The sequence below is a fragment of the Emys orbicularis genome, chromosome 8 (assembly GCF_028017835.1).
Source record: "Emys orbicularis isolate rEmyOrb1 chromosome 8, rEmyOrb1.hap1, whole genome shotgun sequence".
NCBI classification, from domain to species: Eukaryota; Metazoa; Chordata; order Testudines; family Emydidae; genus Emys; species Emys orbicularis.
In genome coordinates, this window is record NC_088690.1 from 88994853 (window position 1) to 89139031 (window position 144179).

The window sequence follows — 144179 nt, forward strand, 5'->3', positions numbered from 1 at the left end:
AGGTTTCCCAGCAATAACTGGCCATTTTATCCATTGAGTTAAATAATTTGGGAAGTATCATGAAAAGCCTCAAGTTAGTATTATTTTGAGATGTACATATTTACATATTTGTGTACTTCATCTTTTTGCAGAAATATTAGAAATTATTCATAGAAGTTATTTATCACTGGTATGGCATTGAAGAAGAATCTTTTATTCCCCCCCCCCCGCCCTTTTCATTGTGCCCCCAATTCCCAGCTGTGGCCAAGGAACACACAGCACAGCTGAGGTGGAGGTGAGAGAAAGGTGACTTTAACTCTCCTTTACACTTGTCTGATCCTATGCTAGCTATGCACCAGGCTTCTCCCTTAGCACAAAACCAATGGGACTACTCACAGGCTTAAAACTAAGCACATACTTAAATGCTTTTGCAGATCAGGGCCCTAATAGTCCACATTACGTTGGCTGTTATAGGCCAAGCGAGGCTGTTTTAGCAGCCAGGGATTTCTGGGACACAAGGAATCTCTACCTACATTCCCTTTCCCCTGGCCTCATCTCACCATGCCAGCTGAAGGGAAGGAGGTAGCATAGGAGCCATTATGTATCTACCAGTGGAAAGTAGGATTCCTGTGTCTAGCTACCCTGGCTTTTGGGTAGGGAAGCTTTGCATTGACAGCATGTAGAAAAGAGGCGTGTATGCAGGATAAAATCTGGGGTTATTCCTTTATCAAGCACTGCTGTTAGGAAATGGAAAAATAGCATTGTACTGAAACTGTAATACAATGATAATTGTATATAACTTAACCTATTTTCCATACTCCTTTTTTTTTTCATATACTGCACTCTGGTCTTAATAGGCTAATCGTCCTTTCTCAGGCTAGTCGAGTTAATTCCTGGGCATCCGACATGCCTTTTTAAATCATTTTGACAGTATAAAAAGGGCATTCTTCCTGAACTGTATTCAGCTGTTTGATTTATTAAGAGTGTGAGAGTGACTGTCCTCTGTCTCTGGGATAATAGACACTGCACTGATACAGAAGTACATTACTGGTAGCAGTAAAAAAATGAGGCTGTATGGTAGACGTCATTTTCAGCAAATAGAATCTCTGTGTCTCTGTAGTAGAGCGGGATACATAGCGAGAAAAATTATTTGTGAACGTTTTGATGACTTCTAAATAAAATTTTGCTTCCCCCATCTCTTCTTTGTTCTTCATGAACATTTGAGTGAGTGCTATTTTGTTTACATGCATGCTGATCAAGAGCAAATTTCAGCCCTGTAGCCAAGATTTGCTTAATGAAAAACTTAAAATAATTTCAGTAGGAAGTGGAAGTAGCTTACAAAGTTTAGGTCACCCAGTTAGGGAAAGAAATAATACTGTGTGAGTTAGGTGGTCATAATACAAGTACTGAATACTTGAATAGTCAAAATGTGTAGAGTGACGAAAGCAGCAGCATGTCAGGCCGCTACTCACAGGAGCCAGTGTCGAGCCCGGGCAGCTCCTCCGGTGTGGCTGTACCACCCCCAGCCCTGCCCACTGGGGTGGGTAATAGGCTAACTGGCAGCCACTTGCACACACTACCGTTACGAGGGATAGCTGCTGGTGAACCCGATGCCCGCCCCAGTGGGTAGGACAGGGAAGGTTATAGCCATGCTGGAGAAGATGATCAAGTTGGGTGTTGGCTCCTGCGAGCGGTGGCCCAACATGCTGTTGCTTTCACCACTGCGGTTCCTGGTAAAGCCCTTCAACTCCACAGGTATCCACTTTATGGATATCTGCATCTGTAGAAATACATTTTGTATCTGTGCGGGCTCTAAAATGTGTGATTTTTGTGCTCTCTAGAGGATGAAATGTGCTTGTCCAAATGAATTAATGGGTGAATGAATTAACAAAAAATAACAGTCTATCTGATGGCAGGTTGTGAACAGAAAAAGGGCTAAATTAACCAAATAAAGTATTCATTGCAAATTGTTTGCACAGTTCTATTCCTTAATATCACTGTAGTCTATTTGAACGTAACAGTTAAATTAGCAAAGCCTTCCTCCCCCTCCTCTCTTTAACATGTCTACCTAATGTTGCCTACATCAAGTATGGAAGTTAAAGTAAAGCGAACTAACACATGTTCACTACATTAATAGCATACTTAAAGTTATCAAGTGAACAATTGTAAAGAATATCCAGTGAGTGCACAAAATATACAGTATGTCAAGTTAATCAAGAGAGTTTAGTAAAATAATATAGTGAACAGGACATTCCTTGATGCATGAATAGGCAATATGGATATTGTAGCATTACTCTGTTTATACTTACAGTACACCAAACAACTTAGTGTTGGTACTGGATATTCAGACTGAAAGCAAACAGTTTGTTAAAATAGTTGTGTTACTATTTATGTACAGTGACAACTGATACAATTTAGTTTCAACATCAGTCTGGTATAATATAAGTAAGGAACTAATCCAGCATGCTATACTAGACATTATCTTTATAGCAATATATAATATAAAGAAGAGTATGATCTAGTATAATTGAAGAAAGGATAGGAAGAATAGTGAGTTATCCTCTTTTACTAACCAAAGCCCAGATCCAGCATTGAAATCAATTAGATTGCTCATGTGTTTTAAAATTAAGCACATGCTTAAGTGCCTTGTTCAATAAGGGCTTGGGTTTATTTTGAAAACTTCCAGGCTCTTAGCTTTTATCTATAAGTAATGCAATTGCATTTGAGTTCTTTATCCTGTCAACTACAAATGCTTGGTTAGAAAACGTAGCAATTGCAATAGGATGGGCATATCTATTTAGAAAACCAGCCATGTATAAGCAGCAGAAGTTTCAGAAGGCCAAAGTGAATGAGAGGTTATTGTGGCTCAAACTACTTAAGGAAAATCCCTTATTCTTTGTAATCTGTTTTTTAAGATGCAACATTTTAAAGCATTCAACTTCCATATTTGGTGGAACAGAGCGATGGCACAAGATTAGACCATGTGTTGTCATTATTATTTTTATTATGGCTAGGGGCCTCAAAAACTGGAAGTGGCCCTGGCCTCTCTGGACCGCTGAGAGGTCCTCTAGCACAATGGAGTCTGGATTTCTGTTGAGGCCTCTTGGCCTGATTCTACTGCTAATAATATTGTGGTAGATGGTTGTAATCAACTCAGACTCTAGAACACTAGATTAACCTAAATCTATACAAGGTTTGCTACTGTAACACACACACCTCCTGGGTGTGGTGTTCTGTCCCATCTAATGGCACCAAGACCACTTAAAGCAAGAGATTAAAAAAATGAGTCTGCTCTACTGCCTTAGCTAACAGGCAGTTGGCTTTTAGCTCATGCGGTAGAAGCTCATGCACTAAGCTTCTAAGGTCCGAGGTTCAATCCTGCCCACTGATGACCGGGGTCTGTCAGCATTACACTACCAGCTCCTCCTAAGTAAAAGCTAATCTCCTGGTAGATTGAAGCTCTCGTGGATTCTCTAGATCACATGAAACATATGTTTCTTCTTTGTTTTATTTTAACAACATTGTTTCACTCTTTAGTGTTCTGCAATTATTTAAAAAGGAAATGATAGGAATGGACAGCTTTTAATAATACATGTTTTTCTTCAATTATATAGCCAATGATTCAGATCTGTTCCCTCTGTAAGTGCATGTCTGTAAATGTCTTCTTTGTTTCACTGCAGACATGATTGCACAATGTACTATTACTACAATGCCACTAGTGATTCTCTAATTAAAGGGGAATTTGTCTCACAATGAGTTAAAAGTGGAACATGCATGTAATTTTTTAAGTCTACATTCCAAAATTGTTAGCTTCTGAATTTTATTATATCTACCAATTTTTTATTAAGAAATAGAAAAATATTCTGAGTAGACAATCCTCCAGCCATCTCTTCCACTTACAGTATGAACTTTTCTCATGGCACTCAGGCTCTGTGCACACCATTATATTTCAGTTTTGCCTACCTACTTCTAGATGTCACCAGCCTCCATTGCCCAAGACCTCCTTTAGTGCTATTTTGGGCCTGTTTCTGTATCTTTTTCCAGATTTATACATCATCTCAACTTGCCAAGTCCCAAATGTAGGATACAATGTGTGACAAAGACTCAAAAAGAGAGATATGAAAAAGTTATTCATGCATGTGGGATTACTTCCTTTAGTGCAAATAATTCCTTCTATATCTTCAGTTTCATGATTCTTTACTTATGATGCAAATAATTTTCAACAATACACGTGAGAGACACCAAATTTGGTACCGAAATAAGTAATGTCCCTGGAGATGAGCTGAAGCCTATAAACCTAAAAATCCAAGACCTAATATAGGCAGTACCAGGTTTATCATGGTACCAGTGGCTCCATGGGGCTGGGCCTGCACTCAGAAGGGGCCCCGGTGTCAGGACCGTGGCTCCAACTCCCCTCCCGGCTCTGCCTGCGCTCTGCCCTGAGGCCCCACCCAAAGCTCACTCCTCTGTCTTCACCCGCCTCCCCCCGTCTGACCCCTGGGTGTGGGGCCAGTAGCGTGGCTGGGTTGGGCAGGTTCTCAGGAGTCACACCCCAGGGGTCTGCCCTACTCCCCAGTATAGCTCTGACTTGGGCAGGCTCTGCTGCCCACCACCTGTGGGGCCCCGCCCACCTCCCCGGGCCGAGCTGCCTGGGACCAGGGCATGGGCAGGGCCATCTCAGCCAGTGTGGAGGCAGTGCGCGGGGCTTGGCTGGGCCCCTTCAGGCAGGTGGGTCCTGAGGGAGCCCGGCCCAGGCAGGCCCCACTCCCACTTTGTCCTGGCTGATTGTGCCACTCCCAAGGGGCCGGAGCAATCCCTGACCAGCCCCAGCTGTGCTGCCGGCTCAGCCCACACACTGACATAGTCACTTCCCAGCGGGCCAGTGAGTGAGGCTGGGGGGCAGGCAGGGTGTGGGGGAGTGGGTTTCTGGGAGATCTGTGGGGGGTTTCTGTATGTGTTGGAGCTTTGGGCACTGGGGGTCTGTGTGGGGTACTCCTGGGGGAATGCAGGGGTCCCCCTGCAGATTTCTTTGCTTCCCTTTAAAAAGTGAGGGAGAAGGAAAGGGAAGCAGCCAGGTGTTTGTGTGTGGGGCTAGGAACGCCCATGGGCTTAGTTTGGGGGGTATTGCCCCCAAACAGATGTAGCATGGGGGGCACACAGGGTCACATGCCACTGCTCCTCCTTTCTGTGAGTGCAGAGCTGCCCCGCTGAAAAAAGAGGGTGCTGCTCAGCTCTTCTGACTTTGCAGCTGAACGCAACCTTCTGGGTCCTATTGCTGGTTGAGCTCCCCTTCTGTGTGCTGGGTGCCATCCTGTTTCTTGTACAACATAAGTGACCATGGTGGGGCAGAGCAGGGGGCAGGCTGGGGATGGGGTAAAGAGGCAGTGGGGAAGGAAGCGGGTGGGATGGGGAGGGGATGGAGCAGTGGGGAAGGGGTAGGGAATGGGAGCCCAGCATACGGCATCCCCTTGGCAGCAGTTGGGGCTCCCCTGTTAAGCAGGCCCATCACACCCCCACCCTGACAAACCCCACCTCCCCTGCACCTGAACCACCCTGATGAGGCCCCACAGACACCCTCCCCACTGAGCCCCAAGCAGCTGCACCTGGACCAAATGAACATCCCCCCCGCACCCAGACACCCCCACACTGAGCTCCCCACACCTAGACACCCCCTGCTTAGCCCCAACCACCTTCACTTGGAAGTCCCTGCAGAGTCCCGTTGCTCCTGCACCTTGAACCCCCCAATGATCCCCAGTGCATCCAGATCCCCCACTGAGCTGCCCGCACCCAGATTGCCCCACACAGAAACCTCTTATCCCCACCTGGATCCTCCCACTAAGTCCCTGTGCACTTGGATCCTGCTGCCGGACTGAGCGTGCCTGCCCACATCTCCTGAGCTGGCGCAGAGGGGTAGGGCTCCAGGGTGTTTCTGGGGCAGGCCTGGCCCTTTCACTGTGTCAGGGTTGGATGCAGTCTCACTGCCTAGTCCCTGTCCCAGGGTGGGATGGGGTGGGGGAGGCTGTAGGGTGATTTCCCACCTCCATACAACCAGTGGCCTGTGCTCCCCATTGTCATGCTGGAGCTTCCACATTTATTGGCAAATAAAATGTGTGGAATTTTAAAATATTGTGCGCAGAATTTTTTTTTAACGCAGAATTCCCTCATGGGGTGCTGTGCAGCTATGAGGCGGGTGCTGGGCAGTGAGGGGTCTGTGGGAGGAGGGCACTGGGTGGGAAGTGTGGTGTAGAGGGTGCTGTGCAGTTGTGGTTGGAGGCCAGTGTGGGAGGTCTCTGGGTGGAGGGGCGCTGGGCATAGAGGACGGGGGGAGGTGTCAGTGAGGGGGTGGTGGGCATAGGGATCTGTGGTGGAGGTCTCTGGATGAGGGAGTGCTGGGAATAAGGGCGGGGCACTGGGTACGGGGACAGTGTGGTGCGGGCCTGCCCCTGAGGGGAAGGGGCATGCTGGCACCGCAGGGCGGGGTGGGCCAGTGTGCGTCTGGCAGCTGTGGGTTTGTAAATGCTGCCCTCATGCTGGGCTGCGTGCATGATCCTCCCCCGCACCATTCCCCATTGCCCCCATGGGGGCCCACAAATATGTTTGGCGCCGGGCCCACAAAAAGTTATTCTGGTCCTGATACATGAAAATTATGTTAACCTCACTTCCAAAATGTATTCTGGTATGAAAACAGGATTAAAAGCAAGGTAGTAAAAGTAGATTAAAGTATATCCAGCAAATTAAAGATATATTTTAGTTTTCTTCCTCAAACTTTTCCTTCGGCAACTAGAACCATCACCGAGGGATACACTCCACGACAGCGAATGGCTATTGCAACCAGAGGATTGAGTTCCTTAACCAGTAATGCTGATTTAAAGAATCACTTTAAAGTCACTTTAAGTACTCAGATGTGATTGAGGGTGGAGTGAAAGTAAACCTGTAACACTTTGCTCGATGGTTAAGAGACATCAGCACATTCTTGTTATTCAGGGGTATATTCAAGTCCTGATCAATACAAGCTGATGGAATTTGGGAAATGGCACGCTGAGCAACTGTGACAACAGATGTCAATGCAAAAGGGCAGCAACTCAATTCATGGCTGCCTGGGTGAGTAGTAGCTGCAATTACAAAGGATAGAAAATTAGAAGGGAGGGTATCAGTGGCAGTACATGAGGAGAAAACCCTGAAATCTCACCAGTTCCAAAGCTCATCCTAAATAATTACATGCATCAGGGAGGGAAAGTCAACTTTTGAGGACAGTGGAACATGCAAAGCAAAATCCAGGAAAGAAGAGGGAAGGGACAGAAGACAAATATATAAAACAAGAAATATGCTCCCTTTGACCCTGTATTGCAGGGATTGGCAACCCTTGGCTCGCCAGGGTAAGCACCCTGGCGGGCCGGGCCAGTTTGTTTACCTGCCGCGTCCGCAGGTTCAGCCAATTGCGGCTCCCACTGGCGGCGGTTTGTCGCTCCAGGCCAATGGGGGTGGCAGGAAGCGGCGGCCAGCACATCCCTCGGCCCACGCTCCTTCCCGCAAACAAACCGGCCCAGCCCACCAGGGTGCTTAACCGTGAGCAGCGTGCCAAAGGTTGCCGATCCCTGCTGTATTGTCTGTGCTCTTTGACTCTTATTGGAACATTATTTGGAAGTTGGAGTCTGAGGCCTTTCCAGGGAATCTTTTTTTCTTCAATTAAATCCTTAAAGAGGAAATATTTCTAAAAGGTGATTTCTAGTTATTCTCTTTTGCCCCCTATTGGCTCTGTTATTATTTATTTATAAACCAATGCCCAAATGGAGTGTGTTCTTCATCTGTAAAATAGGGCAATAATCCGATTTATCAGTGGGATGAATGCTGTATTATGTCAAATCTTGACAATGAGTTGTTCTTGGGGACATAAAAATCATCTCAGATTCCACCCACACTTCATTCAAATCATTCCCAAAATACATTTACGCTCTGAAGCCCATTGGCTTCAATGAGCTTTGGATCAGGCCTTTTATCCATGTGTGCCCCTTTTCTCCTTCAACCGCCCCCCCCCCGCCCCGCCCCGCCCCTTTCCTCTTGTATGTTCTACCCTTTACTTGTCTCTCAAGTTAATTATTTATGTCCTGATCATGTAACTTGCTTCATGCAGGTGGACCCCTGCACACAACTTTGCACCATTGACTTCCCTGGAGTTCTGTATAGGAGCAGGGGTCTCCCCATGCCAAGCTTATTGCAGGATTGACACCTTAGGGCATGGTTATATAGAGATGGGTGTTATTTCACACTGAGATTGAGCATACTGGCTGGTATGTAGTAGGTAGCCTGCAGTAAGAGCATGCACATGCACTACTTCCTGTTTCACTTCTGTTTCAATCCATATAATTGTGTACACATGACAGGGACTTTGTGTGGAATAAGCATGCAACATTCTGGGTGTATATCCCATGGTCCTTTGCCTTGTTTTTGGGCAGAGTGCATTCTGGGACTTTTCTCCCAGAGCATTGCAAGATACATACTAGAAGTCATAAAATCATAGAAGATTAGGAGGTCTTCTAGTCCAACCCCCTGCTCAAAGCAGGACCAACCCTGTCTTTTAAGTGTTTCCTGTGAAACACTGAGCACATTTATGGATGCAATATAATAATTACAGTGCAAGTTAAAAGGAGAGGTAGCTCTAGGGAGGTTGTTCTAAATGGCAGAGAAAAGAAGCAGCAGGTCACAGAAATGAGAACAGGAGAAATGTAGCTGCAGTACTCAGAACACCTGCCTTTAAGCTGCAAGGCTGTGCAGTAACTAATATTTGTTTATTCCACAGGCTATTCATAGACTTTGTGGCTTCCTCTAATTGCCTGAACCCTTGTACTGGCTGTAGGTAGAGGGCATGATAAAAACCTGTTCTAGAAATTAAGGATGAGTCACAAACCCATGATTTCAGCATTTGCCAGGATTCATCTGTGAGTGTTTGCAGAAATTTCTGTGACAACACAGCCCTATTGGTAACCCATTAAGATCTTCACTCCAGAGAAACAACAAGCAATTGATTCAGTATGTACTCTGCTTTTAGCTGATGCTTCTGGGTATTGACAGGGTCCCACAGAAGCATACTGTAAAATGGAGTAGGAATAAAACATACATTTTATTTGGAAAATGAACATTGTAGCAGGGTGCTGGTGCAAAAGCACCTAATTACCCCTGCTCAGCCAGCTCCAATCAAGAGAAATAGATTGGGGCTGGTGAAACAGACTGATGCCTGGCCTGGGGATTGGCTCCACCTGCGGGCCTGACAAGCCAGCAGTTATAAGGGCTGGGAGCCAGAAGAAAAGCCAGCCAGGGAAAGGTCAGTCTCCTAGCTGTGGGCTGACTGCAGGAAAAGAAGGAACTAATCCTGTAAACCTTGAATATAGCTCAACACTGGTGGTGGGAGAACTCTGTGTGTGTAAGCAAATAAATAAAGCCATGGGTGCTACATAACTGGAAGCCTCTCTGCACTTTATTGGGACAGCCAGTGGGCTCTCGAAGAGGGGTGTGACAGAGAACCTGTCACAAATATTTAAAAGGAGAAAGCTAATCTTCCCAACACCGTTCTCCTATTAGTGTGGCTGCACTAATATGTTGACTCACAACAGATAATATTCCACTGTGTCTTGCAAATTTGAAGGTCACTTTAAGATTGAGCATCTGGGGAGCAAACAATTCTGGCTAGGGTACATCTGGGATGTCCGTGACCTCTCCTAGTTTTTCACTAAAGGACCATGTGGCAAAATGCAAGGGGAAAAAAAACAGTTTAACTCAGCCAATCTTTCATAGTTGGGAGCTATTGGATTTTGGCATGGGGTATGACAGAGGAGCCATGAAAATGAAGGCCAGCAAGAACCTGGAATGGGTAACTTGGCTGTTGCAACCAATTAAGTAATTCACTAAGCTCATATTGAAATGCTTTGTAAAATGTAAAAGTCAAGGAGTGCCAGCAGAGTCAGTACATTTATAACATCCCATCTCCATTGAAAAGAAACATCATCTTGAGTGCTGCTGGGCAATCCTAAAGGAATTCTGAATAATTTCTAACTCATAGCTTTATCTTTCTTCATCAGTGCCAGCAAAGAGTAACCCTGAGATGAAACTGAGCCAAATACTAATGTGGCCTCTTTCAGCTTTGAGTTGCTCAAGTACCAGCAGTCTCAAGAAATCAAAGTGACATCACCTGTTCACCTCCAAATTACTTAAGCAAAATACAACTTGCTGGATTTCCCTCAGTCTTCCTGATCTCACTCCTGCCCTCCCAATGCAGTCCCTTGCCACATCACCAATGGGATTTGTTCAAGAAAACGCTTTCTTAAAAAACAACTCCAGCATATGGTGTTATAAAAGGATATACAATGTGAGTTCAGACAGAAGTCTAGAATAGAATCTATATATTTTTAAACAAACACAAATAGTTTTTTTTTTAAATGTTAGCCTCTAAAAACTAAACTGAGGTGCCTTCAATTGGCATTTCAAAGATCCTATTGAGCTGAACTTTAACCTTCACTTAGTGCCTTTAGTATCCCATTCAGCATGACCAACATTTTAGCAGCTCTGCTTGAGATTTATACACAAAAGGAAGCACTTTTTAGAAACCAATATTCTCCACACTTGCTAATTAATGTATCAAGTTAATATCCATCCAGAAACTGAAAGCTACTTCCTTGGACTGGTGGTTATCATTTCCACAACTTCATGGCACTGCCTCTGTGATGAACAGAACGACTTTGCATTAGCCAGGATTATTATTCCAGTTGTTGGATACTAACCCTCCCACTTAGGCCAGTTATCTGCATAGATTTCTTATTGTATTAGAAGAGGAAAAACTTGGATGCTCTCTCCCCAGTGCATTGAGTGTTTGTTGAAATGTTCTAGGTTTATTTTATTTGCTTTTATTTGTACACAGAACAGAGAAATCATGAGGCAGCTGGCAGTTTCTCCACATAACCAGCAGTGCCACTAACGTGTTTCCACCTGCCCTAAGAGAATACCAGGGTAGCTCAGTCTCTGTGCCCATTCAATCCTCAGCTTCCCTGAAACTTCCATCAAGGGTGTCAATTAGTGTAACTGTGAGAGCAGACTTGGGGATGTGCCCTGAGAATAGGACTGATAACACCCACACATTTTCACATGCTGTGGGCCACCAAACATATCCAACAGCTTTGAGAGCTACTGTTAGTTTCAATTTGCATCTGTGACCCAGAGGTAGAAAGTGCTGTAACCTATTATCCTTAGTTCAACCATTCTCCTATAATTGTCATGATGTTTGCAAGCCTAATACATTTCTATCCTCAGTTCATTCATAGAATATCAGGGTTGGAAGGGATCTCAGGAGATCATCTAGTCCAACCCCCTGCTCAAAGCAGGGCTCATCCCTAGAGAGATTTTTGCCCTAGATCCCTAAATGGCCTACTTAAGAATTGAACTCACAAACCTGGGTTTAGGAGGCCAATGCTCAAACCACTGAACTATCCCTCTACCTATTGTTGCCTTTTCTCTCTCCCCTACCCTCTTTCCCCTGCTAGAGTAGCGTTAACACCAAGAGAATAGAAATTAACTGATGTTGCTTGATTTAATATCACTCTAATAAGCCTTAGGGCCTTGCTCACTTTGAGTGCTACTTTATTTGGTGTGTAGTCCCAATGAACTGAAAGGAATATTTGTAGTATTCAGCATGGGTAGCAGATTCTCTCCCTTAATTACCAACTGATCATTTGTTCAATAGCATTTGTATGAAACATTAACTTCCTTTGCATAAGGGTGAAATTCTTCATATATTTTTAATTAAACTGAAAGCCTTCCAGGTTTGCATAACATGTTTTTTTTCCCCTTTCTATGTTGTATATCTTTGCCTATTCTTTTTAACATTTTTAATGAGTTCTTCTTCTTAGCCAGGAAACCTGCATGGCTTCTCTTTACTGTCTCTGAGCAATTTGTTGTTCTCCACAGTCTGATCCTCACTGACAGTTTTCTTGACTCTATTTTCTGTGCACAAAGAGAAAAACATGCACTTCAGTCTAGATGACTTTCATTTTAGATTAGGGAAAACAGCAATACAAAGTGAGAACAAATATAAAATCTTCATGAGAGAAAAAGCAAAGTATCTGTACAATCGGTAATGTAAAACACTCTGTAAATTCTTTAATCTCTAATCCTCTTGAAGCCCTGTCACTAGTGGAAAGGCAGTTGGAGAGACTTTTCATTTCATGGTCAGGTCCGGCTCCAGGCACCAGCTTGGCAAGCAGGTGCTTGGGGCGGCCAGTCCGGAGAGGGGCGGCATGTCCAGCTATTCGGTGGCAATCCTGCTCGGAACGAAGGACCTCCCGCCAAATTGCCGCCACAGATCGTGATCGTGGCTTTGGGGGGGGGGGGCTGCTTGGGGCAACAAAAACCCTGGAGCCGGCCCTGTTCATGGTGTAGGAAGGATTTTTGTGTAGATAAGGTCCAGGCTTGGGACTGAGTGGAGGGATAGCTCAGTGGTTTGACCATTGGCCTACTAAACCTAGAGGTTGTGAGTTCAATCCTTAAGGGAGGCCACTTAGGGATCAGAGGCAAAATCAGTACTTGGTCCTGCTAGTGAAGGCAGGGGGCTGGACTCGATGACCTTTTGGGGTCCCTTCCAGTTCTATAAGATAGGTGTATATCTCCATATATATTAGGTTCCTTTCTCTGGCATGGGCTTCATGTGTGTCCTGAAGCACATTGTATGCATTCTCTGTTTCTCATCTGTAAAATGGGAAGATTAATACTTTCTTTGTCTGTTTTGATTTTTGCTCTTTAACAATACCTCCACAGCAATAGAAGAAATATCTGCCTGATATCATTCAAATATTACAACATGTGCCTTAAGTTGTTATAACAGCCCAATTCAGCAAAGCACTTAAGCATATGCTTACGTTTAATCAAGTACTTAAACCTCATTGACATCAATGAGATTAAAGCACCATTACTAAACAAGGATGCTTTCCTGAATCGGTGCCCGAGATTGCAGGGCATTAAAGGGGAGAGTAACTCATACAAAATAAAACATATAACATAATATAATATAACATAATAAGAATATGAAATGTCCATAGCAAAATGTAAACACTAGATTTGTCTCCAAAATAAGGTAGAGCTGAGGATGAAGTGAGAACCCTATATTTATTTTTTAATTTATTTATATTTATTTTGCGTTGCCATCCCCAAACTTTAAACACAAATGAACTTTACCTTTTTGATGTTGCATGGATATAAGCTGCTGTTTTGGAGATAGTTTCAATAGTTTGCAATTCCTTTCATCAACATTGTTCAAAAATTCCCACCAGAACCTGTTGTTTTGACTCAAGGGCTACCTGACATACAGATAATAATGTTCACATTTTTGTTTGATGACTTGATGTTATCTCCTGTGTTCTTTGTACATTTCAAGGTAAATAATTTATTGTGAAACTGATTTTATTCTCAGCAAAGAGGTATAATGTCTCACTTCATTTTAGCCCACTTTCACACTGGCAAAAAATGTGCTTTTTGCATGAAAATTCACTGTTCTCTTTGAACTGGGTCAGTTTTTCACTTTGTGGATCTGACCACTGATGCAGGGGATCAGGCATTTGCACTCTGGGTAGAGTTTATTCACTTAGCTGTGGAAGACTGCACAAGCCCCTCTGCCTTATTTAATCCTTCATTGCTCCCGCTGAGTGAGGCGGCTATGAGCAGAACACCTGCACAGGGGGCTCTCTTCAGTCGGTAAGTAGTACTGCCACTTCAGCAGGATTCCTAAAAGTAGCAAGATGTCTAACTAATGTCTATAGCAGGGGTCGGGAATGTTTGGCACACGGCTCGCCAGGGTAAGCACCCTAGCGGGCCGGGCCAGTTTATTTACCTGCTGATGCGGCAGGTTCGGACGATTGCGGCCCCCACTGGCCACGGTTCACCGTCCCGGGCCAATGGGGGCGGCGGGAAGCGGCGCGGGCGAGGGATGTGCTGGCCGCGGCTTCCCGCCGCCCCCATTGGCCCGGGATCGGCCAAACCTGCCGCGTCAGCAGGTAAATAAACTGGCCCGGCCCGCCAGGGTGCTTACCCTGGCGAGCCGCATGCTGAACGTTGCCGACCCCTGGTCTATAGAGATACTGTAGAGAAGGAGATATCCAAGAGAAGATACTCAGTGTCCTGAGCATCAGCACTGTGCTCTCCACTGCATCTCACCTTCATGCATTCCAAAATCATGAGTCAGGCCCCTAAAAATCATGAGATTGTCTTAAAAACCAGGGGGAAAAATAGTTATTTTAACAAAATGTGTCTTCTGGTTTTCAAAGTTTTAGGATTCATGTTTCTAGTTTTTCTCCATAGCCTTGTTGTCTAGAGTAACAGGTCTATAAACCCTGCACTAGCCTGGAAGGGGTTAAAGAGCTACGTTGGGCTGGTGTGGTCCTGCCCCTCTGCACCTGTATATCATGCCAGGACTGGAGGGGGAGTTAAAAGGAGGGAGCCCTGGTAAAGGAACAGGCTATTGAGCTTTTCCAGCCTTAAGACAGGGTTGACAGCCTGCAGAGCCCCTGCCGTCTCAGAAGAAGGGTGCAGATCCCCTAAAAAGGAAAAAGAGACTGAGACTTGCACTGAGACCCAATGGAAGCTGAAGTGGACAGTGATACTGAAGCTAGAGCCGCATATGCTGACCGGAGCTGCCTGTAAATCCCCCCCCCCTTCCCTTCCCTTCCCTTTCCTTTCCTTTCCTTTATACACTTATTTCATTTTATTTGCTGTGTGCTCTGTTGTTGTTACCCCTGGAGCCACAAGAGGGCAAGAAATAGCCAAGAGGTCTTGGCCAAAGGGCTAAGCGCTGGGCTGCTAGAAAGACACCCCCCTCCTGCAGCACCTGCTAGGGTGTGGGTAATTAGAATCACACATGAGTGCTCCCCAAGTAGCCCCTAAAGGAGACACCCTATCACAGACTGATTGAGACAGCTAGAAACTTGCTTTTTTAGAATATGAATGTTGAGATTCTGATGCGATAACATGACTGCAAGACAAGAGCTGAAACTTGGGGGGGGGGAAAGACCAAATATTATGAAGTTCACAATAACATTTTGAGGGTTGGTTCACATTCTGCCTTGGAGAGATTGTGTATGTGTGATAAAACTGAACAAATAAAGGTTAGAGATAAAAGCTACCCACTTGTACTAAACTAGCTTCTAAAGCCGAGGCATGGGAATACTTCAGTATATATCATGGGATTCTGTTAATTTAGACTAAAAAAATAAAATTATTTTCTAATCATAGCAAAAAGAGGTTCAGGAACTGGAACTAGTTTGCTAACCCTAAAAAAGTAGTTTAGGGATTTTGTAAAATCTTGTACTCCATTACTTTACTTATCCCTTAGGACTGCATCTTTTATAAATATGTTTCTTTCACCTGCTCTTCTAATTACTCTTCCTTATCTAATACACAATTACTATTTCCCCCAGGGATACAGGATTGGAATAACAAGAAAGAAGGTTTCCATTTGTTTTTAAGTATATTTTGAAAAATTACTGAATATCTCTAGAAAACTGGTCCCTATTGTACCTATAACAAAATATATTATGTATGAATTCTCTTTTTATGTTATAAATTGGATGGCTTTTGAGTGGTTAGTGGTATTGTCTCATTTACATATGGATTAAATAGCCCTATAAATGTTAACGAGTTTTTTATTGATATAACTAGAGAATCAATTCAGTCCATTTTTATTTTTTGAAGTGTTCAGGGAACACAAATATTTGCTGGGCAACAGGACTGTGTCAGCCTATTCAGTGGAACTGTAATAAATAATTCACACATGGTAGAATTACTTAATTGTACTACCACTAGAAAAGATGTAGGAAACTTCTGTTTTTCAAGGACAGGTGACACTCTGAGTTGGTGAAGGGTATTTAAGAACAAGGCTTTTAGATATTCTGTGTCTGAAATAGCAATTTTGATTACCAATTTAATTTAAATTCTTCTTTTTAAATAATTTCTAACATACTGCTTCCTAGTTTTATGTGTCATCATTCTTTCTTATATTTTAACACTGGATAAAATGTAGGCATCTGTGAAAAATTAAGTATGTCACATTATATTGCTCTATTGTACCTGATGAAGTGACAAGAGGAATCTACCATGAATTTCAGACTGCTAAAGCCTGAATACATTCTTTCTATAGGAAAGACAATCCCTTAACTAAATAATATTACTCAGAACATATAGGGCCAAATCCTTGTAGAGAGTTTTGCCATTGACTCTAATAGTCATAGAATTGGGACCTCAATGTGCTTTATGTAGACCAGTGGTTCCCAAACTTGTTCCACCGCTTGTGCAGGGAAAGCCCCTGGCAGGCCGGGCCGGTTTGTTTAGCTGCTGGAGGTGGCGGCCAGTACGTCCCTCGGCCCGTGCCACTTCCAGCAGCTCCCATTGGCCTGGAGCAGTGAATCGCGGCCACTGGGAGCCGCGATTGGCTGAACCTGCGGACGCGGCAGGTAAACAAATCGGCCCGGTCCTCCAGGAGCTTTCCCTGCACAAGCGGCGGAACAAGTTTCGGAACCACTGATGTAGAAAACACCCTGATATATACAACAGCCCTGTGAGGTAAACATGTATTATTGTTATTCCCACTTTTAAAGATAGGAAAACTGATAGATAGGAAAGGTTAAGCCCAAGGTCCCATAGTGAGTGAGAATTTAATTACTTCTAGCTCATTCCTCCTATGTGTTCCTTCCTCAGAGAGCTCCATCACAGGAGCTCCCAAATATGCATGCCGTAGGGTTGGGGTGAATTTTGAGAACTTTCAGAGGGGCAACTGCACCTGTATCCTCCCTTGTGGTCCTGCAAGGACACCCATTTGTAGGGTCCTGGCTCCCCAACCAGCATCTCTTTTGGGCAGAGACCTGCATCGCTCCCCTTCTAACTGGGATTTCTCCAGGCTGCACATTTCTCTGCCTCCACTGCGTAATCCCAGCAAGCCAGACTGCCTAGACAGGCCAGCGTCTTTGAGCTTTGCTTTCTCCTCAGAGGCTATAAACAGAGTAATTGCCCACAGTTATAAGTTACCACACTGACATTTCTAAGCAAGCACATGTACTCTTAAAGTCGAAGCATTACAGAGAAAATGTACTAAAAACAATAAAAGAACCTACATGCATGCTAATAATCTTATCAGAGATCACCCCTGCTCCCGCCAACTTCAGAAGAACCCCACCAAGGAGTTCTTCTGTGGTTACAAGTTCATAAAAGCTTTTTCTCAGAACAATCACGGCCATGAATATATCAACCTCTCCTTTATATGGCTTGGTGTTTGAGCTTCAGAGTCTGGGACTAAGTAGTTAGCAGACAATGGTTCTCTCTTCAGGGCATAGCTTCAAAAGGTTAGATATTTGAATTACTGAGGTGGAATTTTGTATTCACCTTTCCCCAGGTATTTCCTGGAAAACCCACTTAACTTTGTTTGCAAAAGGTCATTCTTGTCTGGCACGTTGTTTCAAATAGCCTTTTCAAGTTCACAACACTTCCCAGGATTTACACTGGTCACATCTCCCCTTTAGAGAAGTTCCATACAATCCTACAGTGATATATAAATTTTGTATTTTTAATACTATGGACTCCAAAGCTACTTAAACTTAATTTAATAAGGATTTTCAAGGACACTGCAGGAAATTGCTCTATCTGTCACATACCCCATAAACTCCCTGCTGGATGAGATAATGCAAGAATATAAACCATCAGACTCTCAACTCCTGAAATGTTTGTGCAGAGCTTTTCAAATGTTGTTTCTTGGGACTCCTCTCTCACATAAGAGAATGGCTGTGCCTCTGTTGGTTTTTTTTATTGCACCTGCTCCTAAATCCTCCCCCTTACACTGCCCTTCCTACACATATTACTATGAGAGATAGATTGGTAGAAGCAGGATCAATTTCTGTTGTGCCGCCACTATATATTTTCATGCTGTAAGCACTACCCACCATAAAATCTGTGAGGGGTAGTGTGAACCTGGGCCCCGGCTGCACTCGGGCAGGAGTTCCTGGCCAAGGCAGCTACTCCCAGTGCAAAGGATAGACCATCTCCAAGAGCAAATACTTGAAGTCAACAGTCTGCAAGCAAGCCACAGCCTGAACATTGATCCAGAGTATTCAGCAAATATTTATGAATATTGGAAATATTCTTCGAAACCAGAATCATTTTGCAAATGATCCACAAACAATAATAAAAAAAAATACAGATAAATTTTTGGAGAATTTGTTTGCAATAAATAATTCAATTAATTTTCTCCAGCTCTAGAATGTTTGGACATTATTTCTTTATTTGCTTGGGTATATTGTTCTATTCTGTTCAGCGTCTTATACTGCACTTACTACCATTGGATCTGAGTGTCTTAGATAGCTCGGGTGCCAGCAGGTCAGTATGTGTAGCACCTAAGAAATGATTCAGTAAGTCAGCGAACAGGTCCTTCTGGTGATGAGCATGGCTTCTAAAAAGAATTGCATCGCAGTTAGCAATAAGCATTTCTCCAGGATCTAAATGCCTGCATAGTCAGTTACAAAGAACTTGTAAAACTACCTGTGATGGTGCCATTTAGTGATTTTCAATAATATTAGAAATTTCTTTTGGGTCTTCATCCAATTATATTGTTGAATCAATGTTTTGGCTTTGTGTTTGTTTCTTTATACAGGATTCAGGGTATATTTGATATTTTCCTTTGTTTAAGAGGAATTCAGGGACCAAATTTATGCAAGCATGTGCATTCACAATTATCTATAGAGAATGGGGGTGGGGAGCAACTTTTTATTGCCCATAACCGTTTCCTAAGCAGATACCTGGGTTATATGGTTCTGCATACTTATTCAGAAACAACTGCAGAGCTGATATTTCTTTAATACCCTTAGGGGACTGTCAGATCCCATCCTCCCAACTTCTTCCATTAATATAATTGGAGTGTGGGAATAATGTTGTTTTACTGTCCCATACATTTTTTAAAAAATTATTAGTATACTCCTCACTGCCAGTTGTCAAGATCCTCTATTTCTATCATTTGTAAGGTAAGCTTGTGCCTAGCTAGTCTGCATCCAAGATTCCCTGACATTCTGAAGCCCCTTAAGAACCCTCCAGGGTACATTCTGCTTATGTGTTTATATTCCCTAAAGAATAGTTGAAGCTTCATGAGAAACTCTGAAAAATTATTGAAACTAGAGAATCCGGAGGGGAAAAAATATCCACAGATTGTCTCATAAAGTTTAAAATACATTCACTGTGGCCACACTCAAACTCCTTTGTTTTTTGCTTTCTGTAAACATTCAGATGCTATGAGCATTCATGGAAAGGCTTCAAACCCAGTGAGGATCACTACAGTAGCAGGGAAAAGGAGGTGTGACCATAAATAAAGATGGAACATCACTACATCAGGCCAATCTAGGATGTTTGCAGCTGATGTAAGTTAGGACAGCCTCATACCTGCCCTAACACAGTGCAGAAATAACCTGCCTTGCTCAGAGCTGGCACCAGGATCAAAAGAGTACAAAGCCACTCTTGCACAGATGTGCCCCTGACCTATGCTATAGCTCCATCAATGATACCCTAGGACAGTGGTGGGCAACCTGCAGCCCACGGGCTGCAAACGGCCCCTTATGGCAAGCCACTGGCGGGTCCCCAGACCGTTTGTTTACTTGTTCATGGCCGCCCACAGCTCCCAGTGGCTGTGGCTCGCCGTTCCTGGCCAATGGGAGCTGCAGGCAGCCGTGCAAATGTAAACAAACGGTCTGGGGGCCAGCCAGTGGCTAGCCCTAACAGGCCACGTGCAGCCAGTGGACGGCAGGTTCCTCATCACTGCCCTAGGATCTAGTCCACTAGCTCCTAAAAGTTCACCTATTATTTCTCAAAACTTATTTCATAGTATTGTTTCAAGGGATAAAATTAAATTATTATTATTATTGTTAAGTGCAGAAGATTCATTATAGCTGTAAGGAACAACAAGAGTTGCCACTGGAGATGTATTGGTTGCATGTGACTGTTGGGGGAGGGAAAGAGGAGTGGACCCAATAAATGGCAAGACTTCTTTCACACTGTAAAGGAGCCCTTATTGAACAAACCTCTCTGCATTCCAAGAAGCCAGTTTATAGCCCATCTAAGTTAATATTGTTATGGGCAAACCTGCAATTAGTAACCAGTAACCAGATAGATGGATTATTTTATGTATGTTCATCATATGAATGTTAGGAATGAAATGACAAAGGATCAGCATTTTTCCCTGTGAATCAATTAAGGTGATTTGTTTTCTGAAGCTCTACCTCATTCTCCAAAGAAAAAGATGGCATTGATCATTCATCTTACAGATCTCATCTCATCTCTAAACTGTAAAGAAAAACAGAGTGTTCATAGGATAAAACTAGGTCTTAGCAGATATAGATTTCATTATGCTAGCAGCACAAAGCATGTGCCTGGTGTGAAGATCAATACTTTTAATGTGCTTTGCTACTGAGTGAATTAAATCTTTGTTAATTCTTTCTTCCTTTCTTTCTTGTTTTGATAACAGATATTAATTTTAAATAAGGCAAAATGAGAGATGCTTTTGCACTCTTGCTGTCCTAAGATTTTTTTTCTATAAAAGAAGCAATCTTACTTACTTTTCTGAAGAAATTCACACTTGGGAGTGAAAACAACGAGGAGTCCTTGTGGCACCGTAGAGACTAACACATTTATTTGGGCATAAGCTTTTGTGGGCTAAAACCTACTTCATTGGTTATTATTCAAAAGGGTGTTAACTTGTAAGCAGAACTGTAGCACAGTGTTCACACCCTAGTACTCAAGATGCCTGAAAGCTCATGAACTGTCTCTTCTACATTTTTCATTGTATACCAAAAAACACTGCAATTAAAAAACAAACAAACAAACAAACAAAACCCTCAATGATGTGTCAGCTGGGAACTCAGAGCTTTTCATTCATGGAATTCTCTGTATATGCTGAATGTGAGCATCCAAAGTGGGTATCATTGGGAACGTTGCTTTTGACTTTTATGGGAGGAGGATTAGGCCAATAACTGACATAATGATAATTATTAACCTATGAAGGCTTCCCTGAGATTTAATTAATCATTGTTTGAAAAGCAGTTTGAAATCTTGTATTAAGGATAATACAGACATTTTAAAATATTATTATTTCTCCTAGGCTTTGGTTAGGACTGGTCTGGTTTGTGCTTCTTGCATATGCTTTATTCTCATTACAAATGCATCTATATAGTTGAATTCTGCCCTCTGTGTGTGAGGATTCTTCATCAAATGGTATGTAAAATCTGTTATTTATTTACCATGGATGACCGCCAACCACCCAGTTACACAGGCCTGTAACTTGGTTTCATTTTTCACTTGGTCCTATCACTGGACTCGCATATTCAGGCCAATTATAAACTTTGCTGATTTTTTTTACATATTGCTTCTAAAATCTGGCCTTTCTTCCATGGCCACATAGCCTAAATCCTTGCCCATGCTTTCATCAATTCATATCTTAATTACTGCCACCTCCACATTTGTGTCCTCAACTATTGCTACCTTGTTCCTCTCCAGGCTATTCAGGATGCTGCTGAGGGAGAATTAATGTGAGCGGGTGGTAAAGATGGTGGGTAATGAGATCGGAGAGGCAGGTGGGATGAGTGAGCCCAAAGCAAGGACAATTTTGAACTGAATTTTCATTTATCATTAATAATGGTAAAAACATAAATTCATTCACTCTGTCTGTGTCAGCTTCCCATCTGTAAAATGGGGATAAGAATAATGCTCCTTTTGTCTGCCTTTTCTACCAAAGTTTCAAGTTTTTTCGGACAAGTTCTCTTGCTATTCAGCTGTAAGCAACTGGCACAATAGGGCCTTATCTTGGCTGGGGGCACTAGGCACTGTCAGAATACAAATAACAAAGAAATAATAATTCTTGGCCGTGCTCTTACCTACCATATGGACATTCCTCAAGGGTGTCCCAATGCAACTGTGGCAGCCTGTGCCATATTGGGCTTGAATGTATTTTAGCAAGTGTATTCAGTCAACAGGCAAAGCGCTTCCCTGGAATACAGCTGGCTATTTTCTGTTGCAGCAGATCTCTGTGGAGAGCAGAAAAACCTTCATTGAGTCCATTGAAATGTCACTTTGCTTGTTGCTTCATGTTTGCTTTGGTAGCCTAACATTGCAGTACAAAGGTTACCTTTGAGCTTGTATTGAATAAGCCGTGGAGCACATGTTCAGAGGAACGTGTCTATTCCTGCTCACTCTGAGCCAGATTCTGTTTCCCTTACTACTGCTGACTAGTGCCTTAGTCTATGAATAGTCCTAGTGAAACTAATCAGGTTCCTTGAGGAGTAAGTTAGTACTCAGCCCAATTAAGGCTAGTAGGATCCTGGCTGTTAGGCAGTGTTTGAGATGGTTGTTTTCTTTCCTTCCTGTAGCAATACATGCTGAGATAAGGATATTCAAATCTCATGCTTCAGATTTAATATGGTTACCACAACATCCTGAAAGGGATATTTTCTTCACTTGTATCACTGTACACACTTGAAGGCTTGATGCATTATTGAAATGGGAATGTATTAGCCTTTATTTAAAATATTTATTGTCTACTACTGGAAAAAGGATGCCAGACTTGATGATGGTGAGTGATCTGTTCTGGTATAGTAAATCCTAAATCATAATAGTTTTATTTTGGTCAATATTTGGCCTGATTTGCTCCTGCCACGCACCTTGTGTAGTCATACTTTCAGATGGAGAATCAAACTAGTATCCTTTTTTAGACCAATACATCCGTTCCATTGGTTTTCAAGAGTGGGGTGAACCTAAAGTGGTGATCTACTTTAAGGCCTTGATCCTGCAAACACTTCTTCAAAAGCTCATTTTCTAATTTTGAAGTCAAAGAGCCTATTCACATGCTTACAGTTAAGCACATGTATAAATGCTTTCCGGATTGGGGGCTAAATCATTATTATTTCACAATCTAGCCAGTTTAAAAATAAAGCCTTCTCAAGAGCAAACTGTAATACTGTTCTAATATGCTTTAAGCTACTTTTAACAAAGTAACCACAAGGATACTGTAGAGTGGAGTGCAGCAATTTTATTGAAAAAGTCCACTAGTGTGTGCAGTTCCTTTATTAAAAGGTTGTCAAATACATTGGGCAAGGAACAATTGATGATCAAGAATTAGTTATACCTTTCTATACATGTTTATTTCCAAAACTATACAAACAGTGGAAAACTGTCCTTATGTCTCCATATAATCTATTAGTAATTGTGTAATAACATACATATACATCTCTCATTGCAAACTCCAAACCCATTTTTCTAGAGTTGACATTTTACATCTTTGACAATAAAAAAAAAATGTCAGTAATATTTACATGTGCTTAACGTTGCATAATTGAGCATCATACAGGTTCTGAAAACCACTGGCTAAATGAGTTTCAAGATTCACCCAGGTGGGTTAAATAGTTTTTAATACACATAAGCTATGCACATATGATTTATTAGCAAAGACACTCTTCATTTCCTTTTATTGTTTCAAGGCTACCTGTAAATTGTGTGCTAGACGGGGTTAGAGTCTGTATTTTTGGAAAGGTACGCACAGAGCAAAAAGCAGCACTGACTAATATTGCTGTTCAGAAACATGAATGGGTGATGAATGATAGGTGTATACATAGTGCAAAGTATAATGAACCAAAATGAACCTGAAGTTTGCCTAGAAAGTAAATATTTGTTGGGATTGGTAAGAATCAAAGCTGTTTCTAATCCTTCTGATTAATTCAAATTGATTGTGTATTATTACTATTATTATTTATTTATTAGTATCTTTGTATTACTGTAGCACTTAGGTGCTCTACTCATGGGCCAGGACTCCAGTGTGTTAGGTGTTGTGCAAACACACAACAAAAAGATGGTGTCTGCTCCAAGAAGTTTACAATCTATTTCCCCGAAACACCCTGTGTGAGAAGAATAATCAAAGTTCAGGCTCAATATGGGAAAAGATTCACTAAAACCGTATGTATTAAAAGACCACAGATGATCTTGCAATGTATACTAATTGTAAATTCAGCTGAGACATAACAATGTTATCATTGGAAAATGAGGGCTAAAACAGCAGCAAACATATACAGTTACTTAATAAACTAAGTATTATATTGGTCATACAGATTGTTCTGTCTACGTGTTATTTGTTTCAATCCTTAAGGCTTCTCTAAAGTCTTACATGAAAGTGTTGTTGTCTGCTTGAATCTTCCATGCATGAGGGAAAGGGGCAATTCTTCCAGGGGAAAAAAAAATATCCACATTTCAGTTACAATAGCACAGCCAGAGACACAAAATAAAAGACAATACTTTATGGTACCTTTGCTTCATTTATTTTGGCCAAAAGAGATGCATGCACTAGAGACTTTAAGTACTACAAGGTATTGAAATATTTACAGCATTGTACATGTGTTCTTAAAAGGATGGCATAGTGAAATGTCTATTTTTATTTGAGAGGGAAAGTTACTTTGCTAGCCTAGTAACATTTATTTGAAGTGAAAGGTGAAAGATGACTCTTCCAAAAAGAAAAGCCCACAGAGGACAAAGATATAGCATATTTATAGTAGATGCTAACAAACTGTACAATACTTTACCTTGAAATTCTAGCCTCAATCACTCATGATTGAAATGACAATATCCAATCATTACTGAAAGTTGGCATGTTTCCCTCCCTTTTCCCCAATACTGCTCTATTTGTTTCTATTCCAGCTGGGAGAGCTGCATGTTACCTGTTTTATTTTTTGTTTCAAATCACTTAAACATATTGAATGGAATCATTTAAATCACAATAATTATATGATAGTTTTAGATGAACAATATGATATGGTTGATATTTACTGGGTTATGGCACTAGAGAATTCAGACCACTATAAAGCGTGTCATAAATACTTTAAGTGGACTTCAAAAGGAAACCATCTCTCTAAGAAATTCAGTGAGTAAGGCTCATATCACCTATTTCCTTTCTGATTTTAAAGGTAAAGGTAGGATACCCAGTACACCAGGTTAAACAAACAGAAGGCAGTTGGAAAGAAGATGCGGGCATAGGAGTCCATTTTGGCAACGCGGATGTGTATTCTTCCATGCCGCCACGCCCCTGTTCGGCAATCCTCAAAGCAGCAGAAAAAGCTGGCACAGTCCTTGCCATCGAGACACTCATACCCATACTCTTCATCCCTTTCTTGGAGGTGTGTGGCATTGTTCATTTGAATAGTAGCTGATCTTGGTCGGATATCAATTGTAGGTGCCTGTGATGAATGAGGGACAAAATATGGGAGCAGGAACAAAGAGATTGTTACAATCTTCGTAACAAAACTTGATTTAGACTAATGGTCAGTCTATGCAAATAGGGGTAAATAGGGATAAATAGGGACTTGCTAAAGTATAAGGAGCTCTAATAGTAAATCCTTAATTTTAAATTATTAAAAGAATATTTGCATATATATAGCTTAAATTCTGAGATAAGCAATGCAGATTAATATTACATATTAATAAATATGAGTAGGTAGGTTTAGTGCCAAATAAATTAAACTTTAGAGGTTAAAGGAAACATTCAGGAATGCAAGTTAATGGCAATTTGGATTGCTTTTGCCTTTTATATTTTAAGTAGTTGCATGACATATGAAGACAATTATTGGTGTTGCACATGAAAGGAATTGCAGTAATCAACTGGAAATGCAGGATTTTCTTTAATAAAAGTGTGTCCATGGTTAGGCATTGGCAAATATCTGTAATTTGCTGAAAAGAGCGAAGAGAATGTTAAATGAATCTTCTGAATCAAGAGGTTTGAACAGTCTCCAATAGTTTGCTTTTATTAATCCATACAGCTCAGCATCTACCATTGTTCACCATCTAGAAGCCTCTACATGTCCAACACTGTATACAGTAGCTGTACATGTATGTACATTTGCTATAAGTTGAATTAATTAGGCATTTTCAACTATTTTGAGCAATTGGTGAACATAGCATTGCATAACGCATGCCATCCAAACTTTTGGCTGACACCTGGCCATTTTTTTTTTTATGATTCTAGAAAATTACGACAGGTCAATTTCCACAGAATATGTCAATTCTATTCGCTTCAGCTTAGACCTTCTTAATTTCCCCCCCCTGGAACTCAATCTCTGCATTTCTGAATGAAGATCAGAGTCAGATGTAGTATACAGCTATCTATATTTGCTATTTTGGATAACAACAGCATGTGGATCCAGTGACAGTATTAGAAAATGTATGCATTTAAAACCCTTTCAAAACTCTGACATTAGGCATAAGAACACCATAGGGGTAATTAATGATGGCAGTGAATTTTGAACAGCTCATCATTAGAAGAGATTTTGGTTTTGTTTATTTAAATTAGATCACAAAAGTTAAAGGGGGTCAGAGTTGAGTTCTAAAAGGGTGCATTACTGGTGCTTAGTGTGGCTGGTGGTATTGGATCCCATGGGTAATTGATAAAGAGAGCAATACAGATGCTTTAAACACATTAGGCTCTCTTAACTCATGCGATCCAAAAATGTTGGGCTCTCTTGAACTTCAAGTTCAAAACCGTAAGTGAGTCAGGGTTCGGGCTGCTGAATCAACTCTACAAATTTGTTTAGAAATCTGTAGCCATTCTACTTATTTAGGATGTTGCCCTGAGTAGAATGCTTAAATGTCTAATTAAAAAGGAATAATCTCATTTAAGCTCTAATAGTTAAATTCAGCAGTCGCATGCAGTAAATTTCCATTCCAAAAACTTTATACCTTGAAGGAAAACATCCGAAGAAGCTTTTGTTTTGTAGACAGAAAAGAGAATCAGAATTTTTAAAAATAAAGAAAGAAAGAAGAGGAAGAAAGAGACAAAAATAATATAAATTAAAGATACTTTTTAAAAATGTAGTAAGTAAAAAAATAAATAAATTATAAACAGGAAAGGGGGACAGCCTTTTAAATAAGAAACTCTGTTATAATACGGATGAGAAAATATTTCTCTCGTCTCGGTAACATGTAATTAAAGTGGACAAAGCCACAAAATAGAGAACCTGGTTTCAATCTTTTCATTGTTCAGGGGAATTAAGAGCTGTCATTTGGGTCATCCCATTTTACAATTAGGGGCTATCTGCAAAGTTTGGATTTACATTTGGGGCCAAAGTCTCTGCTACTGGAAATTGGCCCTTCAATTCTCCACCCTAATGTTCAGGGTTTCTTTGAGCCTTGATTTAATATCAGGCCCATCCCTACTTCTGATTTAAGGAAAGAAAACCTAATCTTCTATTGGACTGTAGAAAACAGTTGTAAATGTCTCCAGGTGCCCACAAACCTTTACTGTTTACATGACTTCTTCATTTGGTTATTTATCCAGCACAAACAAATTCATGTTTTGTTTTGTTCTTTTTGGTATATCAGCAGATCATTGACAAGCTTTTAAGGAATGAAGTTATAACAAAATTATTTACAATAAGATAAAACTGTGCATTTCAGTGAGAAAATATGTTATTCTTTATTTGCTGTCCTGTGTATTTGCTCTCCTATGCACTATAAGTGCCTAAAGGATTTAAGTGATCAAGTCCAATTGACTTAGGTACATTTGAAAATGTCCCTTAGGTACATTTGAAAATCTCCATTGGTGTACTCCACGTACTATGAGTGTGTGTAGAGGAAATGCAGAGGAGAAACTTCAAATGCATTTTCTTTCTTTTTATATTTTGTCTCTTTTGGTTCCCTCTCTCCCACACACACTTAGATTCTGTTGTTCTAGAACAGGGGTAGGCAACCTATGGCACGCATGCCAAAGGTGGCATGCGAGCTGATTTTCAGTGGCACTCAAACTGCCTGGGTCCTGGCCACTGGTCCGGGGGGGCTTGGCATTTTAATTTAATTTTAAATGAAGCTTCTTAAACATTTTAAAAACCTTGTTTACTTTACATACAACAATAGTTTAATTATATATTATAGACTTCTAGAAAGAGACCTTCTAAAAATGTTAAAATGTATTACTGGCATGCAAAACCTTAAATTAGAGTGAATAAATAAAGACTCGGCACACCACTTCTGAAAGGTTGCTGACCCCTGCTCTAGAAGAACAGAGTTTTGCTTCAGCATAGAAGGGTAAGGTACCAACCTCACTGAAACCAAATAGTCTGCAAATACTGCACTGACAACAGGGGATTTCCAATGGCCTTCACTGCAGCTGTTCTAAAGGCTGTTATCATATATTTGTTACTGCTATCAGGTAACGCTACAAGTGTTAATAGAATCACATTCTGAGGTAAGAAATAAAAAAAGGGATTCAGGAGAGAGGGTACAGTAAGGAAAATAAAACAAGGAAAGAATGGAAAGGAAAGAGAGACAGGGATTTGCAAGAAATACATTTTGTGCTTTGAAAATAAAAATTAAACACTCAAGTGCTCTGTATTCTTCGCTTTGCCTTTGTCATTCCCCAGGAAATAATGGTACATAAACAGGTATTTTTCCCTACATGAATGAATCTAACGGAAGAAATTCCCATTGTGACCAGAAGTTTTGATAATTATGCAACAAGCTGGGGACAGCAATAAAAAGTAGAATAGCTGAATTTTTAAATCTGTCTTGTGCAGTAAAGAAAAGATAATTATTTCAGTGTAGAAACAGGAAGTCACTGTATATGGGTCACAAGATATGGGCAGAGCTAAGACAGAGAAATTGATTCTCATATCAGTGACTCTATTTACCATAATATGAAAGCACGGTTTTGGTAATAGTTGTATCTTTCAGAACACTTTGGTTAGATGGAGCCTGCCACTAAGAAATCAATCTCTAGGCTCCCAGACAACTGTAATATATTCATTCCCCATGGCTGACTGAGTTTGTATTCCCATTTACGTCTGTGAACGGTTTACAGCTATAGCACAGTATAACGAAAAGACAAACACAAAGTAGGATTTAAATGCTCTCTCAGAAAACATAATTGAGATTTATATAGGGAAGTTTTCAGTCTTGATAGTAAAACAATACATACTGGGTTTTTCTTCTTTTTGTCTTTATCCTTGCTTGGCTTTCTGTTGCTGACAAAGTAGTGCAGGGTCCCATACTCCACCAGTGCAGAAAAAACAAAAATAAAACAAACTGACACGAAAAGATCCATTGCTGTCACATAAGAGACCTTGGGAAGAGATTTACGAGCAATTGTACTGAGGGTGGTCATTGTCAGGACAGTTGTAATACCTGGTAAGGAGACAGAATTGAACAAAAGAAATGTTACTATTTGAGGTGACAAAGTAATTCTATCACTTGCCACATGCTGACTGGTTTTGAAGGATGGCCTGGAGTCCTGACATACAGTGCGAGTGTTAAAAAGGAGCATGCTAAGCACTGAGGGACTTGTGTATTCAGTGAGAGACTCCAGGCAGTCACAGGAAATATGAATTACAATGCATTGTTTCCTACAATGGGACTCGCATGCTGTAGCACCTGAAGAATATTAGGAAAAAAGATAACTTTTCAGCAGAGGTAGCCAAACTCAACTGAGAAAAAAAGATCATCCTCAACAACTTTGTCCTTCCTTAGAACTGAACTTTTTGAAGGTTCTTTACTGTTGAAATAAGTTTCCTTCATTTTCAGTTTCTGGGCAGTGCTGAAATACCCAAAGAAAAGTATTTGCAGCTATGACAAGAGGTGGAAATGCCTAAAATCTCTCAAGGAAGGATTATGAAAAAAAAGGGGGGCTAGAATCTTAAATGTCAACAAAAAGCCAAGACCTATATTTAACGTCTCATATGAATATCTCATATGAATGAGTTTGATGTTCATTAAATGAAGGATTAAGGATGCAATCCAAAGCCCATTGATAGTGGAAAAACTCCTGCTGATTTCATTGGGGTTTGCCTCTGTTCTTCATAGCAGTCAAATATGTGGGGAAACTTGCACCTCACTATCCACACTATAATTCTGACAATTCACCTTAATTGTAACTAATCCATTGTCTGTGGGACTATCCTATAATTTTAAAGTTTTGGATGCAAAATCAGAATTTCTATAGGGCCTCATCCAGAGAATCCCATAGACTATGATGGGCTTTGGATCAGGCCCATAAAGATTTAACAGAAAAAACCCCCCACAATTTAATCCAGATTTGTGCTTTTAAGGATTGAAAATACAAACAAATTGTTAGGAGAGATAAGGGAAATTACCATTTTTCCCTAATTACAAAACCCCTAATAATAATAATAATAATTAATAATAATAAATGTCGGCTTGAGCTTTCACACCTGCCTACATTCTTATATTTTGAGTTTACATTATGAATACCTATATACTTTGAGTACAGAAAACTGCTCATCCACACACAAGAACTGAAAGCCAGCATTGATCACCAAATAGAGACTGAACTTGTATGTATGTGAAGTGACTTCTCCTGTATAATGTTGAAGGTGAACATCACTGATGGTTTCCCACCGTTGAAATAGCCCCAAACCCACATACAAAATGACAGAAACTCTGCTGATCCTTGTATGACACTAAGAACATCGGTATTCACACCCTTCACATGATTGAAATAAACTTTGTACAAAATATGTCTTGTAAGGTATCATAAGAAAACTAATAACTCACAGATCATTAATGTTCTTCTGTGATGTATGTATGTGGTGGGGTATTAAGAGTTCTGGATGTATGTATGCTAGAATTATGACTAAAGTGTGTAATCCTGGAAGGTCAGGGGGAGTTGTTAAACAGGTCTATGTCCTATTGTTGATATATTTGTTTTGTGTTGTAAAAACAAAACAAAACACAACTCTGTGCTGTGTTTAATTGGAAGGGTGTACTTACCATAGGTAAGTTAATAAGTTGTGATGTGCTTTTGGGTCATTAGAGGAAAAAAATGAACCTTATTATTTCTCTGAACTGTCTCCGAGAGGGTTGGACATTGCAGAGAACACAGTTCTGGGAAAATTTGGGACTGGGAGTGTGTTGGGGTCACCTTGCTGGTTGTAACCAAAGCGGGTGGAAGCCTGACTGGGGCTGCAGACAGGCTGCTGTAGTCAGAGCTGCTGAACCAGGCCTGTATAGAATATGGACACTCATGGTGTGATCTGCATGTTGGTAGTTTGGCTAAACACATCCCAAGCTGGGAGCTCCAGCAGCAAAGCATTGTAAAGCACCCAGGGTTGCAGGGCAAGTGGTGACACAATCCCTCACTGGTCTGGATTGTCCCACTCCCACCCTTGAACCCCATCACACCCTTTGGTAGGGAATGACTGGCACAAAACCAAGATCCAGCATATTTGCAACAGGGAGTTTCCTTCTAACAGGGGAATTCTCTGCTGCCCATTTGTGGTCAATTTCTAGTCCCTTTAAGCCTCCTGAGTGGTGCAAATAGGCTAGTTCTCAATAGAGACTCTGGTCCATGTTGTACATCTCAAAAATAATTGAATTCACTTACTGATCTTGTACACATACAACATTATTTTAAAATGCTCTGTCCTGGAAGTCCTTGATAATCCAGTTCCGAGTCTCCATTGGAAAGATCTTTGCAATCGTGTTGGCTAACCCGTATTGTGTTTTTGTGCAGAACTGAAAATTAGGTTGGCAAATCTAAAGACATTTTTACTTATCAGAACTCAAATCCAGGTCTCTGAAAGTGAAAAGTGGGTGGCCTTAATTTTATCATCTAGCCACATAATTTTACTTTGCATTTTTAGTGCCATCAACTGTTTCTCAGAAACAAGTTATATTTATCCTACCCTTAGTTTATCAATCAGCCCATTCATATAGAAATTGCTAATTGTAACTAATTGCATGTGAGACTTTTGGGACAACATATGATAGGAACTCTGATGACATCTCAAAATTCATTTGCTTTATAGTTGAGAGGACTCTGTTCCTATGAAGTTTCCCTCCTAACTTTTGCCAGATCCAGAGGTTTGGAGATTCTTAGAAGGCTGGTTTGAATTTTTGGGGTGTTTACTTGAAAGAAACCCAGACTTGGGCCTTTTGAAGTTTGCCCATCACTAGTATAAAATCATGTGATAAAAACTGCCATGAAATATTCCAGGTACATTTCAGAAATGCACATATTCACATGCCTGAATGTGAATATGCTCCTATACTGGAGCTCTGGTAGATACATAGATCATATCATACATGCTGGAAGACACGGCAACTCACCCAGAGAGGTTCTGGCTGGAACTGCATCCTTGTTAATCCAGAAAGAGACCCAGGACAGCACTACAATGAGTGTGCAGGGGATGTAGGTCTGAATAGTGAAATAACCCATTCTTCTGCTCAGGTCAAAGTAAACTGACATGACTACGTAGTCCCCTGTAAAACAAAGGTATACATAGAATAGCATTTAAAAAACCCTTTAGATTTACCATCTGTTACCTAAGTATATACATACCGAGTTGTGTTCAGCATGTTTGGATAGGTGTTCTAGACACAGGCACACACACATATTCTGTAGAGCTGTGTAAACCTGGCTGAGATTGATTTCCTCCTGTTCTTTATTAAATGAACCCTGTTCACTTCCATGTTATGGATGGAAACATCCCCCATGGTCCCACATGTATGATGTACTCCAACCTTCAAGAGGAACAACTGTCTACACAGCACAAGGTGCTCCCTCCCCTACTGTCTTATTCCCCTCAACCTGCTCTCCTTTCAGCTGGATTTATTGACCAATCTGCAAATCCCTAGCATAATGCTCCATGTATCCTAGCACCTGTCTCACTAGTAGTACAGCATGTCTCCAATCACTGTATTCTGCTGATCAAAGTGTTCATGCTCTCAGTTGTGCTTCAGAGTGCTTCTCACACCTATTCTGGGAAATCCTTGGTGCAAAAGATTTGGTGGGAGAAGCTGGCCCCAGGCCCACCAAAGGCTCCATTCCAATTTGTGGAAGTCTCTGTTAAAGCCCCGGACTAGAATAGCAGGGAGGATTGTAAATCTATATTGAGGTACATTTGCAGAGCTGTAGGAGGGAAGGTCGACCAAAACTTACTCTTGCTCAAGTCAGCGTAGTTAGTTGTTCATTTAGAATACAAAATTTACAGGCATATTAAAATTAAAACCTGTACTTAATCTTCACTAGAATAATCCCTAATAAACTCTAAACATGAAAGAATTTAGATGTAGCCTTTCCAGGACCGGTGCTTTTTCCAATAGAAATGTCTCCATCCTAGCCATTCCTCACTGCCCATACTAACCATATTGACTATAACTGTTATTATAGTCTTTATCAACTAAAGCAAAAGAAACCTCCTTACTACCATTAGAATACTGACAAACTAATATAATATATATCTGGTATATACTGAGGAGTCCGAGCAAAATGCTAAGGATCTTTTTTTATTACTTTACCCTAATTCTCATATCATTTAATGGACAGGTTACAGTTAAATATTTAAAACATACATGGTTAAAGAGAGCTATAAAATCAAAACCCATACAATTGCAATATCAATGATTCTTATCTCCTGTGAGTCTAATTGGCCACTTTGTTTTTTTGTTTTTTTTTGTCAGTTTGAATTTCTGTATTGATTCACTTTAACATATGCTATTAACAGCCCTGGCATTTCTAAAATGGGTTATCTCTCTGCCATGCTATGGTAGAGATTACACTATGTATTAGTTGCTGTATTTCAAAGGAAACATCCTTTAAGAGGAAGCTCTTTTCATGTTTAAAGTTTTTTTTTTTTTTTAATGAGGCTAAAATCAGCAGAGGAACAAGAGGTAAAACAAAGACCAAAAAGTCTGACAAGGAACGGATACAAAACACTGGTTCATGATAGAACTAACAGAAAACCGGTTTTCAATGTGCCTAGATAACTCATCAGAATATTAGAGTTCAAAGTCACATCCAAGGACATACATAGATTGTAGACCCCATGAATGTTGAAAATTGTATTTATATTATATAAAATTACAACAGTCCACTGCAGGGTTTCTTGCTTCTTTCTCTGAAATTGCTGGTCTTGATCCAGTATGTTGGAATGGATGGACTTGTATGTAACTAATTATTAACCCCACATTTTATTCTAGTTTAGGACTGATCTCTTTTGGCCCAGAGCTCCAGGACCTGTAGCACTCTCAACTCCAAGCACTTTTTACTCATAAGAATAGGAAATGGCATGGCTAACTCATGCCAATACCTTTTTTTTTTTTTTTTTTGTAGACCTTCTAGGACAAAATCCAGACCTCAGAATCCATCCTGACAAGATGGGCAGATTAACTTCAACTACCCAGGTAGCATAACTGCTGTGAAGTCCCTGTGCAAAGCATATTCAATAGGACTTTATGCAACATGCCCCCGACTCTCACCCCTTGCCCCAACTTACAGGGTGGGGAAGGGAGGAATGACAGGAGAATATACTGTTACCTATATATCCCCAGCTTGCCCAGGTCCTACCCTGTGTGAGACCCCCTATACAGCCATCCACATCCAGTCTTCTATTGTGGTACTGTCTGGGAGCTATGAGGCAGGGGCTTTGTTTGTTCCTTAAGGCAAATATAAATTATTACTTTGTTATTAATTAATTATTATTATTATTATTATTATTTTATTATATAGTACATTTAATGGACACATTTTCTTATTTCTTTATTTCTTATTTCTCCCCTACCCCCAAAAAAAGTATATAAGGAAACTCTCAAGAAGTTAATAAACTAGTAAAGGTCTTGACCCACTGAGCACCATTTAAACATACCTTGGATTCTCACTCTGATTTCACCATGTTCCTCTCTATGAACAATTTATTTCCATGGAAACATGAGTTCCCTTTCATCTGGCACTTGCTATACACACTGGGGACACTCCAGGGCAGGGGTGGCCAACCTGTGGCTCTGGAGCCATATGCGGCTCTTCAGAAGTTAATATGTGGCTCCTTGTATAGGCACCGATTCCGGGGCTGGAGTTACAGGCGCCAACTTCCCAATGTGCTGGGGGGTGCTCACTGCTCAACCCCTGGCTCTGCCACAGGCCCTGTTGCCTATTTGTAAAATGAGGATAATACTTCCTTACCTCACAGTGGTGTTGTGAAGATGAAAGCCATTAATGATCACACACTACAGTTGGTGGTGATGGTTTATATATGTAGCTAGTTAGGGAGACCCTCTGCTGTATATTTATATAGGACCAAGCTTTGTGACATATAGACAACGAAGTGTTCTTTGCACTGTAAAGATATCCGTAGTATCAAGGATCACTTGTAATAGCAGCCACTGTAACCCCACAATGCTAAAGTGCTCTGTTTGAGACGATAGGCTTGTTGCGCCTCTCACATCATTTTCACACTAATATATCACTCTATTGACTCCTCTGGAGTTATTCTTTATTTCCACATGTGTAAAAGTGTGAGAGGAGGACCGTGCAAGGTATCTTAGCAATCAAAAATAATGTCAACACTTCATCAAAAATCCCACCTGACTCCCAGCCCAGTGTTCTACCCATTATATTCCATATATAATTCCATAAATTAAATATATATTTGCCTATTTTTTCTTGAACAAGGAGTGACATTGTACATACTGATAAAGAGAGCCCAAACTGTGCAAACGTATACATTGCAACTAAAATATTTCTCAGTGAAAACTCTGGGATAATTGGTACCATAGCATGAAAAAGAAAATAACTGTTCACTTGAAGTCTTTGAAAGAAGATAGCCTATCTTATGCTAACGATATTTATAAGCAGTTTCTTGATGAATATTTATTGGCAGTTGTTAAAAGCCAGGATGCAGTCATTTGGGATATTCCTAAGACAACCATATTTGCACCCATCTATGAACACTCGACAACATATCTTATAAACATACCAAATGCTAATTCACTTCAATTATTTTAATAAGTAGCTCTCAGATTTCGGGCAATAAAATTATGCTTGCCTTTTGTTCAACCCTAGATCCAAAGTGCAGGGTAATTACATATCTGTGTTGAAAGTGTAGTCAAAGGTAACAATAAAATATTCTTTTTATGCAGCTTCTTTCAGAGTACCATATTATTGTGACACTATAAGGGCCATTAATTAGCCTTCCTCACTGTTAGCTATACATTGTATCCCCATTTCAGAAGAAATTCTTCAAATGCTACCTGCAAACTCCCCTTTCACAATTGTCTCATTTTCCATCAAGCATATGTTTGGCTTTATTTTTAGGTTTCCAAAGTACACCTGGAAGATTCTCTCTCAGCACAGGTGTATGATATGAAAAATAATTGCACAACTTGCAGATATCCAGCTATCCAGATTTCTAATGTTTCTCTCCCCACACCCCTTTTATTTGAAACTGAAGCCAAAGGAAAAAATAAACATGATTTAAAAGTATGGAAACATGGAGACATAGATAGGAATAACATTTTATTTCAAATTAAAAAGAACAAAAGAATGTATGATTTAGACTGTGTGGAGAATCCCATCTTTTTCAATTAGTATGGACTATAAATGCTAAAAGCTAATCACTAGGAAATATTTCTGTAAGAATACATGTTTTTGACCATAGGAGGGCACTGTCGCCTCAGAAAGGAAACCGGCAAAGACCATAAGTCTGTCAATGGAAAACAGAATCTTAAAGTTATCAATGACTGCTCCTTAAAATGATTTGCATAAACACAGCAATGGCATGATGCATTCTGTAAGTATATTGACATGGATGCTCCTCCAAAAGAATGTACTACAGTTCTAAGACAACCCAAATCCTATGTGATAGAAATGTTACTAAAGTAACGGTGCCATCATAATATCAGTAATTGAATATAAACTCCATGTAAATTGTTAATGGGAAAATTGTTGTCCTGTGATGGCAGACCTTACCTTCATTTTCCCCATAAATAACTAAATTAATGGGCAATAGGTCCATCAATAGTCCTTAGCCAAGATGATCAGGGACATCCCATGCTCCAGTTGTCCCTAAACCTCCAACTGTCAGAAGCAAGAGGACAGGGAACTGATCACTCAAAATTGCTCTGTTCTGTTCATTCCCTCTGAAGCCTCTGGCATTGGCCACTGTCAGACGACAGGATTCTGGGCTAGATGGACAATTGATCTGATCCAGTATGGCCATTCTTATGATCTTAATATATACATTCTTGATCTGTCTCTTTTACTGTTAACACTACCAAAAGAATCTACTTCCAGCATACAAAAATTCCATTTCATACAGGGTTTAAAGAATTAACTGATTAGGCAAAATACTGGGGTTTAATGGAAAAGGTATATTTTGTTATTTTTAAGATATATTATATGAAAATACCTTCACTATATGAAGGGGTTGGCTTTCATGAATATAGCCTTTCAATTAGAAGTGATAGTTATACTACCTTAATCAAAGCAATCCTGGGCATCACTCTGAATAAAACTTTTAGCCAAGGTAAATAAACAAGTGTTAAGTGACTACAAAGGTCCCTTAATACAGGGTGAGCTTGGAGCACAATTTAAAAGGCTATGGATCCCCAGCCGTGGACCAGGACCCCCACTGTGTTAGGTGCTGTACAAACACCAAAGAAAAAGAAAGCTCCTACCCCCAGGAGCTTACAAGGTAAGCAAAAGACGTGTGTAGACTTCAGTAGGTGGAGAAATTGGAGTGTAAACTCTTTGGGACATGGATTCTCCATTTTTCTCAGTGTTGGTGCAGGGCCTTATGTAATCAGACTGGGGTTTTCAAAGGCATTGAAGGGAGTTAGCTGCCCAAATCCCATTGAATTCCAATGCGAGTTGGGTGCAAATCTCCCATAGGTTCTTGAAAATCCTATATTAGTGCCATTGTACTGACTGGAAAAGTTTGGTGCCATTGTGATATAAATATTCAATATTATAACTGACATTTATTGGGAAAGATTGTGGAGGAAATGCAAATTTCCCCCTTCTCTCTGGAGTCAGTATGCCAGATTGCCACTTCCAACTCATTGGGAAGTAGCAGGAACATCACAGCTGCTACAACATCCCTTCTCACAGGAACAGGTAGGGTGGGGTGCAGCCTTGATTCCACCATCCCAACATACCTTGAAGCATAACTACACTGGTGCATGGGGGAGTGTCTGCTGTGCTAGACATAGGCTCAGTGCAGTTTGTACCTTCTCTAGAGCACTGGGAAAACTGGGAGGGAAACTGTGTCTCCTTAAGTCATAATATCCACTCTCTCCCAAGCTGTTCCAGGGTCAATGCAACAATGTGCTGCCCCTTGTTACGGGCTAGATTGCAAAGTGCCAGTCTAACCCATTATTACTAATGACATAAATCCGGTAAGATCTGATCCATCTGCCTGATGTTTCTTCACTTCATTATTAATTATTACATTTAAAAAAAAATTGAAAACCAGAGACTCTCTTACTTATTTCCCAAGACCTATATATGGTTTTCTGCAGGAGTTTGCTATATTTATGAGTTAGCTTGTGGGAACTCCATAGTTAAGGTACTACTGAAAAATGCAGTTAGAGAGACATCTTACTCTATGGTGGTTTTGCAAGAAAAACAAAATAGCTATTTTCCAAACTCACACAATTTACGAAAGGGATGCAGATTTAATATCTGTGAAAAATGTAAACGATTCCACTAAATAAGTTAAAGTTTAGAAGCTGTTCAAAATGACCCATTTCTGATTTTTATAAGTTTTATAAAGTTCTTAGGGTCCGTCTAGTTTAATACCTTTAAAGAGGTGAAGTGTCAAATTTACCATGTGAAGAGATATTGATAGTATCTTGTCTAATTCAGCATGGTTTTGTTTGCATTTTTCACCATAACTTCTTTCATTTCTGCCAAAGCATTTGATGATAAATGCACATGATGATGGATGGATTTTAATATAAATGGGACAGTGAAGCTACAATGAAGGTGATATATAATGCATTTAACCAGGGCCACTGTCAGGATTTAAAGAGCCCAGGAAAAAGAGCCCACCAGCTGTTCCATCCACACCCCACCACCAAGTGGTAGACCCTACCATCAACCCTACAGCCTCATCCTCCCCTCACTTTTGTTTCTGTCCCTCACAATGATTTTAATTCTGCCCCTCAGTCAAAAATGACTATTTTACTTACTATTTCCAGGCTTCATTGTATTTGTTCATTCATTTTTCAACCACACAAGGACTAAACAGTTTAAAAAAGAATTAAAACATTCATCTGCTGCAACAAAAAAAATAACATTCCATTTCCTTACAGTTGTACAGCTGCCAAACTTCAATAAAAGACCAAACAGATTTCTGGTTTTGGAGAAAACACATTCAACATTAATATCTTGCGGGGGGGAGGGGGGGAGGAATCTGCTGCAGCACTGTAGATAGTTGCTTAAAACAAAACAAAACTCCTCAGAACCTCTGAAATCCTACAACCGAATGTTCAGTATTTGGTGTGTCTGTCTGTTATGTAAGGGACAAGGCAAGCCATGATTATCATTGATGCTGCATGGCATCTGTACTGAGTGAGTTCCATTCCTGTCCATTTCGAAACCATGATTATAGTTTGATTATGTAATGAAGTAAAACAACATTAAGGTTTGCACTGTAGTCGATTTATAGAAGATTATCTCTGGGATTCAGCTATCCACAAGCCTGGTTTTCAATTTACATTCCAAAAGATGAATGAATCCTAATTACCTTCTACAACATGAAGAGAGAGAGAGAGAGGTTGGGGGTGGTGTTTTGTTTTTAAACAAAGTGTGTGTGTGTGTGTGTGTGTGTGTGTGTGTGTGTGTGTGTGTGTGTGTGTGTGTGTGTGACAACAAACACATTCTGATCATGGGAAAAAAACTGGTTTGTGCTTGTGTGTGTAATGACAACCCCAGCAGATGAAACTACTACAAAATTGAAGAATCATATGGCTATCCAAAGAAATGAAATAACTTTACTGCTGGTTCAGTCCGTGGCCACTCATTTCATCTTGGATTTTGATATCTCATTTCATTTCACAGATGGTGTTCCAATATCATTTAGTTTCTAATTATAGGAGGGACCACTGTAATGATGCCAGACAGTAGCTAAATGTCCATCAGTTTCATTAGTGGAACTCTCCCTTCTCCCCTTTGAATCTATGGGAACAAAACTCAACCATAAGAATTCACTGTGGCCTGAAAATTTTGGCACGTTAGGGGGTCTCATTGTGGTGTGTGTTTTAAATAGTCCATATTTGAACACTAAAATTTTGAAGAAATCTTGAATGTGGGTGGCTTTGCATAGTCCAAACTATTTTCAAATGCAATTCTGTCAGTACTTCTTTCCCCGTTTGGGATGTAATTAAAAACAAACTAACTCTTTTATTTTGAAAAGCAGCAAAGCAACTGAGCTGGCATTAGCAAGCACTTTCCAGCAAAAACAGGAGGATTTTTCGTGTGCGGGATTAATGTGCATGTATGGCAGTGGCATTGATGTAATAGATTGTAACCTCTCTAAAAGAACCATTCTGTGTAAATAATCTGCAAATTAAAGAACCTTCTGCTTGCTCTCCCTTTCCCCTTCCCACTACGCTTCAAGGTAGGATGGGAGCTCTGTGTTTCACCTCTGAGCTGTTCAGATTGGTTAGAGTATTTCTTTTCTCATTAACTTCTGGGTCTCAGAGTGATAAATATAATAATGAGGCAAATAACTTAGCAAATTTAAAATAAATGCACATGTATATGACTAACACCTGCAGTTACTGCAGCTAGAATAAAAATAATATGGCCAGATTTTCAAAACAACTCAGCATGTAAAGGGTGGAGTTCTTTTGCAAATCTGGCCATATATGTCACATTGGGTCCTCAGCACTTTTGAAAAACTGGCCCTTATTTAGATGCCTAAATGAAAGCTGTGCTCTGTAAACCTGGCCCTGAGGGTGGGTGCTGAACCTGGCCTTGATTTATTTTCAACATTTTGACCAAAAGAGTTATCATTATAAGTGTGAAAGCTCCAAGAAATAACGCGATTGTGAATTTGCATAAGGAAAAAATATTGTCCGATGATATAACCTTGCACTGATGCAACCTTGCAGCTGTTACAGGGAGGCAACATGGCTGGATGGATTATTGTTGTGGACCTGTATGGATGTTTCAATGTTTATGAATTTATTTACCTATCCGTGGTGCTTTAGATTAGCTACTATGCTAGGATTATGGAACTGCATGGGATGGAATTTGTAAAGATGCTATTAATTTAGTCATGATAAAAACATAACCATTCCTTTGGCTAGATAGTGACAAGGAAAGAAATAACCTAAAATGGTGGATTTTTAAAAAATTGGTTGGGAGGGTGGTGGATGAAGACAAATTTTTAAGAGACCGTATTATGGGGGAGGTTTTGCATTTATGGACTTCCTAGACGAGAATATATTTTCAATAAATATTTGAATGACAAGAGGGAGGGAGTCCACTGCACTGAGGATATGGAGATTATTCTGAGTATAGCAGGATGCTTGGAAGAAGGCATGGAGGTAGGAGTGAAACAAACAGAGCAGGAGAAGACTTTGTACTTCCACAGTGGAAGGGGTCCAGTTGTGTCTAGTTCTTGCATCTGAGAATGGCAAATGGGGAGGCTTCTTCAACATAAATTTCCCCATGCACATCCTTCCTCATTCTTGCCCAAAAACCTCAGGAGAAGGTGCTGTAAAATAAATATAATGCTGATCTCCACAAATCAAATTAGCTAAAGCTTCTGTTCCAACTAACAAACCACTTGCATCTAGTGTCAGCAAAGCTCCCAAAAAACAGCATTACTGTTGAATGAGCAGAATTTTGTGCATGCCATGGAAACTGATGTGACCATTGGTGAGTGGTATAGTTCATAGAATATTGCCTCACGGATTCTCTTTAAAGTCTTTGTGGATTGTCTGTGATATGGCAAAGGTCAGTTTGAAATTCCTCTGAAAGCCTTTCATTCTGGGACAGGAGAGAAATTCAAGGGTAGTGGGCATTAATTTTTCATTTTTATATTTCTAGTTATTTTCAGAGCCAAGAAACAGCATTATATAACCCCCACTGCTGTAATAAAACCAGATTTTTTTTCTGTTTTCCCCTCAACAGGGTGGAGTACATGAAATGCAGGGAAGTCAAGTTCTATAGGAAGGGTACAGATTTTACAGATTCATTCTGTCTGAACCCCTAGCAGGAAGTACCACTAGAACACCAGCATCATGCTTCCACAGAATGCACACAGAAATCACTCGAATAATGGTCTTATAAACAAAGAGCCAGGAAGTTTCTGGGATGCAAGGAGGAACATAAGATGCTTTATTGCTTGAGTTTCAGCATTTTTTTTAAAAAAACAACCTCCATTTCATTTATTTTTGGCTTCCTTTAAATATTTTAAAAGATTGCATCAGTGTTTCACTGGAATTTTTGTTTTAAACCCCCAGGAAACCAATCTAAACTACCAAGAAAAGACTAAAACTTACCCGGGTATGAGATCCTGGAGGGCAAAACATCAAGGAGCAAAAGTATTTCAGATCAAAACCAACTTTCTCCAAAGCTCAGCATGATCAGCTCCCAACTGTCAGGCACTTCAGAGAACCAGGGCAGCTCAGTGATAAAAGGAGATGAATTTCAGCACAAGTACAAGAGCCAAACAAAGCTAGAGAGAGTGAAAAGTGGATTGGTTTCTTGGAGGAAACAATGCCAGACAAATACCGCAAGGAGGCAGTGTGGACTAATGAATAGGTCTCTGGACCAGAGTTTAAGAGTTCTGAGTGCTAGTCCCATCTCTACCACTGACCAGCTCTGTGACGTTGAGCAAGTCACTTCATCTCTCTGTTCCTTTACTGGCCCCATTGTTACTTCAGAATATAAGCTCTTTGGAGGAAGGAGTATCTCTCATTATGTGCTTGTACAGTGCCTGGTAGATTGAGGCCCTAAATTATATGGTATTTTTCACCGAAAAAAGTTTCAGCTGAAAAATTTCGCCCAGCTCTCGTGAGGAGGAGATTGGTTTCCTGGCTGCCAGGACTAAGAGTAAGGGCTGTCTGTACTTTCTGCATTTGCTTGTGTGTCAGCGTTCTAGGGAAATACTCATTAGTGAATTACATCCATTATTGGTATGTGCTGAAGAACTGTGAAGCACCCACTAGGACATCCTTTAAGTGTGTACATTAGTCTTCATTAGACATAGAAATAAGCTCCCATGAGGGAAAGAAAGATAACAAATCACTGTCTAAACAGCTTAGAGGCCGTTAGTTTCTTCTTTCAGAACCTTCCTCAATACAGTTATGTCTAACAACTAAGGCACAGATGCAAGCTTGAATATCAGGTGCAACAATCTTTTCCCTGTTCCAGCGAAAACCAGGTATTTTAATTAACCCATGTCTGCATTTTTGTCTAGAGTCTCACTTGAGCATGCAGAACAAAGGTGTCAGATAAGCATGATAAAGGTGCAGTCACTAAAAAGAAGTTGGCCACACTGATTTTTGTGGATCCTCATCTCCTGGGCATTGCATGTCTTTGTAACAGAAAGACATGATGGAAGGGTCAGGGAGAAAAGGAATGATAATATTTCTACTTCACTCTTAATGATTTAGTGGTTTTCTGGGTAATATCAGAGACCACGAGACTGAAGGAGTGAGCAAAGCAATCGATAATATAGTGGCCTTCAGAATCATTATGTAAGAACTACAGGGCCGGAACCTGGGAGGTTTTGGGCCACTGACACCTCTGCATCACCACAGGAGGATTAGGCTAGGCTCCCTGCTGGGCTCAGCAGGAAGAAGCACCTAACAGGACCTGAGTGGCATTCCCTCACAGCCTACTGATTGGCCGATACCAGTATTTAAACCAGTAAGCCATGAAGTAGAGCTGTCTGAGCAACAACACAGACTTCCTGCCTGTCTCTGCTCCAGACCATGCTTGTGATAGACCCTAGACTTTGGCTTTTGACCCTGGTTTGTCCTCAACTTCACTATTTGACTGCTGTCTGTAACCTGACACCTGACTCTGATCTATTGGTAACCTGATCCTACCTGCCTCCTGAGGCCTGATTCTTAGTTTGCTCTCTTGCCTGTCTCAGACTGTGATCTCCTGGTACCTGACTGGCCTGACTTCTACTGTGACCACTAGGTATGACCACTCACATCCCAGTTGTGACACGTTAAGTGACTTCAGCTATTGGACCCATTGTTAGAGACAAGGAAAATAGCCTAAACTTTCCATATTCTAGCCACATACAGAAGGTTGTCCAATATGTACTGGGGAATGTGGACTTTTTCGAGGTGATCATGTGATTTTTTGACCAACAATTTTACTCTTAGCAACTGTGAAAGTATATGAAAGTTCATAACATGTCACAATAACCTATGACTTTTTGTCTGTCTGAGAATTAACCTTAGAGAATAGGTCAAGTTATTTTCAATAAATAAATGTTGTGAACGGGTGCAAGAAAGCTAGAGAGAAAAAAATAATTAGTCCAAACAAAAATGGCCTATTGATATAAGTCAAGGACTATGGTGACAGCATTCTTAGTAAGCAAGAAAATGTGGGAAAGAAGTTACCTATACCAAGTTTGGCCTTATGGAAATGGATTTACTTGGTGGACAAAATAATGAGGATAAAATATGCCACCCACTTTTACACCTTAAAAACAGACTTTAAAAAAAATCACCTTCTTTCCCCATGTCATCCCCAAACCTGACAGCATTGCAACTCATGTAGACTCTTCTCAGCTTCCTTGACTTCAGGTCAGAAGGAGCAGATCAGGCTAAGGGATTTTCTTTCCAAGAGGAAGGCCAGCTTGCCTTGCTCTTGTTTAAGGACTTTGTTTTCACCTATGAGTGGTGAATATCATCACATCTAGTTCTCGGCCCATCAGTGGGGATATTTAGTTGCCCGCACCACAGAGACACATAAGATCCTGTATTGTTCTCCCTTCCCATATTTTACTGCTTTCTGCCCCTTTCCATCTTTTCTACTAATCCTATCTCTCATTCCCTTGGCTTTTCATCAAATCCTGAAATCCAAGCCTGCCATGTTTAAAGAAAAAGGATCAAACCAAATGATGTCCTTTACCAGAATGTGAACCAAGGTCCAATCAGCAGGTGTCATAGTAAACTTTCCATCCAAAGCATCCACTCATAACCAACTAGTAGTCCAATGTTCCAAAAACATCAGCAAAAGCCATATTTCACCCGTCTTTTTTATCCTGTCTCTCCTCCACCTTTTATCTGTCTGTTTCTTAAAAACAGGATAAATGAATGCCCTCCACACATCAGGACTGAGAGTAAAATTAACATGCTCCTTTTCAACAAAGAAAGGTTATTAATGAAACAAGAAACTTTAATATTTTAATTCCAAAAGGATAAAAACTTTAATTGGGTCCAAATAAAGTACATGTTGCATAATCACCCAACCACAGTTTCAATATAAATGCTGGTTTTCATTTCCTGATTTTTTTCTGTGTGTTTAATCAATGAACTTTCAACTTGGAATGAATGTTTTTGTGTGTTGGCCAAATAACCAAGTAAATCCAAGATCTCTGTAAAAATAAATAAATAAACATAAACCTATCACTATTTAATGTTGGACAGTGCAGCCCATAGAGATAGTGCTTGCTTATATTTATATAGAAATGTGTTGAAATGTAAGTAGGATCAAAAATCTATTTCCTAAAAATAGGCTTGACAATAGTTAAATAGGGCCTGGTAAAATTAGTACAGTAAAGTGGGACAGCTCAGAGGTAAGTTAGAGATAAGTTAGGATATAACCCCAGGTCATGTTGTAAACACGTTCTGGTACTAAGTGGTTTTAACAAATGTTTTTGCATTTTCCTAAACAATAACAATTTACCTATCTATATTGATAGTTATTGATTACCCCCAATACATCATTTCATTTTTTCATGCAAGTACAAGTTAAGCAAATGAGCATCACAATATAACCATAGACTGCACTATTTTATATTAAAGGGTTTTAAAAAAATGTATAATTCATTGAGTCATTCACAGTCCTCCAATAAATTAAATTATCTGTAACTGCCCTGGAGGATCGACGCTTAAAGAATTCAGTTTGGTTTTACTCTTCCTTTTGTAAATTACTAATTGGGAACATGGGCATTGAAAGTTACAATAGAGAAAGAGTTTATAAACACCTTTACCTCTTGGGCATTTAAGAGCACTATCGATACAACATTTCTGGTGCTGTGACTCTAGGCAATGATAAAACTGATCTACTTGCCAAGGAAGGTGCACTAAACAGAGTGCCGCAGGAATTTACATGATCTGATCAGGCATCTCCTGTAAAATTCCAAGTGGGAACATTGACTTGAGGTCAGGGAAAGAAAGCACAAGCTACTTATGATGCCACTGCTTTCACTTCTGCAGGTGGTAGTCTGTTAGACAGAGCTGGTATGACCTTTATCAAAGATGACCCCAAAAAGGATTTGGTCCAGGCCCAACTGAATGATCCAAAGGTATCCATTATGTCCAAGATCCTGTTAAATATCCTATTACAGATAACAATGGGAAACAAAATCCAGCACTGCAAACAATGTAATTTAAAAGTCAGACTTAGCATTAAAAAAACAGACAAAATTAATCAGGACGGTGCCTGGGTCCTGGTGGTGTCACTGAGCAGAGAACTTAGTAGTGGGTAAAGAGCAACAGGAGAGCTGGTAGGAGCCCCCCTGAGGGATCAACCACTCCAGTGAGCTGTCAAAGACAGCTAAACATGAACGACCTCTGTACAGCCAGGGGGAAGCAGGGACTGTACTTCACATGGGGATCTCTGAGACACAATATCTCTCAGGGCTACTTCTGGGCTGATGCAGCTTATGCGTGACTCCTTGCTGAGGGCTGTGTCTAATTTATACCACCTTAAACAACTTTTCAGAATATGTCCTCCTCCAATCCCCAACAAATCTCAGTTATACTCCATGTCTCTTTGCTCACTTCTGTGTTACTGCTGCACTGTGACTGAATACAGTCCTGCTGCAGCAGTCTGTAGCTGTTTGTGACTATCAGCATGAGTTGATCACACCTGAGCAGTTCACCGTATCAGTCTATGAGCTCCACTCTGTCCATTATCTTGGTATATGACTGCAAGTTGTGTGTGTGTGTGTGTGTATATATATATATGCTGGAATTGGGAGAAGAAGGAGACCATGTCCTTTTTATCTGTTTGTACAGCAATGAGCATTTGTCAGTGTTCACATAATAATAATATCAGTGCTGGTGTTCTCTGCTCTTACTCTCACTCCCAATATGCAGCCACGTGCAGTCTGTATAATATGTATCACTGAATTCCACACTGTGTCCTTCCTACAGTCTAGCCAAATGCAGTGGTGCAAGTAGAAATCATTTCTTGCCGGTACTGCACTCATGGGAGGGACCCAAGGAAGGTCACGTGACCTCCCCACGTGATCCTTCATGTGACTCATCCCTGTTCCACCCCCAGCCCAGGCCCCCAAACAGATGCAGTTGTAAAATGATGCTTTAGGCCTCTGGTGCCACCTGTACTTCCAGGTGTCATTGAGGACCCAGCAGCACCCCAAATTGAAAACTTCTTAAATGAAAGAAGGATAGGAAGGACAATCACCCCACTTTCCCTTAACACACGATCAGTGCCTCCCTTATGTCCAAACTAAGCTTCTGCCAGCTTGCCTCTATCTAAGTATTGCTCTCCACCAGTCACTGGGAAAGCAAAAATGCTGCGCCATCTGGATTTGATGGAAAAGAGGCATAGAACTGTGTGTGCCATGTGCATCTTGATAGAACTACAGCCCAAATTGTTTTATTATTTTCCTCAGCATGACATACAGGAGGGGCAATCAAAATCAGCCTGGCAGAACATGCATGAGAACTGTCTCTGGACAGATAAGCAATTGATCAAAATCACATTCTCTGATCTCTTGGGGCCAAATCCTGTTCCCGTTGAAATCAAAAGGAGTTTTGCTATTGAGTTCAATGGGAACAGGCTTTGACATTTGGAGAGGAAAGAACAAAACCACTCAAGCAAGGGCTGTGTTGCTTATACCACAGGTATCAAAGGCTGCTGACTCGTGTGAGAAAATCAGCAGACATCTGATCTTTGTCCATTGCAAGGGAGAATGTATTATTATTATTATTATTATTACTGCTGGTCATAATGCGCCCTCTGCTCATGAGGTTATGTATGTGTCTTGTAGCACTCTTCTGAACACCAGTTGGAAGGAATTTTTTTTTTTCAGTAAGTGTGGACTGATTCTTTTCTCTTAGAAGGTATGTAATTTTTTCAGGTTCACACTGATTAACACAGAAAACAATTGGGGCTGTTAAACTTTCTTCAAATTCCAACTTGAAAATTAAGTTCAGCTATATTTTCCAGTACAGTGATGAAATGGGTGTTTGTATATACAAACATCAACATGCTTAACTACTCACTTTCCCCCCAAATATGTAGTATTTCAGTCTGTTTATATGGAATATGGAAGTTGGGTGAGGAGCCATTTCAGCATATGTATGACTTATTAAAATACAAAGTTTAAGTAGAACTGTATCCCAAACTGCATTATTGTATTGCACCCAAACATTGCATTTCAATGGGAGATTCAACTTCCTTTATAGGAACAGAACAGACTCCTGAAACTCTTACCACAAAAGTGGTCCATAGACATGCAAATAGTAAGAGTTCCAGGAGTTTGTTAGACTAGTTTGGCTGCAAAAAAGAATTCTATATACACTGGGGACAACACCTGATACCTGCCAGGCTGCAGAACTGGGCTAACATCAGAATCCAAACATCCTCTGGTCAGTGCAAGCAGAGGCATTCCTCTACTGATTTGGACTTGATGTGATGCAGTATGAATGTCATGGATAATTCAGACCAATGGGGAGAAACAGAATCAAAAACACTGTTTAATCACCTTCTGTCCCCCCGCCCCACCGCTCTCCTCTTGAGGACTCCTGACCAATTTAACAGCACAATACACATGCTAACAAACTTAAACAAAGCCTAGAGTACCACCCTACTTGCACTACTGGTCAAATGCAGCTTCTGTCCAAGATTCTCAGTGCTGCTACTACTTATTTCTGGACAGTGTCATTATCTCTCTTTTGCCTAGAGCGAGTGTTGTTCTCCACAGGGTGGAAGGAATGTTTAATATTTTCAAGAGATGGATGCTGCTCGAGAATGACGATCAGGAAACGTCCGACGAAGTGGGCATTCACCCACGAAAGCTTATGCTCCAATACATCTGTTAGTCTTAAAGGTGACACAGGACTCTCTATTGCTTTGATCAGGAAACAGTGCATGGTTTCTGTTTCCAGCTGACACTGGCTATAAAAGGTGTCCATGGACCCCATGAGGATGCTTCCGCAGTGAGCTAGGAAAACAAATTGCTGATATTCTGCTTGTCTGCCTCTGATGCCCATCCTAATGCAAAATTATGCAACATTTTGTACCGGAACAAATCCACCACAGTAAAGTGACACTGACATATAGTCTTGTATACTGGTGAGGAGCTAATGTGACTCAGTGGCTGGGCGGGGGACATGGCATTTGGGAGGCAAGGGCTCTACTCCCAGGTCACAGTGTGAACTTGATCAAGTCATTTAATCTCTAAAATGGGGATAATGATTCCCACCCACATTGTGTAAAGGGCTTTGGGATTTATGGGTGAAAAATGATATACAAGTTTTATGCATTTTCATTATTGTAATATTTCTAAATATTTCCTGAATAATAGAACCTCTGTATATAAATATCAACTTAATATAAATATTAACTACTTGCCCGTCCCTAATATAGCTATCAGGCCAAATCCTCCTCTGGTGTACAACCATTGCAGGCATTGGCTAAGGATATTGCATGTTTCACACAGTAAAATGTACTATAGTCTCGTGAAAGTTTGAAAAATCAGTGAAAAAGCTAATAAGCAAAAATCAAAGAACAGGCATGTCAAAATTTGATTGAAACCATTTTGATTGGGGTAAATTTTAAAACAATATTTTCAAACACCAATTCTAAAATGTACAACTTACCTAAAGGAGCTGCATACAACCTTAGTAAAGAGTACCAAGACGTATACAGACAATGGGGACAGATTCTGTCCTGTATCAGAACTCTGCTTAGATGCTTGCACAGTTCCTGATTCTGAGAGCCTGCCATGGCCAGAGTGCCATTGCCATAAAGTCCTTAATGAGTCTTATGCCAGTGCAGAATTGGTGTAGTGGTAATCCACCATTGCCGCTCCCAACACACCCACTAAACTGGAAGAGAGGTTTGGCAGAGGTGTAGGATCAATTAACAACACAGATGTGCCAGCAGGGAGTTGTCCTACATGGCGGGGAATTCTTTCCTGGTGACTTGTCTGTGGATTATGACCCCTGTCTGCCACCTGAGTGGCACAAAGTGGCCAAAACTGGGCTGGAGATTCTGGACCACTATGCTGACTGTCATGTAGCAAACCTTTCAGAAGCTGGACTGTGTCAGAAAGTATATTTCCACCCCACAACTGTACCAAAAAGCTAGGATATAAATATAAACTTTAGAAATAAAAACAGCTGGGCAAAAATATGCCTCCAGATATGTGTCTCTTTCTCGCTCAGAAAATGAAAGCCCCAACAATCTCAAGATGCACTGTCTTCATCTGAAGATCTTACCTTTTCAGCCTTAATTATTTGCTGAACACAGACAAGAAGAGAGGGAAAAGAGGAAGAAATAGCATATGTACATTTTTAAAGAATTTGCTAGTTCTTATTTCTTAATTGGATTGCATGCAACCATGCACAAATATGTCCATATACCAGTGGGAACCTTCTATTTTATTCATAAAACAGAACTTTTAACTATGTATGATATTATATTGCTGTCCATTTCAGCAGTAATATAATTATTGTTATTAGTTATATTTGCTTTGGGTTAGTGCCTAAGAGTGCCAGTCCCGGTTCTTCTAGGCACTCTTCAAACAAAAAACAAAAAGGCAGTCCCCTCCCAAAGGCCTTACGAGTAATAGTAGTAGTGGTAGCTTTTGCTCTGTCTCTTTTGTCCATCTAAGCTATGTAATGTGCTTAAATGTGTACTTGCATCATTCCCATCACTCCAATATCTGACTGTCTAAAGCTGAAATTCAACTTCCATTATAATTCCATTTTTCAGTTACTCTTAACTCTTTCAAATAAAACCATTTGGGGATGAAATGTCCCCTGTTTAGTCTCTGCTCAGAGGTGAATTATTCTGAAAAGTGTGAAATGTGTTCAGCCATTTTGTGTGTGTGTGTGTGTGTGTGTGGCCTGCCCCTTTAAAGGTCAGAGGCCTGGAGATGACAGCCCCATCCAGTTAGGTCTGCCTGCCACACCTGGAATGAGGTCTGGGATTAATTAGTAGAACCAGCTGGGTATGGAGGAGCTGAGTCTCCTGTAAAGAACAGCAGGAACCTGAAGAGAAGGGTATGCAAATGCCAATGCTAGGAAGCTGCAGCGAGAGGGAGAGATACCTGTAGGGATGACAGTGGGACCAGGGAAGTTGCTACAATAAGGCAGGGCTAGGTGCAGCCTGCTAGGGTAGGAAGGACCTAGAGACAACAGAGGAGTTTGGCTGTGTCCAGCTTAAGGTTGGGAGGAAGACTGTTGTGTTAGTTTTGAACTTTAAATTAATACAACAGCTCCTAAGGAGGGCTGTTGTCATGAAAGCCTTTGTGGAGTTTATTTAAAAAGCCTCTTGAAAGGTGAGAAACCAAGGCAGGCCACCGCAGAACAAACTTTGGCCATTATGGGTCACTTGTCATTGGATTGGCTATCTCCTGAGTGGCCTCAGGGTCTCCCCTGCAGGAGCCTTGCTTACTCTTTACAGCCTCCTGCTGCTTTTCATAGAAGCTCCACCATGCCCAGCTAGTTCTACTAATTAACCCCACACCTCATCCCAGGTGTGGCAAGAAGAGCTAATTGGAGGGGGCTGGCCTGCTCTAGGACTCCAGCCCTTAAAAGGGCAGGCCACCCTATCATAGTGTGCTTATTTACATATGTTACATAAGTTCTAATTAGAAATTTTGCACAACCAACTCCACAGCAGTTAGACCACTGTTATTCAAACTAGGAAGTATTGCATTCTGCATATCGGAGGAGCGGAGGGACTCCCCTGGGGGTACATGGGCCCAAATGGGGCCTGGATGGGCCAAGATTAGATGACTCTATGGTGCTACTTAGCTACACAGGAAGAGCAGGTTGCACCCTTGAAAGGGTACAATAATGTGCATGCTGTCCCATGCATCAAGTTGATTTGGGAGACTATTTGCTTTAAAGCAGGATTCTGCCTACCAGGCACAATCTAGCCCTGATTTTTGTAAAACACATGGGCAGTAGGATTTTGTTAGGTTATTTGCTAAATATAAGCTTTAGATCATTGGGGTGCAACTGAAGATGAGGCTTTGCTTTTTGTTTCTGATCATTAAAAAGCAGCTTCAAAAGTTGGTGATGCTGTGAAAAAATTAGCTTACACAAAATCTGCAAAGACTTCAAAACCTGCCTATGACTTTAAGAAGCCTGGTGTATTATATGCTGTAAAATAAAGGGAGTATATGTTTCCCTAGAGGACATTAGACACAAAAGAAAGAGCACAGAGATTAAATCCTAGAACTCTCACCCCTTCCATTGAATGGCCTCAGTAATACATTTCACTTACATAACACCTTACACAAGTCCATGGAGTTACAAGAGAAAAATTGGGATCTCTAGTTAGCTGAGTCTTGTAGAATCTATATGATGCAGGGAAATATCTTTCTTCCCCATTTACAGATGGGAAAACAAAAGGTTAGAAAGGGAAAGTTATGTGAACCTATGTCAGACCATTCATCAGCATCAAACTAAGATCAGAGCTCAAGTCTAATAATTTAGGCCAATGCATAACCCATAAGACTGCTATAGTTTACAGGATAGTCACTTAACCACTATAGATTGTATTTGTAAACTGGGGATGGTAACTAACTGGTGTTTATATAATGCTTTTTCATTTGTAGATCTCAAACCACGTTAAGGTGCTATAGCAGACTCCCAGGGATCATGGAATTTAGTATTTTCAGACTTCTACCACGTTTAAAAATATAACACTTGGACGCATAGTTCTGACCTTTTATCATTATTTAGGCATGTTTACAAATAAAGAAAACACCTAATACACTTTTATTTTAAAGTGAAATGTCTCACTAGGATGGACTCTCCCTCAAAACTACCACTGCAGACTCCGGCGGAGACACAAATAAATGCCATTACTCATTCTCATTCTCCCATCAGTCTGCCTAAGGATGATGCCTCCTCTGTCTGTAGATTCCAAAGTAATCATGGTTTGTTGAGCATTTTGTCTTGCAGAGCCAGGTGCAAACCTTCAGCAATGTGCAAATTAATCTTGCTCACAATCACGACCAACATTTAACAGCACAAGCAAACACTGCCAAAAGGAGGTGCTGCAGAACAGCCCACTGTATGATTGGTGAGGAAATTGAATAGAGGAAACTGTCAAGTTTAGCTTTAAGAGAACAGTTATTTATGTGCCGGGAAAGGAGATGACAAATGTACTTGGGTATATTTTTAGCCTTCTTGAGCTTTTTAGAAGGATATTGTTGCCAGGTGGAGAGTGAGCAGCTTTGGAAGAAAGAGAGAGAGAGAGAGAAATTCCAGGTAGAGAGTGTGAAGGAAAGAGAGGAAGAGAGAGAGGACATGTCAAACCCAGAATCCCTACAAATTTTAGATAAAAAAATAAAGCTTATGGATGTGAGGAAAGAAATGAAGCAAGAAGAATGGCCCCTATTATGGGAGAACAAGAGGGGATGATTGTACATAGCAAGGACACAATCAGAAAGAGATGGTTGGGGGAAGGAAGGAAGTATGACCAGGGTATAGAAAATATAAAGTAATAGAGACAGATTGAGTCAGAGACAGTGATATGTAAAAAGCAACAAAGAGTCCTGTGGCACCTAATAGACTAACAGACGTATTGGAGCATAAGCTTTCGTGGGTGAATACCCACTTCGTCAGATGCATGGCAGTGATATGATATTCTAGAATCATACTGGCTCTAGAATAAGAGAAGGAGACAGTCTTGAGACCTTGAAGCAGCAATCCTAAGGAAAGAATGGAGCAAGAGTGTGTTTTGATCAGGGATAATATCTCAAAAGATCCAGCTGATGAAACATCAATATTTTATATTCAGTATCATCATTTAAGTCCTAATAGATCAGTTTAGGACGTGAAAAGTACCCATGAGACTACAGACACCATCTTCGACTTACTGTTTCTGAGTATTCAGATTTATATTAGAAAACGGAGCTCTTCCAAACAAATACAGGCATTCACTCTTCAAAATAAACATATCCAAGGGAATGTTCAGAGTCATGCAAAGTGTGGTCATACGGGAACTTATAGCTTACATTACAATGTGAAAATGATGGTACTGGATTTGTTTTCAGGACACAAATTGTATCCTAAAAGAAACATACATTTTGAGGTTCATGTGAACCCAAAACTCACAGTGAAACTTGGGCACCCATAATCATAGGCATATCCTAAAAAGAAATATTCCATTGTGAATAAGAATCCTGACTGGAATAAAAAACAGCTTTAAAAATGTTTTACCTTGGGAACCCTTAAAAAAAAGAAGAAACAGAGGAAAACTCCCTTTAGTCTAGGGTGACCAGATATCCCAATTTTATCGGGACAGTCCCAATTTTGGGGGCTTTTTCTTATATAGGCTCCTATTACCCCCCACCCCCTGTCTCAATTTTTCACACTTGCTGTCTGGTCACCCTACTTTAGTCATTGAGAAATTGTTGAGATTTTCCTTCCTGAATTAGAACAGATGAAGTGAGAGGCAGAAGGGAAATCCAACATAAACCCCAAACATGACAAATAGAAGAAGATAAAGTGACAAGTACAACTATCAGCACAAGCATTATAGTCAGTGCCAGGATCATGCTGCGCCATATAATCCAAGTCCAGACAGATAACCCAAAGGTTATGCCTCCCACCCATGTCATGTAGGTCATACCACAGTTTTGGTCTATTGATCCTAGGGCTAGTGGCAGCTGAGCTCACAGAACTGTTGCAAGATTCTCACTCACTTCATTAAGCTTTGGATCAGACTTTTACTTCCCCAAGTAGTCATATTGAGCTCAGTCATGACTTGGTAGTGTTTTACACACACTTTGCACAGCTCTGTATGGCAACAAAAGGTATATGGCAGGGGAGAATCAGGTCCAATGTCTTTCTTATCTAAGAGGTTATGCATTAAGACATAAGTTAAAACAGGGGTAGGCAACCTATGGCACGTGTGCCGAAGGCGGCACACAAGCTGATTTTCAGTGGCACACACACTGCCCAGGTCCTGGCCACCGGTCCGGGGTGCTCTGCATTTTAAATTTAATTTTAAATGAAGCTTCTTAAACATTTTAAAAACCTTATTTACTTTACATACAACAATAGTTGAGTTATATATTATAGACTTATAGAAAGAAACCTTCTAAAAGCGTTAAAATGTATTACTGGCACGCGAAACCTTAAATTAGAGTGAATAAATGAAGACTCGGCACATCACTTCTGAAAGGTTGCAGACCCCTGAGTTAAAACATTAACCAACCAACCAACAAAAAAGCCCATAAAATGCAACACCTGAGGCACAATTTTGCAACCACTGGCATATGTGGGCACAAAATTGTGAATGCAGTTATTTGTGCTCCAATACAGATACTAACTATTCAGCTACCAAACATAGGTCAGCACTGGAGCTAAAACTAAGGGCCTAAAATTCAGTGGAAAAGATAGTATGATGTAAAGATGAAGTCACTAGAACATCTAAAGTGCAGTGTTTTATACCAAGATGTCAATATTTTTGTGGGGGAGAAAAAGTAGGGGTATTGTTATGCTGTCATAACCCAAGTTAAAAACCCTTCCTACAGTGAAGTGAGTATTTCTGTACCATTTAAAGTATAAAAAGAGGAGACACTGAAAGTGTGTGGAGGAGGAGGACTGTTTAAAATCAATACATTTTTCCTCCTAGACTATTAATGGTTTTAAGAAGTAAATTCTCTCTCTTCATTCCATTACTAACATAAACACAATCACATGGACGTTACAATCACAGAGTATAATGAGCAGCATGGTGCTATCTGCATCGTATAGTGTGTTGAAGAGATCTGCACTGAGCCTGACCCAACTCCTCTTTGAATGAGTGGAAGGATTAATGTTGCCCTCAAGAGGAGGTGAGCTGAGCCATAAGATGTGGATGCTCTTATTTGGGATGGTGGAGAGAAGCTGCATGTCTGTCTCAGTACTTCCTATTGAATGAAGCAGCACTGTAATCACTGTCAGTCAAATACACTTTGACTTTCAAATAGAACTCTCAGGTGTTTTGTTTCTGAGAGGGTCCCTTCCAATGAGATGGGGCTAGCTGCCATCTCCTGAATAAACATAATGCACTTTTGCCAATCCAGCAGCTTTACTCCAAGACAGCAAGATCTGAAAACCCTGCTACAGAGTAACTCTTATGGTCTCCTGTTTGCTGAACTGGATTGGAAGTGTCTGCTCACTCTTCTCTTCTTTCTCCCTTCCTGCTGAATATCTTCAGGGCAACGCTATGGGTTGAGATGACATTCAGAAAATCCAGTGAATCCCCTCTGCTTATAAATGCGAGGGCTGTGCAACCCCTTTCTCACTATTTCGGTTCACTAGGGCCCTTGCAGACCTTACTAGGGAGTTTAGTGCCTATGATTTCTGGTGCCCAAGTTTCACTGAGTTATGGGTTCACATGAACCTCAAAGTGTACGTTTTAACTTAATTTTATATTATTAAAACAAAATTGAGCAAAAGCCATGCAAACCAGGCAAGCTTAGCCAAAAATGATACTTGCAGTGCTCTTCTCTTTGGGTCTTCTGTGGGGCTAACTATTGGCACAGGGGTTAACCCACATAGATTCAGATTGGGGCTGAGGTGAATTTCATCTGGTTCAGGGTTTCATAGTCAATTACAAAAATTTTCGTTCAGCATCAGTTACTTTGTCTCTGTCTTCATTCCCCTATCCTTCTTTCCCCCCTCCCTTTGTGGACACAAATGCCAAATTAGCATACAGGGTTTGTTCAGGAGTGTCATCATCCCCTGCTGTTGTACAAACCTGTCATTTTACTCAGTGTTCTGTCCATTTTACACTCCTGTACCAGTCCTCTCAGTTAGGGTTTAGGTGATAATGTTACAATCTGCCTTGAGTAAAGGGGCTGCACTGTAGTATGATCACCAGAGACGGAATTATGACTCAGAGAGAGACACACAGCCTCTCCTGCTGCTCACTTTTTTTTGGATGAGGAGGAAATTACTCCACCCCTTTGTTGGAAAAGTCTACTCTTCCCTGTGCATCCAGGCAGTTATTTTAGCCAACAAGAAGAGGGGACGGAGCTAGAGCTCCACACACTTCTTGACTTCTCTGACTGCTCCACACCCACTTCCTCCAAGTAGGGTCTATCAGGTGAATAGCCCCTGATGTTCTCAGTTCAACCAGAGTCACTACCTGAGCAGAGTCGTGAAGGGAAATAAGAGGGAGCCTTACTCATTATTATCCTAAGTACAGCCTGTGACAATCTAGCCCTTAGTAAGAGGGCAGGTCTGCCTGTCATTGAAGAATTCTATAGCAGAAACTTTTGGAGATGGTCAAAAAAGGGACCCATTTTTCATGACATTTTTCACAAAAAATTGTCCTTTTCCCTGCCAAAAAAATTTGAAATTATCCAGTCAGCTCTAGCACCTTTTATTTTATCCATTAATTCCAAACTATGAAAATTAACTTCTAAATATGTCTCTGACCTATTGAATGTAATGGTGTTTTCCGCTGTAAAGTCCTTATGGATTTTAGGATGAGTTTTTCCCTTTCCTCACAAATAGTACAGGAGCTGGTAAACATAATTTTATAAGGTCTTCCTCAGGTCTCCAAGGCCTTGCTTTTCTCTTAGGCACCATTAAGGATAGACAACAAAGACATTACCTATCCCCATAGCTCAGATACTATTGTGATGAGGGACATATAAGCACATAAATGGAGACTGATATTGGTATGAAGGATAATAGAGAAGATTATCTTGGAAAATGGTTTCATTCATTAGGTGCAGGCAAACACCATAATGCAGTATTGGCTGCCACTTCTAAACTTACTGAATCAGCAGCAAGGGCAGAAAAAGCTGATTTTGCTAAAATATGAGCTTAGCCAAACTTAATGGAAATTCCAATAACCTCCAAGAGGCCTCTTTTGGTTTCAACTGGAGTGTCAGTATCTTTAGAAGCCGTAAGTCCCTGGAACCAGTACCACAATAGACGTTGTTTTCTGTTAAAAGCTAGTTACACCAACTGGACTGGTTAAAAATGTTCAATTGAAACTTCTGAACCATTTCTTAAAACTGTGCTTATGAAGCCTGTTTGAGGTTCTGTAAAATTCTGGTTAAGGCCTGCGGTCTCCTTTGGTTCCTGCTATTCATACTGGTGGTGGTTGATGGCTTGCAGAGCAAACAGAATAGCTGGTGCTATTTCATGTCTGAGTTAACATTTCTACCTTGTTTGCTGAACAAAATGGGAGCGGTATTGGGAATGAGAGACAATTCGAATTTTGGAAACCTGTACCCCAGATGTTGACTTCCCAATGCTGAATATGCAGATACATTACCAATTCCAAGCAGGGATGGACCTATGTTTTGCAGGGCCCTATATGAGGCAAATGGGTCTCATCATCCCTTCCCATTCAACACACCTATGAAACTCAGCCTGTCTCCTCCTTCCTGCTATAAACCTTTCTTGTATGGTGATTCAGCAGCTCCTAGTGACCCCCTAAATGGCCTGGGAAGCTAGGAGATAGAGCTGGTGCCACACTGCATTCATGCAAAATTCACTTTTTGCTGTAATTTGCAGCAGTAGAGTAAGGCAGAAACACAGAGAGGGAATAAGGGATGATACTTGTCCTGGCAGGTTGGATATGTGCATTGTAATACAGAATCTATGGAAGTGCAGGGTTCTGTATGGTCACATAGGTTGCATTGAGCTAAAGCTGCCACTCTGTTCATGTTATTCATTTTCTACAGATAAAGCCGTCAATGTGACTAAATGTGACTAAACAGATTAGGATGCATAAAACAGTCACCCAAGCTCGTTCATGTTTATCTTTCTGTGGAAGACACTATCATAATAGACCTGAGGTTGAGATGATTGGTTGGATGTAGGAATAATACACTGGCTATTCGCTTGCAGCTGGAGTCCACTGCTTATAGCCTCTAAGTGAGGCAAAATCAGTCATGATGTTGAGTCAGTTGTTATAGCTGAGCAGGGTACATAAAAAACAAACAAAGCGATAAAAACCCCACTGATAGCTCGTCATACTACATGGAGGTATTTGTTTAGCAGGAGCCCAGGAATTTCCTGGCAGGGATGTGAAAATGCTTCTTTCTTACTGATTGCCAGTGTCTTTAGACAAGTTGACGTTCCTATAAGGACAGAGGAAGCAATCTTCCTTCAACAAGCTGTCTGTCCAGCAGCACGTTTCTTTTTAGCCTCCAGTGGCACCATTCCATAAGAAGCATTTACCACTAATTCACACACGCTGCATACAGGAGAGTGAAGTAGGAGCCAAGAGAGACAGCAGTTCATGTAAAGCACTGCAGTAAAGCGAAACAGGACGAGTAAACAATTCTCAATGACCACAGGATTTAACTGCATAAACGACATTAATGGTGTTATTAAATTGCATCCCAAAGGGATGCCAATGAATCTTAAATATTACATCTAGTTTTAGTATAAAAATGTCTCTGTTCAAAAGAAAACCTTTGTGTCTGCTCAGCTTTGTGGGCCAGATTTTGGAGCCCTTATACCCCTTCATGAACACTTACTCATGTGAGTAATCCTATTGGAGCCAATGGGACTGCTTGCATGAGCAAGTTCTCACAATTCTGAGCAAGGGTTCCAAGATCTGGTTCTTTTTTTCACCTCTATTACTACTATTTATATGTATTGCCATAGAATGGAGGAGCCCCAGTCCCGGAGCAGGACTCATTGTGCTAGATGCTATACAGAGAACAAAAAGCCAGTTCCTGCCCCCAAAGAGCTTACAATCTAAGTACATTATCACTGAAACTTTGTAATATTATAATTCAGAAAGTCAATTTCTATTCCTTGTGATTTTTCTTCATCTGGATCATTACTGAGTCTTTCCTTTATTTTTATTTAAATACTGTACACCCAGTTTTCAAACTTGGGTGCCTACATTAGTATCACCAATTTTGCATTCAGATGTTCATACTGACAGTCCCTAAATTCACCTTTTGAGTTCCAGTGCTGACTTTAGCCACTTCAGGGAGCTCTAGTTCAACTAGTCAAGTCTGAAAACTGGGCTCTGCAAATGAATTTTAGCACTTCTAAAAGTGAGGGAAATCAGCACAGGCAAGAGATAGGCATAGATATGGGAGAATTTGTTGTGAAGGCTTTTGTCTCAGCTCTGTTAATATACCGCCATCCGGATTGGAACTGGTCGATGATTATTAGACAAACAACATATTTTGCCTAATTTTGCATGCAGAGCTCACTAGGTACCCAAAATCCTGGATGCTTGTCTGAACCATATCCAAACTACATGCATCTCTTAGAATTGAAAATTTAGGCTGAAAATTGCAGAAGAGTTCTATATTTCATGCTTTCAGTGTATATCCAAAAAATCTCACGGGAACACACTTAAGGTATTTTGGCTCTTCCGGTTTGCATCTCATCTGGAAGTTGAAGTTGCAGACGCTTGAGAAAATTAATTAAAAACAAAAATGAACTGAACTTTCTCAGAAATGGCTCTGTTTGGAGCTTTGGTTGAAATTCTGAGTCACATATTACTTTTTAAAAAAATCTAAACTTGTTCTTACAGGGAATCCTCTTATCACTCAGAGAGACACAAATCCTCTTATCAACTTGCATACATTTATGGACAAATGAGAACACACTACAGAGAGGAATACAGGGTAGGGAGCCCTTTTCACTTACCTTACCTGGGAGCATGCTTGTGTCTGTTGGATGGGTTGAAACTAGTGAGATGTGCTGAGAGTTCCAGAGGGGGAATGCCCGCTTATCATCATTAGGGTGTTTTAGCATTACGATCTTGAGGAGTTGTGGTAACTAACACAATATTGATCATGACTTAACACTCAGCATAGACAGGTTTACATGATACCAGCTGGATTTACCTTAGCTTAGCCAGCTGGCATGACATTAAACAGTGACAGTCCTTGTCTGCACTGAGTGTTTAACATAATATTACCATGACACTCAAGAACATGTTTTAATATGAGCTAATTGTCTAGTGAAGTCTTATGTTGGGTGGGATGAGAAATAAGGGCATCACCTCTCTCCTCTGTGTGTACAAATACACTAAGGGAGACGCGCAGAACACTTTGCAAAGGTGTAACTTGAACCATTTCTCAAGCAGGCTTCCCTCAGTGCCCAGACAGTATTATGCCTTTTGAAGAGTTAATGGTTCTACGTATCCATTCTCAGACACTGCATCTCCTTCCCATCTCCAATACAGCTCAGGCTTTTAGAATCCATATTTGGACCCTTAATGTTTGTACCATTCATTAGCAGTGTCTTTCTCACTGCCAAGTTCTCGTCTCTTCTGCTCAACTCAATGAGATGTTGTCTTCACTGGGAACTGAGAGGGAGCCACAGGTGCCAATAAATCACTTGCTTCCATGCATAGTTGAAAGCTTGTTAGTTCTTTCTAGTTCTATAACATGCCTGTTAATAGAGTTGTTGGGTTTTTTAATGATAGAGATAGTGGGGAAAAAGTAACTGGGTCCTTTTGTGTTAGTCAGTAATATCTTTGGTTTTCTCTGGGTGGCAACTTAACACTGCTACTAAGTTGTTTTTCAAGGAATCATGATAAAAAGGACCCCTGGCTCTGGAACAGTGGCAGAGGCAGCAGGAGTGAAAGATGCTCTAATAAATTACCTTTGGTTACTGCTACTGAACCTGCACAGGCAGTGGGAGTAAGAGCCATTGTAGTGTCCAAGACATTAACTTTCTTCTTTGTGATTTTACCTTTCTCATTATTCTTGATAGCTTTGTTCCAGACTAGTAGTCTACTGCAGTGAGCTGAGAAATGAACTTCCAATGAGGGAGGCTTGGAAGGATTCAGTTTTTATTTTTTAAGAATTTGAGTGGATAACAGCAGATTATATTCCAAGAAAATCCCCCCAGTTTTTACTAACTTTAATTTTTGCATAATTTAATGTGTCTACTATATGACCACAAATAATAATTATTTATTCAAAATATAAAGGCTTCTGCTCTCATTTATATTGTTTTTTCACTTATTTAGTCAGGAAATACCAAAAATAGCATATGACCAGTTATGACACAGGTTATATGACAAATCAGCGATAGTTCAAACTAGCATTGTCAAGGTGCTCTAAACTCAGAGAGAGGAAAAATTGTTGGATGAGCTACAACTTAAGTGATCTGGAAAATAAGCATTTTTCCAGCCATCCGTATTATTGACTTCTAAGGAACAGAAATTTGCTGACTAGTACCACAACCATTTTCAGCCCTCACAAACCAGGGAGTTTGTTCTTCATGTCACAGTAAGACTTGTCCACTTAAAAACCAGTGTTGTGAGGCATCATTCATTAGCTTGTAAAGTGTTCTGAGATTCCCTCATGTAGGGCATGATAGAAGTGGGAAGCATTATTGCATTAACTTTATCCTGCATCTCTTTAGCAGGATATGTTATATTTTATTTATTATATTATTCTAATAATTGTACACTCTGCTCAGTGGCAGCAGGGAACTAATTTAATGGACTGTATTTTCTTTTTAGATAAGTGGCATATATATAGCTGATATATATATCAAAATGAGGAAATTATGCCTTATTTAAAAGGAAATAAAGAAATATGGTATTTGCAATAAAGAATTCATCCTACCAGCAGAAAGCAGGCCAGTTCATATTAATTTATTAAACTTGATTTCATAAGGATAAAATATTGTTTCCCATTCAGAAGGAGAGATTACTGTATTTAAAGTTTCACTCTTGTATTTCCCTTCCTAGGCGACTGATCCTAAGAAGTATACTAAAAATGTTACCAAAGCAAAATGATCTCATGTGTGGAACTAGAGAGTACATCTACCAATAAATGTAATATAACAGCATGTACAGTATTTACCTACAGGGTAGCTATATTATAGGGAATTCTACTAAAAGCATGCACATGCTGTGCCCATTTCCATTTAACCTCCTATTTCTATTTTCTTTTTATTTCTAACACAATTAAAAGTAAACTCTAGACCCAATGGAACTATGCCGATTGATGTCAGCTGATCACCTGGTCTCTTAAAAACCCGATGGTCTTAAATTTATTTTTCATATCATTTTTTCATATTTAAATATTTAAGTTGATTTGGTTGTTATTACCACATATTGATGTTGTGTGACTCTGACAGGCCTGTTGCACTGCCATGCATTTAATCAGTCTCTTCAATTATATCCACTCAAATACAGTGATGGAAAACCCACAGCATCTTAGCTAAGTAGGTTACCAAAAATGCTGTGTAATGACATGAAGCTGAGAAGCTAGCAATTGCACTTACAGAGTGAAGGGATTTAATTGGGCAAGAACAACCTTGGAGGCATATGTGTTTATTATTTAGGACACATATACACCAGAGGCAAATCCAAATTTATTTCAAATGAGCAATCCCTCCGTGATGCACACCATCCGCATCAAGCTATCACTGCCTTCACACATTCCTTCTAATGTTAATTTTTAACCAAGCAATTTAGGTTTGTTAAAGCCTGATGCAAATATATTACTCCCACAGCAAGAAGAACAGGAAGGAGTTGAGGAAGGAAGAAGTGGAGGGGGGGAAAAGAGAGAGGTAATCATTGCTGAAATAATTGTACAGTGAGTCAGTTGTTATGTTTGGACGCATGGAGTTTCCAGAAATAAAGCATGAGTAGGGAAGAAATCCAACAATCAGTGCAATGTGGATCAGCATGCCGTTTACCTAGCCTACTTCATGACTCCATAACTGCATATTAGCCTTAGTTTGAAGAGTTCAGGATATCAAAGTAGATTCACATCCTACTTCCATTGCAGAATTGTTTAATGTATCAAGTTGTTTAGACATGGAAGTTGCTAGGTGCTGAAAATTCTAAATAGCATTTTAGGCAACTCACCAGAATATAGCACTTATTCCTATATAATTTTTAATATGCTCTTCTATTATATAGAAAAGTCTTCTAATATAGGACTTAATATACAGACTCAGAATAGCTCAAAAGTAATTATGAATCTACATTTTCTTTAGCCACTAAGCCATTGTGTATAATCTTTTTGAACTAATGATTTCCCATCACAATTCATTTTAATTAGATCCATCTTTAATAGCAAACAATAAAATTACAGTGATTTTCTCTTGTGATACTACAACAGTTTCCATGACAATCAATCATTCATACCAATATTATGATTTTACTGCAAACAGGAAGGGAAAAAAAAGAAGAAGAAAAAGGAAAAAAAGAACTGGGCTGTGTAGGGGAAGTTTTCATTTTATATACATAATCTGCCTCAAAGACTCATCAGTACTTACAAAGCTATATTCACAATTGTGCTAAGGACAACATGATTGTTTTTGTGATGTCTATAAGTTGTTTGCTTTGGGGAAAATGCTTCTGAAGATGGGATCGGACTATGGATTTGCTGTTTTTATCCTTAGAAAGAAAAACAGTCAAGAGACCTTTTTTCTTTCTTTCTTTCTTTTTTACAAGTTTAAATTTCATACTTTATACGTTCAGATTATTTTTCCTACTATTTTAAATAGGTGAGTAATTTTTTTTCTTGAAGTTACTGTTCTCTCATATCAGAAACAGTCCTATATTTATATTTATTACAAAACCAATTATTGCATTCAGCATAGGTGCTTTTCTAATTAGTACTGCATGAGAAGCAACTGAGATGTTTATAAAATCTGGCAGCTCCTTCACTCTCTGATTGCTTGTATATTAATCTCTTTTATCCCTACCTGTTCTTCCTAAAGCTGTAGTAAACCATGCTTGCAGGGCAGATACATAGAAAGGCAAACTTGAGCCTAAATAGCATCTGCTCAATAGGGCACTCTTACTATCTGAGGGTAAGAGCACTTTTATGACTCAGCTACAATTCCCGCCAGGGGAAGTCATCTTTTTACTTTGTTGGGGTGACTCAGGCAGCATTACAGCCATGAATAGACAGGACTGATCAAGGAATAAGATGGCTGAATTATGGTCACTGAAATGTCAACACCCATGTGATTATTGAAACCTTTAACCTTCCCTAAAGAGAGAAAATCTTTATCAAAGAATCTTTCAACTCTCCTTATAGCCACAGTTAGCAGCAAGCAAACTTGAGGTAGAAAATGGAAGTGTAAAGTTCTCAGTATCTTTATAAATGCAAACTTGAATAGAAAAGTACATCTTTCAAAGTATAGGAGTTCAAAATATATATTTCCATAAGAACATGGGATTTTCCCCATCAGTTCAGACCTTTAATCCACAAAGTCTAAATTTCCACTGTAAAAAGATAGTTACAAAGTTAGGAAGTCTTTTTTTCTGAATGCTTTTATGCATTAACAATGAAAAGTTCCCACTGAGAGCTGTTGTTACTGAAAGAATGACATTTATTTTTCTCCAAGCAGCATGGCAGGGCTGCATCACAAACTTTGCTGCACCGTGTCCAAAAATAATAGGCCTCAATTAATTATATTTCCTGGATGCCCTGACTGTGTCCTGTTGGATTTCACAAATGTGTGTATTAGAAGCCCTTGTTCCTTAACATGGAGTTTGACCTTCATCGCTGAAGTCAATATAAGTTTTGTTATTGACTTCACTTGCCACGGGATCAGATCCGTGGTGATTACAACAACTTCAGACTATAGCACAGAATGGCGTGGTGGATGGTCTTTTCACACTGTTGTCATGAGGTGCTGCTCACCTGCCTCTGCTAGACAGTAATATCTCGTTGGATTGTATGTGCTATTGTCATATGTGAAGTTATGAAGTTTGGCTATATATATATGTTACTGAAACATGTTGTGAGGTTGAAAACACCCACAAGCAGCCTTTCAGGTACAACAGTAAAAAGGCCAAACAATGATAATAGCTTATTGAGGAAATGCACACAAGCACAAGGATTACCCCAAGAACTGTGTACAATAGAACCCTCTCAGAGATAGCATTACACAATGAGAACTGTTTGACCCAGGTCACAGCAAAAGGGCTTTCCAACAAGTGGGAAGAAGATATAAAAGGGGGGAAATGACATCACAATGGTTCCTCACTCTCTCTACAACAACAAACCTGGAAATACCTGAGGGGCAACAACTGTGGGAAGTGATGGTCCCAGGCTAGAGGGATTTTTAGCCTGTGTATGAAAACCTGGGAAAGCCAAGGCAGATTGTACCTTAAGAATCTGCCAGCCTGTTTATCACTCAGGGTGATAATTTGCTAATTCATATCCTACCTATCTAGTGTGTTAAGTTCAGTTTGCATTTTTGTTTATTTCCTATGGTAATTTGCTTTTATCTGTTTGCTATCACTTAAAATCACTTAAAATCTATCTTTTGTAGTTAATAAACTTGTTTTTGTTTTGTCTAAAACCTGTGTGTGGAAAATATAACTTGGGGCAGAAAGTTGTTGCATATCTCTCTCCACATTGAGGGAGGGGGTGAATTTTATGAGCTTACGCTGTACAGTTCCCTTTGCAGCGCAAGACAGCATACGGTTGGGTTTACACTCCAGAGAGGGGGTGTGCATTAGCAATGGGGAGGTGCCTTAACTGAGCCTTTCCATGCAGAGGATCTCAGCATCTGTGTGTGAAGCTGCAGCTGGGTATGTCCCTATCTGTGTGTATAGTATTAGGAGACAGAAAAAAAATCAGGCAAAAACGTGAGCACGTGTAAATTGGTTCATCCATGCAGCTGAGTAAATACATTTATAAATATTCATTTGTCACACAATTAACCAATTTGGATGGCCAAAGGTGGGACATGCAGTGATATATTTTTGTGCTCTCACCTCCACCTTTTCTTTGTGAACAGATGACTCTCATCTAGAGCTGTACAAATTATTCACAGTAAACAAATGTTCCTGAACAGATTATAATTTCTACAGATGTGTTCATTATTCATAATTATTTGATTAATAGTTGTATGACTAAATTTGAACTTCTGGACTATTCAGAAAATGGTTGCTATGCAGATTCACTGATCTTGTTTGCTATTGTAGGATTGGTCACATAAATTATATGGTATTATTTCTATTCCCTAGTTGGGGGTTCTCAATTTTATAAATAGAAAAAGTCCTTTTTCTGTTCACAGATTATCCAGAACTATATAATTGTTATGGAACAATAAAAAATAACAAGTATTTTGTGTGAATAATAATAAAAAAAAAAAATACTGAAAAGTGGACCCAGTGTGAATCCACTCACAAGTATTATTGTATTAATGGCAGCTTTGCTTTCTGCAGATATTGTTATGAATAAAACTTTTTTACTTGAATATTCACAAAGCAGTGAATAAAAGGGTGGTCTTGTATGCCATCAACAAATAGGTTTTGTTATCAAAAGTATTCACTAGTATTGTTTATATTCACCCACCCAGCTGTACCCTAAGGATTACTTTCATAGGCAGCAAGACAAGGAAGACTCCTGGGTGACTCTTTCTGTATCTTCTGGAGTATTGCGTCTATTTCTGGATGCTACATTTCAGGAAAAATGTGAAAAAATTGGAGCCACTCCAGAGGAGAGCAACAAAAATGATTAAAGGTCTACAAAACATGAGCTATGAGGAAAGATTGAAAAAAATGGGTTTGTTTAGTTTGGAGAAGAAAAAACTGAGGGTGGATATAACAGTTTTCAAGTACATAAAAGGTTGTTACAAGGAGTTAGGGTGAAAAATTGTTCTTGTTAATCTCTGAGGGTAGGACAAGAAGCAATGGGCTTAAATTGCAGCAAAGGAGGTTAAGTTGGGCATTAGGAAAAACTTCCTAACTGTCAGGATAGTTAAGCATTGGAACAAATTGCCTAGGGAGGTTGTGGAATCTCCATCATTGGAGGGGTCGCTGCTTGTGTAGGGAAAGTCCCTGGCAGGCCGGGCCGGTGTGCTTACCTGCCCCGTCTGCAGGTCCGGCCGATCGCGGCTCCCACTGGCCGCGGTTTGCTGCTCCGGGCCAATGGGAGCTGCTGGAAGCAGCGCAGGCCGAGGGACTTACTGGCCGCCGCTTCCAGCAGCTCCCATTGGCCCGGAGCAGTGATCCGCAGCCACTGGGAGCCGCGATCAGCCGGACCTGTGGACAGGGCAGGTAAACACACCGGCCTGGCCCGCCAGGGGCTTTCCCTACACAAGCGGCGACCCCTGTTTGAGAAACCCTGCGCTAGACAACACCTATCAGGGATGGTCTAGTTCAGTGGTTCCCAAACTTGTTCCGCCACTTATGCAGGAAAAGCCCTTGGAGGGCCAGACCGGTTTGTTTACCTGCCGTGTCCGCAGGTTTGGCCGATCGCGGCTCCCAGTGGCCGCGGTTTGCTGCTCCAGGCCAATGGGAGCTGCTGGAAGCAGCGAACCGCAGCCACTGGGAGCCGCGATTGGCCAAACCTGTGGATGCGGCAGGTAAACAAACCGGCCTGGCCCGCCAGGGGCTTTCCCTGCACAAGTGGCGGAACAAGTTTGGGAACCACTGGTCTAGTTATTACTTAGTCCTGCCTTAAGTGCAGAGGACTGGACCAGATGACCTACTGAGGTCCCTTCCAGTCCTACATTTCTATGATTCCTTAGGAGAATTCATCTAGAAATATTTAAACTGACAGAGAACATAAGAGTTACTGTACCATTGGGGTGCTGAATATCAAGATTTGGGGTTTCAATCTGTCTTTTCTGCCTGCTGCTTTAAATGTTCTATTGTCCTACAGAGAAGATGTTCTTTTGGCTCTTGTGTCTGAAGTCATAATTTAGTATTGCTTTTAAAAAAAAGCAAACAAGGGTTGCGAAATAAATATCCCCCTAAAGCATTAAGAAGGGACCAATAAAGATCCCAAAGATAATTTCAGACACACTGGTTGTCCACTGCCTTGCACCTGTGCAATGTGATGTTTAGGTGAGTGCTGCCCACTGCTAAATCTGAATACAAGTATTTAACACCTATTCACTAGCTAAATTCTTCAGTTTTGGCCATGGAACACTTGGTACTGCTCAGGAGAGATTATGTGCATAGGTGGCTTTAAAACCCGCTTCTCCCTACCACCCTTAGTCCTGTGGCTGCTGTTCACTGGGCTGGACCATCAATTCAATTTAGAGCAACTTAAGGGTTGCACCAACTTGCATTGTCTGCCCAAGGCATTGCTAGGTACAGGGACATTTCAGCCATGACCCTTTGGCCCTATCCCTGTACTATGCTGGCTTCTAAACAATCTCAGGATTGTGCTATGTAGAGGAGAACCTACTGCAGCCACGCAAGCCAGTTTTAGGATAGCCTTGAAGCAGAAGAGCAGTTTGAAATCTGGCCTAATGCAGGTGAGAATTGGGCTATATAAGTCATCTTTGTACTTTCCTGATCCTGGGTTGGCTGTGCCAGTCATGGTCATCTCCCATAAGAACAGACTTAGGCTGCGCTAAAGTTCACTGGCTGCTAGTGGCCCAAAGAACTGTTATGGCAGTTGGGGTAGCCAGCACATAGCGAGGCACTGGACATGCCCCTGTCCCCTAAATGTGCCACTATTCAATTAATATTGCTGATCACTGCATGAAGCTGCTGTGCAATTGCAGTCTCATGTCTGCTCCCTGGTAAATATGATTTAAAAGATTATCAAGTGGATACGAAATATTTCTGTGAATAATAATGTATAGAATACACTATGTGATGCTTTGCTGAGTTTACATGAGCATCTCCATTTCCTACAGAGACATCTAAATATGACATACAAAGTATGTGTCAATACCATAGTTCAGATTAAAGCAGAAACATGGGAGAAAACTGATGGCTGTTAGGTGCTCTCTAGGATTTAGGAGGATTGACTGCCTGCCAACTGTTCACTTCATTACAATGGTGCATCAAGATCAAATATAAGAGCATGTAAATATGTTCTGTTTAACAGAACAATACCTCTGACCAAATTAACTTGTGCAAGCAAAGAAGGCTGCTTGGGGAAGAAAGGTTAGTTTCCTACCTGAGTGAAAAACATCAATACAGTTTGACCAAGATTTTGTGAGCATGGACTGAGGTTCATGGACTGCGTGAAAGCTCATGCCCAAGCTCAGTTCAATATGAATATTTCATACAGCTGTGTGGTAATGGCCTATGGACATGTGAAATAGTTGATTGTAAAGAATGTGAGCTAAATCACTGCTGTTCCAACAACACAGATCTCAGGAAACAAAAACTTGATTCTCAATGACATTCTGCCCCTTTGCTCAACTCCACAGCACAGACAGCTCACTTCACCCATGGCTAAAACACAGTTACCTCTGGTGTCGTGCTATAGGTGGCAGCCATTCTGTACCAGCATCACAATAGCTTTTCAGTAGCGAAAAAAATAGTGCATCCAACTGAAACTACAGGGGAATATTTGCAGGCAGAATGCAATTATTTCCACTTAGGAATCTGATGCTGAAGAGCTGTCTCCTGCTGCACAGTGAAATCATTTGGCAAATGAATTAACTGCCTGAAAGCTTCCAAATGTTTCAGGTATATCCACACAGAATGCACTGACTGTTACTGTGCTACTGAGTGTCTAACGATCCAGTCATTTCAGTGGAGTATTCATAGACAACTACAACAGCAGCTTAGCATCCTTAGAGTTAATATTTCTTATTTACATGAAACAAATTCTGGATGTCATCTGAGGCTAGAGCCCATTTGCTCGGTCATCACTTGATTTTTTGGTTCCATGTGACTTTCCAGGTAAATTAGAGATGGTTTGAAAAGTTCACTATTTATGGGAACAGGTTCACAACTCAGAATGACTCACTGCATTTAAAAGGAGATGATAGAGTGGCTTGTGATATTCTAGTCATTTTTTTTTCTTTTGTAGAGGGCAATATTCTAGGGCCAGATTTCCAAATTTGGGCCCTTCCAATTGTGTGCTGATAGTCGTGTGTGTGTCTAACATGTTGGTTGTGTGCATGCACATTAGGTAGTTGCATGTGCATGCAGTCATTTAGGCAGGGCTGTCAGGTCTTACACATGTTATTTGACACTTATTGTGATACCCAGGCCCCACTGGTTGTTCACTATCTGTGTGAACAGCTCCTGTGAGGCCTGACGCACTCACCACATCTAAACATTGTTGTCATAATCTGCATCTAAAAGGTGTCATGTAAGACATCATATCAACATTCATAACTCACTAGTCCTGAAAATCATGGGGTATATGTATGGCATGGGTACAAAGAGTTATAATTATGTTCTTAAAATGTGTTGGGCAACAATACATAAGCCCAGTCTGTCACAGATAAAATAATGTGAATTTGCTTATCTAATCAGCCTAGTCTTCACGCAGAGATAATGGAAGTACGTTTACCCATAAGGTAACAAAGCTATCAAGATAACAAGCAGTGGAGAAGACAGCATGGTGTCTATACCCCAGCAGCAGAGAGAAACTTTGTCGGGGCTTACTTTTCAAACAATACATTTCAAAGGTTTGCTGAACTATAAAAAGAAGGGGAGAGAACCCCATAGTTATCCTTCACCTAAGGAGTCAAGGAAACCAAGTGCTTTGAGCTCTGTGTGTTGTGTCCTGGCTAAAGGTTTAACCAGCTATGCTGAAAGAAAGTCCATGGTGAGAAAAACAGCTTTGAACAAAAGACCCTTGTTTGTTAAGTTGAGTTTTAGTCTTAGAAACACATTTTTACTTTGTATTTGTTTGTAATCATTTCTATCCTTATTGCTTATACTTGGTATCATTGAAACCTATGACCTTTTGTTAATAAACTTGTTTTCCTTATGCCATAAACCAACATGGGGGTTGACTGAAGTGAAGCGTTTGTCAACCCCAGTTAATAAGCTGCAGTCTCTTCAAAGGAGCAGCAAACTTGCTAAGGTTTTCTAGGTGCTACAGGAAGAGGGTCTGGCATGGCAGAGAAAGAGGTTTCTGGGAGAGAAAACAGGGCTGGAAGAGCTTTGAGGTTCCCCTGCAAAGAGTAACTGGTCAGTGGAAGCCAGTGTATGAACCTGCATGCTTGTATGCTGGCTGTTGGTGTCAGAGCTGTGAGCCACAACAGCATAGCAGTTAAGGCAACCGGAGCTGCAGGGCAGGTGTTGACTGAACCCCTTACTGGCCTGGGTGAACCCTAGAGCATCATCTGCATTCATCTACGTAATGAATTCATCTGCAGTGTTGTGCTTCCTCACAGCCCAGCTAAGAGCTTGCACATTCAGCTGCGCTTGGCAGGAAGTGAGGTATCTTCTCTGGGTCACAGGGGGCTGCTATGGCACCAAGTTTTAGGGAACCTTTCTGCTTCTGCTTAGTCTGCTCCTACTGATGGAGCCAGGCCAGCATGGAGTGCTGGGAAGCAGGTGGTTCTGGCTAAGAGGCAGGGTTGGACAGAGTAGGAAATGTGCTAAAATGAAAGAAAAGCAGATTTGGGGAGGCTGTTCCAGACTCCCACTGTCCTAGAACAACTCCCTCGGTGTCTTCCACATCCAACTCTCATGCTGTGCCAGTTCTTCCTGCCACCCAGAAACTCTCTAGGCTCTCTCCCCTCCACATCCAATTAACAGATTTTCCTCCCGCCCCTCCCCCCCAGTATCTTTCCCTCCAGGCCATAACCTGATCCCTATTGGCTCCTCCAGCACACCAAGTTGCCCCCAGTTGCCACTGCTCTAGGGGCCCATGAAGTAGTAATCAGTGACTGTTTATCATTACAGAGAAATGTCACACATGGAGCTACACAAAATTTGGCAGCTATGGTAAGGCCTTGTCAATTTTAGGGAGTTTTTAAAAAAATATTCCCAATGATTGTGCCACTGATCTACACTATGGATCCACCACTAGGACTGCCACTAGTCCAGGTGGATAGCGTTCTAGGGACCAGACAGGTCAAGCATGTGTCCAAATGCCTTACTTGTGCACACACATTGGGGATTTCTTCATATAAGTTAGCTATATGCAAATGTATCCATGAACGCTCGAGAGGCTGACTTTTAAACTCAGTTGAGGAATAAGCAGCATGAAATAAACACATAGGGAACAAAGGCATTGAATTTTGGACCCTGGGTAGAACAGCAGGAAGTATAGCTTGGTTGCATTGCAGACGTGTAAGTGTGAACCGTGGCTACAAATGGAATGCATTTAAGAGTAAGGACACTGAGTAGAAATGAATCTTATGCACCTTGTCGTAACTGCAATTCTCAGCCTGATCATAAGGCACTTAGCTACATGCTATTATCTTTGGCCTCTCTGGCATGCAGTAGCCATCATACTGATGTAGGAGCAGGATTCCCCAGGCTAATTTTGTTTATACGTGCGACCCTGCACACCTGCACTGGGTTGAATCAAGGCTAGACTCAGTTTTCATGCAAATAGCTCTAGCAATAAAAAACCGAGAAAAGAAAATAGAGAGAACATATGATAAACACTACAGGGAGGAGATGCCTATGAACACAATGTTTTTCCAAGTTGTCTGTGCATCCCCAGCAGGCCTTTAAGAGAAGCTCGGCAGGACTAAGTTGCTTTGGAAAGCATTTCTTGTCACTGATCTAGTGTTGGCTAAAGTAGGTTTTTACTGACTTTAAATGCACAATTAATATTGATTACTTTATTTGTTTAAGGAAATGAAAAAGGGCAATGTGCACCAGCATACTAATAACAAATATGAGCTTTAAATTATATTCGTTCTCTCAGAGCACTATCGTGGTTTCTCAGACCAGATTAATGGTCCCAAAGGAAGAGCTTTTCGTTTTGTGAGACTGCATCATTTCTTTCAATGAACACTCTCTTAACATTACAAGGAACATCATCAAATGCTCTTGATTCACAAATGCAGGAAGCAGTGGAACAATGGAACTGAAGCTTGTAGCATGTTCAAATTGTATTACTTTCTCCTTCCAGCCAAATATTCTCCATTAGAGAATGAAAAAAAAACAAGGAAAGGGAAATAGCAAATAAAAGAAACGCAAGCCAAGTTTGAGTGAAGTCAATGTGATATTTGCTGCAGACTTTAATAGAGCAAGACCAGACCCTAGAACCATCCACTTATTCATTGCTGCCTTTTGTGGATGTGCCTGTTTTAGGGGCATGACTGAGGAGAGATGCTATGCTGATTATATATTTTTCCTTTGGGGGTGAGTGACTCAACCATGCCTTACATAATGCAAGTTATTAGTAGCTGTGTTCCACCACTCTCCCCTTGCCCTCCTTTGCGCCTTTCATCTGCCAGAAATGGTGAAAGGTCAAACATTTCCTTAATGAGATGACAAAATATTTTCTACAGCAAGGATGGCAGAAAGTGCTTTAAGACAAATGTGACCAAAGGCTAAGAAGCTTCAGTCCTTTTCTTCCTACCCAGAAGACTAAATATGTCATCAGTGGTTAATATCCACTTTCTCAGGAACTAGGAACCTGACATATCCTGAACCACATTGTTTTCACTGTGTATAATGTACAAACAGGCAGCTTTCAGCACTAGCATACCTCCTTTTGATTATGCTGGCAATGCGACCCTTTTATTAATAATTATTATCATTAATTATTGTCACAAACCCACAGATCTCTTTGAACTTGTGGAATAAAATTTGGTATAATCAAAAGAAACCTCTTTCATTTCAGCATTCCTTTTGAAAGTAAGAATCAACGACAAAAGAAATGTACATGAAAGAATATTAGTATGCAATACCCTTTTGGACCCTTAATAACTTCCACCAGTCTCCAAATGGCTAATCCTTTCCACACACCAATGAGTGTGTGTGTTTCTGACCTGATTTATTAAGTGGCATGCACTTCCCTGCCTAGTTAATGGAGTAATATTAAAAATGGTGACCTTCTTACTTTATCATTTTAAAGTCTATTACACATACTAAAGGAGGGTGACACAGATAGAAATATGGAGCAGAACTACCTGAGACACACCATATCTAGTTCATAGTAGCTTTTAATAATTCAGAGCTAGCCCCGAGTAAGGGGCAGTGTGCAGCTATGTTGCTGCAGCAGGGACTTGTAACTTTGGGTCACGATTCTCTCCCTGGCTACCCCCTTGCTTTGGGGGGAGGAGGGACAGGTATCATCTAGTATGGCCCAATAGTAGCTTATTATCCTCTGCACAACAGCTCAGCTACACAGCCCAGTGTCCTTAGGGATCCAGTAAGGCTGCACTTATTCTCTGCTACCCACTCCCCATCCACCTGCATTGGAGGGGGGACTGTGGCCTCCAAGAGGCTGCTCTCTCCTTCCTGTGCTGCTGAGTGTGCAGGGCAAGCTTGTGCAAGAGACAGCATTTCATTTTGCAGGATACATGAAGATCTGGTGACTCATAAGGAGTTAAAATCAATTTGTTCTACTAATTGCCAGTGCTGAGCTCCATACAATCATATATCTTTTTGAACATAAAACAAAGAATTTGAATGAAAACAGATTAGAAAAAAATAGTTTATCTTACCTGAAGTTGTCTTCACCACCTCAGTAGAATTTCTCAGTCCAATAAAAGTAAACTGGTAGAGCCTCCAAGATCTGGTGTCTCCCACTTCCACCGAACTGCGTTTCCACTGGTAAATAATTTCTTCCCTGGGGTAGCCATCTTCAAGACAATTCCAAATACAGCTTCATACTCTTTTAATTTTTTAATTTTAATTTAAAAATTTACGTTGTGGGAAACATCTTCATTTTCTATTTAGCCAGAAAAATATGGAGCAACATAGTCGGGGGGGGGGGTGTTAGTTACCTTTCAATTCATTTAATATTTTATTTATTTTCCAAAAGCGCATTTTTGGATGCCTCCTCTTTTCTCTCTTCCCTCCCCCCCCCCACCAACTTGAGACATCTAGGGTACAATCTGGCCCTTCTGAAGTCATTGTCAAATTTCCCATTTCACCCTATAGCTTGATTTCAGAGATGTCAACCCACATGCCAACAGTAGTCAATGGAGTGACACACATGTGCAACAAGTGTGACAAAGATCCAGATCACAACATTTATTAATAAAAGCTAACTCTCATGGCAAGCATAATTAAGCATTATGAATATCTGTGTATTCTCATCTACGCTATGTGTTTCAAAGCACATACCATTCTCAAGTATCATTATTTATTATACTATATCTGTGAACATATACAATGTGTACACATTTACAGAATAAGTTCCAGAACCTCCCTGATCCAAATTCAATTGAACACAACAGATTGTGCTGATTTACCCTAGCTAAGAATCTGGCCCTAATTATGCCAGTGCAAATGAAGGTGGAATAGGTAATTTAGCATACTACTTACAGCTGGAAAACTCCAGCGGACAGGAATGTTCATCCATTGGGAAGTTGTGCAACTGCAACTGACACTCAGCATCTATTGTCAACCTAAAGAGAAGAGATGACAAAGATTTAGTATCAGAATATACAGCGCATGCCATAGTAATTTCTAATGAAAACTAGTGTGGCACACAAACCAAGATTCTTATCAACATGTCCCCAGCCTACAAAATATACAAAACACAAAATATTATACACACATAAGTACTGTGTACAATGGATATAATTAAGACATGATGATGAGATTGAAATGGGAGCACGGTTGGGCACCTAGTAATTCTTTGCTCAGATTACTGCCTTTTTCTTCCTTTCTCATTTCATCCCTCATCGATCCGACTTCAAGATCACCTGATACACACCAAGAAGGCAAAGCAATCTGCTCATCAGATAAGAATATTCTGATCTCTAAATATGATTTTTTCACTGTTGTCCTTGTTTAAAACTGTTTGAATTTACCACATGCTCCATAAGTTCAGTGACAGTTTGGGTTTGTTTTCTGTTGTGGGGATGTTTTAATATCACTCACTAGCGTGAGTCCAGTTGGATCTTTCAGGCTTGCAAAAAAGCTTAAGTCTGTGTTAGTAATTCTACCTCGAGGGGCAAGGTTGGCTAGAACATAGTCATACAAATGCCAAGATTCTCACTATTTTCATTAGAAAATCACTTAAGATTTGTTAGGGAATTTAGTGCTCATGAAAGTGAGTGACCAACAGCAGTGGCTACAGCCAGGCATAATTCCGGCATGTACTGTGCAAGCTTCAACACACAAGTCTTTGCTCAATATACCATATTTCATCACTTCCAGTATTCTTGTAATATGGGATCTTGACTCAAGCCAAGATTTATTATCAGAATTTGAATGTTACTGGCGCTGATCATAATATTTAATAGAACTACTGATTACATGTTAATGTCAGATCACTAAAGAGAGAAACTGAGTGTTTTGAGGAGAAAAGTAGTGAGGTCTGAAGAGAGAAGAGAGCATGGTTTGAGATATTAAGACCTATTTAACATGTCAAAAGCAGATGTAGGATGTGATTTATCAGACTGACTTTGATTCACACTGGATTTAAATTCCAATCATTTTCCTATCTCTTCTTCAAAATGTGATGCATAATGAATGTAAAATAACTACAAAATAAAACTCTTGTAATTCAGACATTTCTTCCACCATCAAAAAAAAATTCTTAACCAATGAAGAATGAAGACATTTTTTATTAACCTCTAAGAAACCAAAAGGGAGATACATGAACTGATAGATACGTACACTGTCCTAATAAAACTTTGATGAATATAAACTCAATAGGCTTTGGATCAGACTCTAAAATGACTGATATTACCTCACCCATTTTGTCTTTATTTCCACAAGGATTTCCAGGAATTAAACATTTTTCACCTGGGAGCTTTATCCAGCTCCACTGAAGTCAAAAGGAGCATGAAATGGACTTGAATGAGAACAGGAAACTTTGATGCAAATTGGTCATAAATACTGATTAATTCAATCAATGATTTTAAAATCCTCTAATTTAATAGCTAGAAGAGAAAATGATAGGAGTGGCAAAACAACTGATAAGTGATAAATTGTAAACACAAATCAGGGACAAGATTGTGATACCCTTATATTGAATAGTTCCTTACGCCTCATGTAGTTCTATTTACTTTAGTGAGATTCCTTGAGGAATAGGATAGTAAAATCTGGATGAAAATGAGACCCTTAAACTATGGCAATATCCATCCCTCTAAATAGACAAAGTACAAATGATCTAAGCATTTCGCATTTTCCAGGACATTTTAAAACTAAAATCAGACAAGTTATGTTCTAAGTTATACATTCCAGTTATGTTTAAACCTCTCCTATGATTAGAAATTAATTTATAAGGTATTTCCTATTCACATTGCAATTGCATAAATGTACTTCTTTGGCTTTTCCATGAGGAACCAAATTTAAATTCAAGTGTAAATACCTTAGTGTATATAGCACTCTGCCATCATTCCAGATCCTGAGCATCCTATTGGGCGTTGTTATCCAATGAGCATCAGCCTTCTTGGAGTTTCGGAAAAATGTATCTGGTATCCAGATCTTTCCAACCATGTTACTGTTCAATCGGAGCACTTTTATCGTGCTGTTGAATTTCAGACGTCTGTCATACCAGGTTTGGGCGAAAAATATATCGATTGTGTATTCCTGTTCATTAACCAGAAATAGTAGTGAAAACATTGTGCACGGTAGTGTCAGAGGTGCACTTTTAAAAGCATTTCTCTGAAAAACCTGAAAAAGTATTTGCAGTCACTACAAGAGGGATTGATGCTAAAGCTGGTTGAAAAACTTATTTGATAAATGTTGTGATTTTTATTTTCAAAAATAAGGTTTGATGCTTTCCTCCCTCCCCCCCCCCCATTATTCACCCAGTTATAACTGATAGCTGCTGGTTGTATCTTTTTCAAGTCAGTATGTCCCTCCCACCCTCCAACCAGTCTTAGTTGGGAGAGGTGTGTTTGATCAGTTAGGCAGGGGATACACAATCCCTAGGGTCCTGTGAGGAGGCATGGAAAGAAGGGGAAGGCTTAGCTGAGCTGGAACCTCCCCTTTCTCTTTCCCTGCCCTGGCACCTAGAATGCACATGGAGGTCATGCCTGATCAGGGTGTGGGGTCAGTGGAAGGGAGAGAATTCTCTGCCTCTCCATGTCCTCCCATTGGCCAGTCTGTGGTAAGGAAGGAAGACTTGATTGTCCCTTATGCTTGTCCCCTTGCTGCAGCCATTCTGCAGCTCTTAGAGGTATCGTTTGAACTGTGTTTCCAAGAGGCTGTGGATCTGGCCAGTCACTAGTTTAGGGCATGAGGAAAATATTTGTTTCATATGGCAAGATTGGCAAGGTGTCTGATCAGGGTTTTTTTCTCCTTCCTTGCAGCATCCTGGAGGTCCAATTCTAAGTTAGTTAAGAGAGAAATTTAAAAGCTTTATGTTAATAAGTGACATTTGTAATTTTGTTGCAATTTGCAGTCACTGTGAAGATCAAAGGGGCCAGCTACCAACGGTAAACATAAGAGACCCAGTAGAAAACTGGTGGACCCTATCAGTGTACAGACCTTAAGTCTTCACTATCTAACCTTTCATGTACACCTTCATTCCACCTCATGGGGAGAGGGGAAGAGGATTCAGAGGTGTACTGAATCCTAGGGATCAGGCTGAAGGGGGCCACCCCTAACTATAGGATATTTGACATCAGGTCATTTAAAACCACATTGGATCAAAGGAAATGTCTGGTATCTCTTGTGGAAGGTCTATAACCCTCCAAATATTAAAAGTTAATTAAAATGCAGATCCATCCCTCCATCTCTGCTTCATTCTACTGTGTGTCATGATCAATGTCTGTATTTCTATATCAAACAATGCCTCTAACACAAGTGTTATGATGTACGTATTACACAGGCTGTTTCTGGTTGTGAGATGACACGAATACTAAAGTATTGGCCCCTCCTCACCCAAATTATCAACATGTTCTGGACTGGATCTTGCAAGCCCTTGCCTGATTAAATAAGGGACCACAACATGGTTGCACAATTGTGAGCTAGAAACTGTGTAATAATGTTATTAAACACACTCACACCATTTTCTGATATAAAGAAAACCTCTGCTTCCACTTCCCCTTACAACCATGCCCTACTCTTCTCCATGAGATTGATATAATAAGACTTTTAAAATAAAATACATACAGTGCAGTGTCAAAAATAATGGAAGCATAATTGCACTGCAACTATAAAGGAATTATTGCATGCATCAAACCGAATATACCAATCATTAAAAGTGTAGCAAAGTGTTAAAAACAGTTACCTACCATATTGATAGCATTCACTGGACCGATGCTATTTACATACATGTCAGTGTGAATTACTGTTGGTTTCACTGCAAGTAAAACAATAAGAATTGCTAATACAAATGAAGGTTAAAATCCACTACATAAAAAGTGTCTATTTTGTGTGTGGTTCGGGAGTGGGAAGTAGGTGTGTGTGTGTGTGTGTGTGTGTGTGTGTGTGTGTGTGTGTGTGTGTGTGTGTGTGTGTGTGTGAGAAAGAGAGAGAGAGAGAGAGAGAGAGAGAAACGCACATTTCCAAACAGCAAATATAGTACAAAATAAATTTTACAGCAATAATTCCAGTTCCTCAATAGACAGAGATACTTTAGAGCCAGATTCTGATTGCACTTTTACTGGTGTAAATGAGGAATAATTATTGGACTCAAAGGCAATACACTGGTGTGAGTGAGATCAGAATGATGCTATGCCCATGTCGTGTTGTCTGTGTAGGGGACTTTGTTTCTCAAAAACATATTTGATCAAATGCTCCTCCTTGAGAAAACAAACACTTTTTTCAGAGTCCTCTTACACTGTGTTTCATCATTCATTTCACATGATGGGACTCAATGCAATGTGACGGGCATAGCCTGAAGTGATGTCTGCAGATAAACAATCATTTCATGAGCCCAAAACAACATTTGGGGCTTGCAAAACAGGAATGGAAAACAATTGTTAGACTGATTTTGTTTTAGTTAGGAGTGTCTGGAATTAATATGGTCAAAGTGGGGGAACAATATTTCAAACTAAATTAATCTTTCCAGATTATTTTTATGGATGTTCCACTCCTTTTATTCCCTAAATTCTGGGATTGGGAGAACAAGCCATACAACATTTCTGGTTATGTGTGTTTCACTGGGAATCCCTATTTTTACAATGTGTACGTAAATATTATCATTGGGTGTTACCCACATAAACACTCAGGTTAACTTTCTTTGTGGAGTGTAGGTAAAAATTGTCATCCTTGGTTTTAAACTTTTTCACAGACTTGCTTGAGCTAGCCTATTTCATGGAGCTTGCTGCCCCCTACTTCCCTTTGTTTCTCTAGTCCATGACTTCTCTGCTCCTTTCCACAATCTCATTATTATTATTCTATGAGACCCTTCACTTCTGTAGTTTTTATGATCTGGAATAGGCTTCATATGGTGCTTCCCTTCTTTAACTACTCCATTGCTTTTCTAAGCTCATCCAAAAACTCATATGAGTGAGAGCCTCAGCTGATGAAAATGGATATAAACCTTCAATGGTGCTACGCTCATTACTTCAGCTGAGGATCTAATCCATATCGTCTCCCTTTTTCTATACTCCTTTCTATCCTCTCCATCTGCTGCTATGTATTATTTGTAACTCTGTGACTGTATAATTTAACTGTTTAGAGCATTTAGTGATACTCACCAACATTTACAAAACTGAATGCTTAAAGTTAAACTCCTAACTCAATGTTTAGGCACAAAATAGAAGTGGCCTGATTTTCAAAGTAGTTGAGTTTCTGCAGCTTCAGCAATTTCAATAGAATTTGTGGGTGCTCAGAACTATTGCAAATCAGGCCACTTAGGTGCCTTGAGATGGATTTATCAGCCTATCCTTATACACCCTTATACACAAGCCTGACCTACACATCTTGGCCAGAGAGTTTATGATAGATATTATAAAAAATGAAGTTATATTGTATTATATTATGTTTTCATACCTTCTTTGTGTGGATTATGCTTCCAATACATATATTGCAATGTGAGAATTCTCTTCCTCCAGCCCCCGTTTCAATTAAAAATAGGTTAGAAAACATACCTCCTATGTCAGGTCTCAGTTTGTTGTCATATCCTTCCAGCAAGCCATTTAAAATCAGGGTGACATCACTCTCGTGGACTTTGGGAGTCAAAACCCATGTTTTGTTGGATGTATAATCTTCATAGTCATCATCCCCCTTTTGGCTAGAACTGTGAGGGAAAGAAAATTGAAGAACAAGAAAGTCTTGAAAATCTGAATGTTGGAATTACATCCATACACAGCCCCTTTTGAAAACGTGCTAAATGAATAATCCTGTTCTAATAGCACTGCAGTACTTCACAAAGCATTACACAATGTTGCCCATTTGACGACAGAAATATTGTAGACAGGATGTCATGTATTACCTAAGGTTAAAGCTCACTTTAGTGAACTTTCCTTTGGTATAACAGAGATCATTTCCTGTGTATTCTATGGTACATCAATGCTTCTGTCCTTTGAGACATCTGTTTCTTCTCCTCTTGACTCAGCTGGGGCCTATTATAAAAAAATCTCTCGTTGTCACTTAGTTTATGCAAAACTCCAGTAGAATATTACTTTGTACGGACACCATGTACTTGCATTATTTCCCTTTGAGATGATAACTTGACATATCCTATTAATGACAGGACCAATAATTAGATGAATTCAGACAAACTGTCATGTAGCCTCACTGCTCTATGACGAGCCTGAGTTTGTTGCGCAACTGGAAAGTTCAACACAAATAGTTTGGGACTTGGTTTTCACTTTCACTTTTGCTCACCAGAGGCCAACCAAAAATAAAATAGTCGATCTGCGATTTTTTTTTCTATCACCAAACTAGGACTCACAGGAAATCCAGTAATCCAACTCTCATACTATAGAAAGGGCAAGTCAGATGCTGAGAACTGTAAATTACAGCCTGTGTTTTCTTCGAAATGCCTGGTTCTAATACCAGGGAAAGTGATACTTCTCTGGCACAGTGTTAGCAGATACTGTGCAAGCTCTTTCACACAGCTCTGCCGATGCTCCTCTATCCTGAGCTGCTGCAAGATTCTTCCGATTCCAGCCTTCAGATCGTTCTTGATTTGAGACTGTTATTGGCGCTGAAAACATGCTAAATTATATGGGGTTGGGGTGTTCACAAATAGGAACTAGAAGGAGGTCGTCACACTCATTTTTGCTTGAAAACACAGTCTCATATCCATAATGTGCAAATTATAGCCACACCTGTAAGAGGCACTAGTGGGGAAGGGATACAGGAACTCTATCTGCTGGATCATCAGCTGTGCTGAACTCATGCTTGAAGGGAGGCAACCCTAGTGCAAATAAGTGCGGCCACGGGATCCCCAGCGACCACTCTACTGGCCCAGAACTGCAGTGAGCTAAGAGCCCAATCTTTCATCCTTAGATCACCATCTCTTTGCCTCTGGCCCACTCTGGAAAACCCTTCTGTAGAGGGAAGAAAGGCTGGGTGGCATAAAGCCAACTATGCTTACTCTATGCCACTATGGGATTCCAGCAGCACAAATGAGATTTAACGAGGGTTGAAGATCTGGATCAGTTTCTCTTCCCTTCCCAGTACAATATCATGGGAAGAAGCCTTAATGAAGCTGCTTGCTTTCCCTGGTAGTGATCATGCAAGGTTCTTATTGTCTCTGAGAGGAGCTGAATGCCCTGCCCTTGAAGTCAATGGGATTTAAAGGCATTTGGCATCTCTCAGGAAGCAATGCGGGACTGGACTCCAGAGTGGAAGACAGGGCTATTTGGTGATGCCGTCAGAACCATACATTCCGGAGGAGATAAGGCTGGGACAAAGTCAGCACTACCTTCCCTGTACACAAACTAGCACTTGGAAGCTTATACTGGAGGTAGTGCATGCTATACCCTTTAAACATGTTTAGCAATACCATTGTTGTGTGCACTCCCCCAGGCATCCCTCTGTACTGCTTAGGCATCATGTACCACCAGCCATCACCGGTCAGATACTACATAATCCTCCTCCACCCAGCCTCAGAGAGATGTACATAATTGAGCCTTTAATGTTTATTGGCGATCAAAAGGACAATTTTTAATTGGCACAGTGCTGCATAACTCTCCGCTATGTAGAGACAAACCGGGCATGGATAATTAAATTGGTGAGGGAAGCAGGTTTATTCAACTGTCTGGAGTTTCAAACATTTAATTGCATTTCAAAGGAACGAATCTCAGGCAATATACACCCTCCTGTATGGCTCAAGAATCCATATAATCTATATTGCAAACACGGGATTGGATTATATGTTTTTTAATCTGTATGAAATGCATAGAAAACCCAAATTAATTTATCACAGCCATGAGTCTTTGATGTAATCAATTAAAAGTTTTTTCAGAGTTCCTTCTGAAGCAGAATTTTCTATTTTCCTACGTGAAAAAGAAACTCTAAATAAAACATCTCTTCACTCACAGAACACATTCCTGAGTACGAGGGAGGTGAACAAGGTTTTTAAAACTTGAGCTGCTGATTACAATGGTTAGAATGACAGAGAGAATAGTATTCTTATTTGGCCTAAAAGTATAATACTGAAGACATACTCCACGAAAGACTTTAGAGTCTGGATTCGCAGTTTTATGTTGTCTGCTTCGTACTGCTCTGGTGACACAAAATTGCCATAAACCCAATTTAACTGACCAGTGAAGCCAAGTTTATTACAGCTGTGTTCCATCATCAGAGCAGTGCAAGGCAGCCAGAGCGAGATGGTGAATCTGGCTCCAGGGAGTCAGTGGACAATGAGTCTTCAGTAACTGTATTCTTATCTGAACTAATAGTCAGTCTTTTATGAGTAAACCTAAGCAGAAGATTAGACCAAGTAGGAGTTTTTGTTTAAACTTGGTTATTTTTAATGTTACTCTTTGGTGCCCTTCTTTTACATTTTTATAATTTATATTTTTGATTAAGTGAATATAGATATATTTTAAAATATCCACATAAGAGCTGGTTTACACAAATGCAAATATAACCTGGTAAATGTTGCCTGTGATTTAACAGCAGATTTTTAAATAAATGCATTTACTAGACAAACAGTGATGAAGTTTAATATTGGGCATGCTCTGGATATATAAGAAAGCAACTATTAAATTGTAAATCGTGACCCTGACGGATGAGGCTGGTCATGCTCTGATCAATGCTGGATGAAAATCAGGGACAAAAATGGTCCGCGCTGTAGATGTTAGTTTTATGATCAGAAAACTTGCTATGTGAAAATGGCATCTCCTCACACAACAGAGCTGCACCTTGTGTCACTGAAAGACAAAAATCAAGTTTTTGCTACCTTAGACAGTAAGCATTAATTTTTGCAGAGTCCACAGTTATAAGATAGTGAGCTACAATGCATTCTGCTCATGCATCTACTGCAGAAACATTAATCAAAACCATGCCATTTAATGGATATAATACAGTTTGGCCCACCAAATGTTATTACTGGTGATGATTCACTAGCCAAAAGTTAGTGTTTTAGGCCTCAAGATACATTTTAAGGACTAATATGTAGGAAAGAGTTCCGTCTTTTTACTTGTAAACTAAGCAAATGTGGTATAAAAATCCTACAGAGAACAATAAACCTGGGAACTCCATGATACTATTTTTAGAGTGACTTTTCAGAATAGAACCTGGCTTTAAATTGAATAAATTCTCATATAGCAATATTTCCACAATCATATCAGTATTTATTTCAGAGATCTAAAGTACATACCAAGAAGAAATTCTCTCCTAGCTCTCTAAAATGAGTTTGCTTCATTGTGATTCTGTCTTATTTAAATAATGTATGACTTCCAACTTCTAGCTCTAAAGAGCATTTTAGGGGGAAAAAGAACAATTTTAACAGCTGTCTCTTGTTTATTCAATGTTGAGTAGAATTTACAAATTTGTAAAAGTTCCCTTTGGCAGTACATGAAAAAAAATGTTTAAAACTCTTTTTCCTTGTGTGTTTTATATACTTACAATCTATTGGTTTGAATTCTTTAATCTGTTTAAGATTAAAGTATGCCCAATACTGCTAATCTCTCAATTATATGTAGATATGAAGGACATATATAGCATTTTATAAGACCATGTCTATTACATTGATAGAAAAAGAAAATATAGTGCAGAGCCGAATGTATATGGAAAATAAAAACTTTCGAAAGTGAAGAAATGGAACACAGTAGATGATGCAATAGGAGCTAGAATGCTAGAGGAGCAATAAGACTTCTTGAAATATCATGCATAGTTATCTATCTAATTAGGCTGGAAGCTCTTCTGGTCTGTGTTTGTACAGAGCCTCACACAATGGCCCAATTTTGATTGGAGCCTCTAGGTGGTAATGTAATACAACTATATTATTAAGTATTATGATATGCTCTTTTAAAAATATTTAAGTTGAGAACATCTCCTCATAATACCAATGTTTTCTATTCCCAATTGACAGTTCCTGAGTGGTGATGAGCACCCGTAGCTCTCGTTGACTTCATGGGGACTTGCAAGTGGTCAGCACCTGGCAGGATCAGGCCTAATAGTATTAAAGGATGGGAGAGTTTAGGACTTTTCAGATTTTTTTTTCGAGACTTCTACAGACAACTTTGTTGATTGGCAGCACACTAGTACTAAAGATTCCATTTCATCCTTGATGATGAATTGCAGGAGTGGGACAGTGATCTGCTTGCTCTCCAGGGAGGTGGTGTCTATTAAACCTTCATCAGTTGCCACTTCTGGCCATTTTGAAATCCCAGACCTAAAAGGAAATCAAAGGCTTCAGGAGTGATTTAATGAAGGGACAGTCAGTCTGATACCTAATGAAAGTTATGTTCTTAAAGCCCCATTCATATTCTTAAGACCCTCTGAGCCCATATTATCAGAAACAGACTGGTCTATCTTCCAAGTGTTTTCAGCATCATGAAACTAAACTGGTAAAACTCTCCTATCAAGATTATTTGGAAACACTTAAGGAATTATCTTTTTTATCCTTATGAATACTAGAGGACTTCAGATGGAATACTCAAACGAGTAAGCAAATGTACATTCCTATCTTGCTAATGTGCATTAAAGCATATTTTTTAAGAAGTTAATTTGTTTTAGTCATTTTGACACAATGATATGCCCTCCTATCCTGTTGACAGCCTGGAAGAATAAAATATATGAATTCAAGCCATTTTATTAGAGGTGTTTGGTCTACTGTTTTGAGGTAGAACTTCCTGAGTTCTAATCCCTGCTCTATGCCAACTCTTTCTCTAGTTTTGGACAAGTCACTTAATGTCTCTACCTCAGTTTTCCCATCTGAAAAATCCAAATAATAGTAATACCATCATAGGTCAGACTCTGATCTCCTAGCTTAATATTTAATAGAACTTCTATTTCAATGGGAGTACTTCAGTAAAATACTATTTAGTGTGACTAAGGGAGTCATAATCAGGCCCCTAGAAACTGATCCTGAAAACACTTATGTTCCTATATAACCTGCCATGCTTGAAGAGTTACTTATGTGCATGTTTGCATGATCCTGTTTGCATTTCAGTGGAACTCCTCACTTGACTCAAGCTACTGACATGCATGTTGGCAAAGTACTTTGAAGATGAAAGTTGCTAAAGACTAATCATTATTTATTAAATTAGATCAGAGAATGCATGAATTTAGATCTAAAGACACCTCATCCCACAAGACTGGGAATCAGGAGATTTTAATTGTATTTAATTTATGTGTATTTAAATGTGTCTGTCTAAAGCTAAAGGCACACATGGATCAGTCCACAAATGCATACAAAATTCAGAGTCAATTCCCAGTAGTGTTACAGATTTTGGACTTTGAGTTATATAGCCTTTTTTGTCTCAGCTTTCCCAACTCTAAAATGTGGATGGCAATACCAGCCCTACCGTAGAGTGGACTTAGTATTTAATTCGTAACGTTCATTAAGCTCTTCAGATTATAGAAGTGCAAGTCTTATTCAAGTTGTTAACTATTATGGGCCAGATCCTTAGACCCTATGCTGATTTCATAGAATCATAGGGTTAGAAGAGACTGCAAGGGTCATCTAATCTAACCCCCTGCCAAGATGCAGGATTTGTTGTGGCTAACCATCCAAGACAGATGGCTCTCCCAGCTCCTTTTCAAAATCTCCAGTGAAGGAGCTACCACAAGCTCCCTAGCCAGTCTGGTCCATTGTCCTACTGTTCTTACAGTTAGGAAGTTTTTCCTGAGATTTAATCTAAATCTGCTATGATGTAGTTTGAATCCATTGCCTCTAGTCCTGCCCTCTGTCATAAAAGAACAACTTTTCTCCATCTATTTTTATGGCAGCTTTTCAAGTATTTAAAGACCGCTATCATTTCCCCCACTTAATCTCCTCTTTTCCAAACTTAAACATACCCAATTCTTTCAGATTTTGCCGATGTGGCTTGCATTCCATCCCTTTGATCATCTTTGTCGCTTGCCTCTGGATCCTTTCCAGTTTTTTTCTACATGCATTGACCAAAATTGGACACATTACTCCAGCTGAACCCTAACCAGTGCTGAGTCCCATGGTACCTCCCATGACTTGCATGCTATGCCTCTATTAATGCAACCTAAAATCGCATTTCCTTCTTTTGCAACAGCATTGCATTGCTGACTCATGTTGCAATTGTGATCTACCCCAACTCCCAGATCCTTCTCAGCAGTGCTGCTGCCAAGCCAGTTTGCCCTCATTCTGTATTTGTGTATTTGTTTTTCTTTCCTAAGTATAGCATCTTACATTTGTCTTTGCTGAATTTCATTTTGTTTTCTATAGTCCATTTCTCCAATTTATCAGTGTCCCTCTGAATTTTAGCTCTATCCTCCACAGTGTCGGCAACCCTCTCCTCCCCAGCTTTGTGTCATCTGCAAATTTGATCAGTATGCTCTCTGTTTCTACATCAGGTATGGCATTATAGAAGTTAAACAACACCAGACCCAAAAACAGATCCCTGTGGAACCCCACTTGAGACCTCTCTCCAATCTGACATCATTCCATTAATAGTTATTCTTTGTGGTTGTTTAACCAGTTATGTATCCACTTAATGGTAGTTCCTCCGAGCCTGCATTTCTCCAGCTTACTTATCAGAATGTCATGTGGTACTGTGTCAAAATCCTTGCTGAAGTCCAGGTATATTATGTAGGTATACCTCATCTGTTAGCCAATCTTGTTACGTGCTTGTAGAATGACTCATCTACTTCCTGTTCCTGATTTGGTGATCTACAAGAGACTCCCACCATAACATCACTACTATTCTTTTCCCTTTTTATCCTCACCCAGAGACTCTCAGTACGTCTGTTGCTCACTTCCTCTTGGACCTCAGAGCAAGTGTATTCATTCTTGACTTACAGCGCAACACCTCCTCCTTTTTTCCCCATACCTATCCATCTGGAACAAGCTGTATTCCTCTATGTTGGTACTCCAATCAGGTGAGTTGTCTCACTAAGTCTCTGTAATGCCAATTAAGTCATAATTTTCTTCATATACCATGACATCCTGCCAGTGGCGCCGGAACCCTTTTAATAGTGGGGGTGCTGAAAGGTGGGGCCGGACAGGGGTAATTGGGCAAAGTCTGAGGGCAGGCATGGGACCAGAAGTGGAGCCACGCAGCCAGGACCCTGTGTGCAGTGCCAGCAGCAGAGCCCCAGATGTGGGACCAGTGGCCAGGACCCTGGGAACAGAGCCCCAGGAGTGGGACCCTGGGCGCGGGGCCAGCGGATGGGAAGAGGGTCTGGCAGCCAGAACCCGAGCCCGAGTGCAGTGCCAGGGACCAGAGTCCTGGGCACAGGGTCCCGGGAGCAGGGCCCTGGCGCGGAGCCCCATGCACCGGGCTGGGGAGTGGAATCCTGGGCACAGGGCTAGCGGCGCCACATAAAACCTGGGGTGCTACAGCACTCCCTGCACCCCTAGTTCCTGCGCATATGCATCCTGCTTTTAATACCAGCTGAGGATCCAGTCCTCTATATTTATTGCAATACCAACTGTTCACACTTCTGGTGATCACTATTCTCAGGAGGGCAAATGTAGTCTCTATATCCCTAGTTATGGAAGCCCTTTGATGGTATAGATGGTTCTCTTGTGCAAGCAGATGAGGTTTGCAGCCCTTAACTAGCACAAAGCCAAGTTCCCTTGACATGTGCTCTTCCTCAGTGCACAAGAGTGGAGGATAGCAGGGTTAAAGGATCATCCCTTCCAAAGTATCCTGCTCCCATGGTGGAGTTGTGTGGTGCTATGGGGAGTTACTTTATTCAGTCAGTGGGTTGATGCAGCCTGTGAAGAGCAGCTCCTCAGCTCTTGGGAGGGGATACTTTCCTCCTCCTCTTCTCTTGGCTGTCTAGGGAGACACTCGTAGTGCAACTCAGTACTAACAGACATGGCCAGTGTGCTCATATGTTACTCTTTAAATAAATACGAAGAATGGAAATGCACATCCTCATTGTGTATCTGCTCCTGCTCCTAATATTTTGCCACTACTTTAAATGAGGTTAAGGTACAAGAAGTGACCTCAAAAATGACATTTCAATGTCTTAAATATATTCTCCCTTAGAGATTTTGGAGTTGAGTTTGTTTGGTTCACAATTCAACATAACAGGCCTAATTATCTATTTCTATACTATCATGATTTATTTAGTTTCTTATACAATGCCCATCATTACACTTTTGGATTGCCTTTTTGCTAGCCCTCATTTAATCTATGACTATTCAGGTTTCTGTTTGCAAAGAGTAATGTATGTAGCTGGCAGTTTCCTCAAGGGGAGATCAACTCCTGTTTGAAGTTTATTTGGAGTAACTCTAATCAAGTCAAAATTATCCAAATCAGAGACAAATTAATATAATTGAGAGGTGAATCAGACCCACAATTTCTTGGCCAGCTACACCTAGCATGTGAAAATCAAGCTGCACTCTTTCTGATTTCTATATTGTCATGATCAACAATAGTATTTTTGAAATCTAAATCTAGGGACAGATTGTTGACCACATACTTCTACTAGTGATGAATTAATCGTGCAGGTAATCCCACTGAAGTTATGGAAACAACTGTTCATTGATGGGAGTAAAGGGTTCACAATCTGGCATTTAGCAAACAATTTGGTTGGTGTTTCAGGAGGTAGAATAGAATGCCACTCACTTCTCTCCAGCTGTAATGGCCCACACGTAGCCTCAACATTCAAACCTGGGGCCAGATACTCAGCTGGTGTAAATCTGCATAACTTCAGTGTCTTCAGCTGAGATATACTGATTTAGACCAGCTGTAGCTCTGTCCCTTGATTTTTTGGCCATGTCAAAGTTTCCCATTAAAATAAACTTCAAACAGGAGTTGATCTCCCCTTGAGGAAACTGCCAGCTACGTACATTACTTCTTGCAAACAGAAATCTGAGTGGTCATGTTGTGCCTGAACAAAAAACCTGTAACCGTCCTGGACAGTCACCGACTAATTAGTTCAAATCTACTAGAATATGTTTTGTTTGGTTGTTGGTGGTTGTTGTTTGTTCACAATCTAATCTTTTATATCAAAAAGGCCATAAAAGCCAAGCCATAGAACCTGCAGCAGGCAGTTAATCTATTCACACATACAGTAAATCTTCCACTAAAAGCACTGCTGTTTTCTCCCTCACACTGAAGGATTGCTCTCTTCCTTCGTAATACTATTTAACTTAATGAATGCAAGTAAACACAGTCAAGCTAAACTCATTCTCTGATACGTAAAAAAAAAATTATCCCAATCTGTCTGTCATACATTATTCATAATGATAATGTGCTCATTCAGAGGGAAGGACATTTTCCATGTTCCCATTGCGGATACAGTAAGGCATGAGACACTGTGGAGACTGGAGTATTTTCAGGAGGTTACAATATCTCTGGAGATATAGTCACTGTCGTATCATTTCTGGTTGATTGCAAATCATAGTCTATGTAAATCTATCTCAATTAAAATGGAATATATGTTTACATAAAATCATGGGTCAAAACATTCGATCCTTCTATCTTAGGTACATAGATAGCCACCACTTCCACACTGAGTCTCCCATAATCTTTAAGTCCTAGGCTAGTGCTTTAACCAATGGACAATGTTTCCCGCACTACCCTTAATTCTTTATTATTATTACCAACACAATTTCTACAGTCGTGTCTTGAAGCTCCAACCCAGTTGTCGTTTGGAACTATACAGTCACGTAACCAAAGGATGGTCCCTGTCCCAAAGAGCTAACTCAGTATGTAGCTCCATTGAAATCAATGGAACTACTTGCAGAATACAGACAGGCCAATGCTCAAAACTTTTGAAGGTATAGTAATGTTAGTCTTGGGTGTGATTTTTTTACAGCATTTTTATTCTGGCAAAAGCCACAAGGTAGAAGCAGTTAAACCTGCAAAAAAGTGCTTTCGCCAGCATAGCTTGTTTTATTCAGGGAACTGGTATGAGTTATACTAGCAGAAGCACTTTTTTTTCCTGGTACAAGCTGTGTCCATATTAGAAGAGTTTGCTGGTAAAGCTATATAGGACTTAGGTACTAATGATTGTCAGTAAAGGTATCATAGTCTGTCTGCAAATGAGACTTATCTAGACAGCAACATGGAAGGGTATATCGAAGTAGCTGATCTGATTTACAACTCGAGTACTCCAGTTTTACAGTGGTATAATTCTATTGAAATAAAAACCGGATCACCAAAACACAGTATATGTATTTTTTCTAATTCTCCCCCCTTTAGAAGAATAACTCTATGAATCTGTGAATGGCTTTTTTTCCCCATTATTGCTTGGGCTGTGATCACATTCACCACATAAGCATGTGACATCCTGCAATTACGACACATTACACTACACACAGCTAATAGTTTCTTTATTCCATGAATTTTTAACCAACAACAGTTACATACTCCAATCAGTCACACTAGCATAGAAATCAATTAATTTTTCCAGAAGCAACTAGCTAATTCCCAAGGTAACACACACACATATGTCACCCACATTGTTTCTTCTAGGAAAAGCAGGATATGAACTTAAAACAAAGAAGCCATTTCTGTCTCAGGGGAAAAAAATATTAGCACAAATCTTGTAAATCTAACAAGTAATTATTGGGAAATAAATTAATGTCTGTTCCTTTACTGCTGCCGAGATAAAAGGGTGATGAGCAAATTGATTAATAGAATCCTAAAATCATAAAAAGTAAAGAGGGAAAAGATGGTGCATATAGTTCAACATCTCTGCCAAAGTACAACTGTTCTCTATGGTATATTTTCCAGGGATATGACACCCAGCGAGCAAAGTGTCATAGCCTGAACCGTTCAAATGATTTAAATATTCAACAAAAATATTATTGAACTTTGCAGATTTATAATTAAATAATCAGATTGAAACTCAAGATGTCTAACAGTAGTAAATGCTGTTGAAACAGACAAAAGATAAATTACTAGAGGCCCCCCAACTGTAGTTCAATACAAAGAACTATGAACAATTGTCAGAAAAAAATGCTAAGGGAAACAAAAATGCCGGGAATTTCTGTCTTATTTGTCTGTCTATATATCTTGTCTGTCTGTCTGTCTGTTAAATTGTGCTCATTAGTGTTGTATCTGAGCTGTTAGTTGGTCCTGTCATTGCTCTTTCTTCAGATATGGATATCCACAACAAGCATCAAAATGTTTCACTTCATTTATTTAACATTTATATGATTATAGCATATGAAGCAATCCTTGATTTAATTGTGTTGACTGCTGCAAGATTTAGTACATTTAACACTGCAATTTTACCATAGTCTGCAGGGATCTTAAAGCAGCCACACTGTATTTCCTTGATATTGCATGGTCCTCATCTGAATTAATAAATTCATATTTTTAAGAAAATCATGTTCAAGAGTAAGAGGAATTAAACTTCAGAGTTACTCATGTAACTGGGGTTGTTCTGTTAGATAAGGATTTTATTTGGCTCCTAAATATGATTTCTCTCCTTATATTAAAAGACAAAGGAGCTTTTAGTCAAATCACTGAACTAATATTAATAAATAATGTGACTCTTCTGGGGCGGATTAAGACAGTATTGACTACCCGAAGTGTTCAAAAATTATAAAGTATGCCCTCAAAAGCTCACAAGATTGACTTAAAATGCACGAGATTTCCAATATATATATATATTTACCTTACAGTTTTCAAGTTTTTGAGGCATACATTTTCAAGCTTTTCTCTACCATGAATATTATACCATGAAGGTTATAAACTCACTTATGGCACCTTTAAGACTAACAGAAGTATTGGAGCCTGGCTTGCGTCTGATGAAGTGGGCATTCACCCACGAAAGCTTATGCTCCAATACTTCTGTTAGTCTTAAAGGTGCCACAGGACCCTCTGTTGCTTTTTACAGATTCAGACTAACACGGCTACCCCTCTGATACTTGAAACTCACTTATGACTCATGATTTATGTCATCCTATGGCTTGAGGCACTGGAGCTTTAAATAGAAAACAACAAATATTGCAAGACTCACAATTTAATAATAAATACATCGATTCTAAGGACAGAAGGGGCCATTGTGATCATCTGGTCTGACCTCCTGTACAACACAGGCCATAGAACTTCCCCTAAATAATTCCTTTAGAATATCTTTTTTTTTTTTAAATCCTATCTCGATTTAAAAATGATCAGTGATGGAGAATCCACCACCACTCTTAGTAAATTGTTCCAATGGTTAATTAGTCTTGCTGTTAAAAATTTACACCTTATTTCCAGTCTGAGACCAGGAACATTATTTGCAATTAAATGGGGTTCAAACCCACAAAAATCACTGAATAATCTTCCTGAAACTAATCAGAGTTAGAGGAACCCAGAGGGCTAGTCACAGCAGAAGACTCTTAAATCAAGGAAGAAGCCTGGAAGCCTCTTCAGAGATGGGTCCTGGATTTCAAATGTACCAGGATCATGGTTAAGACACATCTGAAGTTTACTTACATATTGAAACTTGCAGCTTTACTTGGTTACAGTGAATATCCCTATGGATTTCTCCTGAATATGGCAATGTCTGTCAACTCACAACCTATGAACATAGACCATGCTTTGGGTTCTACAGGTCTTCTGACAGTCATTCAACCTCACTGGCACTAATCAGCCATCTCTAGCCTAACACAACTGTTGTTAAATCTCTTCAGCGACTCCTGCTAAAATACTGCATGACATTCAAGACTTTATTAGTCACTATAAAGCTGTTACTCACAAAGGACTGGTTTATCTTTCAGTCATTCTGTGTCCACCCCCAAGACATTCTCTCAGATAAGCAACTTCTTGTTAACCACATGATAAATGTAAGTCCCTCAGTAGCTGGGATTTAACCAGCTATGCTCCACATATGTGGATTCAACTGAGGTTCAAAATCCAGAATTCAAAGTTTTGTTTGCTTTCTATAATAGTTCCTGGGATTACTTTTTATAAATCCCCTTGGGAATACATGTGAAAAGTGCTGTGTCAATACATATTTCATTTTATTGTAAGCTGTGATTTGTTGTGTATTCATTGAGATGGAAAGGAGACATAAAGAGAGCTGAATGGCTCAAAGGATTGTACTAGGCTTTGGTGTCTTTCATATCTATGCTATTGGTTCAAATCTAGTCCAGACTGGTAGTAACTGAAAGTAATGAAATGGGCTGGTGGCTTCTGGCCAGTTCCTCAATTGTTGCCAAATTACTGGGAATGGACACCATTGTTGGCAATCTCAGCAGAGAGGTCAAAGGTTAAATGGGAATGTACCATGAAATGCAGCATCCCACCCAAAAGAGGTATCACCAGTAAAAAGCTGAGGTGCACTGGTTGAGGGAGTTGATGTTGAGGACTGTGATAAAAAAAGGGCTTTCATTCTCCAGTTCTGTCAAGATGAACTTATACATGTAGCCAATGTTGAATTATCTTGCAATGCAGGACTCCCTGACAGAGATGCTTCAATAAAAGCTATGCTAGCCGGTGAGAAATGTGTACAGCAAGTAAGGAATGGGGAGAGGAGAGGTTTAAATATTCAATGAGCTGCAAAAACAACATTTGTACCTTTACAGAATCTGATGGATTCATAAAAGTGAACAAGTGATTCATACAAGCACCCACAATATCAGATGATTATTTCAGTTTATCATAGGATTCAAACTGAGCTGAACATTTTATAAGAAAGTTTTCTCATATTCTATTTCTTGGAAATTATATAATTTACCCACCTTCCTCAGGTTTTTTGCTTTGTTTTTCTAATGTGCTTATTTAAGTGGCAAAAACACAAAAGCAGCCTTTTTTGCAATACGTCACCAGGTTTGATTTCCATTTGGCCAGAAAAAGGAAGAATAGAGTCGTAGAGTTTTAAGCCCGAAGAGACCACTAAATCATCTAGTCCAGATATCGGCAACCTTTGGCATGCGGCCCATCAGGGAAAGCCACTGTTGGGCTGGGACAGTTTGTTTACTTGCAGTGTCCGCAGGTTTGGTTGACCGCAGCTCCCACGGGAAGAGGTGGCCCAGCCCGCGCTGCTACCCGCAGCCCCCATTGGCTTGGAAAGGCGAATCGCAGCCAGTGGGAGCTGCGATCGGCCGAACTTGCGGACGCTGCAGGTAAACAAACTGTCCCAGACTGCCAGCAACTTTCCCTGATGGCCATGTGCCAAAGGTTGCTGATCCCTGATCTAGTCTGAGCTCCTGGATATCACAGGCCACCGCTATCACCCTTCACCCGCACACTAAACCCAACAACCAAATAGAGGTATGTATGGAATGTATGTATGTATGGAAATGAACAAGAGGAGAAATAAGTGTGGGTAACCTTTTCACTTTAAATTCTTACTTTGTTCCAAAGTGTTTGCCTATAGCTAAGCATACAGTCATGCCCCTAGGAAAATTATGATCCTCAAATGGGTATTTGCAGTTTTTGAGATCCACACTTTCAGAAGTGGTGTTTAACTTTGAATGCCCCTAATTCTGTGTGCCAAACTGGAGATACCTTCAGCCTGACTGGCATAGCTCCCATTGCTGAGCTTTCATGGTGTGACATTTTGTAGATCATCCAGACCAGGAATGGGTTCTGTCACCACCTGCCCTGTAACCTTGAATACTGAGCTTCTGTAGCTCAGATCCTCGACACCCCTAGCCTATCCACAAGCACGAGGTCTCACCCTGGCTTCCACCAACCTAGTTATTCCTTGCAGGGTAACACCAACAGCTCTTCTGGTCCTGAGTCTCCCCAAATCCGTCCTTCCTGAGTTCTTTCCTGCCAGACACTTGGACTTTTCTCCTCTGGTTCATCACCCCCAAAGTTGTGAAACCAGTCACCCAAATACCAGCTTAATCTGTCCCCTAGACTCCACACAGTTTGCACAAAAGAGACCTGCTTGGTGTAAAAATAATTTTATTTAATAGAAAAATCAGATTCAAATATGAACTAGTAAGGGAAAGCAAGCATATACAGGTTACCCAGAAAATAAATATAATGACAAAATAGGGTGACCAGATAGCAATTGTGAAAAATCAGAGGTAATAGGCGCCTATATAAGACGAAGTCCCAAATATCGGGACTGTCCCTATAAAATCGGAACAAAACCTATGACGAAACCTCAGGCTTTACATTTCCATATTAGATAAAATCCCCTTTCTAATACAAATTACCTATTGTCTTTGGATAATTTCCCAGTGGACCCCCAACCATAGGGGGATCCAGCAGAGCTAAAAATTGCAGTGCACACATTTGAGCTCGGTCTGGAGCCCAGGCTTGGAAATCTGACCAGGACATGGGGATCTCAAAGCCCAGACTCCAGCTCAAGCCCAAACGTCTAAATTGGAATTTTTAGCCCTACAGCCCAAGTCCCATGAGCCCTAATCAATTAACCCAGTCTGGGACACTCAGTGGCCTGGGTTTTTTATTGCAGCATAGACATACTCAAACGTGCCCCATTCCAAGGCCTGGTCTATGACTCTTCCTGGGATAATCACTACTTGTTGCATAGACTCTAACCAAACATTTTTTCATGTTTAGAATCCCATTTTGGGGCTATAAATGTGATGTTAAAAATGAGTAAAACTAATAAAATAATCTAAATGTTAAAATGTAAATGCCTTCTGAATTTCATACATTCTCATCTTCCATGCCTCACGGGCTGGTAATACTGACCAGAGTATAGGTTATTGGAATGGGACTCAGGCTCTTCCATTTATTTGCTGTATTATAATGCTTTGTGATCTGTGGATGACAAGCACTGTGATAAATATTATAAATTATTGGAAGGACAGTTGAGAAGGAAAAATCTTCCTGCTGCTGATTTCACAATGGATTAGTTACCCAATTTATTAGCCAAATGCGTAGGTGCTGAGTTTTTCTTTTCCCCTGGGGTGCTCCACCCCCGCCCTGCCCTGAGGCCCCGCCCCCACTCCACCCCCTCTTCTGAGGCCGCACCCTCACTCCACCTGTTCCCGTCCCTGCTCCATCCCCTCCCTGAGGCTCCTGCCTGCTCTCTGCTCTCTACCTTCCTCCAAGCACCTCCCCCAGCTGCCAAACAGCTGTTTGTCGGTACATCCAATCAGTGGTTTGGCGGTGCCTCCAATCAGCTGTTTGGCAAGGCCCTGATCAGCTAAGAACCTTAATAAGAACCCTGTGAGGTATGTGGTAAGAGGTTCAGTTATTGGCAGGTTAACAAAAAACAGTTTTCCATAGGGGGAAAATAGACTTTCTGCATATTCTGTGTAAATCAATGTTTTAAAAAAAAATCTTATAAACTGAGGATTATTTATATTTCTTGGGTGCTATCATGATAGTTGACTGCACCAGGTAACATACAGTCCAAACTGGAATGATAATATAATGCAGACATAGGAACCAGGGACTAGATTTTCTGTAGCCCTACACAAAGAGCACATAGGAGTCAGAGGAGACAAGGTCTCCTCATCTCCTTACATGGTTGCATTTGGGTGTTCCCATTGTGGCTTGGGTGCCACGGGAGGAGAGCAGGGGCTGCACACCCAACACTCCCTCCATGGGAAAGTGGACTGGTGGGGTTGGAACCAAGACAACAGCCTACTTATACACCGGATAGTGTAGCTGGCCAGGTACAAGGAGGGAAGCACCTTTAAAAGGGAAGAAGTAACTTACTTCAGAGCACATGAATAATTGTCTGTAAGTATGAATCACAATTCCATCCCAGAGCTCCTCCTTGGGTGTTGCTCCTACATGACATCTCATACTGAAGGCTGAGCCTAAAAGCTCAAGCAAGCTCCAGATGAGCAAGGATCCTGAGGTATGATTAAAAAAGCAGTGCAGAGGGGGCTTGTTTGTTTATTTTAGTCTCATTTCTTGTTCCTTTCAGTTCATGGAAGGATTTTGATTGAAATACTTCTCAGAAGAAGGATTCTTGAGGAGGGATCTGAATGAAGAGAGAAGGCTGTTTGGTGTACAACTCACTTATTAACTCATCATGATGTAAATCATTCATAAAAGTTCAAATGAACAAAGCCTGAGCTATTTGAATTCTTTTCTAAAATACATTTGATTTCACTACATTTTGAATACAGAGTATATAGTAACTCGTGTGCCTATAAACCAATTTATATCATGTACGGCACGGCCCTGTTTGCCCTCATGCTTGAGGAAACAGAATGTGCAGAGGCGGATGTGGAGTTTAGTCCTGATCACAATGATGATGTGTGATACTTGAAGAAGACAAATGGTATTTAAGTAACTTTGTGTTGATGAGTGGGAAAATATGCTTTATAAATATAGGCATGTGTAGACACTTGTTTCTTATTTACTCTAATAACATTGCCTGTGTTGTGGTTATCATGGATCTCGGATGTACTTGGTTGCTTGGTATCCATGATGACCTAATAGAAAAGGATGTCAATCACTGATCTGTGACTGTGTGGGCAGTAAGCCCTTTATGGCATCTGGATAAGAACCATCAGTGCACTTTATATAAATGCAGATATGGTTACTCAGGGCCCAATTCTCCCACCTATATTTCCACAAAGTAGCACCTTATTCTGCAAGTAGTTTGAAAGGCTATGCAAGGAAGGAGCCAACTTTCCCTCCCCTTTCCCTTGCCTGGCATACATAAGGGTCAGCTGCAAGTGGGGAGCTCAAGATCTGCTACTGGGATGCTCTGCATTGAGAGCAACTTGCCCAAAGGAGAGTGGTAGTGGCTGAGATTAGGCAGAGCAATGGCTTCACCCTTTCTGAGAGTAGATCTTCATGCTGAGAGAAAGCTGCATGGCTCAAAGCGGTATAGCAGACTGTGCTCCCTCCTACAAATCAGGGCAATGAGGGAGCTCCAGGATGCTCATTCTGCCTCCAAAATATAAGTGTTCCCCTCAGGGTGGTGCAGATCTGCAGTGCCACTTCCTATGTATTTGGTCAGTTGAACTATATTTTTCAAATAAAGTATACAATGGACACATTTAAAATTATTCACTGAACTTTACAAATATTATTTAGTAGGCCTTCCTATTTGTAGAGCACCTTGCAGTAGAGATATCAAAGCATGTCCACAAACATTCATTAATTAAGCTTCAATATACCCCCACAGGTTGATATTAACAAACCCTTTCTACAAGCCAATCATCAAGGAAGTTGAATTGACTTTCCTGTAGGACTCTCAATTAATCGCAATTAACTCAAGTGATGAACACAAACAAACTAACTACATTAAAAAATAGTCACAATTAATCACAGTTTTAATTGCAGTGTTAAACAATAATAGAATATCAAGTTAAATTTGTTATAAATATTTTTGGATGTTTTTATACATTTTCAAATATTGTTTCAAATAATGTTCTATTTGGAATGTTCCCCTTTAAAGCTTGCAGTAGTTCTACCTAACATGATATCTGAGTCACTGCTGAACTGTCTTTCCCTACTGGGAAACATGGCAAGGGAAGGAAGGAGCGAGAAGTAGAGTGGAAAGCAGTGCTTCCAAGACTTCACACTGCCCTCCTTGGCTAATGACAGTACAGCCCTCTCCTAATGATCTCACTCCATTATTGAAGAGATGAATGCAAACCTAATACTAGCTCAGTCAGACATAATTTTATTGTTAATTCCCTTCTTCAGATACAGAACAAATGTTCCCCTATCATCCATAGTGACCGTGAAGAAGGCAGGTTTCCTAGACAGCCACAGAGGGACTGGCCCTGTTATACAGCTAATGACAGAACTCACGGAGAGCCCCCATTTTAGTCACCACAAATGGCTACCACAAACCTGAATCATGGATGGTCAGAGATTCAAATCTAGTCTAGGTAGTGATGAAGAGTTGTTAGCATCTGATACTACTAGCCTATCTTGAATTAGTTCAACATAAGCTTTCCTATTCAAAATAACAAAATGACATATTCTTCGTTAACTGGCAAACACATTTACAGTCTCATCAGGATGCCAAGGAATGAATGGGCATTAGGGTCTTGATTCAACTGTGTTTGAAGTCAGTGGAAGTCTGTCCAAGGACTTCAGCGATTGATCAGGCTTTAACACTGACTTCTCCTCTAATGATGGACCCCGGGTGAGAAATGAGGCACTTTGTTGGTTCTATGATTGGAATGTCCTATTGTGGCTGAACAGCTGGTCTGTGCCAAACCATCAGGTTGTGAGGAGGATTTCCCCCTGCCCCATCAACCCTTTTTTGATACCCTGCATAGAGCCTGTTTAGTCTTGATTTGCGTGGAGCAGGAATATTTGTCCCTAAGGATTTAAAGTGATTTAATCTGATGTGCTGCAGTAAGGACTTACAAAGGAAGGTTTATTTATTAAGGTGGATCTTAAGGCATTTTAGCCACAAGTAATGCCTAAAATCCTTACAGCAGCGTAATCAGGAATTTTAGCCTTTTCTTCCAAAAGAAGGGAAATGAAAAGAAAAAATAACTGTGTTAAGGTAATGTTCATTGTAAGCTTTTTGAGGCAGGAACCATATCTCTGTGTTTGTCCAGCACAAAGCACAATGGGGCTTTCATGCTGAGTGTAGTCACTTTTGGCATTACCCAATGCAACCTTATTATATCCCTCGCCCAGACATCCTTCCTTCTTCCTACTACCACATCCCCTCCAAAAAATAGTGATTTCTGTTCCATCCCTCACAAAAAAAGTAAAAACAAAAAAAAACACAACCCCACCCTGATTCTGGTCCACAATGCTCCTAGTCAATCGGAATGAAAATCACAGTTTTCATGTTTATAGAGAAATGAATATGGTAGCCATGTATCTGCAGTCTGTTCATGTGTGGATTTTTAAACAGAAACCAGTTTTGTTCTGTTTTTCATAAACCCAGCGGAGAAGCCTTATCTTCCATCCCAAACATTCTCTTCTTCCCTCCTCTTCTGTCACTCTTAAAACATCACCATCCTCCCTATCACTCAGACCCACTTAGGGTTTTATTTTTCATTCCTCCCTCTCCATAGCTCCAGAGATCCAGGTCATTTCCAAACTTGCCATTTCTTCCTCCGCAACATCTCCAAGATACATCCTTTTGTCTCCATCCCCATAGACAGATCTCTCATTTGAAGCATTGTTATAATCCTCCTTGATTGCTGTAATGTCCTGCTCTTTGGCCTCACAAACACACACATTTCCATCCATACAAAATGCTGTTGCTAACCTCATATTCCTTGCCCACAGGTCTGATCATGTAACTCCCCCCTCTGAATCTGTTCATTGGCTTCCTGTTCAATAAAGTATCAAATGTAGGCTTCTTGTCACCAAATACAAAGCTCTGCATAATGCTTCCCTTCTCAGATCACCTCCATTCCTTCTTCCTTGCAGCCTTCTATGCATGGCACAGTCTCCCCAGGTTCATCCGCAAGGCCCTTCTTTGTATACATTTAAGTCCTTCTTAAAGACTTGCTATTACTGTCTGCAAGTTGACTTGTATATACACTGTCTGTTGTAATTACCTTTCCCCTGACCTCTGTCTACTTGTTAGTCTTTAGATTGTGAACTCCTTAAAGCAGGGACTATCCTTCTTAACTGTTTGGAAAGCACATTGTATAAATAAATAAATAATACATAAATAATAATAATAATTAATAATAGCAGTGGCCATTGGAAAGCTCCACTGGTAAACTGAGCTGTTGACCTTGACAGTCAGGTCAGTGTGACGTGCACCTAAGCCCCCCACCCAACCCCAGAGTTATCTTACAATAGTGCTGCCACCCTGCCCTTCAAGAAACCTCTTCTCATTCTAACCAGCCTTTCCCCGCACATAGAATCAGATCCAACTGGGCATTGCTGCAAGTTCTGAGCCTACAAGTGGTACCCCTGCAACACCATGATATGCAGGTGGCTACTGACCTAGACTACTAGCTGGTGGCCATACTTATTTTCACCTTTTTTGTAGAACAGGGGAACACTGGGTTGTGTCAGAGTTGGATAGGGACAAAAAAGAACAAGATGGAGAGATAAAACTATTAGTATATTTAATAGAGAGATGTAATAAGTGTGGCAAAGGGAGAGTGAGAGCTAAGGAGGGAAGTGAAAATGGGGAGAAGATTAGAGGAAAAGGAAGGTGAGAAGAGAATGAACAATTGCCTCCGACCAGCACCAACATCTCCTCCAGACCCAGATACTCTTTTTGCTCCCTTTTGTTGCACTGCTTCTGCAAGTTACCATGCATAGGAAGGGATTTGGACCTTTATCATTTCTTTCTTTTTGGAAGATAGCACCTCTTTTTCTAAAGAGCTCCCGAAAATGAATTACCCCACTTTTTTCATGACGGGAACCCACAGAAGTATAAAAATGGAAATAACTTATGTTTACTTTGACTTACACACTTACTTTGACACATCTCTTTGTCAGATATGTGCAGCACAGTGAACCAGGGCCCTAGAAGTACAACAGTAAGAGTTTCTTATAAAATGCTGCTTACGTCTTAATGAGGTTTTCTTATATATATAAAACCCTCCATTAATTATGCTCTGCCTCTCTCTCATTGTTTGCAAGATTTTATAAGGAACATTTTGCTAAAGGATCGGTCAACTGGAAATGCAATTTAGTAGTTAATCCTCAATCTGCCAGGGTGCACAGACATCCGTTTATTTCTGAAGATATCCTGATGCAGATTAACGAAAGCCTCATATGACCAGAACATGCTATTTATGTTACAAAAATATAACATTGAATGATTATTGAGAAAAAACATTCATGTTCTGATTTTCTACTGATTCCTAAGAAACACTGTACTATTTCCGAGGGGTTATTTAGGGTAAGCATGAGATGCCCTTTAAAATGTGTTTCTCTACATAGGTTTACAGTACCATAGATATTTCTTCTGTAAAGCATGGAAAGTTCATAAAGGTTAAGAAGATAAATGGCTCAGCGAATTGCCAGCCTTTCAACTCAAGGATTTGCACTGAATTCCAAGATGAGGTCCAATAAAAAATCACAACTTCATACAAGATTAGCAATTTCATATGAACAGGCCTAAGTCAAACGTAAAAATTATCTTTCCCCCCCCCAATATTCATTTCAAATGTTCCCAATTCTCCTTGTCATTCTTAGGGGTTTCCTCTCCCTTCCATGTGTATAAATAGAGTCCTTAGTTTTACATTGTCCATATATAAAATAGATTATAATGCCTTACTTAAAAGTAATATTTACTTTTCTTAGATAAAGGCCAGATTTTCACACTTAGGCATGTACTTTCATTTGGACATGCCTGACTTATGTCCAAATAGCCACTATATATATGCCTTCAAAACACCTAAGTGGCTATGTACATATGGAAATATCAAATTTGCACATACATGCATTGTCTATTTACTCATATACATAATTTACTTATTATTTTGATATAAAAAGGTGCCTATTTCAAGTTCTATTCACCTTTGCCATCTCTTTGAAAATACACATCACATAACAGAAACAATTCCAACAGACACTCCTATAAAACCTCAGGTAAGTGTGCTAATCACCTATGTTTTTGTGAGGTTGGTTAATTTCTATTATGCTTATCCTATCACTGTCTTACTTGATTTAATCTTGGGAAATTGACAAGTCTGTTTATTTATTTGGTACATTTTTAAAAGGTAGTCAAGAGTGCCCAAATGCTCTTTTCTTATTCTTTCTAAAAAAACAACCAAATAAATAAATGATCACTGATACATGATGATCCATCTTCTATTTTTACCACACTCCCAAGTTATAGACTCTAGTGACAAATGCTTTACAACCTACCAACACCGTCTCTGTTTTCTTTGTTTACTTTCTCCGTCAATTAGAACACGCTTGTGTCTTTGAGCAGAGATCTTTAAAAATGGCCCCAAATGGCCTCAAATGCTGTTTTTTCCTGCATTACTTATATTTCTATATTTTCAGAATTGGTCAAAAACGTGGTAGGCTTTATATAGCTAGATATAGATAATCACTCCCCCCTCAAAGGAAAAGATTGCACTTACTGATTTAGTATCTTACTGCTTACTATAGTGTTCTGAAAAGTCAACAATATTATTTTCTCATTTTCAAAGAAGACAGAGCCTCCAGCTTCTGGCTAATTGTATTTTGATTTGAGCAATAAATCTGAGGCAAGTTACTTTTGGACCTCATTGGTGAAATCCTGGACCTACTAGCAAAGCTCCTATTCACTTCAGTGGAGCCAGAAGTTCACCTAAATGAGTAATTACGTTTAGAGGGATTTAAAATTGGTGTAACTTACACCTTCTGACACCACCAATGTACATGTTACCCCCAATTTAGACCCCCTTGGAGTTACTTAAACTCTCTTATATTTAATTTGTTACTTGTGTCATGATACAGCAAAAATGGAATCTCATGCTGCACATTAAGCATGTAATTAATCCCATTGACTTCAAAATCTGTCCCATTAACTTTAAAATTGTGTGTGTGATTCTAAATGTGTCTAAGGACTGATCCAGTATAGCATGGAAGCATAAACTTAACTTTAAGTCTCGTTGACTTATAGTTAAGAATATAATAAATAATAACAATAATAAATAGTAATATTCAAAGAGTTTTACGAAAGAGGTCAGTATCATTATCCCCATTTTACAGGTCAGTGGCAAAACTAGGAATATAATCCAGGTTTCCTGAGTTCCAGTGATTTGCTGGAGCAGGTTCTTAGTTACATTTACATTCACATGCACAACTTGTAACTTATTCCTCCAGTTCACACCTTATATCACATCTGAATTTGTTGCAATGAATCTGACATGCTGTAACTCATGTGCCAAGGGGTCAAAACAAAGGAGCATAGTAAGAAAAACAAGTTACAGAGTGTTGCTGGAAGTATCTTATTTTACAACTTCTTGTGCATTCTTCTGGGTCTTCAGCATATAAATTACAAAAATGTAGACTCTCTTATATCCCCCCTCACCTCAGCAAATGGATGTAATTAGATCTAAGGAAATATTAATAAGTGTAAGGGAGCAATTTTATACTAATTTACAAATCACTTCTGAATCTGAGTCCATGAGCACAAATCCTGTTCCCTGGAAAGTCACTGGGAGGTTTCCCACTAATTTCTTTGGGGGCAAGACTAGACCTGTTGTTTGAATATTTTCTTTAGAAACAAGCATGCATCTCTTTCTTTATTAACACCACATATTGTTCACAGTCCATGTTTGCAACTTTCACTCAGAGAATGGAAGTTCTGCACTTAAGTGGAGAAATTCTCTCATCTCCAGGGGGCAAAACAAGATGTATGCATCACTTAAGTCCCATTTAAGATCTGCTTTGTTAGCAAAAGTGGAATTTAAGTAGATGATAGTCATTAGGCTGGCCCTCTGTCCAGGAGTGAATTTCACTCTATAGAAGGCAGTGTATCTGCCAAATCATTTCTCTGGCCTAGAAACTGAGAGCTTTCTACAATGAGTGAAAGAAAGAAAGTAAGGTTTAAGTATACGTGTTTTTTTTTTTATAAATGTTGAGGAAAATGCTTTGTCCAATGTAATGTATTATGGTTACATATTTTCATCCATCTATAGTGTATCTTAATGTTATTTCCAAGTTCCCATTTATGAAAACATCTTTAGCTATAAGAAATTATACTATATTGTACAAATTCTCCTCTCAGTTATACTTGTGAGATCTCACTGACTTCAATGGGTATAGCACCAGTGTGAGGAGAGCTGGTCCATGGTATCCATTGCAGATTTTCAGTCACCTGGTGGATAAGGATGTCCATTTGTCATTAGAAATAAATGGGAACTGGGCAATCAATTCCCACTATCTGTGTTCAAAGGAACTGCTAATGTAATAAATGTCCATAAAATATGCTGTACTGTCTAGTCGACCTGACATGAAAGTTGAATGATCTCAAATAATGCCTAGGTGAACGATTTATTTTATATACGGTATTTATTTTCAAATCACAACTCCACGCTCCTTTATCTCCCATCCTGCTAGGAATAGCTACTCAGGCACTCTCTACTGCCACTCTCACTTTTAACCATGGTCTGTCTGTCTGGAGCCGCTGTTGTGTAAGAATCCTGGGTGCATCTCCAGAGACCTATGATCATTCTCTATTGTGTGAGACAATGGTTCTTACTACCGGGAGAGAGCAGAGAAATTCAGACTGCAGCAGACTCTAGTTACTGTGTTAAATAATGTTTACTAAAGGAATAATTGGACTGTTAAATACAAACTCTTGTTGCTTTAATACAGACCACAATACACTGTCTGTCTAAGAACTCATGACTCTCATCACCATAGTACCTGTGCACATAGGTAGGGATATGAAATGTAGCAATATGAAACAAAAGCAAACACATAAAGCCCAAGGAGTGCATATATATTACAGTAGTTGGTGTGTTGCGTGTCTTCCTCTGTGCCCAATCTGCGGAGGATATGAGTTTGTTACAGCCCTATCTTTAGCTTAAGCTGTATCAGCTCTGGAGGCCACCAGCCCTTGTTTCCTGGACACGGAGGCATAAGCAGGGGCTTGTCTAGGATTTAATTGCTGTGGGACTCACACACTTGGGATGAGCTTTCTCTGCCCAGAAGTATGTGAATTCCTACCTCTATCCACTCCTTTGAGAACCCTCTTCCGTCCACTGAATTCAAGTCTGAGAATTGTGAGAAGAATATCTCTGTATGTCTCAACTGCTGGGATGGAGTATAAGCAGAAAAGGAACCAAAGTAACACAGGTCCCGCTACACCAGAATCAACAGCTTAAAATGAATCCAGAAACAAGCTGGAAGGTTGTGGAGTCTGTGGAGCACAGGTGTAATATGAACCATATAAGAAACATCACCTAAGAACAATAAAAAGAGTAGATTTGTTTATATTCTAATATCCTGGAAATGCTGTTTGTTGCTGTGTAAACATCAAAGCTCAAACTTTTCTTTTTTTATGAAACACTTCTTCCCTCTCAGAGTTTGAGAGATTAAGGCTCTCTGTGAAAGACTTTCCAGCATCACTTTACTTTTTCACCAATGTAACTTGGAGTACCCGAAAAGCAATTTAGCTTGAAAGGTATGGACAAGTAATGTAGTTGCTAAAGCGGAAGTTACTAAAAGGGCTTATCTTGTTTTTCAAATCCCTTATACACTTGCCAGCAGGAGACTAGAGTCCTTCCATGGGTCATCTATAATCTTTTAAGATATATGAAAAGTTATTGATAAAGGGATCTTGGTGGGACTTTCACCTCCCTATTAATGTTTCAAATCCAGCTCAGGTCAGTTTGGTGGTCTAAGTTTGATAAACAGAGGCTGTTCCTAGTTCCAGTTCCTATTGGTCTGGTAACCACATCACAAACTAACACCATAATTTACACAAACTAGAACCCTTGCCGGAAGTCTCAGCAGAAGGGCCAAGGAAGAATGGGCATGAAGAGCTAAACAACACCTGAACTCAGGTATGCTCTGTCACTGTCCCCGAACTCTGGAATACTTCTTGGGTGGGGAAGCTCACACTTCCTGTGCTGTACCAACTCTGTTGGCACTAACACTTCAGTATCCAGGACAGTCAGAACCCCAAGCTTCACAATAATCTAAACAATTATAATACTAAAAAGCTACATTGTTTAACAAAAAAATCAATTGCATTTTCCTGTAGCCATTTACAACATGACATTTCTTACACTGCTGTTTTTTATGTTAGTAAGATTCATCCTGTGCCTTGTCATGGGGCCATAGCTTGATATCCTGCTCCTGCTGAGTAGCACCTTACTCCAGGAATGGTCCCATTGACTTCAGTAGGACCTTTAACTAATAAAGTGCTAGTTGGTATTTGTGAGAGTATCAGAATGTAACACATAATAAGAACAGCTCTGTGAATACTGCAAAACCAAAGTTCAGCAATATTTACTCAGTTTCTGAATGACTGTTCAGTTCCACAATAGTCACACCCATTTTTACTTCCTATATACGCACATTGCATGTGTTTTTGTTTATATTAATGTTTGAGAAACATGTTCATATGAATATCCATATTCACATGTGAACAAGAGTATTTTTGTGCTAATACATGATGAATATTTGTTGTTCATTGTTCATTATTTGCTACTAAGCATTTGTTATTTTCCTGCTTTAGCCAGTTACAGAGCAGAAATATTACCATGTAATGAGGTGAGCAATCTGACACCACAAATAAAAAAAGTGAATAGACAAAGTCCAGCATTTCACAAATGACCAATACTCTGAGATTTGTTCAGATGAACAATTTCTACAACAACTAAGAATAGTGAAAGAATTCAAAAGCTACTCATGAACAATATGCAAACAGAATAAGGGTCTAAATTAGTGAGCAAACTTATTCACAAACAATAGCTGCAGTAATTAGATGTACATTGGCTTGTAGTTGCATGTGCAAGGAGTTTAATTAAACATTTGTGCTCATCAGTATGGTGTCTCTCTGGAACAAATATGTAATTATTGTCGGAACATCAAATAAGTCATGTGTTAATCTATTTAACTTTCTAGAGCTAGAGTGCAGTTAATTTTGGTGACCATAGCAGTTCTATTTGACATCAAGTATCAGCATTTTTAAAAAATTACAAAAACAAATATTTTAGTGCACAAATTTGATATGAAATATGAACACTGAGCCTGATTCTTGTCTCACTTTCACTACTGGAAAGTAACTCTACTTAAGTCAATGGAGTTCCACTCCTGTGAAACAGGTGTATGTGAGAGGACAAACTGTATATGCAATACAATTATGAATGTCATGAAACTGTATACAAGCATATCTTAACACATTAGTGTGCAGGGTCATAAGAATGTGCTTTGTGGCAATGCAAAAAAAAATCTAAACTAATAGATGTTGTGAAAAAAAGTAGTCCAGTGTTGTATCACATTTGTTTTGAGACAATGAATGAACTCCTGGTCCCATTGAAGTCAATGGGGCTGGAATTTCACCCAATAACTTTAACTTACTTTATTATTCTAAAAGTCTCTCTTCAAGCTTTTAAATGCCCACAAAGTGCAACAAGTGAAATTTCAATTCACACAAGTTGTTTTATGCAGCTATTTGCCTTCATAGTAAGAAATACCCTCATGAGATTTTTTTTTTTTGCTATATTTTCTGTGTACTTAATTATTTTGGGTAGATCCTGCAAATACTTACACTTATTTAACTTTACAGTTCCACTGAAGTCAATAAGCCTGTTCATGTGCGTTACATTCAGAACTTATTTAAATTCTTAGCTGAACTGAAATATGATCTCCAAGTGGTTCAGTGTTTCAAAACAAAAGCTACATAAAGCAATGACAGACAAAAAAATATGTCTGATGAGTTGTTAATGTCACTAGAGTGCCAGACAAATACTTACACACTTACACACATCTTATTATGAATAACTGGTACTGAGGACTATGTCTCCACGTGCCTTCAAGACTAATGTTTTAATAGGAACATTGTCTCCACAATAGAAGTAACGAACTTTCTTAAATTATATTTAGAATTAAAGTTACTCTTTTATGCTGACAGATTTTAATGAAGTGATTATCACCTTTGATATTTTAGTACATTAGTATTTGAAAAATAAAGTTAAGATGTCTCTGTTATTTACTCTCTAGAATAGGAGGTCAATGAGAGGACGGGACCATTTTGAATACCAACTGGTTATTAGCAAAACACAGCACTTTTTGGTGGGTCTTCAGATGTAATTTAAAATCATGAATTCACATTTCAAAGAGTTTTATTTAGTCTTTTAAAAGTTCATTAGGAAATTCATCTCCAATAACATGGGTTCAGAAAATCCACCAGCAAGAGCAAAGGAATGGGTAAAAGAGAGTTAAAAAAAATGTTCTGGTTTTATTTTACTTGAAGAAAGATGATAACATAGTCGGGAACCCTGTGTGTATGTAAACTGTGCGCATTTTCCAGTAAAGAAAAAGAAAGACACACATGGAAGGATATAAACAAAGACACGGTCACCTCAAAAGAAGGCCTCAACATTTATTCAGGGTGTTTCTTAATTTTAATTACTGTAAAGGTTCATTTTCCATTGCTTTATTCATGGTAATAGTAAAACGCTATTTAAGAAATCAAAGATACTTTACACATCCTTCCCTACAAATAAACAAAATGCTTTTCCTCATGGGCTCATCAGGCTTCACATCACTATTACACCTTTGCTCTATTTCTAGTTATTTTACTTTCCACCTGGGATTGTGTGAAGCTCAGTCTTACAGCAAATAACATTATTTTTTTTTGTTTCCCTACACAGAGAAAACCAATGGCTTTTCTGCCTAGGAAAGAAAAATCCAACCAGTGGAACTGCTCAGTCTGATTTCTATTTAAAATCATGAGAGCCTGCTTTCAATATGGCAGTACACATGGGGGGGGGGTGAAAAAAGAAAGTACATGTGAAACAGGAGCCCATCTGTTTTTCAATATTATTAAAAATATAAAGGGGAAGGGATACTACTTGCATTTATACATGAAAGAAAGGAGCCCTTGTGTGACTGTGGCGAATATTCTATCAGGCCATGAACGGCCAGGTACTTTGCAATGCAATGATACTTTGTCACCTAACCTGTTAAATGCACAGTCCACAGTTTTTACAAGAATGCCTGGTTCAGCATAATGCTTTGCAATGCAGCAATACTGACCAACCCCCTTTAGATCCCCCCTATACACACACTCCCTCTTTTTTTCTTCTATTACTAAGATATTTGTTTTCTATTTCCATTTATGTTTGCAACAGACACACACAGCAAGCATAGGTCTTCTGTACTGTACACGTCAGTATCTATGTGTGAGGAATACACCGGTTATCATGCCAGTGTAAACATTTGCCTAACACGAGTGACTATATGGATAACATACACCCTGATACTACATCCCAATGCTGACTGCCTCGGTTCCAAATACCATCAATAGCAAAAATGCAGATCTGTCCTGGCTTCCTCAAGCCAGCGAGGTTTGCATACGAAAGTGGATCTCTGTCCTTGGTCCTGATTCCATGTACTGGTTTCATTACCCTGGTACTGTAGAAATGTAAATATAGGGTCTTGGAGACATACAAGCCCAAGCACAGCCATGATGTGACTGCTTAGGAAGAAGCAAGGATGAATACAGTGAGAATCTGCCCACAAAACACGGCTATATTATAACTCCATGCACTGTAGCAAACCTTAAACCAAAGAGAAAAGGCTTCCTTAACATGGCATCAAATGCCACACAAAAATCACGCGTGTACCACCCTTCACTTAGCCTCCCCATTCCTCTCAATGCAAGAATTGTAAAGCCAATAAAACATAGCAAGATCCCAGCAGCAAAGGAGATCGATGGAGGCAATGCTACTCTCTAAACCTTCAGCATTCTCACAACAGCTCTGTGCATTTGCAAACGGTATCTTCGTCCCCCCCCCCAACCCCCAACCCCCAGCAAACAAGCAGAAAAGCACATCTTACCACTGGATGAGGGAGAGAAGCACAAGTGCCCACACCATCATTTTGAGAGAAAATGCAGGATTCGAGCTCCCCAGGCTTGTTGGATTTGGAGGACTCATCTCTCTTTTTCTCCCCCCCCCCCCCTTTCCCTTTTCCTCTTGGTTGCAGATGGATCCGTCCCTTTCCTTCTTTATTTTTATTTTGTTGGTGGTTCCCACCCCACCCCCCTACCAGGTCCCGTCAGTGGGATGATACATTGCACCCAGCTGCAGGAATTAATATTCAGAGGGGGCAGAAATTAGATCTGCCCAAGCCTTTTGCAGCTACAATAAAAAAAAGTCAGCTTAGGCAGCAGCTTCCAAATCTAGAGAAATAATAAAACTGGGAGAAAAAGGGTGGGAGAGAGGGAGGACACACACAAGAAAAGCAGGCAAGGTAAGGAGAAACACACTCACACACAAGCACATACTCACACAGACACCGGTACACAGACAACACAATCCATCAGCACAGGAGAAAGGGAAAGGAGGGGGGAGGGTAAAAGAGGGGGGGAAAGAATAAAGCAACGGAGCTTCTGCCTGAATGCAGATTAACTCTGAGGTCAAAGTGGAAATGATGCACACTGCTGCAGCACAGATTAACACATGCGTGGTGTCAGCCGAGGTGCTTTTTAACCTTTGATTACACATATGCAGGCAGCCCAGGTTTTCATTTTGGAGGCAAGAAGGATCTGGCAAGTACAGAAAGGAAGGTTGAAAGAAAAAGCTTTCCCTACGATGCAGAGCATCCTCATTGCTTTTAACAGCCTGCAAATCGTTATTGCAAAGGGTAAAAAATAGAAAGGATGGATGGGGGGGGGGGGGGAAAGAGGGGAGGGATGGTTGTTGCTAAGTAACTCAGGAAATGGGGAAGGCAGCATTGGTGGAGTTGCTATGAATGAGGTGGTTTAGTGTGTGATAGGATTAGGGAGAATTCGCAGGAATCTGATCTCCCCTCCCCCTAATAAAATCAGACTAGACAGATGCAGGAAATGCCCTAAAATAAGACTAAATGGATAGGGTGAAGAACAATGAGTGTGTGTAAAAGCTGGACCTTGCCAGATCCTGCCAATTTGTGTCCCCAGCCACCCAAATTCCACTGCCCAAAGAGACAATAAGTCTAGATGCTTTTTGCCACACACACATACAAATTGAGACCACAATATATCCCAGTGCAAGAATGCCATACAAATCCCAATCTAGCACCTGGATTCTGCCAGATCCTACCAAGTTTTGGCCCCAAATTCCACTGCCTAAATAGAGAACAAGTCTAGATGCCCATATTGGATACACAACAACAACCAAAATCAGGATAATTCCATTTCTTAAATGGAGAACAAGTTGAGATGTAGCAAAAACTTCTGGATCTTAGTACCAGCCAAAATACTTAGATCTAGCATCTGGAGCCTGCTGGAAAATGCCAGTTTCTAGCCCCATCCCCCAAATCCCACTGCTAAAAAGAGAATAAATCTAGATAATCCAAGTGTATCTAAAATTACAGATATTGACACATTTTGTTGCAACAAAGCCTCAAAAACCCAGGTCCAACCTCTGGAAGCCAATTTTGCTTTTAACTCCCCCAAATATGACTACATAAATAGATAACAAGTTTAGCCACTCTGAGTGCATACAAATATCCTGACCCTGATGTAGCCTCATGCTATGGTGCCTCAAAAACTTATATCTAACACCTAGATCCAATGTTTATAGTTGATTTACAAATTCATAGATTCATAGATTCTAGAACTGGAAGGGACTCGAGAGGTCATCGAGTCCAGTCCCCTGCCCGCATGGCAGGACCAAATACTGTCTAGACCATCCCTGATAGACATTTATCTAACCTACTCTTAAATATCTCCAGAGATGGAGATTCCACAACCTCCCTAGGCAATTTATTCCAGTGTTTAACCACCCTGACAGTTAGGAACTTTTTCCTAATGTCCAACCTAGACCTCCCTTGCTGCAGTTTAAGCCCATTGCTTCTTGTTCTATCCTTAGAGGCTAAGGTGAACAAGTTTTCTCCCTCCTCCTTATGACACCCTTTTAGATACCTGAAAACTGCTATCATGTCCCCTCTCAGTCTTCTCTTTTCCAAACTAAACAAACCCAATTCTTTCAGTCTTCCTTCATAGGTCATGTTCTCAAGACCTTTAATCATTCTTGTTGCTCTTCTCTGGACCCTTTCCAATTTCTCCACATCTTTCTTGAAATGCGGTGCCCAAAACTGGACACAATACTCCAGCTGAGGCCTAACCAGAGCAGAGTAGAGCGGAAGAATGACTTCTCGTGTCTTGCTCACAACACACCTGTTAATACATCCCAGAATCATGTTTGCTGTTTTTGCAACAGCATCACACTGTTGACTCATATTTAGCTTGTGGTCCACTATAACCCCTAGATCCCTTTCTGCCGTACTCCTTCCTAGACAGTCTCTTCCCATTCTGTATGTGTGAAACTGATTTTTTCTTCCTAAGTGGAGCACTTTGCATTTGTCTTTGTTAAACTTCATCCTGTTTAACTCAGACCATTTCTCCAATTTGTCCAGATCATTTTGAATTATGACCCTGTCCTCCAAAGCAGTTGCAATCCCTCCCAGTTTGGTATCATCCGCAAACTTAATAAGCGTACTTTCTATGCCAATATCTAAGTCGTTAATGAAGATATTGAACAGAGCCGGTCCCAAAACAGACCCCTGCGGAACCCCACTCGTTATGCCTTTCCAGCAGGATTGGGAACCATTAATAACAACTCTCTGAGTACGGTTATCCAGCCAGTTATGCACCCACCTTATAGTAGCCCCATCTAAATTGTATTTGCCTAGTTTATCGATAAGAATATCATGCGAGACCGTATCAAATGCCTTACTAAAGTCTAGGTATACCACATCCACAGCTTCTCCCTTATCCACAAGACTCGTTATCGTATCGAAGAAAGCTATCAGATTGGTTTGACATGATTTGTTCTTTACAAATCCATGCTGGCTGTTCCCTATCACCTTACCACCTTCCAAGTGTTTGCAGATGATTTCCTTAATTACTTGCTCCATTATCTTCCCTGGCACAGAAGTTAAACTAACTGGTCTGTAGTTTCCTGAGTTGTTTTTATTTCCCTTTTTATAGATGGGCACTATATTTGCCCTTTTCCAGTCTTCTGGAATCTCTCCCGTCTCCCATGATTTTCCAAAGATAATAGCTAGAGGCTCAGATACCTCCTCTATTAGCTCCTTGAGTATTCTAGGATGCATTTCATCAGGCCCTGGTGACTTGCAGGCATCTAACTTTTCTAAGTGATTTTTAACTTGTTCTTTTTTTTATTTTATCTGCTAAACCTACCCCCTTCCCATTAGCATTCACTATGTTAGGCATTCCTTCAGACTTCTCGGTGAAGACCGAAACAAAGAAGTCATTAAGCATCTCTGCCATTTCCAAGTTTCCTGTTACTGTTTCTCCCTCTTCACTAAGCAGTGGGCCTACCCTGTCTTTGGTCTTCCTCTTGCTTCTAATGTATTGATAAAAAGTCGTCTTGTTTCCCTTTATTCCCGTAGCTAGTTTGAGCTCATTTTGTGCCTTTGCCTTTCTAATCTTGCCCCTGCATTCCTGTGTTGTTTGCCTAAATTCATCCTTTGTAATCTGTCCTAGTTTCCATTTTTTATATGACTCCTTTTTATTTTTTAGATCATGCAAGATCTCGTGGTTAAGCCAATGTGGTCTTTTGCCACATTTTCTATCTTTCCTAACCAGCGGAATAGCTTGCTTTTGGGCCCTTAATAGTGTCCCTTTGAAAAACTGCCAACTCTCCTCAGTTGTTTTTCCCCTCAGTCTTGATTCCCATGGGACCTTACCTATCAGCTCTCTGAGCTTACCAAAATCCGCCTTCCTGAAATCCATTGTCTCTATTTTGCCGTTCTCCCTTCTACCCTTCCTTAGAATTGCAAACTCTATGATTTCATGATCACTTTCACCCAAGCTGCCTTCTACTTTCAAATTCTCAACGAGTTCCTCCCTATTTGTTAAAATCAAGTCTAGAATAGCTTCCCCCCTAGTAGCATTTTCAACCTTCTGAAATAAAAAGTTGTCTGCAATGCAGTCCAAGAATTTGTTGGATAGTCTGTGCCCCGCTGTGTTATTTTCCCAACATATATCCGGATAGTTGAAGTCCCCCATCACCACCAAATCTTGGGCTTTGGATGATTTTGTTAGTTGTTTAAAAAAAGCCTCAGCCACCTCTTCCACCTGGTTAGGTGGCCTGTAGTAGACTCCTAGCATGACATCACCCTTGTTTTTTTACCCCTTTTAGCCTAACCCAGAGACTCTCAACACTTCCATCTCCTATGTCCATCTCTACCTCAGTCCAAGTGTGTACATTTTTAATATATAAGGCAACACCTCCTCCCTTTTTCCCCTGTCTATCCTTCCTGAGCAAACTGTACCCATCCACACCAACATTCCAATCATGTGTATTATCCCACCAAGTTTCAGTGATGCCAACAATGTCATAGTTGTATTTATTTATTAGCACTTCCAGTTCTTCCTGCTTATTACCCATACTCCTCACATTTGTATATAGGCATCTAAGATACTGGTTTGATCTTTCCTCCCAGTTTTGTCCTGACCCTCCTTTCTCTCTGCCAATATAGCCCACACTCCCTCTCATTTCCGACCCATCTCCCAGGTCTCCATGTTCCCCACTTACCTGCGGGCTTTGCTCACCTGTCCCCGAATTATGGTCATGATTCCTAAAGCCACTGTAACTTGATGGACTTCAGTGGAAATACTCCTGATTTATACTAAAATAAGTGAGATCATGTTTGGCCCTACACGTATAAGAATCATTTCACCCACCAGTGGCATGCAGACAGTTCTGAGATGAAATGCTATCAAATCTGTCAGTATCTCAATACGTATATATTATACACATTTATATTTGGAGCCCAATTCATATTGCCCTTGTTCCTCTCTGGTAGAATAAAGGATTGTAAACTGGCCAGATCTGGGCCATGGGGAATACCCCTAGCATTAAAGCGTTCCCAGACTGCTGTTGAACTGCTGTAATGGATCTCTGGTATGCTAGAGCCATGGCCAGAGCATAGCTGCATTCCATCTATTCAGTTGTCAGAACAGCATTTTGGGAGTTCTTGTCTTTGAGAGTAGTTTAGAGCAGCCCTTAGGCTGAGAGCCAAACTGGCCTCTGGTTGGCCTAGGAACCCAGGGGATATAAAGGTGGTGTTCAGCCATCATTGTCCTACCCATCGGGTGCTAGGCTGAATAGAGCTCAGCCACACCTATGAATGTGGCCCATCACATTTATAAGGAACCTATCACCTTTTTCTCACAGTGTCAATTAACAGACTGTTCAATGGGAAACAGTGAGGCCAGCAGAGAATTCCCCTATTGGAGGACAGAACCCCAGCAGGTGTAAATGACCTGCTGCACCTCTGCCTCACCTTTCCAGAAGAGAGGTCATGTTGGGCAATTTAGGAGGGGTGCTACACTAATCCTCCACTGGCTTACAGTCTATTAAGGAGTCTGTGTAAGTGGCACAATTTAGAGCAGCCGGCAGCAGCTCTGTCTTGTCAGAGACAGGACTGGCCCTTATAATAAGGGAAGTATAACTGTGTCCCTGACCCTTCCCCTACCTTCTATCCTTCCCAAGCAAACCTCTAGTGCATGAATGAAACTTACCCTTCAATGGCTATTACCCCAATGGCTATTACATTAGTTTTACATTTCACCCATATTATGGCACAATATTCCAATACCTTTGATGGCTCTAACAGCATAGCATGCATTAAAATACATCAAGTCTATTCATTAAAAGAAATTTGTAATTTTGGGGTGGCTATATACTTTGAGTGATTTTAGTGAAAAATTTTTAGCCCAAGTCCATCCGGTTTTGTGCCCGTGCGTCCATGAAACCACAACTAATTAGCAGCAAATTCCCCCCTCTTCCCCATTCCTGGAGTCCCCAGCTGAGGTCACTCAGACATGAAAGTACTTGATCACAACCATTAATCAATATTTGGATATCAAAGCAGTAGGAAATGTGGGTGCATATGGTTATGAATGAAAAACTGTTCCTGCAATTAAGGAGACGCTAGCTATTGAGTACCTGGCCTTTCATGTGTTTTTAGTGCTCTAGTTTCTGGTTATATAGACAACTTTTTCTGTGAACAGGTTGTTTATTTGTTCCAGGTAACAAGTAATGTGACATCTGCTGCTAGCTAAATCTAGTAGGCTATTTGCCATTTATATAAATATTGCCAAAGGAAATGTGGCCTTCTAGTTTTGCTGGCAGATGTGCTGGAATTAGACTGTGAAGTTTTAATAAGATCTTATTAAATTAACATGAAGGACCAAATTCACAGCCAGGCTGCGATGTAGTCTAATTTTGTGTGTGATTTTTTTTTGTGTGCAGTATGTGTGAGAAATTAACGCGCGCCCCCCTCCCCCCCATGAACATGCCATTGAACTTTTCAATTGAACATATGACGACTGCACAATTTTATGACTGCATTTATGTATAACCATACCTTTCTGAAAATGAAGATGTAATAATTATACAGGTAGGTAATTATGCTAAAAAAAATTGTTCATTCAGACTTAGACCAGAAGTAGAATTTTGGAAAGTGCCTTAGTGACCTATGAACCTAAGTTCCATTTTCAAAAGTGCTGATGCAGGTTAGGTGCCTAACTTCCAATCGGTCAGAATCCTTCCAGATTCTATAAACCTATACAAATATCTGGTAATTGCATGATATTTTCCAAGAAAGTTTAATTATTATTATTTTATTACTTTCCTCTGAGAATCTCAAAGCAAATGAAACAGTTGGGCAAAATATACACCTCTACCCCGATATAACGCTGTTCTCAGGAGCCAAAAAAATCTTACCGCGTTATAGGTGAAACCGCCTTATATCGAACTTGCTTTGATCCACCAGAGTGTGCAGCCCTGCCCCCCCCCAGAGCACTGCTTTACCGCGTTATATCCGAATTCGTGTTATATCGGGTCATGTTATATCGGGGTAGAGGTATAATTACCCCTATTTTATATAGGGGAAAATGGCATAGAGGGGTTAAATGACTTTGCAAATGACACAGAGCATTTCTCAGTGTCCAAATTGGGACTAGAATCCATGTCTTTTGTTTCTCCGTAAATAACTGTAAAATTCATTGCTCATGAGTGGGATAAGCTAATATCAAAATACAGAAACAACATAATTGAAATTAAACTTCTAACATCTTAAAATCATATGATATTTTATAAAAACAAATTCAAAGCAAAGCAGAGAGGGTTTTTTAATATGAAAACACACAATATAGATAGATGGTTGTTTGTGTGTATATATTATATGTGTGTGTATGTGCTGTGATCAGTTTGCCCATGAAGAAACTTCAGAATTGGACTTGTCAGAATAAGAGACTGGAAAGTGGAGCCCACAATTGGATCTATGGGTCTAGTCTCTTTTCAGTCCATATTCAAAACACTGATGAGCTTTCAGAGGAGCTATAGTACACATGTGAACTGATTAGAAAATATACCCAGTAAAGCGAGATTAAAATCTCAGTTCTGAGATGATTATCCACTTCTTAGTGGACAGGATTTCTAGGTCTTGCAAAAAGCTCTTTAGATCAATTCTTCCTGAACACCACTGCAACTGTTAGGATTTATACATTTACATTCATACCGATTGCTGGGTCATGTATTGCAAATTACTGCATTTTGTATATAAATTAAGTGAACACTGAAACAAAAACACAGAATATTGCATTCATTTATTTACTTTGATTTTGATGTAAAATTTTAAAAAATGTTAATTGTTGACTAAATTCCTCTACCATCCTTGGAGTGCTCAAGTATTTAACTTTACAATCTCCTAACAAAAACATACTCTTATCAAAAATTGCTGATTTTACCATTAACATCTAGCATCTCCCCATCCCAAAAGTCACATAAATGCCCTACCAGCAACAGCCAGCTCCAGCCTATAAATAATGGGGTGATTTCTAAACCAATTTCACCTACTGCTAAGGACTGCAAGTGTATCAACATGATTTGCCCCACCTTGGGGGGAGCTCTAAAAGGCATGATGTCTACATATTAGACACTACTAGCAACTACATTATCATTCCACCCTTTAACAGAGTGCAATGTACATTCATCTCTATATCTAGAAGGTTTTGCTGGCTGATGGAGTAGTTCCAGCTCTTCCCTGTCTTATCTGGAGTAGCTAGTGTCTCTACTTGAACTAGCGTAGTTCAGTCCTTGCACTGAGAGTATCACCAGCCCCTGGTTGAGGCTCCATGCACACTCCCTAACATCTCACCCTTGGATACCCACACATGATTTTATCACAGTTTAGCTCATCATGAACTAAGTTGCACATTGTTAATGACGGGGAACTACAACATTGTGTAAAGTAACAAATTCAGGAAATTAAAAATGAATGATAAGACTTGAATTCGTAGAGCTTTCCATGGAAAGTTTTTGTCTTTGAAATACTGTTTTAAATAATTATTTTATGGTATTTGATCATTACAATGACCCCCAATAAATTATTTAATCATTCTTGAAGTAACTTAGGAATCAGCACTTCCTTATGGCGCGATATGTCTGCCAACTCATTCTACACCTCCCAGATGCTCAAAGTGATCACTGGCAATTTGGCCTTCAAATGATTTAGTAATGTTTTAAAGCACCATGTATATAAAAGTGCAATCTCTCCAGTCAGTTATTTAACCCAGCTAATGGTAAGTTTGTTACTGTATTAAGTCCACTCACTTTTGCTGTAGTGTACATTAAAAGTCAGGCTGGCTAGGCAGTGGAGGACAGACTCATGCATTATTTTTTCAGTTCATTCTTTTCATTTACTTTGTAGAATTGTGGTGTTTAATCTTTTTATGCTTTTGGAAAATTAAATGTTTAATATTTTATGGCTTACTATTACAAAAAGGGGCCTTTGAGGATGCTAAAATCTGCCAATTCTACACATCTGTAATATTAGTCTTATTCCCAATTGAAGAATAAAAATTCAAGTTCACATTAACCAAGAAAACTTTCAAGTCATTAGCTTCTCTATTCTATCACACAGCAAGCAAGGCAGCATCACCAGATATTTAGTTTCTGCAGAAATGCAAGAAAAACATTATGGCCTCAAATATCCTGAAAGCTGTTATTTAATTCAGGAAGAAAGCATTATTTTATCACCCTTTTTACCATCTTTAAAGACAACATTGTTTCTTTCCAGCTAGAGTAAAATTTGTAATTTCCCAATTTAGACTCCAATTCAGGAAAGCATTTAGGTACACACTTACATTTAAAGAACAGGAGTACTTGTGGCACCTTAGAGACTAACAAATTTATTTGAGCATAAGCTTTCGTGGGCTACAGCCCATTTCATCGGATGCATAGAATGGAACATATAGTAAGGATATATATATATACACATACAAAGAACATGAAAAGGTGGGAGTTGCCCTACCAACTCTAAGAGGCTAATTAATTAAGAGAAAAAACTTTTGTGGTGATAATCAAGATAGCCCATTTCAGGCAGTTTGACAACAGGGCAACTCCCACCTTTTCATGTTCTCTGTATGTGTATATATATCTCCTTACTATATGTTCCATTCTATGCATCCGATGAAGTGGGCTATAGTCCACAAAAGCTTATGCTCAAATAAATTTGTTAGTCTCTAAGGTGCCACAAGTACTCCTGTTCTTTTTGCGGATACAGACTAACATGGCTGCTACTCTGAAACTTACATTTAAAACCATGCTTAACTTCAGTGGACTTTAATGTGATTTAAGCATGTGCATGAGTGGTGTCCTGAGTAGGGATGCTCTTCTAAATCAGGGTCTTAATTAGCAGACAAGGATGCCGTCTCATGTAGAATAAGATGGTGAAACAAAGGCTAGTGTTCATAGAAAAAGTACTCAACCCCAAAATGTCAGTTTTTATTGTTGAGCTACCATTATTTCCTAGTGAGTACAAGCCATATGTTATTAAGTTGCTTCTATGCCACATATATGGCTTTATCTCATAGTACTCTAAACTCAGATCTAGCAACACTAGAAATAACTACTTTTGTTCTTTCATGGGTCCTCTAAGATTCCTGTTTCTCACCGCTGTAACATATTGACCATCCCTACGACACACCCTCTTATATCTGCAAACCAACTATATGGACTCTTGTGGTCATCACCTTTCTGGTGCAGAAACCCCCCCACTGCAACTCCCTTCAAACCCTATCAGTCTATGTTGAGCATCAAGTAGACCAGAAGGATCACTTAAGTGTGATTCAAGAAACATCACAAAGAATTGAGCACATTGGATACAATTGTGTCCCCATTATTTCAGTTACAAAACTGCTATTGACTGAAATGTTGCAGGACTCTGCAGCAGTCATAGCTCCCTGCCATCAGGAACTGATCCTTGGTCTTGCACTTCCCTACCTGGTTAACAGAGATAATTTAGAAACCTTCAAAACTATCTGGGCTCCTTTCCTAGAACTGTAAGATTAGTTCAACATTTATCTATTTAAACTGAATGAATGCATGGACTCTTACTAACATACCTGATGGCTGCCTTACAGGTGTTACTGCAGCCCAAAGACTGTTGCCAAGGCTTCAGCTCCTATACATCCCCTTCATGGACAATTATAGCTATTGGATCCATATATTTCATCATTCACCTAGTGACCACATCCTATCTCTTAGCAGACTCCTTAATTCCCCTGCAAGCTTCCACACAGAGAAAGTCACCACAGAGCAAGGTCTGAGAAGTCACCTTGTGTATACCTTTCAGGGACTGTGGGTTACTCTCAGCATAAAGCAAAGTCCAACAGTATAAACATTTTACAGAAAAAAATGCCCTTTGTAAAACATAAGGATTTACTTGTTAAGTCTTCTACTCTTGGGATGGGGCTGTAAGAGAGTCAGCTCAGTAACAGCTATTATTGAAGATATGATCTGGGAAAAGCTACCTATCAATTAATTCTGTAGTATACTTCACATCAGGGTTTGAAGTTTTCTTTGGGACACAATGTAGTTGCTCAAGACTCTCTAGTGTAAGGAAAAATTCCAAGTGGAAATCTCTGCTCATCTATGCTAGACTAGAGGAGATGGTTTAGGGGGTCTAAACATATTTTTTGAAGTAGCTACACTTCCTTGCAACACATGTTCAAAAGATATCAGGTCAGTTCAGCAGTTTGTTCATCTCTGGTGGATGTGTGGGACAAAATTCAGCTGTTCGTGTAAGGTGTAAGTGGGCACAAATACATGTATTTTAATGAGTTTTGCCCACCTGAGAGCCGGACCACATCTATCAAGGCTGGATCTTGACCTATTGAGTTCTATGTAGTTTGTTGTTTAGCAAGTCTTTCTGGTAAACTTAAATTCCAATCCAATTTAATGTTTGTTCTGTATCAACATTGAAGATGGCCCATTATATCTTTATACAAATACTTGTTTATTATTAGTTAATGATTGTATAATGGTAATAAAAGGACACTGATAAGTGCTTTATGCAGTTATAAACGATTATAAACAAGAGCAAAATTCTGCAATACAAAAGAGTTAAATTGATTTCTTTTAAGGGAGAAGAAAAACTGGTATAACATGCTGGTAAAGGGTTCCAATTAGATATGCAGTGGTTTGAGTACACATGACCATGCAAACAGATCATGAGTATGCAAATCAACATCAGTTTTTCCATGTTACGCATGTCTGTAAAGCTACAAGAAACAGATAAAACAGCATAATCAGATGCAAATATTTAAAACAATTATAACTAACAGTAATAGAACTTTTATTTGTGATGTATGGGTTGAATGCCTCAGAGGTCAATGAAATACTCATGGGATCAGATCGTGAACAGCACTGACATAGCACCATTAAAACTAATGAGCTACACCAATTACACCTGCTGAGGCTTTGTCCTATGGTTAAAAAGTAGTTATCTAATCCTAAAGAAATGTATCACCACTACAGACTAAGGGATAAGGTTTTTGATACATTTGCTCCTGACACTTCTAAGTGCACTGAGTCCTTTGAGATTATTTACATAATTATAGGGTGAGTGTGGATCAACTTTCACCATATATAGTCCCAGTTAACACACAAAGCACTTTGAGGCAAGGGCCATATTTGTGTGCTCTGTTTGTGCTGTGCCTAGCACAATGGGGTCCTAGTCCATGACTAGGGCTCCTAAGCATTATGATAATACAAATAACAAATTATTATAATTGTAAAGTGGCTGTAGGATATTCAGTATCATCCAAATTCTGCCCTCCATCCCTCCACAGACATGTAGGGCTCAGAGAATCATAGAAGATTAGGGTTGGAAGAGATCTCAGGAGGTCATCTAGTCCAACCCCCTACTCAAAGCAGGACCAACACCAACTAAATCATCCCAGCCAGGGCTTTCTCAAGCTGGGCCTTAAAAACCTCTAAGGATGGAGATTCCACCACCTCCATAGCTAACCCATTCCAGTGCTTCACCACCTTCCTAGTGAAATTGTCCACATCCTTTCTGTAGTGGGGGGCCCAAAACTGGATGCAATACTCCAGACGTGGCCTCACCAGTGCCGAATAGAGGGGAATAATCACTTCCCTTGATCTGCTGGCAATTCTACTACTAATGCAGCCTAATATGCCGTTAGCCTTCTTGGCAACAAGGGAAAACTGTTGACTCATATCCAGCTTCTCATCCACTGTAATCCCCAGGTCCTTTTCTCCAGTCAGTCCCCAGCCTATAGCAGTGCATGGAATTCTTCCGTCCTAAGTGCAGGACTCTGCACTTGTCTTTGTTGAACCTCATCAGATTTCTTTTGGCCCAATCCTCCAATTTCTCTAGGTCACTCTGGACCCTTTCCCTACCCTCCAGTGTATCTATCTCCCCCCCTCCCCCACTTAGTGTCATCCGCAAACTTGCTAAGGGTGCAATCCATCCCATCATCCAGATCATTAATGAAGATGTTGAACAAAACCAGCTCCAGGACCGACCCCTGGGGCACTCCGCTTGATACCGGCTGCCAACTACACATGGAGCCATTGATCACTAGCTCTTGAGCCCGATGATCTAGCCAGCTTTCTATCCACCTTATAGTCCATTCATCCAATCCATACTTCTTTAATGTGATGGCAAGAATACGGTGGGAAACCGTATCAAAAGCTTAGCTAAAGTCAAGGTATATCACATCCACCGCTTTCCCCATATTCACAGAGACCCCTCATCATAGAAGGCAATCAGGTTTTTCAGGCATGACTTGCCCTTGATGAATCTATGTTGACTGTTCCTGATCGCATTCCTCTCCTCCAAGTGCTTCAAAATGGATTCCTTGAGGACCTGTTCCATGGTTTTTCCAGGGACTGAGGTGAGGCTGACTGGCCTGTAGTTCCCTGGATTCTCCTTCTTTCATTTTTTAAAGATGGGCACTATATTTGCCTTTTTCCAATTGTGCGGGACCTCCCTCGATCACCATGAGTTTTCAAAGATAATGGCCAATGGCTCTGCAGTCACAGCAGCCAACTCCCTCAGCACCCTCGGATGCAGCGCATCCAGCCGCATGGACTTGTGCATGTCCAGCTTTTCCAAATAGTCCTTAACCTGTTCTTTCACCACTGAGGGCTGCTCACCTCCTCCCCACACTGGGCTGCCCAGTGCAGCAGTCTGGGAGCTGACCTTGTCTGTAAAGACTGAGGCAAAAAAAGCATTGAGTACTTCAGCTTTTTCCACATCCTCTGTTACTAGGTTGCCTCCCCCATTAAGTAAGGGTCCCACACTTTCCCTGACCTGCTTCTTGTTCCTAACATACCTTTAGAAACCCTTCTTGTTACCCTTCACATCCCTTGCTAGCTGCTGCAACTCCAGCTGTGCTTTGGCCTTCCTGATTACACCCCAGCATGCTTGAGCAATATTTTTATACTCCTCCCTAGTCATCTGTCCAAGTTTCCACTTCTTGTAAGTTTTCTTTTAGTGTTTATGCTCACTGAAGTTTTCTCTGTTAAGCTAAGCTGGTCGCCTGCCATATTTGCCATTCTTTCTGCACATCAGAATGGCTTGTTCCTGTGCCCTAAATAAGGCTTCTTTAAGATAAACCCAGCTCTCCTGGACTCCTTTCCCCCTCATATTAGCCTCCCGGGGATCCTGCCCATCAGTTCCCTGAGGGAGTCAAAGTCTGCTTTTCTGAAGTCCAGGGTCTGTATTCTGCTGCTCTCCTTTCTTCCTTTTGTCAGGATCCTGAACTCGACCATCCCATGGTCACTGCTTCCCAGGTTGCCACCCACTTCTACTTCCCCTACCAAGTCTTTCTTGTTTGTGAGCAGCTGGTCAAGAGGAGTATGGTCCCTAATTGGTTACTTCAGCACTTGCACCAGGAAAAATAAATATGATTTCACTTTTTGAGTCAGAGGGAAGGATTATAATGCCAAAGGTCTACACCTACTATGCACCATGGAACTCTGGGTAGCCTTGCAGGATTGGGGCAGGACAGAGCCATGGTGGGACAAATTTGTGGCTTTGAGCATCATATTTGCAGCTATGAGCATCTACCACCTTTCAACCAGCCCAGTAACAATATACAAAACATAACAGTTTAGGTTCTGCCCATGATAATCCTAACTGAAGTTTGTACAGATAATCACTCTGTAACACTGGTCCATCTTGCTGCATAGAACACTCATACAGTATACATTCATTGCTTGTTTCTCATTAGCTTTTTAGGAAGTTGCTCTGAAAACCCAATGGATTTACAGGCTGTAGCATACTTTAGTCACCTTATTTGAATACTGCCTTGAAACAAACAAAAAGGATGACAATTATCAGGTCTGCATATATTTTCAACCCCAAGGAGATAAATTCCAGGGTCCCTTTCATCTGTATTCCCATGACTCAGTCAGCAAAATTCAATACTTTTGAAAGCAAGGCCATTATGAATTAATTTGATAAATCCGACTTGTTCTGTTATTTGAAGGATGAATATCCAGAGCCTTTTGGCTAGACTCATATTCACTCATGAAACTGTAGGCTTTGTTTATTTCTGTTCATTTTTCTTCTTTATGAAATATTTTAATAAGATATTTGAATTGTATTAATTTCTAGTCAACACATGTTTGTACACTTCTGTCCTCTGCATGATATATGCACGTTTTAGTTGTCTTCCTGTCTCTGTTGTATAAATAAAAAATGTTTACAACAAAAATGAATTAAAAGAGGTTCACTGTGAAAAATCTTTCCTATTTAGCTGGACATTTTCTAATACAAGAATTATTTCCTGTATTGATAACTCCTCTTTTTCCATCTCTTTCCCACATAATGTTATATTCCAGAGCTAAACAAATTGCGCCCTGATCCTGAAAACATGTGCTTTACTTTTGCTATCAGTAGGACTATGAACAGTAGTAAAATGAAGGACGTGTGTTTGCAGGATTGGGGCATGGGGCCATTAATGGAGCTGTGACAATTTACACTGACTGAGAATCTGTCCTCTAGTGTCTAAGAGCATAATACTGTAGGGATAACCACTCAGATTCACACTTATTGTTTTACATTTGTCTGAGAACCAGTTGCCTCCAGATATGTTCATTTAAACTCAACTTAAATAAAAGTTTACAAAGATAATGAATTTCTGCATAAAATACAATTAAATTAAATGAGCAATTACTTGTAATTCTATTAAATTAAAAATAAATTGAAGTTCATTTTTGTTAATTGAAATCAATCATTTATAATGCTTAATATCTTTTGCAAATCTTCAGATATCAAGCTAATTCCAAATTAGAGCAGTTAAAAGGGATGAATAGAATTTTGTGGTAATTTTGTAAAATAATTTATTGCAATTTTCAGTGAAATTTGAAATGTTGACAAAATTTTTCACTGAAATGCAAAAAACCTCAACCTGTTCTAATTAAAATACACCTCTACCCCGATATAACACGGCCCAATATAACATGAATTCGGATATAACGCGGTAAAGCAGCGCTCTGGGGGGGCGGGGCTGCACACTCCAGTGAATCAAAGCAAGTTCGATATAACGCGGTTTCACCTATAACGCGGTAAGATTTTTTGGCTCCCGAGGACAGCGTTATATCGAGGTAGAGGTGTAGTGTGTAATGGGATGTATAGGCTGCAAGCAGAGTTTGTCAGGCATTTCTGCCTCTAGTAGTGGGATGTGCAAGAAATTGCAGAATTGGGTTATTTTGTTGGTAATTCATAGAGCTGAATTGGTTTCTCCAGGAAAATGTTCAGGATTTTCAAAAAAATCCCTGTCTCATATTGGGACAAAAGATCAAAAATTCTAATAGATTCAGGTTAAAGAAAATATTTGTTTGATAATTTTGAAAAATAAAATATTTCTGTTTTTTTATTTTTTTATTTATTTAGTAAAATTTGCTTACATTTCTAAACAAAAAGCAGATGAGTGATAAAGCCAGAGATATAGTCCAAAACCCCACTTCCCCTTCAATGACAGCTGTGATGTTCAACACCTCAAAAAAGAAGCTCCAGCATTTTGCAGGATCATATTCTCTGTAAGGCATGTAAACAGAGCTGAGATCAGTGATAAAGTGTCCCAAATCATGGTCATTATGAAGTGTTCTAGTATGCAGTAGTTAAGACCTTGCTTTCAATATTGGGATAACATGAAATAGTGATCAAACAATTTTTGGAATAACATTAAGAAAAACATTCCCATTTCCCTTTTAGTTATCTCAAAGGACTGACAAAAATGTATACCCACTCATTTAGTAAATCAAAGTAAATCAAAACAATTGATGACAATTTAGACATTTACTTAAAAAACACTCAGAGGCCTGATTAAATTTTTTAGACCATCTTAGGGAAAAAAATAATGGGGTGAGTAGCAAATATTAGAGGCAAAGGTAAATTAGGAGTATTGCTTAACAGATCAAAAGAAAATGGACAGAAAGAAGTGATTATCAAGGACGTTATGAAAAGTCTATGACTTCTTTTCTTCTGTATCTCTGAAGGTCTCTTGCAGTTTTCTAGCTTTGAAGTCCATAGTTAACAAATTATTTTTAGCAAAATGTTCCAAACATAAACCCACATCTTGTTATATTTCATAATTTTTGGTCTTGTACCACATACAATATGCTTCAGACCTGTGGGTGTTTTTTGGAATCTCTTCAAATAGACAACATTGCAGGATTCACAATCCTGTAATACGTTTTATGTTTCTATTCCTATTCCTTTTTCTTTTATTTTCTATTTTAAACAACAGAAGCATCTTCCTCAATTCCAATCCACCTTTATGCCTCTGAATGAGTATAACAAGTTCATGTGGACCATAAAATAATGAAATACAAAGCAGATCTTCTCAACAATATTTGGTCCTTATTTGTTCAAATTACGCCAGGTATTTCTCATCCATAATAAGTCCAGGATAGACACCTTAACATACTTAAAGCTGCATTCATAAAAAAAGAACACTCCACTAGAGAAGTAGATCACATGATGGAATGGACCATCCTAATTCCCCAAGGAACCTACTGCAATACAGAGGAAAATACCACTGGCTGCACACTCCTAGTTGTCACCTACCACCTTACACTAGAACCCATCAAACAATTAAAACCCATACTTGATGGGGAACCACATCCTGAAAGAACCCCTTCTTCTGAACTTCAAACAACCCCTCACCTTGCAAAGCTCATCGCCAGAAGGAAGCTCCCACAGACCAGGACACATCAACTCAAAGCGGCACCAGGCCTTGCCATAACAACAGATGCAAAACCTGCAGCTATATGTCTACTGCTATAATGACCACTACCCCACACCACACACCTTTCAAGATGCATGCCTATCACAATTTGTGGTGTACCTCATTCAAAATATCAAATGCCCCACCAATAACTATGTGGGTGAAACTAGACAATCAATACACTCTTGACACAGACAAATGATAAATGACAAAAATATCCTATCTCCCATGTATAAACACTTTTCATACAACAGCCATTCCATATCTGACCTCATTCTCAAAGTAAACCTATACAACACCTTCAAAAGATGAGCCTGAATGCTTAAACTCATAACTGCTTTAGACATCAAAAATCATGGAGTCAATAGAGAAACTGGTTTAATGTCTCATTACAATGATCAGTAGCCCACTAATTCTCCTTTGTCCCATGACTGCAGAGTTATCTATTGCCCACTTCATTTTGAATGGTTTCTTGCAACATGTAGTCAATTCCTTACACTTAACAATCTGTTCCACCTTGTAGTTAGCTGTGACACTCTGATTACTTTCCCGAGGTGAAGAAGAGCTCTGTGGAGCTTGAAAGCTTGTCTCTTTACACCAACAGAAGTTTGTCCAATAAAAGATAATGCCTTCCTTGTCTCTCATCCCCCCTTGTATCCTGGGACCAAAAGGGCTACAACACCAATGAAAATGATTTTACTCTCTTTGATAGAAGATCATGAGTTCAAAATGGCAAAGACCTATTAATTAATTAAATCCATCTACTTGAAAGAGAAGAATTTTGTCCCCTGATGAATATGTATCAGCTAATAAACTGATACTACAAGACATCTTTAAAAAAGATGATCAAGTACTTTTTAATTATTTTTCCTATCCTTTTTTATAATATTCTCTTAGAAAATGCCACTTTTCCTGACATTTTTTACATTTTTCATTTGGCAGATATTGGTTTATTTTCTCAACGGTTCTTAAGGAAAACAAGGCAAGACACTAATGTATTGTGCATTTTCATTTTTGTCAGAAGTGTCATTATGGGAGCTGGTCAGAATTTTTGTTGAAACTTTTTTTGATTACATAGATTGTTTTCATGAAATCACTTAGATTTTAAATAGCATTCCTTCAGAAAAAAATATTTTAAAATAAAAAAATCATTTTGGAAACCTTTCATTTTTTGAAAATTTAGAAATTTTGTTTCACAATATTGAAATTTCATTTTAATTTTTATATTTCTCCTTTGTTTATTTTACATTATTTTATGACATGTCAGTAGTAGTAGTAGTGCATAATATGCATAATATGACTTGTTAACAACAAGCACCTGGTCAGTTACACTACTACTATTTTGTAGTGGGCATCAATGAAACAACAAGAATCCTGTCAGTTTCAATCAGCAGCTGCCAGGGCATCCAGGGTTCCCAGCCCAACAGCAGTTTACTATGTGTACAGCTGTAGATCCATGGCAGCATATTTCTTTTCAGAAACACCATTTTTCAGTGTTTCAAGTTTTCAAGTTAGGACTTTTGATCCTGATTCAGGATGAAAAATATTTCTGAAAACTTACAAATTTGGGCACAACTAAAATTTGGTTTCCCAGCCACCTGTGTTAAACAATGATGTCAGGATGCATCTAGGAATAAAGGTGAACATCAGTTACCTAATTCCCTATTCAAGCTGCTAAAAAGTAGCCAGGTTTTCAGAGGTATTAAGCACTCATAGAATTGTGTGATGCTTAAGTTCAGGCAATCAAGTGTGAAAACCTTGGCCATGGTTTATAGTAACTTGCATGCCCTCTGCTGATGGGATGGTTGTACACAGAGCAGCAGAATAAAGATATTAGACTGGCATCCACTAAATGCTACGGGGCTGTTACAAAGCTGACACAAGCGCTATGGCTGCTTTATTCTGTTCCAGGGTCTGACCAGACCCAGTCGGTACCTATGATTGGGGAAATAGAAAAGAGACAGGAAACCACCTATGCATATTCTCCCTTGTTCCTCGAGTGCATTTCCTCATCCAGGAGCATCCTGGACTCACTTGTTTTCTAGTAATATTAAATCCTGTTATTATCATTCTGTTTTCTGATCTGGACATAGCCTTACATAGAAATGTGTCCATAGCCTGTAGTATCTGGTTACTGCATGTGATCTGAGTGTCACTGCTCAGGATAGCTTTTAAGTAAGTCTCAACATTTCCAGAGCTTCCTCACTTACTGTTTGATTGGTCTGTTAAAATGTATGATAACAAACATTGTTTTAGATTTCCTTAGTCTCCGAGTGAAAACTGAGGAAATGCAACATTATTCTTAGGGGGAAAAAATGCAGGCTGGAAATAGGAATAAGAGCAGATGGCACAAGTTAGCATCTTTAGAGATTATATTACATAAGATGGTAGGAGGCAATTTTTTAAACAAAGTTGCTATTTACCTCTTAAGTAATAGAAATATTCAGCGATGCTCTGATAACCAAAGCTCAGTTATAGTGTGGAAGCAAATAGGTATGCTCTGTAGCCTTAATATGCAGTAGTTATTCTCTGTCCTTATACATGAAAACTAAAATTCTTACTATTAAATAAAGTGCTTTCAATATTAAACAGGTATTTAAGCTTAAAATCTAATTCACAGGGACACTAGCAGTAATTATACATTTCTATTCATTGTGGGACTTTAGACCATTTTTCCTTTTGTTTGAATTCATTTGAGAGAGAATTTAATGACTGCCTAATTATTTGACATAGGGCATATTGCTCTTAATTTGCTAATTATGAGTCTTATACAGTCACAATAATATCCATCACCGAGGGGTCTTTCCAGACAAAAGAGCACCTACTATGATTTTTGGCTGTAAGCTCTCACTATCATGCCTCTTGCTCTGATTTAGGAGCACTGTTATTACACTGACTTCTGCAGTACTGTCACAGATCTATATGTTGGATACAGGTAACTGTTCTTACTATATTGAGTGGAAAGGAAAACAAAATAGACTCTATACTTTGCAAACTATGAAATGTAAACAAAAGTGATGATAGTGATTAGACTCATCTTTTTCCCTGAGGTACTATGGAAATGGATCAGATCTTCAGCTGGAAAAAACTGTCTTATGTCTATTGACATCATGTATTTTACTACAGCCAAATGCAAGTTTATGCATTTAGGAATTAAGAATATAGGTCACATTTACAAGATGGGGGAGAGTATACTGGAATGCAATGACCCGGAAAGGAACTTAGGAGTAATGTTAGGAACCCAAGTGAACATGAGCTTCTAGTGCGATGTTGTAGCTAAGAGGATGAATGTGATCCTTGGACATAGAAGCATGGGAATATCAAGTGGGAGTAAGGAGGGGATATTACCCCTGTATATGACATTAGTGGCACAATTACTGTAATACTGTGACCAGTTCTGGTGTCCACACTTCAAAAAGGACGTTGAAAACTTGGAAAAGGTTCAGAAAAGAGCTACAGGAAAACTTTGAAGTCAGAGTAACATGATTTATAGTGGAAGACTTACAAAATTCAATCTATTTAGTTTATCCAAGAGGTAGATAAGGAGTGACAAAGGTAATTCAGGGTGCTCTGAAAGCTAAGTAGTGTAATATTTGATTTAACTTAACCCATTTGAACTTGTTTGCCCTGACCCTGGATTATTTTTATATTTATAATATATGTAAAATAATCAGTGGAGCTGAAGCAGTGTAAAACTGGAGTAACATTATGATTATTGAACATTATGATGTTATGAACATTATGATTATTGAACAATTTCATCAGGAAAGAAACACACAAACAAAAAAAAGAAAGCCAGCAGAAGAGAGGTAATACAAAGTTTTTAAAAAAAAATTCAAATAACCAGGCCCTTTCCTGAAAGTCAGGAAAACCTAATTAACCTAATTCAGAGAGATAGTCAAAAGCAATCAGCGTTGGCCTAACTCTACTCCTATTGAACTCCATGAAGCTTTACTTCAGCTTTACTCGTGAAGCAACAATAATGTATACTGTGCAGATTGCAGGAGGTAGGAGAAGTGCTTCCATCACCTACGGCCTGCTCCTACTCTTATTGATATCCGTGGCAAAGCTCCACTTGGCTTCAGTGCTGCAGGATTAGACACATACGTACATTACATGTGATTTCCTGTTAACAGTAATAGGGTAGGAAATGTGTATGTTAATTAAACACTAAGCCACTTCAGTGCAGAATTGCTGAGCTCCCACAGTTCTAGTAGAAGTGATTTGTAACTGTAGGTATCCAGCCCTATAGAAGAGAAATAGGAGATATAAGAAGAACAATAATAAAAATGAGAAATAAAAAAGAATGGTTCTCTCTAATTCTAATGAGAAAATATATCCAGATTTAACAGGCTCAGGCCAAAAAAGTATCCTGCTCTGAGCATTGTTTCCAACTCAGGTTTTGACATGTTGGTTTTGAGATTTAGGATTTCGAAGATATCTGAGGTAAAATGGATGAATTTAGAAGAATGTCTGTTGCACTGTTGATCTATATCAGGGGTTGGCAACGTTCGGCACGCGGCTCGCCAGGGTAAGCACCCTGGTGGGCCGGGCCAGTTTTATTTACCTGCTGACACGCCAGGTTCGGCCGATCGCGGCCCCCACTGGCCGCGGTTCGCCATCCCGGGCCAATGGGGGCGGCAGGAAGCCGCGGCCAGCACATCGCTCGCCCGCGCCGCTTCTCACCACCCCCATTGGCCCGGGACGGCGAACCGCGGCCAGTGGGGGCCGCGATCGGCCGAACCTGCCACGTCAGCAGGTAAATAAAACTGGCCCGGCCCGCCAGGGTGCTTACCCTGGCGAGCCGCGTGCCAACGTTGCCAACCCCTGATCTATATTGTCTGCTGAAGATCTTGGTGTTTCTATTTGTAAATATAACATTTTAAAAGTTACAGAATCACAGAATATCAGGGCTGGAAGGGGCCTCAAGTGGTCATCTAGTCCAACCCCCTGGTTATAGCAGGACCAATCCCCCAACTAAATCATCCCAGCCAGGACTTTGTCAAGCCTGACCTTAAAAAATCTCTAAGGAAGGAGATTCCACCACCTCCCTAGGTAACCCATTCCAGTGCTTCACCACCCTCCTTGTGAAAAAGTTTTTCCTAATATCCAACCTAAACCTCCCCCACTGCAACTTGAGCCCATTACTCCTTGTTCTGTCATCTGGTACCACTGAGAACAGTCTAGATCCATCCTCTTTCGAACCCCCTTTCAGGTAGTTGAAAGCAGCTATCAAATCCCCCCTCATTCTTCTCTTCTGCAGACAAAATAATCCCAGTTCCCTCAGCATCTCCTCATAAGTCATGTGCTCCAGCCCCCTAATCATCTTTGTTGACCTCTGCTGGACTCTTTCCAATTTTTCCACATCCTTCTTGTAGTGTACGGCCCAAAACTGGACACAGTACTCCAGATGAGGCCTCACCAATGCCGAACAGAGGGGAATGATCACATCCCTCAATCTGCTAGCAATGCTCCTACTTATACAGCCCAAAATGCTGTTAGCCTTCTTGGCAACAAGGGCACACTGTTGACTCATATGCGTATTCTCGTCCACTGTAACCCCTAGGTCCTTTTCTGCAGAACTGCTGACTAGCTACTCGGTCCCTAGTCTGTAGCAGTGTATGGGATTCTTCTGTCCTCAGTGCAGGACTCTGCACTTGTCTTTGTTGAACCTCATCAGATTTCTTTTGGCCCAATCCTCTAATTTGTCTAGGTACCTCCGTATCCTATCTCTACCTCCAGCGTATCTACCACTCCTTCCAGTTTAGTGTCATCTGCAAACTTGCAATCCATGCCATCCTCCAGATCATTAATGAAGATATTGAACAAAACTGGCCCCAGGACCAACCCTTGGGGCACTCCGCTTGATACTGGCTGCCAACTACACATGGAGCCATTGATCACTACCCATTGAGCCCGATGATCTAGCCAGCTTTCTATCCACCTTATAGTCCATTCATCCAGCCCATACTTCTTTAACTTGCTGGCAAGAATACTGTGGGAGACCGAATCAAAAGCTTTGCTAAAGTCAAGGAATAACATGTCCACTGCTTTCACCTCATCCACAGAGCCAGTTATCTCATCATAGAAGGCAATTAGGTTAGTCAGACATGACTTGCCCTTGGTGAATCCATGCTGACTGTTCCTGATCACTTTCCTCTCCTCTAAGTGCTTCAGAATTGATTCCTTGAGGACCTGCTCCATGATTTTTCCAGGGACTGAGGTGAGGCTGACTGGCCTGTAGTTCTCCGGATCCTCCTTCTTCCCTTCTTTAAAGATGGGCACTATATTAGCCTTTTTCCAGTCATCCGGGACCTCCCCCAATCGCCATGAGTTTTCAAAGATAATGGCCAATGGCTCTGCAATCACATCTGCCAACTCCTTTAGCATGTGCTCATCCAGCTTTTCTAAATAGCCCTGAACAACTTCTTTCTCCACAGAGGGCTTCACCTCCTCCCCATACTGTGCTGCCCAGTGCAGTAGCCTGGGAGCTGACCTTGTTCGTGAAGACAGAGGCAAAAAAAGCATTGAGTACATTAGCTTTTTCCACATCCTCTGTCACTCCTCATTCAGTAAGGGGCCCATACTTTCCTTGACTTTCTTCTTGTTGCTAACATACCTGAAGAAAACCTTCTTGTTGCTCTTAACATCCCTTGCTATCTGCAACTCCAAGTGTGATTTGACCTTCCTGATTTCACTCCGGCATGCCTGAGCAATATTTTTATACTCCTCCCCGGTTATTTGTCCAATCTTCCACTTCTTGTAAGCTTCTTTTTTGTATTTGAGATCAGCAAGGATTTCACTGTTAAGCCAGGCTGGTCGCCTGCCATATTTACTATTCTTTCTACATATCTGGATGGTTTGTTCCTGCAACCTTAATAAAGATTCTTTAAAATACAGCCAGCTCTCCTGGACTCCTTTTCCCTTCATGTTATTCTCCCAGGGGATCCTGCCCATCAGTTCCCTGAGGGAGTCAAAGTCTGCATTTCTGAAGTCCAGGGTCCGTATTCTGCTGCTCTCCTTTCTTCCTTGTGTCAGGATCCTGAACTCGACCATCTCATGGTCACTGCCTCCCAGGTTCCCATTCACTTTTGCTTCCCCTACCAATTCCTTCCGGTTTGTGAGCAGCAGACCTGAATTCCTGACCAGATATGTGAAATTTTGTGTTCAAAATCTAGAGGAAGCAGATTTGTACCTATAAATTGTGAGTGAGTTTAGAGTGATAGGTAATTATCAATATTCTCTTGTGGACACTCACAAATTATTGTGTGTAATTGGACTACAGCTGGAACTAACTATTTCAGTGTTTCTTTCCCCTTCTATCATATTTGCTGATTTATTCTGCAATTACCGTCAACCCGGTTCAAAATGAACATGTGTGCAAGTAATTTCAATATAATCCATTTACCCAAACTAGAGTGACTTTGAGCATGACTTATATTATTGCTAAAGCCTGGCAATAGGTTATTATTACTATTTATTATTACCAGCCCTAATCATGACCAGTGCTAGGCACTATACAAATACAGAACAAAAAGCGTGTACCTGCCCAAAGTGGCTCTCAATTCACGTGTAAGAGAAGAGAGAACAGATGGATAGTCAGACAATTAAACAATATTGGTCAGCATGATAGACACTGGTCTCTGCACACTAGCAGCTTTGCTGTTGTAAAGTTTTATGTAGCATTACAGTATAGGACAGATTTGAGGAGGGATTTGAAGATGGATAATGAGGTAGCTTTATAAATGGACACAGGTAATGCTTCCAAAGCATATGGGACAGCTTGGAAGAAAGTACAAAGGTGCTTATTTGAAAATTTCATAGGGGGAAGTGCTGGCATCATGGGCTCATTGGAGGTGAGCATAGTCAGCTCAATAGCGAACAACAGCGAGATAATAAGAAGGATGGGGATTGACTATGAAGGCCCTTGAAAAATAATACAAGCAGCTTGTGTTTGAGCAATAAAGAAGGGGGAGCCAGTAAAGGGATTAAAATAAGTGCTGTGTCTAGATTTTTCTAGACTCATTTTTTGCAACTCCTGTCCCCCAAAATGTCCTGGACCCTTTCCTGTCTCTCTTTGGCTTACCTTCCTCCTCTGACATGTTCCCTCACACAGGAAACTATCTACACCAATACTGAACAAACATTTAGTAAGATGGGCTTTACCTGCTGAGTCTATCAGTCCAATCTTAACTTATAGAGCTGGGTTGAAGGTCTCTCCTACAGCAGGTTCTGGCTCCTTTATTTCCTGGCTGAGAAATGACTCAGCAAATAGGGTCTCTCTTCTTGTGAAGGGGAACCGTGTGTGCCAGGATGAGGTTCACCTCTATGTGCTTCTCCCACTATTTCTGCAACCAGGATGGCTGTCCCTCATTCTCTCACAAAGATTTCTTCTAGGGCTGACTCCCAGAACCTCCTGATTGGCTTTCCTCCTCTTTTCTTCCCTCCACCTTGCCCACACTCCAGATGCTCTTTTCACAAAAAGAGGGGAGTGGTCAGACATGAGGGGGCCCGTGATACTTTGGCTGTCCATTTGCAGCCTCTGATCCCAGTCCCATCATGCCGAGAGATCAAGAAGCTTCCAACTAACACTTTATTTGTAGTCTTCTCTTCGTCAGAGTCTCTCAGTGAGAGAGGAACCCAGGTGGTTATGTAAGAAAAATATAAATTGTTTTCCAGTGTAATCAAACAGCTCAACTGTAGGATGTTCCTTTTCCTCCTTCTACCACATTTAGAGTGTTTTATAAAGAATACAGTGACTGTATAAAGCCAACAGGTCAGCAATATATTTCAATTTGCCAGAGAGTATTTTGTGGTTTTTAAATCTGCAATCCTACGCCTTTCTGCCTAAGTGAGTAGTGACTGAGTGGAGCACAACATCAAGGCATATATTTTCAGGGTGCTAAAATGAAATCACATTATTTAATAATGCAATCCCTAAATGGAGTCCCTAATTTTCTTGGGGGGGGGGGACCAAAGGCTCCAGTTGCTATAGCCCATGCTATATGTTGTACTGTAGTAGTCAGATAAAGTATTAATGCAGCAGCATAATATAATAATGTTTTTATGAAACAAACTAATTATAATGGTCCCCTATCCAGCAAAGCACTTAAACATGTGAGTAGATCCTTTGAAGTCAACTGAAATCAATGGGACTACTCATGGAATTAAAGTCAAGTATGGGTTTAAGTGTTTTGCTGGATCAGGGCTATAAGAAATAAGGTGAAGAAAGAGAAAAGAGTAAAGGGTGAGAAAGAGGGAAGAGGAAATCATTTAGAAAAGTTACATTCATCCATCAAAGTCTGTAGCATTATCATGAATCCAATGACATCTGAGAACACTATATGAGCTAGATCCCAGCTGCTGTAAATCAGCATAGCTCTGACTTCAGTTCAGCTATGGTAATTTATGTTAGCTGAGGATCTTGCTCTGCATTGTCAGTCTAAAGTTACTATCATTCTATCTCTATCCGAAGCAACTCTTTCACATGTGTGTTAAATATAAGCAGGTTAGTTGTAGTACATCTTTCCAATTAGATGAGAAGATCTTCTGTGCACCTGTTCATAAGATATCCATCAACCTTTTTATGGATAGCCTATCTCTGATGGAAAATCAGGTGGTTTTATTATCTTGAGAGTATCATAACTGGTAGAGCCCCTTTGTTATGTATACTTATTCCTCTTTTCCTTTTCATATCTTTAAATGCATAATTTAAAAATTCTAACAAAGAAGTGATTTTTTTGGTATTAAAATCTAAAGAACCTTTAGGAAAGTGGCTATATGTGAAGCAAAATTCTCCTGCAGGCAACTATGAAGTATCAGGTGCAATTGGGCAGCTCAGATGATTCTGAAAGTATTTATTTATCCTTTGTCATTTCATGTGTTGTTTGTTTCTTTTTGAAATATGAGATTTGTAGATTCCAAGGCCAGAAGGGACTACTGTGATCATCTAGTCTGACCTCCTGTATAACACAGTCCATAGAACTTCCCCAAAATAATTCTTAGAGCATGTATTTTAGAAAAAAAATCCAATCTTGATTTAAAAATTGTCAGTGTTGGCGAATCCACCATGACCCTTGGTAAATTGTTCCAATGGTTAATTACGCAGCATTAAAAATTTAGGCCTTATTTCCAGTCTGAATTTGTCTAGTTTCAATTTCCAGCCATTAGATCACGTTACACCTTTCTCTGCTAGATTGAAGAGCCCATTATTAAATATTTTTTCCCTATGTAAATACTTATAGACTGTAATCGAGTCGCCCCTTAATCTTTTCTTTATTAAACTAAATAGATGGAGCTCTCCGAGTCTATCACTACAAGGCAGGTTTTGTAATCCTTTAATCATTCTCATGGCTCTTCTCTTAACCCTCTCCAATTTATCACCACCTTTCTAGCAACTGAACTATTAAATTATTATTCTCCTCCTTTTCATCAACTCAGATCTTTTTAAAGAGTCTAATGACGTGAAATGAAGTTTAGAAATAAAATTTTTGTCTACATTAAGAAACTTGCCATTAACGGTAACTTTTGTCTACACTAGGAATATTTTGCAAACAAACATTTCCTCTTGCTATTTATACTGAGTCAGTTCTTTTATACTAGCACCATCTGATTCCTAAGATAAACAAATATTGATAGAAGTATGATTCTGAGATATCCTACAAGTATAGGATTTAGAAGCTGGGTAATTTAAGGATGTTTTATAACATTTGTCACAGATTCCATATTAGACCTTTCATTGGGCTAGTTGGCTGAGCACTGACAGATCTGCTGGCACTTTGTATGTAAGAACCATACATTCAAATTCATAACTATTTGAAGACTTATCTTTCCTCATGAGATTCTATTCCTGAAATAAATTCTAAAATTCATCCTAAATCTTGCTATGAAGATTTTATTGTTTTGAAGTCAAACGAGAATTTAAAATATGTTTGTGAAAAATAGGAGCCTTCATGTAGTCAAACAGACCATTTGTTTTGTTTGGACTTATGCAGCATCAAGGGAGTAATAGTAAGAAAGACTGCAGTGTGTAGAGACAAAGCACAAACCTCACTTTCTGGATATAATCAAAGGCTTATTCCACTCCCCTTCTTTTGTGGAGAAGCTTCTATATTTGGCCTTTGTAAAGCAGTCTCCTGGATTATACTGTATGCCTTAGCACTACAACATCTGGCCTTCAGCAGTGATGTCATGTGGCAGATTAATTCTTCAGGAGGTGGTGCAGTAATTCTTCCATATGGTGTACTTGTTTATATCATTTTAGTCCCAAAAGGCCAGGACTAATTCTAAGGCCAAGGAATATACCACAAATTGGCAATTGTCTTGAAATTCTGCTTCAGTCTATCAGGGAACTGTCCTTGTTTGACTCGGGTGTGACTTAGTTATTCTTGTTAAAAGGTTTGCCTGACATTAATATTTATATCATTTTTATTTCATTCTTTATATCACTACACGGGCAAAGCTAACAAATTTAAGACAAAGGTACTAATCTATACAATAATTAATTATTCTTTTATGTATCTGTCACCACCTACGGAAGACCATGGTAACATAACTCAATAGTTCTAGACTGGCTTCAGTATTTACAGAAAATAAATTTCTACATAGGAACATATTATTCTATTTCGAGTAGAGCCAACTGATGGTAAGGTACAGACCATACTGATTAGACTGGGAAAAGGGAGGGAAAAGGGTAATGTTAGATACACCCTTCATATAGCTATCTAAATTATTGAGGAGATTATTTTTGTACCCTGTTGGTGAAGGAAAGAATGCTGCAGTGTGATATTATTTTTATATCATGATATAAATATTCTATCAAATAATCAGAATTTTGTGCATAGTATTTTAAGAAGATAAGAATGGCCACACTGAGTCAGACTAATTTTTTCATCTAGCCCAGGATCCTGTCTTATCTTTCCCTTTCCTAATGGTTCCTAACATTCTGTTAGCTTTTTTGACTGTGGCTGCACATTGAGCAGATGTTTTCAGAGAACTATGCATGATGACACCAAGATCTTTCTTAAGTGGTAACAGCTCATTTGGACCCCATCATTTTCTATGCAAAGCTGGGATTGTTTTCCAATATGCATTACTTTGCATTTATCAACACTGAATTCCATCTACCATTTTGTTGTCTAGTCACCCAGTTTTATGAAATCCCTTTGTAACTCTTCACAGTCAGCTTTGGACTTAAAACTATCTTGAGTAACCTTTTTATCATCTTCAAGCTTTGCCTCTGTATGACCCTTTTTCCAGATAATTCATTAATATGTTGAACAGCACTGGTTTCAGTACAGATCCTCTAATTTCCTCTCGCCCCTGTGAAAACTTTATTCCTACCCCTTGGTTCCTATCTTTTAACTGGTTACTGATCCATGAGAGCACCTTCCTTCTTATCCCATAACTGCTTACTTTGCTTAAGAGCCTTTGGTGAGGGACTTAGACTTTCAGAAAGCCTTTGACAAAGTACACTATATCCACTGGATCACCCTTGTACACATGTTTGTTGACACCCTCAAAGAACTCTAACAGATTGATTAGGCATGATTTCCCTTTAAAAAAAGCCATGTTGACTCTTCCCCAACTTATCACAATAATCTATGTGTCTGATAATTCTGTTATTTACCAAAGTTTCAACCAATTTGTGTGGCACTGAAGTTAGGTTAATTGGTCTATAATTGCCAGGATCACCTCTGGAGCCTTTTTAAAAAATCAGTGTTACATTAGCTATCTGACAGTCATCATATACAGAAGCTGATTTAAGTGATAAATTACATACCCCAGTTAGTAGTTCTGCAATTTTGTATTTGAGTTCCTTCAGAACTCTTGGGTGAATACCATCTTGTCCGGTTGACTTATTACTGTTCAATTTATCCGTTTGTTCCAAAACCTCCTCTATTGCCATGTTAGTCTGGGACAGTTCCTCTGATTTGTTACCTAAAAGGATGGCTCAGGTGCGAGAATCTCCATCACATCACATTTAGCTTCTCCGCAAAGGCCTTGTCTTCCTTGAGTGCTTCTTTAGCAGCTCAATCATCCAGTGCCCCACTTATTGTTCGGCAGACTTCCTGCTTCTATTGTACTTAAAAAAATCTGTTAGTTTTTGTGTTTTTTGTCTTTTAAAATTTATGACCCATTCATTCTGTGCCCTAATTACATTAAACATAATCCATTGACAGAACAGATGTCACAAGAAAAGTGATGAACAGAAACTATATTAATGGGATATTGTGAATGCTTTCCATGTAGAAGCAATTTCTACACGTAGTTCTGGAAACTTTTCAAACTTTTAGTTCTGTGTATATAAGTCAAGTGGTAGCTGGAGATAGGAATGTCTGTTGGTGCCAATTACATTTACTTTTATTTTTCTATTGGGTTTTACTCATTGATGTAAACTATACAGATAGGAAATGTATCTCTAATAGTTTTTGTGGGGAGGGATTGGAAAAGCAACCATAGTAAACATATATGACTTTAGATTCATTTTTGACTGCCAGAATTTCTGCTATGGACAGAAGAGGTGATAGAATTAAAATATTGGGTACCCACATGCCTTTTGTGCCTATTTTAACATTTTTTATTCCTCAGGCTGGCTTGTGACTACTGCCTTTTGAGAGCTTTTATTTTTCTTTATTATTAATTCATTTTCTCAGAATGTAGCCTCCTTTTGCAAGCCTCAAAGCATTTTCAAGCTATAAACATTAGAGAA

At 39.9% G+C, this 144179-nt stretch overlaps 1 protein-coding gene across 6 annotated transcripts; it reads right to left on the reverse strand.

The window, feature by feature from the left end:
- Positions 1-24974: 24974 nt before the first annotated feature.
- Positions 24975-112835, reverse strand: GABRG2 (gamma-aminobutyric acid type A receptor subunit gamma2). Of its 6 annotated transcripts, XM_065410205.1 has the most exons (11): positions 81982-82135; positions 80179-80246; positions 78306-78526; positions 76307-76389; positions 75481-75618; positions 56382-56390; positions 45598-45627; positions 32125-32277; positions 28979-29184; positions 26746-26769; positions 24975-25250 (listed from the first exon to the last, which is right to left on the reverse strand). In XM_065410205.1, the coding sequence occupies exons 2-11, from the start codon at positions 80218-80220 to the stop codon at positions 24975-24977; spliced, it is 1182 nt and encodes a 393-aa protein (XP_065266277.1). In that variant the 5' UTR covers positions 80221-80246; positions 81982-82135. The 6 variants fall into 6 exon arrangements, with proteins under 6 accessions (XP_065266277.1, XP_065266272.1, XP_065266274.1 ...); XM_065410200.1 differs by lacking the exons at positions 45598-45627; positions 56382-56390 and adding an exon at positions 112738-112835 and having other exon boundaries at positions 81982-82130; XM_065410202.1 differs by lacking the exons at positions 45598-45627; positions 56382-56390 and adding an exon at positions 83824-83849 and having other exon boundaries at positions 81982-82124.
- Positions 112836-144179: the final 31344 nt, after the last annotated feature.

Bases quoted from the DNA above. Each gene is read 5' to 3' on its own strand.
- GABRG2 (XM_065410200.1), bottom strand. From the start codon at position 112,835: ATGAGTCCTCCAAATCCAACAAGCCTGGGGAGCTCGAATCCTGCATTT. The intron at 80,247-81,981 runs GTATGTTTTCTA...TTTTACTTGCAG, and splicing joins ACTGAGACCTGACATAGGAG to TGAAACCAACAGTAATTCAC. The intron at 25,251-26,745 runs GTATAAAGTTTT...CATTCATCACAG, and splicing joins TTCGGATGTTTTCCTTCAAG to GCACCTACAATTGATATCCG.